This window comes from Bradysia coprophila, unplaced genomic scaffold, assembly GCF_014529535.1.
Source record: "Bradysia coprophila strain Holo2 unplaced genomic scaffold, BU_Bcop_v1 contig_94, whole genome shotgun sequence".
Classification (NCBI taxonomy): domain Eukaryota; kingdom Metazoa; phylum Arthropoda; class Insecta; order Diptera; family Sciaridae; genus Bradysia; species Bradysia coprophila.
The window spans coordinates 3,856,477-4,000,655 of NW_023504022.1; the positions used below are offsets into that span (position 1 = coordinate 3,856,477).

Here is a 144,179-nt window from a genome sequence, read left to right on the forward strand (position 1 = left end):
GTATTTTACATACAACTCGAGTAAATTTCATCCTTTTTTCGTAATTTTTGTTTCATTTGAAAGATAATCGAACACCGAATAGAATGTTGTTGAAAAAAAAAAAATTGGGTCCTTGGACTAAGGCCGTTTTCATCCGTTTTTCGTATTTTTTGTTTCATTTGGAAGGTAATCAAAGGCCGAAAATTGCTATGCGCAATTTCTAAGATGTACACATTACATAATAATTTTACTTTAACCAGCGCATAGGCTTACGGTCAAATTAGGGTGACAGACGCACTAGGGTCACGTACGCAATAGATATACGGGTTTGTACGGGGCTCAGTCGCAGCAAACGCTCCGACTGTTCTGATGGCTCGTTTGTTAATATCTCGAGTAAAATTTGACCGAATTTCATGAATTTTTTTTTGTTTGGAAGGTATTAATAAATGTGAATCGTCAGTACTATTTCAGGTCTCCTAATAAAATGGCCGTCGGCCGCCATTTTGGATTTTTGTAAAAACAATAGAAATCGGTGAAAATGATACTTACAAAGTTACTGATCAGTGGGAAGTTATTGGTTATGTGTGTGTGGTGTTTGAAGGATCCCAAATATGGATGTCTATATATAAATATATATAGTATATTGAGCTATATTGAGCTATATTGAGCTATATAACGGTATAGATAGTTATTTTGAGCTATATACTAGCATATTTATCAGTAAATTGTTTATTTATAGGTAAATATAGGTTAATATAGGACTGAGGAAATTTTAGGTCAATAGGTGATGGAATTTGTTTATGTACTGTCCGTTTGACAAGCGGATCGCCACGGTTCAGCAGTGGGTTTTGAACATTTGTTTTTTTTTTGATACCAACATTGAAAAATGATACTTTCGCCCCGCATATGAGGGGCGAAAGTAAAAAAATGCATCCCACGGGGAGAAAGTACTTAACGAAGAGCGAACGCAACTGAACGAACAGCGAAAGTGACTGACGTCACAGAAAATGAGAGAAATGAGTCGAGTTGTCAACAAAATCCGCTCATATTATGCAGAATACTTTGATCAAAATTGTAAAACACTGTGCGCCAGTGTTTTTATTGAAATTAGCAAACAAAGTTGATACTTTTTGTTACTGAATGATTTGTTAGTTATATCTTAATTTTTGTGTGTGTTATTGTTGTGATGGCTAAATTATTAAATTTTTCATATACCAGGGGGCTGCCGCCCCCTGGACCCCCGCATTTTCTGGCTAAATGCCTTTTTATTTCAACATTTTGTTGCGATGTTTGCGATACGTATCAATTTTCAATGTTGGTATCAAAAAAAATAGTATGAACGACTCGGGGCAAAAGTAAAAAAATTCAACCTGTGCGATTAGAGCCCTTGCCTTCGGCGCGGGCTCCAACTCTCGCACACGGTTGAATTTTTTTACTTTCGCCCCTTGTCATTCAATGTACTATTACACGTTGCACACATGCTCTCGTCAGATTCAAGATTGTTTTTACGAAGGTTACGCTGATTATACTTTGTGAAAAAGGCCAATACCTTGCAAATATGTCACATCTTGGACAGAATTTGACACTGCAATATCTGCAACATGAAAAAACTAAATGTTGGAAACCCACTGAAACCCCGTGCTTCCATCTACGTAATATACACATACTAGGTGAGCCAATCTTAATCTATTTTAAATTTGTGTTACGTTTGGAAGGAACATCGTACGGGGCTTCGTAATTGCGCTATGCGCAATTTTTAAGACGTACAAATTTCATAAGAATTTTACTTTACCGACGTTTACGGGCGCAGTAGACTTACGTTAAGAGTAGGGCGACGGACGAACTAGGGTCACGTGCGCAATAGATGTACGGGTTCGTACGGGGCTCAGTCGCAGCAAACGCTCCGACTGTTCTGACGGCTTGTTTTGGTTTAAAACCAAAAAAAAATTAAGAAAACAATAAAACTAAAAAATAAACAAAAAACCCGAAATAAAACCAAAGAAAATGAATGTTTTTTTTGTTTAATTTTTGTTTAAAAACAGAAAGAAAAACAAGAAAAAACATAAAAAAACAAGAAAACATTTGTTTAAAAAAAACAAGGTTCGAACAAAATTTACGTTTATCCACCCCTCGCTAGTGAATGAAATAACGTACGTAATTGTGTGATTACAACCCTTGTCTTTTGCGTAGCTTGCACAAGGTGGCAAGTCCTCCCCGATGGCCCAGTATATAGAATGTTCAAGTAAATAAAGAGTATCCATTGCCTACAAACTTTGTTTACAAAAGTCGTTGAGAGATTAAGTGCTACCTTTTGTATTATTCATTTCATATTTGTATAGCGAAAATTGTTCCCATCAAGCGTTTTACTCAGAAATAAAGGCATACAAAAATTTTATTTTTAAACATTTCTACACTTTTTCCAATTCTCACAAGAAGTTATTAAAATAGGGCGACCACGTTCTATAAGGTGGTCTGTGACCATTTTAATGCCACTTTTGTGTGCGCCCAATCATAGCTAGTCCGTAAGGACAATTTTAAGACAAAATATTACATTTTTCGGTTAGTGTTTTCAAACAGCATTTCCCTGATGAACATATGAGTCTTAGATAATCGTATTAAAAGATTGTGAAGTCATTGGTCATTAAATGTACACTTAATAAACATCGATGAATATTTAAATTTGCTGTAGAATTACTACATAAAATTTTAGTTCTAAACTGGAATTATACGCATACGATTTATTGTCAACCTCTGCGTCGCCACGGGTTCTCCAGAACGAAAAATTTCCATTTAGGCATATGTTATAAAAGTAGCTGTTTGCTTAATACAGATATTATAATAGAAGGGTAGAAGGACATGGTAGATTTGTATCTAAGATTTGATAAATATTTTGAAAAACGTGAAAAAAATATGGCAAAGCGTGGCTAAAAGTAATCAATAAAAATAAATTATTTTGAAACATCAAATTGAAACCTTTTCATAATATTGATGAAATAAGAAAATTTAAGTATTAAAATATCCCACAATATCTCTAAATTTAAATGAAATTAATTGTTAGAGAATTTCAAAGTAATTAAATATTAGAAATGTTTTACTTTAATATATGTCAGTCACTGTACGTTTACTTGTAATTTAATCAATAAATAAACTTTCTGATTTCAATTATTGTCACATCCTGAGTCGAACCAAAAGTAGATTTGGTGTTGGATAGGAGGAAATCGGACGTTGATGTAAATACTTAGATTTTGATCTTGCAAAATATAGGACAAAGTCTTCCTTCATCTAGCCGGCGACTCATTTTCTTTCAGCTGTTTTTCATTCGATTTTTTTTTCTTCAAAAAATGGGTGCCACAGTTGAACGATACCAAGGCAGCTGCCTTGATAATACTCTTTTCATGTGAGACAGTCTACGTGACGTTAGTTGTCTTTACAGCAAAAATATCAAAATTGGAGGGCCCGTTATATCCGTTAAGATAGTTATTAAAAAAAATGAATACTTGTAACAGACCATAACTTTCGTGGAGCTTATAGAAACAATTACCTTTAATGTCCGCAAAGACTCGGAAGCTCAACTAGTGAATGTAGTTGTAGGGTAAAGCCAACAGATGAACAAGAATTGAAAGTCCAATTATTTTTTCATATTTTTTTTTATATATATATTGCACACAGTCAATTATTTAATTTTCCTCATTTTACCTGCGATTGGCATTGTTCACATTCTATGAAATTATTTTTTATTTCGGTTTTTTTGACCATTTTATTTTTCTTGTGTTTTTTACCTATTTTTCTTTTATCATCATATTTCTTGAGATACATTTATCTGCGTCTACATAAAGTAAAATGAATCCTTCTATGGATACAGATGGAAAGAATCGATAACAGAAATTATGAAAATAGAAAAAATGGAAATCATTTTCATTGGAAAGGAATTTTTGTGTTCAATTTCGAAAAACAAGAGAATTTTGAATGTTTGATTTGTCAAATTGTTAGACATTTGATTTCTGTGAGAAAACATTTTAGAAATTGTCCGTTGATGCAATTACTTTATTAAGATATTCCAACCAAATTTCTGGTTCCTTGGATGAACAAGCTGCAAAAGGTAAAGGCTCGTACATGTCAAAATGACTCTCTAGAGCCTGTATTATCAAAATAGTTTGACATTTTGAAGTGATATTCAAAATTAGGATGGATTAAGATTAAGGTCCCAATTCAAAAAGAAGAAACGAACTGGTACAGCTCAGGGCACATTGTTTCAAAACACATTTTCGTACTCAAAACAAAAGAATTTTCGTTTAAAAAACATTCTAGTGAAGCAATGGTATAATTCATTCGTTACGATAAAATATGTTGGAGCATCGACAATATCTGTACCAATTATTGTATTGTTAATTTATCATCTTATATGTGATACAAGCAGTAAGCAGAGCCTTAAAATTCTTAAAAATTCATTATCCTTGAATTCGTAAGTTTAGGATTTTTTTAAAAGAATTTTTTGGGAATTTTGTGGAATTAAATACCTAAAAATAGGTCCTGGACGTAAGACCATTTCGACATGTGTGTCGAAAAGAAAACTATTCCGTAACTAATGTTGGAAATACGCTTCGAACTAGGCGAAAAAGTTTCTTTTAGAGAATGTGTCCTAGAAAAGGTCTTCGCATGGGCATAGAACTAAAGATCGAACATTAACAAATCTCGACCGGGATCTTGACAATAAAACTACAAAAAAATCTGTAGAAATATTTGAAGTAATTTCAAAATTAATTTCAGGCATCCATCTCATTCTCTATCGGCAGCAATTATCTAATTTGGCAATTTCTTACAAGTGGAACATGTCCATGTCCAGATGTATTGATCGAAGAAAATGTGGAAGAGTGGAAATATTAAAATCGAGTGAATTGCATGAATGGACAAATTGTTAGGGGGGAAAATATTTAAAATTTTGAGGGCAACAGATTGGATTGTAAGCATTTTTTTATTGATTCGTAGTAGTAGATTTTTGTGGTTGTAGTTGTTGCCATCAGTTTTCTGCTTTTTATATAATAAATTTTTATGTTTATTTTATTATATTGTATTTTTCATCTGCTTCATCCATCATCATCATCATCATCTTCATCTCTTCTTGTTCTTCATTTCTTTTTTTTCTCTTTGTTCTCTTTAAGTATACCGTAATAATAATGTATATTACATATATGATAATAATTTTGTTTTTCTTTAGTTTAAACATTATTCAGTAGTTGGTTTTTCTTCTTCTTCCTTTTTATATATATAATTTATAATTAAATTTATTTTTTTTTCACATTATTAATAAAATATTTTCACATAATTCGCGAGGTTGGGCAAATACTTTATAATAAACGAAATGAAAACTTGAATGTATTGGAAAATCACACTCGATTCGCTGTGAACAAAGTGAGAAAATTAATCGGAAAAAGTTGGAAAATTAAAAAATTTAATTCGAATCGATTTACCAATACATACGAGAGAGCATTCGAATTTTTTATGATATTTAAACCCGATTTTGAGTTCGTATTTTAGTTTTTTTTTATTTAAGTTTAAATTTTACTTAATAATAATTGTGTTTTCATTTTAGTGTTTACGTAATTTTTTTTTTCATTTAACCATACAGACGAACAAATAAATAGAGATAATTAAGTTAGAGAGATAAAAAAATCTAAAAATAAAAGATTTCGAATCGGTTCCACTGCGCAATAATAATAAATGGCGAAGAATAGTTAAATTAAATTTAAAAATTTCCTAAAAATAATTTAAATTAAAAAAACAAATTTTTAATTCAATTTAAATGCAGTGAGTCATAACAATTTATTTAAAACTTTCCAATTGATTCGACGATTCATAAATCATAAATAAAATATTTAAAGGAAAAAAACACCCTTTTCGGTCCGTATGGTTCGGTTTTTCATTTTTTTAACTTTTTCTTATATTCATTAGAAATATAATTAATAATTGTTTGATAAGAGTTTAGGAACTATGTTTCTTTTCCAAGTTAAATTTTATTTCATTTTTTTTTTCGTCTTCTTTCGTAAACAACGAGCAGTTTGAAAAGTGGTTAAATTTACTTTTGGGTCTGTCTTTTCTATTCACTTTTTTTTTTGATTTGCAAAATAAATTCTAAAAAAATTTTCTTATTTGTTTTTAGCGTTAATGGATCTATTGGTTTAACAACTGTTAGTAGGGTGGTTGAGTGAGTGCTTCAAAATAATAAAAATCCGTTCGAATTCAGACCACATAACCATGTTACATAAGTCAATTATTTATTATCTACCGTTTTGTTGTTGTTGTTCAGTTTGCTTTTTCTTCTTATTTTTTTTGTTATTAAAATAGAATTTTGTAATAAAAATTGTTTTACTAAAAATTGTAATTGTAAAAATTTTGATATAATCTTTTTTCATAGTGTTGTTTGAATGTTTCATTTTTTGTTGCGAGGAAAATACTCTTTACACGTAGGTATAATGTCAAATAGTTTTTTTTTATTCATTTTCAATTTCTATCATAAAACAGTTTTCTTTCTTTCGTTCTTTTTTTTGTTTTAAATTAACTCAATACAATGTGTGAGCAATATATACTTAAATTAACATATTGACAATGAAATATTTGTTTTAGTTTTCGCCACAATTACTTTAAATTTATTTAACTTAGCAATTTTCAATAATAAATAGTTTTTCTTTGGTTTTATACTCATCGTTAATGTTGTTATAGAGGAATAATAAGAGACTATAATAAGCGAACTGAATATATAAATATTATCAAAAAATAACATTTTTTTCCACGTTTGTTTTATTCTTTTTTCTTCAAAAAGTCGAAAAAAAAGATCATTGAACTACAAACTGATTTTAGCCAAACAACAAAAATTTGGAAGAATCGTTTTTCTCAAAAATAAAATTTTTAATGATTTTTTGTAATCAATTGTCACGACCAGCTGCATTAAGAGAATGAAATCAATTCGGTTGATTTTTTATTGAATTTGTATGTCAAATTCTGTAGCTTTGACCTTTCACGTACGGCATCGCAATCTATTACTGTAGAAACGTCGAGTCCGGTTGAGCCCCCATGTAGAAATATAGAAGAAACCATTGGGTTCCAAAGAATAAAACATTCTAGATAAAGAACAATTTTTGTTTTGTTGACTTGATTCACCTGTGAATGATTCTATCAAACAAATCGATTCTCTCAACACAATCGATAACATGATTTCCAGAATATAATTGACGTTACCGATTATACCATTCCCACATTACTTCATTTGATTTAAGAATTTTCAAGCATTTGATTCCATAGTATTTTACATAACAAGGATTTAAAAGTTGAAAGGTAGAGTTTGCGTATCTATTTTGTAGATCCGAGCCAAAGCCGAGGTCAACAATCACACAAAAACAAGACTTTTAATTTTTATCCAGAGTTATATAATGGATTTTACATGCTTTTGAGCTTAATGTCAAATTAATTTTAATCCCTAGGGTTGTAACAAAAGCCATTTGGAGCTAAGGGGAAGCAAAAGTAAGTAAAATCTTTTACTTCATTTTTCTTAAACATGCCTTTTGCTGTATCTGACCGCATTAGTCAGAGCTTGACATTCATTACTGAAGTCGTTATCGATAAAAGGTGATAGCCGTCCGTTACAGGTTAACAATAAACAGAGAGGGGAAACACTTGAATGAACGTGAGAATAGTTTCAGAGAACTGATAACAGAGGGCATTGCTTTCGCCAAGCAGAATCAAAGGTCTTTGTCATCATTTCTTTGAAACAGATTGGAATAGTTCTCATGTCTCTGATGATTTTCTATTTAAAACTATTGAAAAAAGCGCAAATGTTCATTGTGGCATAGACATAGACAGTAATTCATAAATAATTTTGATTTCATTCCGAATAACGGTGACCCGACAGCCATTTATAAATTTTTGCTATGAAAAATTTAAGAATTAACAAAAATCGTTAGATAATTCAATGAATTAAAGAAAAATAAAACGGAAAAAACAGAAATTGGGTACAAAAAAAACGGAAATTCAAAAATGAAAAAAACATCATCACACTACATCGAATTTTTCGTTCTACCATCTAACATTACCCAAAATATTGTTAATTATATAATGAATCAATATCAATCAATATGCATATAAAAACGTATGTTTTTCACTTTTTTCTTCTTCTTTTTTTTTAAATTGCTTCATTTTTCATACAATTTCTTTTCCATTTTTTTTTTAAATTTAAAGTTTTCTGAATAATTCTTTTAGAGTTAATTTACTTAGTTTACATATTGTTTATATTAAATATTAATATAATAGGAACATTTTTCTTTTATTTTATTTCATTTTTTTTTAAATTAATTTTATATCATTTTCATAGTAGTTTTTGGTTTAATTCATTTTTTGTGTGAATTTTTTTTTCATCATTTTCTTTTTTCTTTAAATTAGATTACTAAAAAATAGGAGGCGCATTCTTTTTTATTTAAAATGTTTTTTTTTTTTTTTACTTTGTATAGTATAGTGGTAGTTGTGTGTTTTCTTTAATATTACTATCTTTTCTTTAAAGATTTTAATCAGCCTCCATTGATGATTCTTCTTTTTTCCAAAGTTTCAATATTTTCAGCATTTCTTTTGTTTAATTGTTTTTTTTTTGTTCTTTTTCCATTTATTGTTTAGGTTAGGTAATGTACTACACACAGATTTTTTTAAGTTTTTTTTTCTTTTTTAATAATTTCTTTATCTTTCTATTTTCTTTTTTTTATCAATAATTTTAAAGTAAATTTCATTTCAATTTAATTATTTTATTTCAGTTTAACCTTTTAATCTTTGGTAATCTAAGTTCTAATTAGCTTTATACTTTTTTTCTTTTTTATTTTATATTAGGAACCTTCATTTATTTACTTAAATATTTAAGATCTAGATGTCTTCTACTTCTTCTGCTTCTTTTCTTCTTCTTCTGTTTATCGTTTTATTCATTACACAATACATATTGTATCTGTTGTAGTATGCATTTTTATCTAACCTTTTTGAAACGGAAAGATTATACAGCTCGGTCTAATCATTAAATCTGTTACTTCCGATGTTCATAGTTTTTCAACATATCGCCTAGTATTTGATACAAAATCTTTTATTTCATTTGTTTTATTACATTACATTTTGTTGTTAACAGTTGGTTGGCCGTCTCTGAAAGGTTATGCGCATATTCGAATGTTCAATGCATTCATGTCCATTTGAGTGTCGAAGATATTTTTTCTTCTTTTGTTTTTGTCGTTACCACAACATGTGGCGGTGGCATCTGAGTACTGTTTGTTTTCAATATTTTATCAACTATGCTTGGTTGTTTTTATCTATAGGATGTTAGAATGTATGACTTACTACCAATACATTTCTAAAAATTTGTTTATTTTTCTAACATTTTCGTGTAATTCAGTTGAGTGTTTGAGTAAGTTAGTTAGCACGAGTAACGAAAAAAAGTGGACTAAAAGAACTATGCATCAGTAAGAGTTGAGAATGACCATCTGTGAAGATGTCAATTCCATTAACATTACATGCAACTGACCGATTTCGATCCTTTTTTTTCAGTATTATAATTGAAACTGGAAACAGTTCTTATGGGAATTTTTGGACTTTCGATCTATTGAAGACAAAAAAAAAATGTTCAGAATCAAAAAATCACGTTTCCCATCGATATTTCTCAGTGGAATTTATTTTATTAAAAATTCTTTGGCGACAAACTGAAATTCTATCAGTTTTCGAAGTTTGTTAAAAAAAAGTTCACGGTCATTGTTGCCCATCAAGAGAGAATTTCTTTTTCTTTTTTGATAAATACATCAAACTGATTATTCACGTCCAATTAATATGCGCACACTGTTTTTCGTTCTTTCGCGTAACAATCGCTTAAACTGAGATTAATAAAAATATTTGATTTTCTTCTGTCGTTTCGCGTTTCATAATTTTTTCTTTGATTTATCTTTTATACAATTTTCATCATCATTTGTTTTATTATATTTCTAAATTTTTATTTTTCATCATAAATGTAATAGGAATCGTTTCTAAGGAGACTTGCGTTTCTCATTTTTATTTATAATTTTTCTTTTATTTGTTATTTTCTCTTCTTTTTTTAAATAAAAAATTATTTTCTTCTTCTTCTTTCTCTTCTTCGTTCACTTATCGTTCAATCAAATTTTTTTTGCTCTTTATTAAAAATAGGAACTTTTTGGTTGTTTTTATGTTTTTTTTTTTCTTTTTATTTAAGTTAATAGGATCGTTTCATTGCATTTTTGCGAGTATTAAATTTCATTTTTTTTAGGTTAATTAAAATTAAAATTAATTTAAATCTTGATTCATTTTCACATTAATATTTTTTACACGTTTCCTTCAACAAAAAAACGGATCTTAACTAAAAAATATCAATCCGACCACTTGTTTCAGACACATCTCTTCTTCATTTTGCTTTTTTTTCTTTTAATTTAATTTGCAAGTTTTATTTTTTTTTACATTTCTCGTTCTAAAAACTATATATCTGCGTAATTCCTTAATAATTAATTATTCTCAGACACATATAGATGAGACACATCACATTATTCATTTAGCTTATGCAGGAACTTTGAAATCGTCCAAAAATGTATTCAGCTCTGGAACTTTTTCGTACCATTTTTCTCTCTTCATTACTCACCAATTTCCTTATTTGCCTCCGATTGCTGCCGGTATGCGAGATTGGGATAAATAGAAACATAAATTTAGATAAAAATTATTTGGTTTTGGATTTCGTTGTAGGGGGCAAAAGACAGACTAAGAACAGGGACCTCACGCCAACACAAAGCTAAAAAAAACTTAATAAATTTTTGATAGATGACAACATACAGGCGACATACAGTGATCACTAATCATGGTTAACCTTATAGCTGCCTGACTAAATACAAAAAATGTTGATCGAAATTCAGAAAATAGAAAAATGGGGAGTGTACGAGTGAACAGGAAGAATTCGAAGTATTATTGTCCGAATTGCTTCTACTGTCGACATAGGCAAACTTGTCCTATGAGTTCAACATGATATTCCGTACATACGAGGGAAAATTCATCGTTCTTTGATTAGATGTACAAACCACGTTGAATAATTTCTTTTCGCCATCCTCTTCAAGGAATGGCAACAACTTCTCGATTCTAATATCTAACGTAGTTACAAAATGTTTTTCAGCTGAAAGAGTGTGGTCGTCTGAACTTTTTTGTCTGTGTTCCGTGAGTATCACTAAGAAACTTCTATGAAACTTCTGCAGAGCTAGAAGATACTGAATACATAAAGTTATATTGATCTCTACGTACCATTTCAAGAGGGTGATGTATTCATGCCTAAAAAAATTTATCTTCTGAAATTAAAAGTGGGGGCGCTTGGAAGTTAAGAAAGTTATGACGAACCGCTCAACTGTTCGAAAAATTGCAACAACGACATTTTTCGAACAGTTTATAACAGTTGAGCGGATGTTTTTTCGTCATAACTTTCTTAACTTCCAATTTCCTCCACTTGACAGAAAAATTTCTTTGTAGGCATCAATACATCACTTTCCTCGTATATGTTGGTACATAGAGGTCAATATCTTGGATCTGTAACCCTGCTCGAACTTTCTTGAAAACTATTTAAATTTTCTGAATATTTCAAAATTTTGAAGATTTTCTAGATTGAATCAAGGAAATTGAAATATTTTCCTGGAAATTTTCCTGTTATTTTCTCAATTTTCTAAACAGTTTTTTCCCAAAGGCAGGCAGTTATTCCTAGGCAGTTCCGAAAAGTTATTGTTTATGTGCGGTGAATGTAAGCAGCTATTCGATAGGGAAATAATAATAATACTTTGGACTGGTACACATACAGAAATGAATAGTATTCAATGAATATAGTGATGAAAATGGCTTCGGTCAGTGGACTAGAATTTTCTCAATCATTTTGTAATAAAGGCCGAGGACGTAATTGACCGGGGTATTAGATTCCTTTAGGGCGAACACGCTAGCAATTTGGAGTTACTGTTATGGAAAATGATGCTGCGCGTTCCATTGCACACTCATTTTCACGAATGGAAAACGCATCATAATTGTCGATCCCATCAACGCAAACGTGCTCATGTGTTTTCGGCCTAATGATTATTACAGTCTGACGATGCAGTCTTCAATGCTGACGATCACAGGAATGAAAGCGAAACGAAAAATAAGTAAAACAATAAGTAAAACAGAAAACCGATATGGAAACACAAGAAGCACAAGAAACGAAATAAAATGAAAATAAAAAACATCGAACAATTTTACATAAATAATAATTTTTGTTGTTTTATTCTGTTTGTTTTAAAATTAGAATAATAATAATAATAATAAAATAATAATAAAAACAAAGAGGATGTCTTAGTCAACTAAAATAAAATTAAAAAAAATTATTTTCATTAAAAATTTGTCTTTTTTCCTTCCATTCTTTCTATACAATTTGACGAAATTTGATTTTTTTTTTAAATTTTCAACTTTTACTACGAATTCATTTTGTAGTATAGTCAATTTAGTTAGCATAGTCGTATAGCATTATTATAATAGTAGTAGTAATAGGTAGTTGTTTAATTAAATTCTAATTGATTGTTTGTTTGCATGATAATGATTTCATCTTTTTGTTTACACAATTTCAACTCTGCGATTTAAAATTACAAAAATTAATTAAAATTAAATTCAGTTTTGCGAGGCGTCTTAATGATAACAACTAATCGTTGAATGTAATTCGTGTAATCCTTTCATTTCCTAATTTAACCCTTCATCCCCTTCACTCATTCAAATCGAATAAATTTCTAATTTACTAATCTGTTTGATATAAATTATCAGAACCATCATTGACCGTAAATGTAGCAGGAATTACGGTTTGTATAATTAGTGCTGTAATTTGATTGATAAAAATAATATTTTACATAAAATTTGAATTATAGTCCTAATGCATCTAAAACTGTCACTAGCAATGTATGTAAATCACTTTATCGTCCGCTTAAGATTATTTTTCATTTGAATTTGAATCGATTTCTATTTAACAATTTGTTCTATTTCTACATTCACTTACAACTGGAACTTAACTGTTTTAATCGAATTGTTTATAGGAATCTCTTCATTTTACTTCACTAAAACAATAATTCAGATAGTTTTGTCCGACGTCTCAATTATCAAAAAAGATTTTCTTTTGCAGCTTCATCAAAGTTGTCCCTCAATTTACAAACAATGTGCACACAATATCCACAAACCACAAGTGGACACAATATCCACAAGTAAACACCATATCCACAAGTAGACACAATATCCAAAAGTAGACACAATATCCACAAGTAGACACAATATCCACAAGTAGACACAATATCCACAAGTGGACACAATATCCACAAGTGGACACAATATCCACAAGTGGACACAATATCCACAAGTGGACACAATATCCACAAGTAGACACAATATCCACAAGTGGACACAATATCCACAAGTGGTCACAATATCCACAAGTGGTCACAATATCCACAAGTGGACACAATATCCACAAGTCAAAGTGGACACAATATCCACAAGTGGACACAATATCCACAAGTGGACACAATATCCACAAGTGGACACAATATCCACAAGTGGACACAATATCCACAAGTGGACACAATATCCACAAGTGGACACAATATCCACAAGTGGACACAATATCTACAAGTGGACACAATTTCCACAAGTGGACGACACAATATCCTCAAGTGGATATTGTGGATGCAAAAAAAACTTCCATCGACGCTTGACTATACGAGAAGAGTCGTTGTGTGAGAACGGTTTGAGTGAGAGCCTTGGTGGAGCAACAGCAAAATATTCGAATTGTTATCCGTTTACCGAGAATGAAGTCGCGGACAAAATTTTTATTTTTACATTTCTGTGCTGCAATGTTTTTTGAAAAGTTAAAATGCAGTGACTTAACCGTAACTTAGCACTACAATAGATTTAATAGCTAAACAGACTCACAATGTTACGTTTATTATATACATTAAATCATCATCATCATCATCATTATCATCATCATCGTCATTATCATCACACAAACTCAATATTGTTTTCGCTTCTTTAAAATTGTTAGATTAGAAAGACAAATTTTCTTCATTTGCAGACGAAGTTCTCAGCGTGCAACTTCCAATAAATTTTTAAATTTTAAAACAAAAACGGAAAACTAAAGAAACTAAAAAAAAAATAATTTCTAAAACATCACAACATAATTTGAGGGAGTGTTGAAGGCAATGTACACCGTGTAATGAAACAAAAATGTGGCCGTAGCCAAAGCGACGTACAACACTCAACATTTTGCGCAGAAGCCAACAGGGTCGGGAAAATTTTGTTTTTTTCTTCTTTATTTTATCAACTCACCGCTCATTTGACTGTAACTGTACAGTTGCTGTAGAATTTCACTATTTGTGGTGGGTTGATTATCAGCATTGATTTGCAGCAGTAAATTATTTTCCATCAACAGTTGTTGCGGTGTCGGCTGCTGTGAACCACCGCCATTCGTGGTCGATGTCGACGAACCACTGTTGTTCAGGGCGGCCTGCTGTTGTTGGCTTAGATGATGTTGTAGCGCCAACAGTTCTTGATGCTGGTCAGACGATTGATTTCCGCTCAGGGCTCCGCTCAGTTGACCGAACATATGATTTTGCAGTAAAAATTGATTGTACAGGCCCATTGCATCGTGTGTGGATGATTGCTGTGACATCATATTCGCAGCTGATGGCATCGAACTGGTCGATGAGATGGATGATGCAGGTGTCGGAGACTGTTGCGGTTTGGTCAGATTTTGACCGTCGTCATGGTGATCGGATAGATCGGCGCCCTCGATGGAAGCTTTCACTTGGGCGATGTGAGCGCTGGAGAAGACGTGCTCCTGCATATTAACCTTTTGAACGCCACAAATTTTACAATCGTCAATTATTGGCTGCAGATCCGGTGATGGATTTGCGGTCATGCCACCACTGACACTTTCCTCATCAGTGTAACGGCTGTTGCGAGATTTCTTGTCTTTGGCACGGGCATTTTGGAACCAAACCTAATTGGAGGGAAAACGTTTGGTGAGTTAGTAACGGCATTGATTTGTCAATGAGGGTAGAGAAACTGTGCTAATTTGTGAAGAAGTTGCTTGTTGTGTTGTACGAAAATCAATAAAAAGTTAAACGAACACAAAAATCAACAATAAACGAAAAACAACGAAACATTAACGATAAAAGTGACTAAGCAAGGAAGGACGATCATCTAAAATTAAGCGATTGCAATGTTTTCTACTACGGTGCTTTTTTGAAGTGTCGTACAAGGTCCGAGACATCGGTGAACAAATAGGTATGTTGCTGAACTCTCGAATTTCTTTCCAATTCTCTCTCACACACAATGTGTTCTCCTAACTCGTTCCTCCAATCGGCTTTCCATCAACCGTTCTGCGGCAAGTTCTGTGTTACAACTTTCAGATTTGATTTCGATTAACGCGCGATACCGTCAAATTGAACAAAACGAAATTACACAAAAGTATCAAAGTTACTCAAAGTAATTGGAATTTAAAAGTTGAAACTGACGAACAATCGGCAATGATAATAACCAAGCAAAAAATACTCAAAATTTTTGTAAAGAAAACGAAATCAAAACGAAACGAAAACGAAACGAAATCATAAACGAAATGAAAAATGTAAACAACATAGAACGATAACCACAACGATCTTCTTCATTGGAATTTCTTTTCATAACACCTACCTGCACAACCCGCTTAGGTAGTCCAATTTCACGACCGACATTTTCGCAGTCTATCATGCTTGGTGTTTTGTAGTCACCAAACAGTACTTTCAACATGTTTACCTGTCTATGCGACATTTGGGTACGATACCGTTTCTTCTGTTGACTCTGCGTACTTGACGCCGGACTGCATGGTCCGAAATAGTCGAGATCGCCATTCAATTGGCTCATTCCAATGCCACCGTTATTCCCTTTTCCCATCGACAAACCATCACCGCCCCCATCCAAATGCGATTCGCTGCATCCGAAACTGCCATTCGGTTGTGCAGAGAAATCGTTCGATTCGTCGTGATCATTGTTCGAATCGGAAAAACTAATTTCGCTTTCGCTTGGCTCATACTTTGGGGTTGTCGTTGACAAATCCAACGGATTAACACCGTTACTGGCCGACATGGAAAATGGTGATGACTGCTGTTGGCTCGTAGCGGCAAGTATCGATGCAGTGGCGTCCATCAGTTGAGCAAAATCACTGACGCTCAGCTTATTGTTATTATCGATCAACTGATCGTTGAGCATAGCTTTGAATGTTGTCTGTGCATTGGTAGTGGGAAAATCATTTATGTGCGGCTTAACATCCGGTATTTGATCGATGTTGATTGGCTGCTTGTCCGGATGTTTGGTTTGTAAGTGTGATTCAAGGGCCGATTTTATTTTGAATATGGCACCGCAATGGGGACATTTCTTGTTAATTATTTGCAGGTTCTGACGGAATTGGCCTTTACGTTCTCGAGCTCGTGAATTTTGATACCAAACCTGATTGGGTTTCGGTTTTTGTTTTATATTTTTGATTTTTAGTAAAAAGATTTGATTTTTTTTTTGTACACAACGAGCAATCAGAAAACAAATTCTCCATCATGGGCAGTCCGAATGTAAACTACTTGTAATGTAACATGCAACACGGTCCATGGTTACAATGTGTGGACGACTTTTTTCGTTTGCAGTGACCGTTACTGCAGAGAAAGCTATCTGTGAGGCCACCTCTCTAAAGGAATTATAGTATTCGGTTGTGCTCAGAACCGGACTGGCTACGAAAAGACACTTCGGAAGTTTGTGGAATTCATTTTTTTTATAAAATTATAAAAAGTGATTCGCGAAACGGTTTACTTCCTAGCATGGTCAGTTCGACACTGGTTATGCTCATGCCTTTAGATAAATACATTTCAAGTGAAACAGAAACCTAGGCCCTTGAGGTGTGATTGAACTTCTGAGTTTTCTACTAATAATTTGATCCCTAATATCCTATAGCGAGAATGTTAGACAAAAGCTCCCTACAAGACGTAAGTCATGGAAGCTCGTTTGGCTAGTATGAGTCGATCAAAAACCGAAAACATGCCCTTTTCTTACAGAAATTTCTCGAGGTACACGAGCCGTACAGGGTCGTGTGGGATGTCACTAGAAAGGTAATTGCATGTACTTCCGGGGCAAATAGGGTCTTATTGGGTTTAAAATTCATCCACACTGAGATATGTACAGTTGTAGTGTTCAACCGAAAAAGACTGAAAACTTACAATTTTCTTACAGAAATTTCTCGGGGTACACTAAGCGTACATGGTCGTGTGGGGCGTCATTAGAAAGGTAATTTTATGTTGTTTCAGGACAAGTAGAGTTTTGCGGAAGTTTGGTAGCATCTACGATGATATATGGTCACTTAAACATTTCAAATTCTCATATTTCATCGTAACTCCCATAAGACCATGTTTTCCCTGAAACAACATAAAATTACCTCTTTATTGACACTGTACTCTCTATTAAAAACTTGGTAACCGTTCTGGAAAAAATGGTTTGGAACCGATTAAACGTAAAGCTCATGAAGCATCAAACAGTAGGGCTTCACATTTTTGATGTTAGCCAGCTATCGATGCAGTAAGAGTCATATCGCCAAGACTTCAGGTGATTGGGGAACAAGCCGACTCCGATTTTAATGAGTGATAGCTCGTTGGATTCGTCTTTCAATTCTAGGAAACACGTATCTTTCACTTTTTCTAAAAAAAAATTGTTTTCTGTGAAAAGTGTTCAAAAGTGATCACATGTCAGAGAGTACCGAAAACAGTTTTTCGGCAATAACTCAAGAAAAAATTATTTTAAATTGTTGTAATGTTGTACGCTTGTCGGCCTTGGAAAGACCTACAGATAGAGTATACGCACTGCTTGGTGCTAGTTGATCCACGAGAGCTATGACTTAAAATATAGTGAATGTTCGGAGAGTACTGCTTCTCTGCAGCTTCGTTGTTCCACGGAACTAAGTATGGGGTGTTGTAGCTGGCCTCACCCACTATCGTTCCACACATAAATGAGCCCAGTACTTTTGTGCTGCAAGCCCACAGAAGTGTTAGAAAAAAAGTTGGTGCCAAAATGCAGATTTTTTTCTTCTTTCCGGGGGCACTACAGCTGGAACAGCATCTGGAACGGTACTATGGCAGTCATTCTTTATCGTCTACTATTCCCTTACCGTATACGCTTCACTTTGACTCGAATATAGGTCGTTACAACATATCCAATGTTAGTAATTCTTGTGAAAAATTATTACATTTTTCTCGGAGGATTTTAGTCAAATAAAGTGTTAGCGTATAGCAAATGACCTCAGGACTCCGGAACAGTAGTTAGTTTTTCAATCGGACCAATATTTGCTACGTGACAGGAGTTTGATCATATCGGTTTTCCAAACTTCTGAGGAAGTCTTGAGGTCATTTGCTATACGCTAAAACTTTATTTGACTAAAATCCTCCGAGAAAAATTTAATGATTTTGTGTAGCACAATAGGCCCAACGGAGGCCTCCGTGCGCGATTTAACTCACAGTAGTTAATCAGCTATCTCTTGATATTACTAACATTGGATCTGATATATTCGTGACATATCGAAGCGTTTTTCTATTGATAAGGTAAAAGAATAGTAGACGATAAAGAATGACTGCCATAGTACCGTTCCAGATGCTGTTCCAGCTGTAGAGCCCTCAGAAAGAAGAAAAAAATCTGCATTTTGGCACCAACTTTTTTTCTAACACTTCTGTGGGCTTGCAGCACAAAAGTACTGGGCTCATTTATGTGTGGAACGATAGTGGGTGAGGCCAGCTACAACACCCCATACTTAGTTCCGTGGAACAACGAAGCTGCAGAGAAGCAGTACTCTCCGAACATTCACTATATTTTAAGTCATAGCTCTCGTGGATCAACTAGCACCAAGCAGTGCGTATACTCTATCTGTAGGTCTTTCCAAGGCCGACAATCGTACAACATTACAACAATTTAAAATAATTTTTTCTTGAGTTATTGCCGAAAAACTGTTTTCGGTACTCTCTGACATGTGATCACTTTTGAACACTTTTCACAGAAAACAATTTTTTTTTAGAAAAAGTGAAAGATACGTGTTTCCTAGAATTGAAAGACGATTTCAACGAGCTATCACTCATTAAAATCGGAGTCGGCTTGTTCCCCAATCACCTGAAGCCTTGGCGATATGACTCGTAAAGGTAAAAATTTCGTTTGTTTGAATTTTTGGGACGGGTCAAATCTACGGACTAATAACTTGAATGTTTGCTAGTTAGATGTTCTCGAATGTGCACGGTCGAGTCGTTTAGAACAGATAGTCGAAAAGCTGACGCACGGCAAGTGAATTCAGATTTTTCTGTGTTGTCAGTCAGTGGCATCATTTACACAATTACAATTTACTGGCATTACAACGACAATTAGACAAAAACTAAACCGAACGAAACCAACGAAACAAAGAAAACTAATTCAAAAGTCGAAAGAAAAACCGGTGAAAACAAAGAAAAATTCATTTTTAAATCAAACAAAAATCAGCAACTTCTAGCACAAAGTAAAATAGTGATAAAACCAAGTGAATCTCATATTTGTTGCGAAACAAAGGAAAGCAATTACCTGAACAACGCGCTTCTTCAAGTTGACCTTTTTGGATATCTCCTCAAGCATCTTTCGACTAGGATTCGACTCGTTCTGATAGCATTCGTATAAAAAATTCAACTGTTCCGGCAGGATGGTCGTTCGCAAACGTTTGTTATTCTGCTTGTCAGCCGACGTTATTTCACCCTGATGCATGCTCTGGATGAGCAAATCAGCCGGATTCGTTACCGTACCGCATGTACTACTGCCGTTACTATTCTGATTGTGGATGATTAAGCCGCCGCCACCAACACTACCAGTCAATGATTGTTGATTGGTTGACATTGACTGATTGATTGGCGTTTGTCGTCCAACGGTTGCAGCTACCGCCGTTTCTGATAGCATTCCCGATGATGAATTCGCTGTCGTTTGCTGCTGTTTTGACAATGCGGTTGTTGGTGTTGACGGTGCCGTTGGATTTTTTGGCGTCGACGTTAAATTCATCATCAGAAAATCATTTTTTGATGGCGAGGCTTCTAACTGAAAAAACTTCTTTGACTCGTTGATTTGGTAGTACTGGAACAGAAATTCGAAGCTCGGCTTCTCGGACATGTCCATGGGTCGCTCATTTTGCACATAGTATTGGTATAAAAAATCGAAGTTTCCCTTCTTCTTCAGTTCGTTCGTCTGATAGTAGGTGTACAGCGATTCGAAGTCGATGTTTTTCGCCTTGACAATCTCGTCGGCGCCCTCATTCTGCACGAAATAATTGTACAAAAATTCGAATTGTTCGTTCTTCAACTTCTTATTCAACTGATCATAGTCGTTGTGATCGTTATCCTGGCTGGTTTCGGAAAATTTTCGCTTCTTCTGCTTCTGCGATAAGTCCATCGTATCGGATGTGGACGATGTGGCCGGTGCTGCCGCATTCGAACTCAAATTTTGCAATATTCCGAACGGTGAATTTTCACTGTACTGCTGGCTCAGCGACTGTTGAAGAAATAAATTTGGATTCATCAAGTGGATGAGCTGATGCTCCTTGTACAGTTCGTAGCGTGAGAACATCAAATTGCATTTGTCGCATTCGTATTTTTGCGTCGGCGACTGCTGTGACGACGTCGATTGTGGACTCTGATGACCAGCACTGCCACTTTTACCGAATATGCTGTGCTGTGACGATAGCATTGACAAATTCGGACTGGTTGATAGTCCCGGTATGGCTGAATGACTCGATTGCAACATATTCGGCGAATTTAAACTCAGATTCTGTGCTTGTAAGCCGGCTGCTATGTTCCCCGATAGTAACGACGACGCATTGTTGATGTCGATGCTGGAATTGGAGTCTTCGCTGCTTAAACTTTGTGCAATTTGAGCGGCTGCTATTTGAGCCTTGGCCGATTTCTTATTGTTCTCCTCCTTGAAGCAATGGTTCTTCTGATGGCGAATCAGTTCGTAGTACCGCTGGAATACCAGATTGCATTTCTTGCAGGTGTAGTTGATGTTGGGCTTCTTCTCTTCGGCCGATTCGTAATACGAATTGTTCGGTTGGTTCTCGTAGATTTTCCTCTGCTTTTGACGTGCATTCTGCAAATAATAAGAAGAATGAATTGCACCGATATTAGGGTTGCAACGTCACAGCGGAAAGAACTATAATTTTTGTTTAATGTAAATTTGATGAGGGAAATAGTTTGTGGTTAGGATATCGAAGCTGATTGTCTGGTGGGTTAGTTTTTCCATGCATTAGATTATGTGCCGTGTGCTACATAATTTGATTGGTAAATTCTATGTTACTCTAACACTCTACAATGGCTACAAATACTGTTAAGACACAATCAAACAATTTTACGATTTGCAGTAATTCTACTACTTCAGTTCATTGATTGTTAATCTGAGAAATGGTCAGGGTTTGACCCCGAAGTATGTCCCGCTACACAAAACTCGAACACAAATTTTGCGACTGAATTTTAGAGAAATTGAAGATGGAAGCAAGTTAACCCCCTTAACCCGAACAACTGTTTTACGTTGAGAATAAAAAGAAAAAAAAATATTTTCAGCCCTCCACCAATACACGTTGTCGATCGGAGATTAGTTTGTTAAATTCAAATAAGAAAAGTCCCAAATTTCACACAAAATCAATGAAAGCCACTCAATAAATGAACTTATAGTTCTCTACGCTGTACCGTTACGGCAATGAAGCCGGCATTCGTTCGACTTACCTGAAACCACACAACAATCACCCGCGGCGACAGCGACAGCAATTTGCTCAAATATTCCAGATCGCTGTCCTTCGGATACGAATTGTTCTCGAAAAATTCCTGCAGCACTTTGATCTGATAGTCGGTGAATCGGGTCCGATTCGCCCGTTTACCGCTCGACGTCGAACTGTTCGACGAATTCGAATTCGATTCAAAACTTTTGTCAAATAATTTCATGTTCATTTGGAATTTTTTCGGCGGACCCATGCTATTGCCTATGCTTCCCACGCCCATGTTAGTGATGTTATTGATTGGAATGCTTTCGATTTGCTGGTTAATCATTTCGTTAATGTTGTTATAGGAACTGTTTGGAGTTGGTGGACGGGATAGAATTTCCGAACTGCCACTCTCGGATTTGGTTTCGAAATTGTTATAGTACATGTTTGTATGATGTGAATGCATGCTGCTATCATGGTCGATCATTTGTTCATTTTTCATTGAATCACCGCATTCGATCTCATCGCCCGGTTCAGACTTTACCTGAATGTCAGACGGACGTTCATTGCTTGCTATCGACGATGGGTGCGAATGAGGTCGTGTATCGGTCTGATGCAAGTGTTGGCTTGCTTGTTGGAGCATTGCCTGTTGCGCCTGTTGTACTTGAAGGAGTTGTTGGGTTTGTTGTTGAATGTTGTGTGAATGCTGTTGAAGTTCCTGCTGTGCCTGCTGATGTGATTGTTGTTGTTGTTGCTGCTGCTGCTGTTGCGCAATTGTAGATAGATCAGCCGAGTCATTGCTGAGACTGGTTACTTTGGTCTGACCGGTACGTTCGTATTCTTCGAGATTTAAAGTTGTTGAAGGTGGATTGTTGAAGTTGTACGGCGAATCCTTGTTCCTTTGACGCTCTTTGAACAGGGTGTTACGAAACCAATGTTTGACAACCTAACACGGACACAAAATCAATTAGTTTTCATGCACTATCCGGCCGACGAGTTTCACTTGGTACAAACCTTTGGTGGCAGATTGGCTTTGAAGGACATTTCCTTGATACTTTCTTCACTCGGGGAATTGTTAATGTCGAAATGAGCTCTTAAAATCTTCAGCTGTTCATCGGTGATTCGGGTGCGAGCACGTTTTTGATTGTTCGAAGCGGCAGCCTAGTGAAATAGGGGAAAAAAAGTTTTCGGTTATGGGCGACGGAAGTTTAAGTTCAAGAGTGGACACGCTTCTCAAACAATCATGTGAAGCTTTAAGTTGGCAGGCCAATGATAAAATCTCCTTAGGGACAGATAATTCTGACAAGATTGTAAGAAACCAGACGAAAGTGGTCGGGTGGATTTTCATTCAACCTGTCAGTCAAAATTGTCTCTGGTAAGGAAATTCTACCATCAGCCTGTCGATAATCCCGTAAGCAATTTAAGTTTTCACTAAACGTACCTGTTGAACAGCAGCGGCCTGAGCAGCAGCAGCCTGTTGCTGAAGAATTTGGACCTGTTGTGGCGCATTTGTACTAATCTCGTTTGGTGTCACAGTACCTCCAGTCGCTCCAGCAGTCGACGGTATCGACGACGAAGCTCCGGTGCCACCGAAAATTAGCGGTGGAGCGAGATTCATAAAATTCAGTGACATCAAGTGATGGAATTGCATCAGATTTAGCATTTCCAATGTGTTCATCGGCAAGTTTCCCATGTTCGGTAGATTCTGAAGATTTTGCAGATTTTGTAGTCCTTGCAACGACTGTAGACTCTGTAGATTTTGTGGTAGATTTGCGAAGTTTGGTGGAAGGTTGGCGAAATTTTGCTCCATCATCTTTTGGGCGAGTACTGTCGGGTCAATGTTGAGCTTTTGTGCTAGTTCTGGTACGGCGGCCAATGAAGCGGGTAATTGTTGTTGAGCTTGTTGTAGCAGCTGCTGTTGTGGCGATAGCAACGTCTTACTGGCATCGGATCCCTTTTCCTTAATTTCCTTCTTCGATGAAAAATCTAAAATTTCGTTCTCATTTTCTGCCGACTCCAGATAGTAGCTCTTGAATTTCTCGGCGAACTTTTCCAGAAAATCGAGCGGAATCTTTTCGTTGTGAATCTCTTCGCAATGTGTCTTCAGCACGAAGATGCTGGAGAATATCTTTTTGCAGTGACGACAGAAGTATTTCTCTTCCGATGCACTTTCGCTTCGAGCGGTAGGATTCAGTTGCTGGTGCAATGACAATTGCTGCTGTAAAGTTTGAGCGTTTGCTGACTGTTGTTGAAGATTCAGTTTCTGTTGCTGTTGCGATTGCGATACCGAATCGGTGGCGGCATTGTTGCTATTCGGATTGCCGTTGTTGTTCTTGTTGATCTCGTTGAACTGCTTCACAATGTCAAAACCGAAGTTTTCCAGCAGAGTTTTATAGATTTGATTGTTAATTTTCGGTGAGTTGTTCTCGACAACCTCATGATTCGTAGTGCTCAGATTTGACGGTGTTGGCGAAACGCTACTTCCCGTCTGTGATTGATTCAAATCCGTGGGTAATCTTTGCAGTCCAGGCGATAATTGTTGTTGCATCAACTGAGCCTGCTGTTCTTGCAAACGACACGCTCGACTTTGGTGTAAGACGCTTCTCATATGAATGTCCAGCGTGCTTCCTTGGGCATATGCAACTTTGCAGATGTCACATTTGAAACGCTTCTTTGGACTGTCGTAATCGTTCTCGGGACTCAGTTTTCTCTTCGGCGTATCAGAATCTCCATCCATTTCAACGCTCTTGCGATCAAAATCCACACTCTTTCGGTCCAAGTCAACGCTCTTGCGATCCACATCGTTGCTACGTCTGTCATACTCAATGCTCTTCCGATCGAAATCTCCAACGCCACTGGGACTAGTCGACGGGGTGTTATTGTTCTCACTCTGTTTCTTCAGTTTGTGCAGATGGGATACACTGTTGTAGTGCACCAGCAAAATATTTTTCTGCGTGAAACTCTCGCGACAAATTTCGCATTTGAACGGACGATTTGGATCCAAATACTTTTCCATCGGAAAAAAGTTTCCTTTTTCATTACGCCTGTGAACATTCGATTTGTAGTGTTGTCCCAGGTAGCTCTGCTGTGTGAATCCCATTTTACACTTATGACATTTGAATTTCCTGTTCTGGTCGTTATAACATTCCTCAGCCATCTGCTGTGAATTCAGATATTCGTCGATTTCGTTGGTTTCGTGACAATTGTCGTTTAGTCCACCCAAAGCCTCATCTCTGTTTCCATCCATCAGATCACAGTCCTCCTGTTTGATGCTAGATGGACTCGTAATATTCTCTTCGGCATCGCTCTTATCGCCACCCAGACCCGGCGATGTTGTCGGACTAACCGAAGTGCTATTGTTGTGTGCTTGATCCATATGCTTTTGCAGTGACTGCGTCGAGCGAAAGTTTCGATTGCAGACATTGCATTTGGTTGCATCCCTCATCGTGTGGTACAATGAGTGGTTGTTCAGTTTGTCTTGTGTTTTGAAAGCTAGCGAGCACAGCTTACAGCGATACTTGTATACATGTCGTTCGGATATTACAATGTTCATGTGACAATCCTTGAAATGTGCGTTCATATTGGAAATGGTCGGAAAATTGGCGTGACATGTACGCAGAACACATGCGTACGTGTTGTCACTAGTCATTTGGTAGTGTTGATTATCGTTGGCGTGATGCAATAATTCCATCATTGCTTTGAATCCCGTGCCGCAAGTAGTACATTCAATTTCACCATCACTCTTACAGTCTGCGATACTTGGACTTTTCTTGCTGCTCATCCATTGATTTGCATCAACTAAATTCAATAGTCTTGCTAATCCATCACTAGTCACACTGTGAACGGTCACGACATGCTTTTCCAGTGACTTCTTATCGCTGAACGTTTCCTGACACAACGGACACAATATGCCGCACATCTCGTCGGTGGTATCGATTGCCTCACAATCGGCCAAATCGCCACCACAATCCGATCCATTGTCGTCGTCCATTTTCTCCGATTTTATATCGTCATCGATCGACGGTGATGGTTTATTTGCCGCTGACTGAGCCATTTGATATGCCATTGCTGCAGCAGCAGCTGCCTGAGCAGTATTAGTCGGTATGACGAAAAAGTCATTTTCTCCGCAATTCGGATGGTGAATGGCAAGATGTTGCTCGATTTCCGTTTTGGTTTCGGTGAAGTGATTGCAATGATTGCATTTGAAGATTGCCGCTGCATGTCCTAGTTGATCACCGAGCGCAGCGGCAGCACTGAGTTGTTGCTGATGTTGTTGGATAGCTGCAACGGCCGAGAGCTGGTCGGCCAATGATTTCGGGACAGGTGAATGTTGTGGGCTGGATTTGTCGTTCTTGTCATCTGAAAAAGAGGAAGAGAACATTAATGATCAAGTGTCGACGACGATAGAATTGCTAATTATAAATAACAAAGGCAGTGAATGTTCTCGCCCAATTATGCCTACGCAATTCACATTATTAAATGAATGCAAATCGTTGGCTCGTTTTAAGAACTCATTTTCACTTCGTTTGAAGTATTCATATGCGGTTCAGATGTTCGCTTTTGTCTCGAAATGAGAACATACTTTAAGCCACAATAATTGGCGCTATTGTTATAACAAACGCCATTTAGCTGGGCTACATTCAAATAACGAAATGCAAGAGTTAAATGGTAATTTGCCAGAAAAATGAAAAAAATCAATTTTCGTTTATAATTCCCGTCCAATCAGTCACAGAAAAGAGAGGCAACGCAAACAAAACAGAAATAACATTCGGTTCACGGAGAGTAGAATAAAAAAGCGTGTATTGTACGGACGGTAAGCCCAAGATCGTTACAATGTAACCAAAAATAAATATGAAACATTATCTGTACTCGAACATCAATCCGAAAAGGAGAATTATCTCTAATTTCTTTGCTACTTTGTTTTCAATTTTTCCATACAAAGTGGAAACTTGAAAGAAAAAGATTATTATTTCCAAAGACCAAACAAAAAAAAAACCCGAGAGAATCTATTGAATAACAATATGTTAATAATGTTGAAAGGTAATAATGATTTGTAAGGATTGGGTATTCAAACGTATGGATAGGTCATTATATCGGGTCGTTACATTCATATCATAATCGGGGTTAAAAGAGATCGATGAGCGAAAAATAATAATTTTAAAAGTTTTTTTTTCTTCTTGTTCTTTACTTGTGTTCAGCCGTTTTAAATTTATGCTGAACGGATGTATTATCTCGACACAACTGTAGTGTTGTTCGCATTTATTGTAATTATTATTTAACAACAACGAAAACATAAACTCATAACGCGATACCGAACAATCACATGCATCACAATGCAACACCATCCGTCAATTATTATTAATGGTGAAAGACAAAGCTTTGGGTCTGGATGCTAGTTCATACTGAGAGATTCTTTTGAATTTCGACTGACCGAAATCGGCGCTATTTTTTCCGGGACTTTTTTATATATGTCTAGTTAGGCCTTGGTGCCTAGGCCCCAAAACCAGTCTCAGACATTTTTGATCTTCCATACCTGGCTGGTTGTAAGTGGCCAAAAGTCGAAAAATGAGGTTTCTTAGTTCGGATTTCATTTCCGTAAGGTGGCGAGGACACGGGCGTGTATGGGTTCGTTGGAAAGCTGAGGTCAAGTACTCCTGGGGCAAATATTAACTTCATAAAATTTGATGATAAACGGCCGAAAATATGACTTCCGGAAAATTTCTCAGAATCGATGGAACCTCCGTGAACTTTGATGAGAGCTGTGACCTCACTAATGCAATTATTTGATTAAATTATTACTTATTATGAATGTGGAGGACCGCAGCTTTACACCGATATCCATATTTAGTAGTTTGGTACGTGACTACGTAACAGATGAAAACTGTGTGTTTCACTCCGCCAAACTAGTAAATATGCGTATCGCTGTAAAGCTGAGGTCCTCCATATTCATAATAAGTAATAATTTAATCAAATAATTGCATTAGTGAGGTCACAGAACTCATCAAAGTTCACCGAGGTTTCTTTGATTTCGAGAAATTTTCCGGAAGTCATATTTTCGTCCGATAATCAGTAAATTTTATGAAGTTAATATTTGCCCCAGGAGTACTTGACCTCAGCTTTCCAATGAACCCATACACGCCCGTGTCCTCGCCACCTTACTGAAATGAAATTTGAACTACGAAACCTCATTTTTCGACTTTTGGCCACTTACAACCAGCCAGGTATGGAAGATCAAAAATACCTGAGACTGGTTTTGGGGCCTAGGCACCAAGGCCTAACTAGACATATATAAAAAAGTCCCGGAAAAAATAGCGCCGATTTCGGTCAGTCGAAATTCAAAAGAATCCCTCTCTGCTTTTGGGATGTAATATGATTGATAACACAAGTTGTAAAATTGCATCCCGCGATGCTAAGACATTAACTAGAGAAGATATATTTTGTCGTTGTAAACAACCACCTGGAAGGTGGCGGGACATTTCTACACGGTCAGTAAACTTTTATAATATTATTGTCCGGGACGATAGCTTTGAGTAGACCAATTTCGCTCAGGAGCGCAGACCGCAAGAACCAAAATTTTTCGGAGAATTAAGCTTTTCGTCCGAAATAGAACTACTTTGCTTTTAAGAATTGTTCGGAAAAATAACATTCATCATAAGATTGCGTCACTCCCTCATTAAGATTTGTTCGAAAAATCAATGTTCGATGACGTTCTTAATTACTTAAGACTTCACAAATTTAAGCAACATTCTTGTTCTTCTTATAACTATTGGCACAATAACTGCGCTGAAAGATTATATTGATTTGGATGATAATATCTTAGGTGAATCTTGGGTGATAATATTGTTTTAAATTTATTTTTTTTTAAACAATCTGTAAAAAAAATAAACAATCTGGACGATATTATCGCCCAGGCCGATATTATCGTAACAAAAATTATCGTCCAGTTCCATACCGTCCAATAGAACGATAAAATCGTACAGTGAATAACGATAATGTCATCCAGCGGATATCTTCAGAGCGATTTTATCGTTCAAAAGACAATAAATTCATCTAGAAAAACGATAATATCGTCAAAAAACGCAATTATCGTCCCAAAAACCATATTATCGTCCCAAAAACGATATTATCGTTCGAAAACGATATTATCGTTCAGAAAACGATATTATCGTTTTTTGAACAATAATATCGTTCCTGACGTGACGATATTGACCATATAGATATGTCCAATGCAGATATATGCAAGGGGTGCAAGGTAATGGTGAGGAGGTAATGTCATTCAGACGCGCGGCCTATCACAGAGATGCCAGTGACATCTTTTTTTTAAATGTGGGACTACGATTGAATTGTATTTCACAAAATATTTTCACTATCTCACAACAGATGGCCCGACTTTCTAATCCATTTTTTGCTTTTAAGGGATGAGATGGCGTTTCTATCGAACTTTCGTGCCACATCCGATTCGGTTATATATGACATTACCTCCACACTATATTTACCTTGGATATATCGTCATATGAAAATTGAGGACGCCAGCTTTTTTGGACAAAAACGGTAATGTCCAACAATAACAATAATTCCCAACAATAATGCCCTGTCAAAAATGGCGACCATTGTGAATGGATACACATGGACAAGTCAATTTTCTATTTATTTTTGATTTTTATTCTAAAAGTTCGTCCGGATCTACATTTTATTACTGCAATCCGTAGATCTAATTTGTAGGAAGCTAAAGACATTGAGCTGGAAAAAATGGTTTCACTTTACAACACGTTGTACGACGACAAACATTATATGTTCCGCTTGCAGGTTAAGCAAGTGTTTGTTGTGTAGTGGATGATGTTTGTCGTTGAACAGCGTGTTGAAAGATGAACATATTTTTTCCAGCCTAATGTCGTTAGCTTCCTACAAATTAGATCTACGGATTGCAGTAATAAAATATAGATCCGGACGCACTTTTAGAATAAAAATCAAAAAGAAATACAAAATTGACTTGTCCATGTGTATGCATTCACAATGGTCGCCATTTTTGATGGGGCATTATTGTTGGGAATTTTTGTTATTGTGGGGCATTATCGTTTTCGTCGAAAAATGCTGGCGTCCTCCAATGATACATGGGCAATGCCATATACAAACCGAATGAGATGTGCGGTGGCACGAAAGTTCGATACAAACGCCATCTCTGGCTTTCTTTAAAAACATAAAATTGCTTAGAAACCTAGACCATCTGTTTTGTGATAGGCAGAATATTTTGTGAAACACAAGCAATTCATAGTCAATTCATAACCATTTAAAAAGACGATGTCATTAGTATCGAACCTCGTGCGTCTCAATGGCATTACCTTCGCCCATATATCTTGGAACTTTGGAGATGTCGCCTATCCGTTGATTTTAATTGTCGTCGAAGTGCAATTTCATTTATTCATATACCGTGTCATAGTCTATCACCAGAATAGTGAAGAAGTGAATCACAAGCATTCTTCTCTACTCTAAAAATTTGAGAATGGCCAATTCCAACAAAGGTCTTTCCAGAGCTTTCCGAAAACGTCGATTCCATTCTCCCAAATAAAGAAACTTTGAAAGGAACTCAGTTTGTGCGCTGATTTTTTCTTATTCATACTCGATGAAATTCGAAGAATTGTAATTGTTCCTGCCCATACCGCTTTCGTGAAGCATAAGGCAATGTTCGTTAGTGTGAATAACGTAAATATTGATAATTTGACTGCAAAGCAACACTGGCTACAAAGTTATAAGAAAGAAATGGCCCGAAATACTGGGTATACTTACAGCTAATTGCATATAAATACACACAACGTGCAACTAATTTCTTACACAACATTTTATTGTCGGTTATGTGTACAAATGGGTGTTATTACTTAAAAACCGTGGTAAAAGACTTGACTCTCTGGCTCGGCAAGAACATTTTGGTAAATAGGCGAAAAGAGAAAAAACGGTCTGGGGGTTTTTTTGCTTTCCTTTCTTTCATTTCGGAAAAAGCAATAACTTGGGAGGATATTTCCGCAAAACCAAATTACATAATCGAATACGAAACAAGAACTTAAAAAATAAATAAAATAAAATGAAAAAAAAATCTTTGCATTGAACCGAAATGAGTAATATCATGGAAAACGCAAAGAACGGCAAAGACACATTTTATTAACATACAAATGGTATCAGTTTGCGATATTATTTTTCCTCAATTTTCGTTGATTTGATTTGAATGTTGTAATTTATATGTTGGAACCATTGATGGTTTGGTATTATGGTATGTGTGTGTGTGTACAAAATATATATATTGAGGAGAACACTGTACATCATATTATTATTATACACATTGTCTGTTTGTTCTACGTTTTGGATCGTCGTCTCATCCAGTATAAAACAAAACAAAAAATCGCACTGACGACGGTTATACATATTCATATTTCCATTTCAAATAATAAAATAGAAGTTTCGTATTACAAAAACGATTAAATGAATGATTTAAATAAATGGGGAGCATAATATGTATTTTAGTATATATGTAACGATGTTGTATACGTAGGTGATTATATCGAGGGTGTTGGCAAAGACAATGGATTCAAAACGGTATGGATGTTACGTTTGTACGTATACGTATACGTTATAGACAAGCCTGATATTTACGTGTGTATCCCTGCTACAACGTCGAAGGCTTTGTTTATTATTCCTCCAGTGGATATGATAGTTCTAAATGATTTTTCACTTTTCAATTTAATATGATTAAATGGCAGCAAATGAAAATTTCTGTATTATTTTCGTATATCCAATCAAATGGATTGAATACGTTCCGTATATCTCTTATAGCTGTTAAACGGCAGAACAGCTACGGCATTATAGACAGTTTGGTGTTATTTTCCAAAACGAAAAACACGGTTCAAATAGCAACGAAAAATGATTTTTAAATGTGATTGATGTGTGATGTACGATTTTGATTAAAAATTGAAATTTTCATTATTATTATGATTATATTATCCTCATTTATCATTCATAAATGATTGGTGTGTGTATACATCTATATGATGTAGAAACGGCACATTTTCTATAAATCCTTTTTCTTCAACACGTTCAGACGAAATGCACATTTTATGTGTCGAGAGAGCTGAAGTGGAATCCAAAAACGAATTATCATTTTGAAATTTTGAAATGATTGCAAAATTATAGAGTAAATCGTGAGCGCTGTTAAATCCAATAATTCACCGATATACATAAATAAAATGTGGCTTCATGCATGTATACATATAGCACAGCTAAATAATGACGCCGGCCATAATACCCGATCATGATTTGATTGTTCGGAAATCTAACAGAATCTGAAATTATCGAATCAGTGATTCTCTTGGTGATTCTACTGTCGTAGTGAAAAAAGACAACAATATAACTCTCAACAATTAACCATTTTTGAGAGGCTAAAACACTACAGGGGATGTCAATGAAGTTCAGACATGAATTTGCTTCAGTTGGTCCACTTGTACAAACAAACGAGTGAATTAGCCTAACATGCGTGTTGGTAGTTGTAAAACCGTATGAAGACGCATGAAGAATTTTGTTTGTATGAATGAACCAGCTGGGAAACAGCTGAAGTAAAATCGTGTCAAAATTTCACTGAATCCCCCTGTAAAACTATAGCATCAAGTTCCATCATAAACAATCACGTTTTAGTCCTAACAAAATCCTATTCATCTCCCAAAGAAGACATCTGTAATGAATGTCCCTGTAGCAGTTCTTAAGAATTGTATTTCCCGAAAGCGAAACGTATTTCCAAAACGAATGCAAAAATATTCAGTCGTTCCTTAAGCAAAAAACCAAAAAAACAAAACTATTTCTCGTAAGATGATACAAGCGACGCGAGTTAATTGATTGAACGAGTTTTCGACAAATAAGTGTCAAGTTCATTTCCATCGTGTAACATTGAAGAATGAACTTTGATGTGGATACATGGAATTCAATAAATAAAACCTCAATGCTCTCAATATCAGATTTATGCATCGAAAAGTTCACCAACACTTTCGACAGAATATGAAACACACCGAGAGTTGCATGTTGTTCCGTACAAGTACAGTCAAGAATAAACCAAAACAACAACTTTTGCTTCACCAGAAACTATACATAAGCTCAAGAGGAAAGTGTATGTAATTTGCGAGGGCGGTATATGGCTCCAGGTGATTCCTTAATGACCACCAATTTACATACCGTACTCAATGATGTATTTGTGCACAGTTGGTTCTTTTACACTGACTTATGCAATGCACATTTATACATACAGAGTATATGTGGTGTTGTTGGAACGGTTTCGTTTTATGTTAAGGAACTTGCAGTAAATGTTGTGCTTTTTGTTCGCATAAGCCAAACGATTTGTAATTTACGGTCGATCATTTTCTTCTCGTATACCGCAAATGGGAAAAAATCTATCGGAACGGAAATTTCGCAGCCAGCATTAGAAGCGACCATATGCAGCAACCATTCGACGGTAATTAATTTAATAGGCAGAGTGGAGATTGGTTTCGAAAGCACATCGTTTTTAATTCTTCGTGGTAAAATATATCCGACGAATGGTTCATTATAAACGATCCTCCGATTATGATACACTACACATGCATTTGTGTTGCAGTTTTTTTTTTCTTTCTTCTTCTCTCGAATAATATGCGGACGCGATGCGGTGTTCTGTATGTTATGCTTTAAGTGTGCATAGTATACGCGTATACATTATGGATTTCGCGCTATACATTCTGAAGAAATTTTATTAATTGCACGGATTATTTTAATGATTAAAATGATATTGCACACACAGCCACAACCGAATGGGTTTATTAATGTGCAGTACCTGAATGGGACACAACAATGTTTCACTTGAAGTGAATTGTTTGCCGTGCATGGAACAGTTGAGACATTATTGGTTTTTTTTGTGTGTGCCGTATTGTTCGGAGAGTTAATGTCGCATTTAAAAGGTTATTGTTCATTAACAACCGTGGGAGTTCATTACAAATTTTTTAATTAATTTCATATGAACGTTGCGATAAGAAACGCCATAAACAGGTTCGACCAGAATAGATAAAAAACAAATTGAAATGAAATTGATCCTGAATGTCTGGCAGTACGAATGTTCACCTTTAGGTCGACATGGAGGTATAATTCTCTGATGTAACAAAGAAAACCGACCTACCTACGCAACAATGCCAACCAAATCTTCGCCCAAAGAGAATCACGTAACCAAATTCTCCCAAGCTGATAAGCTTGTAAGAATCCGATCATTTGGTCATCTCGATTAAAGAGGAGACATTTCTACATGGTGAGTATTGTCAGGAACGATATTATCGTTCAAAAAACAACATTATCGTCCAAGGAACAACATTATAGTCCAAGAATAGTTATTTACGTCACAAGGATTTTCGTGTGACGTATTGAATTTTTCATGGTTGCTGAGGTAACTGAAAGTAAAAAAATGTAAAAAAATACTTTCGGCTCTTAAAATTGAAATTTTTACTTTCGGTTCCTTTAGCAAGCATGAAAACGATATTATCGTTCAAAAAACGATATCATCGTACACATGCAGAGAAATGTCAAGTTGATACACATGCGGCGAAATGGTAGGAACAAGTGAATGACAGCTCGTACCTATGGGAGAGAATTCGTATGAAATTCTCTCGTCTCTCCCATAGGTGCCAGCTGTCATTCACATGTTCTTTCTATCTAGTCGCATTTGTACCAACTTCACATTTCTCTGTCCACAGGACGAATTATTCAAGGTAAATATAGTGAGGAGGTAATGCCATTCAGACGCGCGGCCTAGCACATAAGATTGATGCCAATGACATCTTTTTTTAAAATGGTTAACTACGATTTACTTGTATTTCACACAAATATTTTCACTATCTCACAACAGATGGCCCGACTTTCCATTCCATTTTTTGCTTTCAACGAAGGGATGAGATGGCGTTTGTATCGATCTTTCGTGCCACCGCACATCTGATTCGGTTATAATATGGCATTACCTTCACACTGTATTTACCTTGGAATTATTATTATGGTCCCGCCACCATCTCGATTATATTGTCCCAATTCAAATGTAAAACATTTTGATTTATCAAAAAAGACCCGATCAATGAAATTGCTCTTTAAATACAGTGGGTTTGTTGATGCATTCAGACCATTTTTTTGTAATAATTCCGTTCCGAGAATCAAAATGAAAATTAATTTTGACTTTTCCAACGTTTTAATGAATTGACTTTTCAACGTTTCATTCGATGGAAATTGTGAAAACAATTTTTACCGAAAGCTTTTAAAATTATTAACGGCTAAATAAATAAAAATTTCGTTAAAATTAAAATGTTCAGAGGTTTTACAATGTTATGCTACGCCTAATTCGTTACACAGAGGGAAAAAAACACACACACAACACACACAGTGTATTCAGTGTATAATATGTTGTATATCCTCTCACATATCAAATAAATTGATTTAATCTTTGTTTGAATTTGTTTGTTCTGGTCGTTTTTATACAAATCCTTTTTTTCACAACTCGTTTACATATTACAAAATGTCCATTACTGAGATTAAAAAATTTGTTTTTTTTTCTCTCTGCCCGATCAAAGTACGTACCATCACATGAATTGCATATATAGATAGACATTGGTTTTAGTATCGAATTGAAGAGATTTCTTCCTCTTCAGCTTTTATTATTAGCACTGTGTCGGTTTTATTGAACGGTATTATGAACAGTTTCTGGAAATTTTCGAAGAAGAACACGAAAACGTTTATAATAATTTTTGAAAAGGATAATGGCTTTTTGAAAACCGCGATTGTAATGCATATTGTGGTTAAACGTTATTTTTCTCGTAAAAATTTTTCTTCTTTTTTTTCGTATCTTGAACTAATTTCATTAATAATTAAAATGATCCAGATGGCGCAATTCAGTCAACCAAACGGAAAATAACTGACAAAATATATAACTCAAAAGAAATCCACGTCCCAACAGTTTCGTTTTATGTGTGTACCGGTGTGCATATACAACACATTACGTGCATAATAATCAAACACCAATTCTCCTTTTTTTTTAACAATGCCACAAAACCACAAAAAATAATTATATTTTCGTTGTTTTGTTATTTTAATTTTATTAAGAATTTGTTATTAAAATCCCAAATTGAATATTCCATCCAATGTAATGTTACTCTTGTTGTTGCTATATATCGACGCAATATAAACTTCAGTTTCAGTATGCTAGCAATGCATCAGCATCTGCACCAGCACCAGCGGACTGGTAAAGGTATATCACAAGGTACATTAACTCAATTTATACTGGAAATTATTGAAATTGTATGGATAAGACACAAAGAATGGAATGGATGAAGAAGAATAATATATAAAGTGGTGGATAATAATAATATGCAAGAAAATGCGCAGACACAAATGAAAGAATTTTTTTTTAGGTAATGAACGAAATCATAAGAGAAAAAGAAAAGAAAATCCTGTTCTTGGCATGGTGTAATTTATATAAAAAAAAAATATTTTTAACATTGAACTAAGTGTTGCGGATAATCAAGCACGTTTTGTTTATTTAATAATGCGTGATATTTTTAATTTGAAAATAAATGAATCTCTCCGAGAGTCTGCAACATTATTATGCTAGTTTTGTTTCCCAGCTTTGAAGGGTGTGCGGAATTTTCGCAGAGATCCGAACTAATGACTTTAATTGGCGAGAAAACGTTTTTTTTTCTTTCGTACTTCGTATTGGAGTGTTTTCAATAGAGAACACACACAGAAGAAGATGCGACAGTCTTTGGAATCTTGGAAACAAAATTACGACAAGATCAAGAGCCAGAATAGTTTTCCGTCTCTCGTCAATTCAAGGCTGTACACTCAAGTAATACGGTCGCACTTTCCAATTGGTAAGATGTTTGTCCTATGAATTTGGTGGTCTCACTTGACGGTCCATAACGAGAACTGTTGAAATAATAGCAGGACCCCGGGAACCTGCTCCCCAAGAAGTTTTTACAGTTCTATTCAGATCTAATTTAAAATTCAGAAACAGAAAGTTTTCAAAATTTAATTTCCATCAGCGAAACGAGCGTACAGACAGAGAATTTTCTTCAGCTGTTTTTCAGCTGATCCACAGATACAATCAAAACTGTTAACACTTGATTATTCGGTTGAAGCTACTACACGCACGCGCATGATAGTGGTCAACCAGTATAAAGACGTTTTGATCGCATGTGTGGATCAGCTGACAAACAGCTACAGCACATTCGTGCTGAAATTGTACTGCCTCTACCTGTAGGCAAAGCCATTCCACATCTTAGAAAATTCACAACTGACGGAACTGATAACTCAATATATGAAAATTTGACATTTCAGGCTCGACAGACTTTCCAATGAAATTTCTTGGTTTATACAAAATTAGACTACTGAGCGTTTGCAGAACTCAAATGTTCTTCCCCTTTAAAAATTCAACCAAATCAAACAAGTCTCGATTCGTTACGCAATGATGGACGTAAAGACATGCTGGCTCCAGATCAAGATGACTTTTTCTCTTCATAAAAGTGTGCCAGCTTCATTCTTACTGTAAACATGTCATCTGTTATCGATACCGACGACGAAAATAATGACAAGCTCTGGGTAATATGGTCCTTTGTACAGTAAAATGCATGGTAAAAAAAATGAAGTACAAGATTTGAAATGAACAGATTAACCGCTTAGATCGAGACATAGGTATAATTCTTCCGAAAACTTTCGATAATTCGAATGTTTTCTAACTAAACTTTAGCAGATTGTGAAAAAATCTTTCGATTCGATTATCGTGTATAGTACTCGTACGACGTTACATACGGTTTTAGTCCAAAGTATTTAGTATTTAAAGAAAGCCAAAATGGCAAAAATCTGCATTTTTTGCGAACAAGTGATTGAACATGTCACATACGACTATTCATCTGTTATCGATAACGACGACAAAAATAATGACAAGCTCTGGGTAATATGATCCTTTCTATAGTAAAATGTATGCTAACGAAATTGAAGTACAAGATTTGAAATCAACAGATTAAAAAAAACGTTGATCGATGGAAGTAATAGACTGAGATAATAATATTGATCATAGTAACAGATAAATAACATGCAACGAAACTAAGGAATAAAGTGGTGGATACGGTGCCACATGGTCGACTTGTCGCACCGTAATCATTATTATTTGAATATGTCTGATTGTCCCGACTCAGTTCAAAAGATCCAACAACCTCGAGCTTCCATAATTCTCAATAAAATTGAATGGCAAAGGTTCGACGTCGAGTTAAATATATTCAAGGAGATAAAGTAATTCATAAAATTGATAAAATGGTTACATTGTGCGCTACAGTGACAGGGATTTAAAATGAATGCAGTGGAAAATGGTAAACGTTCAACTGAATATTATTAAAATATAATTCATATGGGATACGGGCATTGAGCATAATTACCGCAATTCAGGCTAAAATACAATGGAATAAAATCTCTCGAAATTCACCACCCTGCGTGTAGTGTTGCTATATGGTTAAATGTGTAATCATTTACCCACACACAATTATTATGCTTTTCGAACGAAAATCATTTCATTAAAATTGTCGCCATACAACAACAAACTGACGAAACTAAAATAAATTTATGAATGAGGGACACAACAGCACATTTTTGTAACATTATTGTTATACTTTTCACTCTCAGAAAATATTGTTCAACAACAATACTCCGGCTTAATTGGCATATTTAATTATTTTCCATTTTTTTTTTCATTTATTTATTACACAGCAGACATGTGTTATATGTGAACGTGTCTCTTAAATCACAGCCATGTTAGTGTAATACATAAATGCATAAAGGCAGAATGATGGGCTCTCAATAGATTCAAGTTGAGATTTCCTTTCTGTCTTTCTTTCGAAATTCGATGTAGGTTTTTATGACTTCAATACGTTTGTGTAATGTGTCATTGAGCATTAAATTTGAATTGAATAAAAGATAATTTTATGGCTTTTCTAAGGGTGGAGAGAGCTGGTTGCATCATTCCATTTGGGTACTGGTATCACCATGTACATCAGAAGACGGGATATTAATGACTGACCGTTTAATTTAGTGTGCTAATGCGGAATTATGTTGATTTATTTAATGAAGACGGATAATCTATTCAGTAGCTGGTAATACACACAACAATATTATGTAGAAGTGATGATGTTTTGTTCATGCTACTCGTTTTTTGTTTTGATTCGTTTGTGCTTTGAGAAAGAGGAGGAACGAAACAAAAAAATCTTTGAATTTTGAAATATCTTCTGTGAACGACGATATATTACTCATCATTACAGAGATCTACCAGCCTCATCCGACGTACGGCAGATGAATTGTAATGAAAAAAGAAGACACCATGTACACCATCCATAATTCCTTTCGCCGGACATTCGTTTGATTAGCAATGTGAACAAGACTCTTTTTTTTTCGTTTCAGAAATAAATCTTTTCATAATTTCATTCGCTGGCGATGTTGGATTTCTTTCTTTTACTTGCTATTATTGTGATATTATGGATGTGATATGATGGTACATAATTGATAAAAGTCCTCGATATTCAAACTAATTACTGAACGAATACCTTTTAGCGTTCCTGTAATACACATTCCAATTTCATAACGAATGTCTTAGTTATGCGCTCGGGCACGGTCGAGAGATGGCTAGAGCATGCAATTTCAGTTATATATGCCTCGACGATTTTTTTTTTCTTTTCTTTCTGTGTTCATCATACAAGCAGGGAATGAAAAAAAAGAAGAAAAAACTTTGCTGGCACTTTATAATGAAAAAAAGAAATCGAATAATTTTATCTGAAAACGTTTTGACTGTGGGGCATTTTTTGGTTATTATTTTTGCTGTTCTACGCGCGTTGGATTATTTTCTTTATTAAAGGAATTACGTTGGATATATGAAAAATTGTTTGAATCGATTAAAAGTCTTGGTGTGTGTGTGTGTGTGCTTTCTGTGCTAAAAAGTTCTCTTTTTTCACAAAATCATTTGCATATACCATGTGGCAAGTTTCAAAGGTTTATCGGTTTACTCGCTTCGTTTGTATTCGATGGAAAATAATAAGGAAAAAACTGATACTGACCAATGCCAATTTTAAATCTGAAGATTCCGAAAAACTCCGAAAAAGTTCCGAAAAACTCCGAAGAGGTTCATGAAAGTTCCGAAAACTCTGAAAAAGTTCAGAAATCTTCCCAAACCTCTGAAAAAATTTCAGAAAAGTTTCGAAAAAGGCCGAAAAAAGTCCAAAAAAAATCAGAAAACTCCGAAAAAGTTCAGAAAAGTTCCGAAAACTCTGAAAAATTTCAGAAAAACTCCGAAAAACTCCGAAAAAGTTCAGAAAAGTTCCGCAAAACTCTGAAAAATTTCAGAAAAACTCCGCAAAACTACGAAAAAGTTCAGAAAAGTTCCGCAAAAGTTCCGAAAACTCTGAAAAAGTTCAGAAAAGTTCCGCAAAACTCCGAAAAAGTTCAGAAAAGTTCCGCAAGACTTCCCAAACTTTTCTCCAAAATAGGCTCTGATGAGTACAGTGACATTTTTGTTTGAATGAAAATTCCTTCGAAATTGGCTAATGTCGAAAAACTCAAAATATAAAAACATGTAAAATCGAAAACCGTTAAACTACTCACCACAATCGACCACTTTGAATACGTCGACCAATTCCAACGAATCTGCATTTTCACTGCGTCGCTGTAAGCATATAATCTGTTCGATTTGCACGTGTCGTAAACTTTTCACATGCTGCACCATTCCCAATATATGGGGCGCCTTGTAGTTGCACAATTGACAGAACAACACTTTTTGATTGAAATTATTGTCACTCGCCGCATCACCGGTGCCATTATCAAATGCACCCGTTTCGGACTGGTCCGACGACGACGATAACGATCCGGACGAAACATTATTACCCGTACCGGCAGCACCGACACTATTTTTATTGCATTCCTGGATCGTATACACCAAGTGATTGAAAATGATTTTGGCATTTTCGTGTCGCATATTTTGCGTATGCAAATTCAATTTCTGTATCGAATTTGTGTAATAGTCACAGCAATTGCACTTTAATTGTACCGAATTGTTACCGTTATACTTTAATTTGTACTCGTTTTTGATGCCACCCTCTTTGATATGATTGATGTAGTTCAGTTTCTGTATGTGCTTGTCCGTTTTGCTGTGCAACTGGAAATTGGCCTTTAAATTGGTATTGTATTTGCACAGCGAACAGTGGTAGTTGCTGTTCGAGATGATCATGATGTCGGTGTTGTAGTTCCGCGACCGATCGATCAGCAAATGATTGTTCAGTTCTTCGATGTTGTTCGTATTGTAGCATGCGCACACCAAACAGCTAAACAGATTGGTCGGCCGAACATCGGGTTCGATTGGCGGTTCGAACGAGTCGGGATTGAGTCCATGATCCGATTCGACCATTGCATTACTGTTCGGTGTCACCAAACTATTGGCACGTGATGCGGATACGGGCGATACGCCACCCGTCAGATTGGAACTGGTTGCGCCGGACACATTGCTATTGCCACCCAGTCCTCCGCTAGCTGATGCGGCGGAATTTTGATGTAATAATTGAATCATCAATGCTTGATTGTAGGCGAGATCGGCAAGCGCTGCTTCTGGCAAAAAATTCGGTAAATTCTGTGCTAAATTCGGCACGTTCTGTTGAAGATTTGGTATCGATTGGTTGAGATTGGGTAAGTTGGGCATGTTATTTAGGCTGGGTAGTTGGCCGATGTTTTGACTCTGCAAAAAGCTCAACGCCTGCAAATGTTTGATGTTATTCTGTAGGACAGCCATGTTGTGCGTATGCTTTTCGCTAGTCATGTGAATACGGAGATTTCGCGCTACACTTGTTTCATATGAACACACATCGCAACGAAAACTGGGCTTCGGTTTGGCTGATTGTTGACTCATATTTGGCAGTATAATTTTCGGACTTTCTCGTATCTCGCTGGTCTGGCTGAGACTCTGGGTGCTGTTCAGTTCTTGCATATTGTTCAAATGTTTATCACTCTGCATATGAATGGACAAATTGCCTTTCGTTGTCGTGGAGTAATTGCATATTTCGCAACGGTACGGTTTGTAGCCGCATGTGTACGATTCTCCACGTGCTAGCCGGGGATGTTGTTGACCTTTTGTTTTAAGAAAAAAAAAAAAAAAATTTTTTGGTTAAAATACGGTCATCGCAAGCAAACCAACACCACGTTTAACTTACCCGCTAAACAATAACCGCATGCACTTTCACCGTCTGGATGTTTTTCGCGCATGTGAATTTCCAATGTTTCTTGGTATTTGTAGTGCCAATTGCATTGGGGACACTTAAGCGTTTTACAAGAGTTTCTGGTTGAAATTTGTACTCCACTGTTCAGACGAGCCGAATTCAGAATCAGTTCACATCTGTTCAAACATCAAGACATTGAGATTGAAATTCAACAATCAGGGCCAACGTCGTCGCCACCGTTGTAAAATACTAAGACTAATTTACCTTGGACATTCAACACCGATTGGTCGACCATTGATATGTTCCGGGCATGCACCGATTGTGAAACTGGGTGCGGGTGTCGTTGGTGACATATTTACACTGGACGAACCCGGTGGCGTCATATTGAGGTTGTTCGGCGATTTGATCGGAGTCATCGGTGACTTAATACTCACATTCATCATTTCACATGTTTTACAGTCGATGCCTTTCATGCCCTGATGATCAGGACATTGAAGTGGCGTTGATTCGCGTTGTTGTTGCAACTGTTGTTGCTGCAGAAACAATTCGCTGAGAAATTTACTATTGCTGGCTGGGTTACCCGTTGTAGAGTTTGCATTTTCAGTGCTTATTTGATTTGATGTAGCAACCGTTGTTGCCGACGTGGAAACATTTGTTGATTGTGTTGTGGATGCTGTCGATGCAGCTGTTATCAGACTTTGGTGATAATCACTTAGAGTTTTGACGGCTAAATCATTACTTTTGCTCAAACTCTGTTGATCAATTGTGTGTTGCATTTGCTTTTGCACGTCCAGCGGTTCTAAGAACGATATTTGTGGCTTTTCATCGCCGTTTCGCTGTATGATGGCACTAGAGTATTCACGGTTCAACAGCATCTTTTCGCATTCCTGTAAATTCAGAGCGTGCTCGTTCGCTGCGTGTAAACTGAACGACTTTGTGTTGCCAAAACTCAATTTGCATATGAAACACATTAGGATCGGCTTGGAGATTTTTGAGTTTGGTTCGGAAATGTTAACCGTTGCATCACGGGCAGTCACAACACGAAATGAATGAATTTTTGGATTATTTGTTGCCGGAACACCTAAGCCAAAGTAATCGTTTACTGAACAGTTCGCAAAGAAAATAATTTGTTTTTTTTTTTTTTTGTAAAATTCGATCATGGTGGTTGCGATTGCAATGCAAGTTGAAAAAGACAGAGAAAGAGAAATGTTCATTAGGCAATTGATTTGTTTTAAACGCTACCGCGACATATGACTTAAAGCACCAAACGTTGTGCCTCCCTGATAGGGATAGAGACGGACATAAAATTGTGTTTTCGGTAATTTACCTGTTCCTAAACCATTCTCCGATATGTTTGACAGTGAATCGTTCTCTGAGTCAATGATATAAGCACTACCATCAGGATTGTAAACGATTTTTCCTTGAAAACTTTCAACATCCGAGCAGGACACCGGTGACGCGTCATCAGAGTCGTACTCCTTCATCGGTAATAATGATCGTTAGTGTCGGTCACTCAAACAGTGTGTTAGTATGCATCGCTTACCTCTGAGTTTGTAAAGCAACTCTGTGGATCTTCCCGTTTTCGACGCCGTTTCCGTGGTGCTGGTTCTGCATGTGGCGAATCTGGAGGTGGCATATTGACAACGGGCTCAAATCGCGAATTCCCCGTTTTGCTAATGCCGGACGCTGCAGAAACACCACCAGTACCGGAACCGAATTGAAATGGTGAATTTTGACTTTGCGTCAGCAAACTGTTGTTATTCAAGATATTCAATACGGTGGTGGTGACAGCATCAGAGTCTAATTGATTCGATGATGTCACTGGAGACGGCGATACCGACTGACGTTGTTGATGGTTTTGCAGTGGCGATGATGCGGATGAAGATGATGGATTTGTTGTTGATGTTGGTGTTGTGTTTAAGACGCCAGATTGAATGGGATCGGGTGATGCTATCGTCAGCGATGTAGCTAATTTCGATTGGCTGCTGGTGAACGTAGGCGAACTGCGATGCGTCGCTGCTGCATCGGATGGTACAGATTGGTTTGGTGGTGCAGGGAGTGTCCCTGAGCCGAGCGATAAAGCTCGGCCGTCGAACTGAATCGACTCCGTGGCTGTGGCAGTCAGTGACGCATTCTGAAAAGAAGAGAAAAAAACAATTAAAATTAGAGAATTATTGTTGCGAGTGGAATTGATTCTATTTGCTGGAAAAATCTGATTGATGATTTCATTTCACAAATTTTTTAATTTGTTACCACAAAGGCAACCTACAATGAAACAAAATAATCTTTCAATCAACTAATTATAATCGGTTTCAGTTGATTTATTCTAAAAGTCAACAGAAATCCGGTTAATGAATAAAGTTTTTTTTTTCGTTCGAAATGTGTATAGTCCTTCGGTCGCTTAGTTAGAACTGTGAGTTTTAATGATTCGGAGTCACATTTGTAGCTGAAAAATTAATTTACTTTACTATTGAGGTAATGTGGCCTTTCCCTCACTAGTGAAAACCCTTTCCCTCGCTCGTAAAGTAAAACGCCATACTTTACGCGTGAAATAATTTGATATCTCGTATCACGATGAGTAAAAGTACCTCGGGCTGAAGCCCTCGGATACTTTTACTCATCTGGATACGAGATATCAAATTACTTCACTGGTATAGTAATGTACTAAAATAAGTCTAGACTAGTCAGACTGACACTTAATATTATACGCATACATACAGCTCAAACGTCTGATTAATCTGTTACAGACGGCAAGCATATGACATGACCAGTATTAATATCGGATCTATTACTTCCATCGATCAAAGTATTTTTAATCGGTTTATTTCAAATCTTGTACTTCAATTTTTTTAACGAAAATTTTGCTGTATAACGGACCATATTACCCAGAGCTTGTCTATCGTCTGGAGAGTTGATATCGTCTGGAGAGATGATATCGTCTGGAGAGATAATATCGTCTGGAGAGATAATATCGTCTGGAGAGATGATATCGTCTGGAGAGATGATATCGTCTGGAGAGATGATATCGTCTGGAGAGATGATATCGTCTGGAGAGATGATATCGTCTGGAGAGATGATATCGTCTGGAGAGATAATATCGTCTGGAGAGATAATATCGTCTGGAGAGATGATATTGTCTGGAGAGATGATATCGTCTGGAGAGATGATATCGTCTGGAGAGATGATATCGTCTGGAGAGATGATATCGTCTGGAGAGATGATATCGTCTGGAGAGATGATATCGTCTGGAGAGATGATATCGTCTGGAGAGATGATATCGTCTGGAGAGATGATATCGTCTGGAGAGATGATATCGTCTGGAGAGATGATATCGTCTGGAGAGATGATATCGTCTGGATGAATGTGTTTTGATTGTATATTTACAATATAGAAGTAGAGTGTGTTTGTTGATCAGCTGGTAAAGTTCAGCTGTTGCTGATTTAGCACAAGCTTCTGGTCTTTTGAGTGTATTATCACACACAAGGTATTCAAAATTGTTCATTGAAAAAGAGACTGTACGGGTCCTTAGCGCATAGGCTACGACATTCATACATTTATTGAATTCGGCGTAATATTCTTTGTGTTGTGATTTGTAATTAATTTTGTTAGTGGCATCACAGTGGTGGTGCCTAATTAACAAAATACAATTAATAATCGGACATTTAGCAACCAATATAATTGAACGTAATTCTGTTATTCATACACATATCTACAGCTGCTGTGAGATTGAAAGACTTCTATCAATCTATTCGAACGTAAACAAAATTTTTGTTGTTTTTTTTTCTCTCGTCTGTTTATTTATTTATAAATATATCATTAAGAAACACACGAATTTTATTGAATGGATTATTAACATCATCTACAATATAATTAAATATTTTTTTTGCGGCTAAATTTGTGTTCCATAGCCGATCCACCGGAGAGTGTTATTCCATTTTTGTTATTTCTATAATAACCACGAAAAATAATACTTTTTTCGGAGTTTTTTTTAGTTAATTACACAAAATTATCTTCCAAAAAGTTAATTTAGGTAGGTAGCCACACAGACGACCACTGAATGGAAATGTTTTATTATAAAGCGATAGAATAACAACAACAAAAATGTTTGAAATTAAAAAATTAAAAATAAATTATTTACGTTAGTGCAATTAAAATTTTACAAAAATTTGAATGGGTAGGGTTGCCATTCTACTCGGTTTTGGTTTTTCGTAAAAGAATTCATTATCATCTGAATTCTGTCCGGATGTAATAAATTAAAAAATCTCGATAGGCGTCTTCGATGCACCATCACCCCCTACACCATTCCAGTCCCTCATTCCTTTTAGCTCAAACAATTTAAAGACAAAGTCACAATGGTTTAAGTAACGATGTGCACACATGGTTTCGATTCTGAAAAACTCGGAAAATTTCGAATAATTTCGAGACAATTCCGAAAAAGAAGCTTTTTTCGGAATTTTTAGAATTTTTCAGAATTGAAAAATGGCAACCCTAGTAATAACACATTTTGAACGAGAAATATTAGCAGTGGTGAATTGTTTGAAAAAGAAATGATCCAAATTTCATGTTTTGTAGATTGTAATATTCATCCACACTGATATCCTCTGCATTTATCGTTCTAAATTTTCCTAAAAATGATTTTCCAACACGCGCTTTTTCGATGAAACAATCTACGTGAACTCATCTGTTAGAAACGGTAGAAACGGTTCTGTTTCTAAACGTCTTCAATATTTAACTTCTAATTCAAAAATGAAATTCGAAACAAAAGTTTCCATCGGTCAGAAGCTGCTAAATCATTTCGAAATTGAGCATTATACTACAAAATGCTAACAGACCTGTGTGTCTACACACACAGGAAATTAAAAAGTTTAATTTAACTTTAACAATTTAGATTATATTTAGAAATATGCAACTGGTCAACGTCGTAAACAAAGCGTATAACATTATGGCCATTTAACGATTTTATTCAGATACAGAAACAAATCACCTCATTTCTAATTACCTATGCGAAAAACCCATTCGCTAAGCATACACAGCATACACACTCACATTATTAACAAAAGCGTCAAAAAGATTGGAATTTTATGAATTTCTTTGTCGTGTTTTTATTCTTAATTTCTGTTTCAAGAGTTTGCGCGCAACAGAAATAATTCAAACGAAAAAAAAAAAATTGAAAAAACGACACTCTTGAGGCTAAACAATTAATGGATATTTTCACGGGCAAGCACATGTTATGCGCAAATTAATGTAAGATAGCCGAGACAAAACTATAAAGCGACAACATGAGACTGTATAAAACTGTAATATACTTTGAACGGAGGAGAAGAAACAAAAAAAAAATCATTTTTTAAATATAAAATATTGGATGATGTGTATGGTGTGTTTTTATTTTTATGGTTCTTGATTTGGTTTGGGTTGGGTTGACTGAGGTGGTAATACGCGTTAATGTTTTTAATGGATTTGTCACACCATTGACGATGTGCTGTTGTGCTGTTGTTGATTTTTTTTGTGTTGTCCACAATTCTCGTTGAATTTTTGTTGTTTCATCTGTATTATGGTTTTAATGAATTTCCAGATTCAATCGTTCAATTTCTAATGATAAAGTTTTTGTTTCGTATGGAGAATTTAAAGTTTGGTCAAAAAAAAAAGCTTTTGTTGGATTAGGTAAAATTTTACATTGATTATTGGACACGGTTAGTAAAACATAAAATTTAATGAAAATTAGTTGAGTCAATGAATCAATGACCTAAATATCAACGAAATTAGTCAATTCATTCATTGCGGAAACAATATACAACAAATTGTTCCATCCGGTGGCACCTGAAGTAGTTTTTTTTTTTTTTTAAATTGGAGTCTGGCAACACTGCATCCAAGGCTAGATTGGGGGCTAGATACGTTTTATGGAACTAATTTTAAACTACTTCAGGATTTTTGCGAGGGATTCGTTTGAAAAACAGCCTACCGAAATCAGGCGTGTTTTCTAGTGGAACTTTTTATAGGTACCTAGAAAGGACTTCGACCTTAGAAGCCAAAACCACTCTCAAAAAAATTCTTCGAAGCTTTTGTGACTGGTAAAAGGTGATCAAAAACCGAAAACTTGCACTTTTCTTACCAAAATTTCTCCGGGTACACGAGCCGTACAGGGTCGTGTGGGGTGTCATTAGAAAGGTAATCACATGTACTATTGAGCCGAATAGAGACTCATTGGTTTTAAAATTAATCCACACTGAAATATGTGCAGTTGAAGTTTTCAACAGAAAACTTGCACTTTTCTTACCAATATTTCTCTAGTTACACGAGCCGTACATGGTGGTGTGGGGTATCATTTGAAAGGTAATTATATGTGCTTTCGGGCCAATTAGTGTCTTATGGGGTTGGGATGCATATGCGATGAAATATGGGCACTTACACATTTCAACTTCTCATATTTCATCGTAGATGTATCCCAACCCCATAAGACCCTACTTGGCCCGAAAGCACAAAAAATTACCTTTCAAATGATACCCCACACCACCATGTACGGCTCGTGTAACTAGAGCAATATTGGTAAGAAAAGTGAAAGTTTTCGGTTGAAAACTTCAACTGCACATATTTCAGTGTGGATTAATTTTAAAACCAATGAAAACCTATTCGGCTCAATAGTACATGTGATTACCTTTCTAATGACACCCCACACGACCCTGTACGGCTCGTGTACCCGGAGAAATTTTGGTAAGAAAAGTGCAAGTTTTCGGTTTTTGATCACCTTTCACCAGTCACAAAAGCTTCGAAGAATTTTTTTGAAATGGGTTTTGGGTTCTAGGGTCGAAGTCCTTTCTAGGCACACATAAAAAAGTCCACTGGAAAATGCGTCCGATTTCGGTAGGCTGTTTTTCAAAAGAATCCCTCTGCCAAAAAGATGAAGTAGTGGCAAAAGTAGTCGCAAAACAATCCTGAGTTATAAAAAGTAGTTGAAAAAAAAAAACCAATTAAGCCTGCAATCTAGTCTGGACTGCAGTATTGCCAGATTCCGCTTTTTTACAACTAATTCAAGAGGTTTCTGGTGGCTACAATAAACTTCTTATTTTTTTAAACCAAAATCGATTCATTATAAGTCCCATCATTTCCCCAATTGAGAGTTCCGTTACAATTCTGGGAATCTATTTACAAGACTGACATTTCCATATACATTCATTATAATATGCCAGACCACTTTCCACTGTACTCCATCCTCTTCACCCCAATTTCTATTTCTGTATCGAACTTATATTACTTAACTACCATTTGTCTACGAAGAAATTGATTAAACATTTTTACTGTTCGTTCTATTGATATGACATTATATTTAAATAGAATTGTTGCATGTCTGTCGTAGATGGTGGAGTGTAGTTTTACGGTATACATAATATTGAACTGAAATAATAATCTATCTTTGGAAGGTTTTGTGTGTGATTTTCAATAAATTTACGGTGTACGGTATATGTATCTACAATCAATGTCATTAAAAGTTGTTGAGGGGTCTGCCTACTTTTGTCACTTGTGGGAAAAAGCTAAAATTTGGTTTCAATCTGGCGAAGTTATAAGTGAGACTAGGAACTATGTGGGTGGTAGTGCAGATGTACATTCAGATAGTTCGCCAATTTTATCAGACCACAAGTCCCTTGAAGTGTAAGTATTAGACGATCACGTAGAAATGGAGCTTCTTTAGTACGAAGTCATTTAACGAAAAAATATAATTCATGCGAATCTACAGCAATGCCGAGTGGAAATGATATTATTAAAAGGAAAAAACTCAATTAATTCTTAGTACTCTTAGTACTATAAGTGCATATCTATGCCTATGCTTATCTCACTTTTTTTTCAAATTTCTCGAGCTTATAAATTATTTAACCGAAAGCCTAACAACTGAACAAGGAATGGATTAATGTGTAATGATAATATTTACTACTTTACAGTAATTAACATAAATTAAATCATTTGAAAAAAATTGCAGGCTAGACTTTAATAAACGTTTTTTTCCCCGGATATAATTGCCAGTGGTATAAACATATCTCACATGAAAAATTAAAATAAATAATTTTTCTTTCATAGAATGGCATTCAATAGTGCATTGGGGTTGAATGGGTCAATTATATTTTTATATTACAATTTGTCGGGGGATGAGATTGCATATCGTGAATGAGGTTCAGTATGTCACAAGGCATTCAATACCACATGCATTTAATTGAAAAAAAGAAGGGTTTTTGTTAATTATTGGGCATATTGAATTAAATGCATAATTGCACTGATTGTGCGCATAAATCGTCAGACGTTTGAAGTTTGAATTTGCATACAACAAATTAGGAACTCCTTTGCTACCAGTTCCATTAGAGAATGTAGAATGCAGGTCTGGGCTTCCATAGCTCTGGTTCGGTTTTCAGTTCAGATAGGATGAACGGCAAGCTTTAGCCGTGATTTCGAATGGAATTGTACGTGCCTGGAGTGAAGTGGAAAATAAACAAAACTTGATTTTAACAGATAAAAATAGATCGGTCGACGAAACCGATGAAACAAGATCAGCGTTTCAGCAAGAAAAGTTCCATTTTGCGATTCGGTTATTCCCGGTAAAAGAGCAGTGGTTAAGTAGCTCGATTCGGTTCAAAAAAAGGCTTATTTTCAGACCGTCATTTTCTCACAGGAACATTGAGTGATCTGCTCAAACTTATTACCAGTCTAAGATTCACACAAAACCGTACGGCGTATAATTGACTGTGACCTAATAAATGCAACCAAACTTTGGTATTAATTCTGAATCGAAAATCATTATTACAATCATCGCACCACACCATTGCAGGGTCGTATCCAATTTGGATTTTTTTTATCACTCGTGTAAATGTAAAATTATATCGTTAGGTAGACAAAATCTTTATGCATATGGTATTCCAATCAAAGGAATTATATTCCATTAAATGATATAATAAATCAATATATCACTCTCTACATGTGGGACTGGGGTATAAATTATGAACAAGTTTTCGTATATTTCCAAGAGTGTACCTCCTCTATTTAGCCACATCAGAAAGTAGTTGCATGTAAATGTAACGTTCACATCTAACATTTACAAAGAGCCCACTTTCAACCCTGCAAACCGGCTCACACCACTGTCCCATCAACTCCACCAACACCAACACCAATCAACGTAAAATATATATTGTACGGCTATTCATGCCCCCCAAACCATGTCTTCAATAGCTTCTAATTAGTTTTCTGAGTAAAACCTTAATAATAACCATATGTAGTCACCCACCCACCTCCTCATGCATTACCACTTCCGGATTTTATACGTATATACATACACATACATGCCTGTCTTATGTTATGTCCATGCACTGTAATTATACATCACATGCTACGGGTGTATTATAAATTAAGTTGAACACAATATTCGTGGATATTATGGGGCTAGGGTGCAGCCGTTTCGACCCAAACAATGAACGAACGGCCGAGTGCTACTTAGTATCGATAAATTTTTTTTTTCGGTTCAACAAATAATGTCATCAGAAACTTTTAAAGTCGAGAGAAAACACTATAATGAAAACCGAACTGACACACGATTTACTCTGGCTTATTATTATTAGTTACAAGTTGGTTACACTTACGGAAAAGGAATTTGTGTTTGTTTGTTTCAGTTTGGACGCGAGGAGGTGTAATTTTACGGAGTAATTACCGGGTAGCATGGTAATTTGCAGTGTGGAACACTTGAAAGCCTTTATATGCTGTAACTTACATAAGAAACGTCTGGCGATTTCTGATCAAAAAAAAAGCTAATTGTCGAAAAATGACAACATATACGGCAGTACTGTGGTTTAATCCGCAATCTTAGGATCAGTCGTATAAATGTATGAAGATTTTCGACTCTGTAAAATGTTTGATTTTTCCCTCAAATAGAAACCAAGACCTTGTGGCTATCCTAAGTCAACAAAAAGCGAACAGATAAACCAAATTTTTCCACTCCGACCCATTTCCTCTAACGTACTCTACAATAGACAGTGTGCCATCCGTATTCGATGTAAAAAAAAAACGAAATTATAATTAACAGCCGATGTGTATGTATGTGTCGGTGAAGCGGCAAACTGTGACAATAAATGTCGGTGGATTGGGTGTTTAGATGGGTCAGGATTTTTCCTTTTATTCTCATATTGTTTTCTATATGTGTATTTGGACGAACGACTGATTTACTGTAAAATATTGAATTTATTGATAACCCATCCCCTCGTGCACTGAAAGCTTTAGCCTGGTGTTTGAAGTAGTGTAGCGTACATATTTAATGGTATGAGGGATGTGGTGTAGCGTTTATACAAAAAATAAAAGAGAATTTTTTTTATTTGTAATGAATAATTGTGAAGTGAATAAGAGGTTAGAGCGAGACACATTCAGCTATGATAATGATAGAAGGCTGAATTTGTTTGATTTCATTAAAAGGAAAAATTGATTTTTTTTTTCTCTCTTTACATTTCCTTTTGTTTTATCGATATTGAAATTACGGTAATGTAACGACGAGTAATATTTTATGGATTCAAATTTTAAGTACATGAACGGATTGCTGTTTAATAAATTATGATGTTTGTAGTTGGTGTACAATATTGATTCAATTCCCATTGGATATGTGTAATTGGTGTGTGTGTGTGGTATCACGGAATTGAGACAAATTATCGTAATTGGAAATTTAGAGCGAGCAATTAGATTTTTAATTACGAGAACAGTTCAAATGTAACAATCAATTCCCCTGTCGTTGAATTGATTTTCGAGACAATGTGCTGCACTGCACACAATAATTTGAATAGCCATAACAAATATAAAAGAATGGAAAACCTGTTCGCTTTACCACCTTGTCTATGTGTTTATAATTACGTATTGATTGTAAGGTATACGCATATTATACCAGCCACCTAAATTAATGTAACCCTTAGAGCAAAAGCGAGCTTAAGATGTTAATCGCATTAAATTACAATAGCCGTTTATGTTCATGCGACCCATAAATTTATATTTTTTTGACACAAAAACAATGGTCCGTCCAAGTTCGCCAAAATCCATTCAGAAATAATAAATTAAAATTGTTGAAAAACAAACACAGACGACTGGAAACTAATGTTAAAAGCCAAGAGAAAAGCAAAATAAAAATGAAAGAGAGAAAGAGAGAAAGAGAGACAAAAAAAATGGTTTAAAACAAAAATTAAATTTAAAAACGAAAAACAAAACGAGAAAAAAAATACCACACAAAACCAATAAAATGTGTTTTATAATGAAACAATACGACGAATGTAACGCCAAAGGTATAACAAAAGAATTCCGCACCATTCTTGAAAAATTCGATGAAAATCTCGCAAATAAAATTGATATAAAAAATGATTCACAAAAAGAACACGGCTAACTTTTAGTTTTAAAATAAATTTTAACTAGGAAACGGTGTGGTGTGAAATTGACTGAACCGAATATGGAGTACCCGTAAAGGTGGAAAATGAGGGCTTGTGCAGAGATTTTAATTGGCAAATTAGATATTTTCGGTATTTTGACCGGATTTTTTATCAGTCGCAATTACATTCGTGTGCAGTAGGGCGTATCGAATTTTTAGAATTTTAAGGGCCGCGATAGCCTGTGTGCGGAAAACGTAGATCATTGAAAACTAATTCCTGGCATATGGTTGATGGATCCGAAGGTGCCCGGGAAGAAGTCCCCCCGGACGACTTTAACTTTCAAATGGTCATAACTCGGAAAGTTGAGAGTATTTCTGAAAACAATGTTCTAGCAGGATGTAGAGCGTTAAAAACTCTACAAAACTGCCAAAGAAACCGATGGTCCAAAAGGTGTGTCTGTCGAGGTTTTCTAACATCGAAAGTTCGACATTTTCGTTTTTGACTTTTATTTCCTGAGAGACAAATTATTAAGTTTAGCTTTTGGCATGAGGTTGTAGAGGAGGTCGAGTACTACCAGTACACAAGGCATTGTCCCGGTCGGCGATCCATCCGAAACCACTTTTTCAACATTAATGAATGAATGAGTTCAGCTACTGTTATGGAATATTATGTGCACTTACTGGCCAAGGTTACCTCGACTCAGCAACACCGGTTACATTGTCTGCACTGGCTTCGTGGGCGACGTGGGTACACTTAAAAAGTCCATTCAAAAATGTTGAAAAAGTGGTTTCGGATGGATCGCCGACCGGGACAATGCCTAGTGTACTGGTAGTACTCGACCTCCTCTACAACCTCATGCCAAAAGCTAAAGTTAATAATTTGTCTCTCAGGAAATAAAAGTCAAAAACCAAAATGTCGAACTTTCGATGTTAGAAAACCTCGAAAGACACACCTTTTGGACCATCGGTTTCTTTGGCAGTTTTGTAGAGTTTTTAACGCCCTACATCCTGCTAGAACATTGTTTTCAAAAATACTCTTAACTTTCCGAGTTATGACCATTTGAAAGTTAAAGTCGTCCGGGGGGACTTCTTCCCGGGCACCTTCGGATCCATCAACCATATGCCTGGACTTAGTTTTCAATGATCTACGTTATCCGCACACAGGCTATCGCGACCCTTAAAATTCTCAAAATTCGATACGCCCTAGTGTGCAGATACATAATGTCGAGCTACATAATGAATTTGTAAAAACAGAATACGAAATGCCTTGTTTTCATCGGGTATGATACATGACGGCACACGAGTACTGACCTATCGTTTGATGATTTGTTGCCCTATCAATAGTTCTTCATATGACAAGAGATAAAAAGTAGAAAAGTTGAGTTTTCGTGTGAAGTTTGTTGATCCGAGGCGAAGCCGTGGTCTTTTCGACACGAAAACGAGATTTTTCAATCTACATGCTACCGCACAGAAAACGCTTCACTTCGCTTCGCCTCGGATCAACAAACTTCATACGAAAACTCAACTTTTCTACTTTTCCGTCCTTGTGACGTAAATATCTAATTTTTGTTGTTTTACATGACTAGGGATAAAAAGATGAAAAGTAGAGTTTTCGTGTAAATTTTGTTGATCCGAGGCGTAGCTGAGGTCAATAAACACGCTAAAACGACACTTTGCATCTTTTTATCCCGAGTTATGTAACGGATTTTACATGCTGAGGGCATCGTAAGTTGTGATTGAAACATGAAAAGTACGGTTTTCGACGCGTGTTGCATGAAATTTTTCGAAAAGCACAGGTCACCACTTCAACAGTTATAGTTCCGACCAAGGGTCTTAACACTACACAGTGTAGTCTACACCGCATAAAGCAGTACAATTTGAAAGTGTATCCATTAATGGTAGTCATAGTAAAGATTATATTTAACCGCCTCATTAACTGAAAGTTTCAACTATTAAACTAGTTGAAGTTGTTGGGTCGTTGGGTAGTTTCTATTTCTTGCGAAGTCCAACTAATCACTCTCCGCATTACATCCTCATTGGAAAACCTCTAACCCAATAATTAAGAAAGCGAAAGGATTGCCAGTAATCACAGCACACTGATGAAGAAAAATGGATTCCACTCATTACGGTGCGACTATTTGCAATTGAATTTTTATTAAACGAAAAGTAATTGGCTTGTGTGTAAAATATGTATAATTGAATTAACCTTTCTGCCGATTGGAAGAGGAGAGAGAGATCGAGATTATTCGACTAAGTATAATTTAATTTCAAACCGAGAGGAGCAGATAATGATTTTTTTCGCCTTAAAAGTTTATTATATGGAAACTACTTCGAAGAAACGCCGAGAAAAAAATGTATGTTTCTTTACGGCATGAGAAGGGAAAAAATATAAATAATTAACAAGCGAACCATAATTAAAACGAACTTCCATATTGAAATATATCGTTCCTTTACACAAAAACAGATAAAAAGCACCATAATAACTCCAATTAAACCTGATCGAGTAATTGCATTCATCTTCCTGGGGGCCAATTACCCGAATCAAAGCTGTGTGCATGTATGTATGGCCGTGATGTATTATACTATACATAACGAAACGGTATACGTACATATAGATTGGATGTGTTGCATGTGTTTATATATAACGAAAAATGTATAAATTCAAATTGGCAACATTTATAAGAAAATGATTATTCAGAGATTATGCTGTTTGGTATTGGATGCATTATAATGCATGGATTGGATAGGCACTTTTACACGAGGACTAAAATGAGCGTTAAACAATATTCCCATATTCTCGTTGTTATCTGACGCCGTAGTCAATAATTAAATATATTACATTCGTCGATTGTTTATGGAGTTCCTGTGGAGGTATTTATTGATTTTATGACTTGATTTTCCTGTGGTACGCTTGTAGACGAAGAGGAGAGAGAAAGATTTTTTTCTGCTTCAAAGTCAATCATAGACAAAAGCCCCCATAGTTAATCTAATCGTGTACTTTTTCGCCAGTGCGGTTCTCAATCAATTGACACATCTGTAATTCCAGTCAATTTCAATCAACCATTTCTCATATGAAACTCACGTTTTTTCCTCGGAAAACAAACCTTTTTAATGAAACATCAATAAAATATTAAATGCCCCATTCTATTCCTGTTTCACATGATTGATCAGTCTCGACAATCGAACTAAAAATAATAAAAAAAAGCAAAGAAAAATACGAAAAAAAAGAGAATTCTAGATCCACGCTGTATAGTAAAATCATGTTACAAAGTAATTATCCCTCCAATTTTATAAAACGATAATATGGTCAAAAATTACTTGGTTGGTGCGGATATATTTCGTTCTGAATAACACACACAAGTCAATATAACCGAACCGAAAAATTTAATCATGCACACAGTCCATAGTATGCACAGTGTAAACTTTCGAGTCTATAGTCCTACGTATATATACATATCGTAACGTGTTGTATATATCGATATATATATATACCGAACCAAAACTATGGGTTACATTGTGGTATGAAAATGTATAAGGTTTTTGTTCTATTCTCGGGCTATTCACGATTTTTTTTCCATTTTTAAACAAAAATTTATAATTTCGAACCACAAGAGATTTGGTTTTTATTTTTTTTAATTGCTGCAATTAAATAATTTACTCACATACACACGGGGATTTAATGATTTTTTTTAATTCAAAAATTATGTGTGCAACGTGTTATTATTACAACGCGTTGTTTTTCGCTCGGTCGTTGTTGTTTGACTTCAATGGGTAATATTCATTTTTTTTTTGGTGTGTGTGTTCTGGTGGAAATAAGTATAACCGAGGCATGCACAACAAAGGTTACAAGTTCTGTTTGTTTGATTCTTTGCTCGATGATTTACTGAATGTACGGACGAAGATAATGATTCGCGAAGATTGATTCTTAAGATGTCTGAATGATGATCGAAGAAATACATTCAGCGATCAACGAAGCCGGTTAGAGGTGAGGGAAAGAATTTCGATTTATGTCTAATTAGATGCCTCATGCCGTTGTGGTAGTGTGGTTTGAAAATGGGTTGGAGGAAATCTTGTTAGTCATACGAAATGGGATGGGAATCACTATTTTCCTTGTTAACCCTTATTTTCTCCACTGAAAAGGCCATGAGAAAATGACGTTTTGTTGACGTCTTTTCTGATGACAGTTCGGGGAACAAAATATCTATTTTCTCGTCTCTTGTTTTGACAGTGGAGAAAATAGAAATTTTCTCCCCCGAACTGTCACCTTTGTTTTTGTTTTGAAAAGTTTTGTAACAAATTTTGTGCTTTTGTTTCGTGGAGTAAAACGGTTGCAAAACGGAAATATTCAACTCGAGAGATTCGTGGCTCTAAGGATGAAAACTTTGCTCTGGTTGAAATTTTCTATTTTATTTCCTCCTCGGTAAACGGATAACCATTGAATAAAAAAACACAAAAATGATAGAGAAGATTCGTCAGAAAGTGTACACGAATTCGTTTCTATAACGATTTATGGAGTGGAAAAATTCTCCATTGCCTTTTTCAATGGTTTGGAAAAACTGACGTTCACAATGAGACTTGAATGTGTCCGCATCGTTGCAACAATTTATCTGTGAGATGTGTGTAGACTAGGACACTTTTAAAAAGACTAGTTTCAAATACAGTCATGAACATCTAAACGTGCCACCGTGTTAATAATCTCTTACTATCGTTAGTCCACAAATTCACAGGTGTTTCATCACATGTGTATGTGTCACAAAATATGACTGTGTAAAGTGGGAAAGTGGACTAAACAAATAAAAGATTTTATGTGCGGCACTTTTAGGTGTTCATGACTGTAGAAGACCAACGTAAAATTGACTTTCAGTTAAAATCCCTCGATTTAATGATTTTTCATTTATTGTGCTTTATGTAACACGAATATCTTCGCATTCATTATGCTATATCCTCATCTCGCCGGCACAACCTTCATCGTGTAAACTTCGGAGCATATTCAATTCAAGACAAAGAAACCAAAAAATAAATCAAACAAAAAATCATCAATTAAAGTTATTGTATAAGTAGTCGATCATGCACAATTAAAAATAAAATTAAAAATGAGAGAGAGAGAGAGAGAGAAAAAAACCGTCTAAATGAAAAGAAATATTTAAAACGTTTATGGTGTGATGTGGTGTGGCAGTCGTTGACCTTTTTTTTCCTCTAAAGTTATTGTTATTTATTAATTCTTGAACTCTTCAAAAAGCCTATTTAATACAAAATCAGAAAAATCAATTAATTATATCCAATCACATATACAATCCAAGCGTACACCCAGTTGTATATGGTGGATACATTTATTGTGCTCGAAGAGTTGAGTTTGCTTGAGTAATATTAGTTTTAAGAAGCGATAAAAAAAATACATTTTTTAAAGTACGACATATTGTCATTAATCTTTTAATAATTAATTAATGGAAATCAGAGAATTAAATAAAAAAAAAATTTTTTTGTTATTCTTCTCCGAAACCTATAAACAAATACCATCACTGAAATAATAATATTTAAAAAAAAAAAATCTCCATTCGTATACCAGGATGATTACAATTATACAGAGTTCATATAAAAAAAATCATTTCTTTGTTATAACAAAAGTTCGGTATTTTTGGTTCGGTATTTTTCATGACTCTCTGTCGGTCTATCTACAAAATCTATATATTTTAATGAACAATTCTTTTTTTTTCTGAAACATAAAATGCAAATGAATATTATTGGTGTGTGGTGCGTTTTTTTCCATTTTTTTTTTCTGAAACGTCAGACAGAATAATAACTTCGTGATTATTGAACAATTAGCACGTCATGGTGTTTGCTTTGGATATTTAAAGATCAGATTGAATGTCGAACGATTAAACAATCACTGAAAACATCCCATAACAAATTTATTGTGGGATGACAGATCTTAGTTTTGTATATTTCATTTAACGTTTATTTTTTCCCAAAAGAGCTGAGAAGTCACCGTACCATATCATCTCCAACAGGGCCTACTTTTTAGAAACTTTTAGAGAAAATCAAGAAACTTTGAGAAATTCAAGAAACTTCGAGAAATTCAAGAAACTTCGAGAAATATTTCTTGAATTTCTCAAAGCATCTTCAATTCAAGAAATCAGTTTCCAAAAAGTAGGCCCTGATCTCCAACGCTCATCCCAATATTTTATCGAACAGGCTGTTCACACTAAGGCTTACTATCGGGTCAGGTCAACCTGAAAATCTCAGGTCAGGTCATTTCAGATCATGACCTGAAATGACCTGAAACCTGAATTTGACCTGATAACTTGACCTGAATATTATCAGGTTGACCTGATATTTTTTATGTTTTTTTAAAATTAGTTTTGTTAATATAAAATCTAAAAAACAATTGATTCCTGATAAGGCTAGGTTTTTGTTGTCTTAGCGGACGCTTATAGTTTCTTTACAAACAAAACCAAAGGTACGGAAAGTCGTAAAATCTTCACTTGGATCATTAGCTACACTTCGCATATTTTACATTTTATATGGGGTCAATAAGTAACTTCTAGGACTGAAAGGTTTTATCAGCTAACCAGACTAGGTTAAATACTCAAGTGTCTATATTAGATTGTGCGACGTTTCTGGATGTTTTCCGTATGTTCAGTCAGAAATTTCAGAAATTGCACTCTCATCACTTAACTCTAATCGGTCCGTTGATAAATGTTAACGTCAAAACCGCAGACAAAAATCAAAAGTCTCTACATTGTAATGGCAATTATGTGGGTAAAAATGAGTTATGAGGGTGAACATACCGAAGCTTGAATGATTTTTGGCTCGATGGAACATCTAGTCAGCGTCAGTATATCAGCTCCAGCCGAATTGTCAAGTTCTACAGAAACTGATTTTTTTGAAAGGACAAGAAACACGAGTCATGCGACTGAGGAAAGGAAATTCACCCTCTTAGCTCGGTAGGATGTAAGACTGTTCAAGAGCCAATTGAAAAGAGAATTATAGCAAACGCCGATTTTTTCGGAAATTCAATTTCAGGTCATCAGGTCATTTCGGGTTATTTCAGGTCATGGCCTGAAAACTCAGGTCAGGTCAGGTCAAAGTTAATTTCTATTTCAGGTCAACCTGACCTGACCTGTGGTAAGCCTTAGTTCACACTCAGTGCTAATAGTTAAAGCGGTATAGCCTGTTCAAGACGACTGTCATCTGTTATCGACCACGACAGCAATAATAAACGACAAGCTCTGACTAATGAGGTTTTATATAGCAAAGAGCATGTTAAAAACAAATGAAGTACAAGATTTCTGAAATCAATCTCTGAAAATCTTTGATCAAATGAAGTAATAGTTTGAACAATAAAACTGTGCTATTGACACTCAGTACTTTTACAAACTGTTTGTAAAAGGTGCTTTCTTATAAAATGTTAATGCAAAAGATTCGGTTACTTTACTCTTACTATGAGTGGGAGCGGTATCAGCAAACCGAAGTAAAAAGAAGATAAACTTACTGTCAATGAATTTGCCGTGGACGTTGTTTTGATAGTCTTCTCGTTGTTGATCAGGGATAACTGAAACAGAAAATTAGACGTTAAATAGATATACTTTGGCTGACCGATGATCACCGTGTAACTTAATGTACAAATAAATACAGTAATTAGCAACGTTTTCGTCGTATTTACGGTTACGGTGAAAATTTTCTGAATCGCTAGTCAGCTTTATTACAAGACAACAAATGAAAGAAATGAAGAATAAATAAAAACTTTTGCATAATTATCTTCATACATTCAATGTAAGTACCTAACAATCCCTTCTCGATCTAATTATTATGATTATCGTCTCTTTGTGCATCAAAATTTTGATGAAATGAATTTTGCACTAATTGCACGCATTTCTTTTTCCTCATTTATTTACTTCAATTTGAACATGCGCCATGTGCCGTAGCTATTGTATTTTATTATGATCGGCTCTAATTATTCCTTATTCACAAGTTGGCAACATATCGACCATCACCGTATAATTAACCTTATAATTACATACATCACCCCCCAATTTTTGCATCATAACCTCTGGCTATAATAGAAGCAAAAATTCAATTGTGTTTGTGCATATGGAAGAAACCTTTGATATTGCGACGCTAGATTTTGTTTCATTCGGATTCGTCAACGATCCACTTTTCTTTGTATTTAAATGAATGGAAACTGAAAGTGTCTAAGGTAAAATTTGCGTCGCACCGAAGGTCATAAGTGTACCATTCGCCATTCGTAGCAATTAAAAATGACAATAAACAAGTTCTGTTGAACCCCGCACATTCGATATTATCTCATTTGTCATCTTCATGTTCTCCACTAAAAGTCTTCACAACAATTAAACCATATTGTACCCGATCCTTATAACAAAACAACAAAATTCCATAAGAATATTCCATCTTTCCTCATAAATTGTAATATAAAAAAAAGAACGAAAATAACAAACAAACCAAGCATCATTTAACGAGTCATAATCCGCCCATAAAAAACAAAATCAGTGCAGAAGAGAACAAAGATTTTACTTTAAGACTAACATCGTCAGCGACCTCGCACGCACTGAGATGTAAGTGAGTTATTCATTTTATATGATGCTCAATAAGTTCTTTTGCTTTGGTGGTTTTAAATAAATCTGCTGCAGATAAATATCAGATCATGGCGTACACATAAAAAAAGCGAGACATGAGTCGGAGGACGCAAAGAAGACGATATTGTGCTTATGTGAGAGTGTATATTGTGTGTACACGTTTTATATCATTTGAAGCAATTTTAATTTGATGAAATTAATTTAATTTGTTTGCTTTATTCTTCCTCTTACACTACTTGATGAATGACATCAGAGATAGGTCACAGGGTTAAGGAAGGAAAAAGTGAAAATGGAACCTGGATTGAATTTTAAGAGCAAACTTTTCCTGGCGTATGGCCTGATGACAACAGTGAAATTTAGATATGAATTTGGTTCAGCTGCTTTTCAGGTGATCCCTCGGCTGATCCACTCACACAAACAAAACTGCTCATACGTATTTCCGTATTTGTGACACACTGGTGAAATAGTTGCGTGCCTGGTAGAGGTAAGACCGTGTAAAGGACGTATGAGCACTTTAGTTTGCATGAGTGTGCCAGCTGAAGCAAATTCCTGTCTAAATTTCACCAATGTCAACTGTAGTATGCCACACATTTGGTACAATTTAAGGGATTTCTGTTAAGGCATTTTCTGAATTGATGATGAATTATGTCTGTTAAGGCCAGGTAAAGGTGCCTTACTAACGCAATTCAAACATTTGCGATAGTAAACGCCTTAACCTGGCCATAAAACACTGAAAAATAAATGAAATTCATTATTATGGATGATCCATAAAATTTTATGGATCGTTATAGCGCATAAACATAACCGACCAATACCGTAATCAATAAGGTCTGGTATACCATTAAATCGTTAATTTCTTCGATTTAAAGATTAACTTCGATCACTTTTCAAGAGAAATGCATAGCATCAACAAATCTGTTCAACGTGCAGTTGCACCTATTAAAAGACATTTTTTTTTGTTCATTCAAATTATTTCTTCTTCAACGTCAAATTTATCAACACTGACTGGTTCACATGTGTATCGTATACAAACCAAGGCACTTAACAATATCAATTCTTTTTAGCGAGTACAGTCATTAGTCAATGTGTAGCTGAACATTTTCACATAAAACAAAATGTTGTTGCTACAATACATCAAACATACCCATATCACAAACAATCATAATCAAATCATAAATATAAGAAAATGTGACCGGTTTGGTCATGGTATGCCTTTAATAAATAATAAGAAAATATTATGTGAGTTCGCTTTGATATAAAAATTTCTCTTAAAGTTTCATTTGCGCGCATGGTTAATGTGATTGTTGTTCGTTATGGGAAATATTTTTTTGTATTTTCGAGTGTGGTTTCTTAATTAAAATTAGTTAAGTCATTTACGCTGCTATACAATACCGGAGAAATCCTTCGACAACTGCGGTATGTTAAGTAGTTTTGAAATGAGAAAATGAAATTTCATTTACTTCTCTGTCAGCGTTTTGTGTTAGCCAAAAATTTAGTTTCTTAATTCATTAGCTATTGAGAAGATATCACTAGTAAATCTTTGAAGATCTGATCTAATTCGCAACCTTTCAGAAACGGCTTGCCATCTGTTATCGAAGACGACGACAAAAATAAATGATGAAACATGTTATCATTCCCTTACTTATCATACGTTTTGATAAACTAATGAAGTAAAAGATTTTGCATCAAACACTAAGCGAAATCTTAAACAAACGAAGTAATAGATTCAATCATATTGTCACGAAACATCTGCCGTTTCTATAAGGTTAAAAACGTCAACAAATAGCGTCTATCGAAAAAAAGCACAATACAAACAACAATAAGCTTCTGAGTCATCGAATGTATTCACAAAGAAGACAGACATCATTTCATTCAACCTTCTTTACAGATGATATACCTCTGGGTGATGCACATATTTTCGCTTCGCACCTCACATTTCCAGTCGAGTGTGATACAAATTGTTAACGAACGATCGTCGTTACATAATTAATTGACAATACGAAGTGAAAACAGATTACGAACAACATTTTTGCAGAAATACATTTTTTTTGGGTCCATTTCAGCAATCAAAATTTTTAATAACTTTTTTCGTTTGCAAATTTATCACGATCGTGTGTAATGGTCCGTTCTGGAATGATGCAATGGCACCGCAGAAAAAAAAAACCAAACAAAACATTTTTGCTCTCAAAGTGTTAACAACAACATTCACGTTTAAAAAAACAACAACATTCAACCAATTTCAGTATAATGTAAGTTCCATCTCTGCGGGAGTATATCTAATGTTAGGATTTCAAAACAAAAACCGAAAATATGATACTGCGCATCTGTATGCGATCAACCTTTTCATGCCACATCCAATGTTCTACAGTTTAATTGGGTGGCACCGAATCCCAGCTAATTATGTGCAAGATTTTAATTAGTCAACCACCACAAGCAGGAGAACATTCACGCTCTCTGTGCATAGCGATGCCACTGCTAATGATAACCCGCCCTTTTTTCGTTATGTCTGGTGGATAGTAAATGAAAATGAATATTATAACAGAGATCCACTTATATAATCTTGTTGTGAGTTTGTGTATGCCAGCTATACAGGCGTGATGTGAAAATGAGAAAATTATGTACACAATTTTCTCACTGTTTTATGTCTATGAGATTGTGTATATTATCTGCGTCTGTGAATGTTTCTACATAAATATGTATATCGTTGATATATACATAATAAGGTACATTGCCTTTGGAGACCTGCCCAGGATCGTACCGAATGGATGACAAATGAATTCCACTCAAAAATACAACCCTGAACAGTCGCCGAGTGAATTATAAATACAATTTTTTTTTTCGGTTCGTCTTCTTCTTAACAGAAAGGATGCCCTTAAAGTTCATCTTCGCCTGTAAATAATTATTATATTCCTAACGACAAGGAACGAAAAATGATTCGACTGTGTACATACGTACAACTACATTCAATTTATGCTAACTCTCAAACCAATACATTCGTATAATGCCAAAGACATAATGTTCTATCCACTTATAAAGTACATAGTTATGCATATAACCACCCCATCGTCTCCCATACACACGAAAATAATAAAAAGAAAAAAATACGAAAAAATTACCTCCATCTCCCGTACATATAGCCAGCTCCTCATACCCCATCGTACATATACAAGTTTTAACAAACACTAAATATTAATGTCCCCCGGTTAGAGCGAGACAAAATATGGCACCAAAATTTTATTGGGTGCAGCCAGCATCATAGAGGATATCAGCTAATGAGAAGTGGTAAAATTGCTGCGCATGTTCAAAAATTAGACGAAAGGATCTCTTTTTCAACTTATACCCCATAACACAACACAATTTGATGTGTTGTTGAATTTTCTTATATTTTTTTTTTGTTTTGTTCTTATATACACCAACCACTTCTTTTTCATATCATATTTTATATACAAAAAAAAATGAAAATAAAAACGTAGCGAAAATAAATGCTTTTCTCCTAGGGTTTTTCTTACTTTTTTTTTGTATATATACCAGGAGATGTGTGTATATTGCCAGAGAGATGAGATGAGGAGGAAATATTTTTTCATTTTCTTATTGTAATATCAAATGTACACTGTACGTACGTACATTCCCATATTATATGTATGTATATGATGACGAACGTGTGTACGTATATAGCATAACCGACTAAACATAATTCATATGAACAAAGAAAAAATGTCGAATGGAGAGTTATAATTGAAAATGAAAAGAAAATTTTTCATTTGAAGACCCCACCCAAGAAAAAAAAAACGTTCAGTCATTTTGTTGTTGTCGTTTCTGTATGTATAAATTAATGAATTTAACGTTTTATGTATTTGCGAGCTTCGGAAGATGTATACCAACTCCCATCCCCTAAATTACTATATCTAAGCTCACCCACAAATTCAGTTTGACGTAAAACATGATCATTGTCGATTATACCCCTAATACCCCTAAAAGTCAAATCTCCTATCGACCTCAGAAAAAACTCATTTTCAGTAAAAAAAAGAGTTCTGATCTCCGATCAGAATTCATTTCGCAAGAGTCGAATTGTCATCACAACCCTTTAAAAAAAAATTCGACTCGTGGAGCACGTGTACCATAGGTAGCATTGTACAAATTCAAATCATAGTAGGAAGGTCAAAGAACAATAACCTTTCCGATGAAAAATCCATTTTCAAGAGATAGAACGATATCTTGGCAAACATTACAGTTAACCACCGAACTTCAAACGTCTGTTGCGAAAAAAGTTCACAAATGGTTTCGACGGACAGGGAATTGTATATATAACGTTCGCAGGTAGAGATGCGTCGTCATACTGTCATACATTATATGAGCTTACTGATTTCAACAAAAAAAAAATCGTAAAGTTTTTGTGCCGAGTTTTGTCTCGAAAGCACGTACTTTTTGACGATTTCTTTTGGGCTTTTTTTCAGTGACAAAAAGTCAATCTATAGTGAAGAGAACGGAATGGGATCGTTATTTCATCGTTTCTCGCATCGAAACAATGAAATAAAAGCTTAGTCACTAACAACGACGCAGTATATCACAAGTAGCAATGCCATTATTTGATTTGGAAATCTAAGTGCTAATTAACAAACTAATATTTAGCGAAATGTGTTTGATCATCGCGTGTCTTTACTCGATTATTAGCAATAATAATTATCCTATACACTAATGACAATTACATCGAACGAGTATTGATGTTGTAGTGAAATTGATTTCAATTTTTTTTAATTGAACTTCATTTTTATGGTCAGATTGACCTAAATGATATAGCTCGTCTTCAGCACTTCAATCTGTGTCATTCGATGTTTTCTCAATTGATTCAACATCGAAAATATCGACTTTACGGAATTCATTACCAGAAAAAGCCGTAATTACAACTGGTGAATATTAAAAATCGTTTGTCATTTTAAATGCAACTTGGAATAAAGATTGAAATATATTCACGACGAATTACAGAGTACGACTACTTTTATTAATAATTATAAACTTCACAACGACTCATTACAACAAAACCATAGACAGAGGAAAAAAAAGCTATTAATACGATTGGCTCGCCAATTCTTTCTGTTTGCATTTAAGTACTATTTAATTAAGCATGTGACATGTACGTATAAATTATTGTATATGAGAAACAACAGAACAACATTTATATACTCATCCATTACACAAAATGGTAATAGTAATTTAATATTATTTCAATTTCAATTATAATTCCTGTATTTTTATGAACATTGAATTTATATGAACAAAAAAAAATGGAATCTTTCCACAAACATTATAAATGTTTATTATGAGACATTGATGTACGAAAACACACATCCACCGACACAGACACATATAATGTATAACAACTGGCCAATTTGTTCTGTTTGTTTCCAATGAATTTCCATATGTCTTTAATGTTAAATTAAAATGTGGAATTAAAAAAGAAAATAGTGTAATTGCAATAATAATGTTGCATGTATTTAATTCCTTTCTTTTTTTTCGTTGTTGTTGTTGTTATTATTATTTAATAATTTTGTGGAATACAAAATTTTTACAAGCAGCAGGAATCTTATGTACATAATGCATTGCACACGCAATTCTTTTACATGGATAAAACCGCAAAACTAGCATAGAATGAATTAAAAATGGGTATTTAAATGCCAGTTCTTTTTATTTACATTCATGTATTGCTCATACACACTTGGCACTTGGTCGACAGTGCGTAAGTAGCTATTTACTTGCTTTTGATTTCTATAGGGTCGAAAACGATAGTAATATTTCGGTTGATAAAAAATATAAAAAAGGAGATATAAGTTGAGATAAAAAAGTGTGATGTGGAGATATGAAACTCCAAAATGGAGATAAATTCCATAGAAAATTGGAGATAATAAAATCTAATTTCGGAGATAATAAAATGAGTTTTGGAGATATTATAACTAGAAATGGAGATAAGAAATGTATGGAATGGAGATAAAATAAATTAAAAAGTGAAGATAATAATTTCAGAAAAGGAGATAACATCAGAGATTAAAAATTTAAAAACGGAGAAACCAAGTGGAGATAAAAAAAAACTAAAAACAGAGATAAAAAATTTAAAAAAGGAGATACTATAACTCCGTTTTCAATCAAATTATCTTCATTTGTTAATTTTTTATCTCCGTTCCCTGTTATTTAATCTCAAGTTTTAGTTAATTTATCGGCATTTTTTAATTATTTATCTCCATTTTTCGATTGTTTATCTCCATTTTTTCTATTTTTTATCTCCTTTTTTCAATTTTTTGTCTGCCGTTTATTACGATCCGGGTCGAAAATGGCTTATTACATCAAGTAATGATTATTTACATGACTAGGCATAAAAAGTTGAAAAGACGAAGCCGAGGTCAATAAACATACGAAAACGAGACTTTTCTTCTTGAGTCATCCCTTTTGGCGACAATTCTCGTAAATTTAAGAATTCGTAACTTCTCTCCTTAAAAATTACGAATCGTATGGACCACTCTTAGCATTAAGATGACCACTGTCAAATAACGAATTCTTAAATTTACGAGAATCGGCGGCAATCCGAGGCCGAGGTTTACAAGGTTAACAGCAGTAGTTAGGAACAAGAATTTCTGATTTGAATTTTAAATTTATTTGAGAGCGAATGCACCCAGCCAAATTCATACAATGATAAAGGTGTTTTGCAAATTATGATGCTGAGTCGCGTAAAATCGTTTTTACTTTTGTACTTCGTATGCTGGCCAGCATGAATCCTTTGAGTTTTAGGAAAATCATGGACATTCTCACATCAGATGAATTTAGCGAATTTGGTTGTAGAAATCAACATGAAGGGAAACCGATTTCGTGACCGACGACATTTGGCATCTAAGCTATTACAACATTTTTCAATTTCGTCTTATGATTTCTTCTATTGACTACAGGAACACTTCGTCCTCCGCTGTCTATTGACAAGCCAAAATTTATTAATTTTCTCGAATTTAATTTTCAATCTTCCTTCAATCCAACTGCATCCAATTCTAATCCCTAAATCCCGTTGATAATGTTTTTTTTTGGAAAAAGTGCACGGATTGCTAGCAGAATTTAATCACGGTATGAATTTACCCAACAACGACATGTCTCCAACTAAATCTTAAAAACGTAAACGTCATTGTCCACATACGAAATGGTCTCGAAATAAACTTCTTCTTTTTTTCTCTCTCATCTTTTTCTGTGTGTCGTTTTTGAATTGAATGGAGGGTTTCATCGAATTCGATATTAGTTCATTGATCAGTTTCTGGGATATAAAATCAAATTTAAAAATCTAACAATGGGATGATCATCATTGCAACATCATAAATAATATTTGATTTATCTCCGTTCACGTTTCAGGTCTCACTGTATGTGCATTCGTAACATCAAAATTATATTCAACGAAAAATATAAATCGAAACAGCACACACACACACACGTATACTGGATGAATCGAGTCACATATTTTATAAATAACACACGGAAAAAAAACCCGAAATTCGTTCTAACTAATTCTATAATGAAATTCCGACGCAACAAATTAACACAAATTAAACGAGAAAAAGTATTTATCTCTGTCCTGTTTAAGAAATAACGTGTCAGGAATATCATCAAAACGAAAAATCAAAGCAGAGAGGTTTTTTTTATCATTCTATTTTGTTTAATTCTATTTTAAATCAAGCCCAGGTACGACCATGAATATTTTTCATAAACACAATCAAATGTATTGTATTTTGAAGATGATTTAAAATCAACGAACGAAATGAATGACGGAAAAAAAACATCCAAAGTTTAAATACAGAAAAAAAAAATTTTGTGATATCGATCCATCTTCTTTCTTGTAGACACTAAATAAATACAATACAAAATGTTTTGGTATAATATTTATTAAAATCATGATTAAAATAATGAAATTAAATTGAAAAGCCATAGAAAAAAAAACGTTAAACGAAACGAAATATTTTCTGGGCTAACCAAATTGGTACCCTGACGCAATTTGGTTGTAATTAATTTGAATAAATTATTATTGGAAGAACACCCATCAGCAAAAGCATAAGGACATATTTGAATGTTCTCGGTTAGATCATCAAGAGACTGCGGCGCCTATCAAATTTATTAGCAAAAGACACACCGAATTTCAATGTGTTTATTCTGCGTTTCTCTGCATCCGGAATCATAAATTAAATACGCAAAAATTGAAGATGATGAATCGGTATTAAATATTTGAATTTTAAATCTATCCACCTGTAGACCTAGAGGAATGGATTGACTGAGCTTTTTTTCGAAAACCTCTCCATCATGAAATTGTTTTAAGACTACCCTACATTCAATTACCCATAAAATTTTACGATTCAACTGCAACGTAAAATCTTTGCATAAAAAACGCAAACACTCCGATGACTTTGAACACGTAGTCTCAAATCGAATGTCGTAGTGACAGAGACCTTGCGTTTATTTATTCTCGTTGCTTACTTAATAAAAATAAATTTTACAGAGGCCACAACCACACTCTATTTGTCTTATCAAAAAACATCATTGGCACACGAAAGCCAATCAAAATAAAACAAATTTTCCATATAATCAAGATGTCTTATGTAATCAACTGCACAAGTACATAATATCGCCACTATGCATACTTTGACCAATCACACTCTTGCATATTCATTAAATAAACTGCTAAAACAAGGGCTGAAACGAAAATTACACAAAACCATTTACTTCTGCCATCCAATGGCAATGTTTCTAATTAACAAAAGGAAGCAAAAATGGCACAGTGGTAGTTAATGTTTCACACAAATGAATTCTTTCTGCGAATAACTTACACTTCTTCAATTAGTCACCAAACAAAGGGGGTAGCTTTATGTACAGCATCAAGATGAAAACCAATAAAATCGCTAAGATTAGCGCTATATGTACTAGGCAAAAACGTTTTTTTTTCCTCTCTATATATTTTAGTGTATCTTCTATAGGAACAGTGATGCTGATTGTATATAATCGATGCTTTCCAGCTTATATATAATAAATACGAATACGAATGTATATGGAACGTAGCAAATGTTTTTAATTGCTCAGTGGTCATTACACACATTTCCTCCCCATTTTTCCACGATTCTGTTTCATATATTATATGTTTCTCTTGTTTCTGCGCTCATTTATACGTCTTGTTTAACGTTTACAGCGAATGGTGTGGACCAATAAAAAACCCTCTTTTGCTCACAATATGTGCATACCTTCAGTCACAGTACATAAATGAGTTTTATGTAGTGACTCCGTTCACTGAATGAAATTAGGAACTATGAGGCGCATACACCAAAAGAGTTGGTGTGTTGTTTAATTAATACTAAATGAAGAGATTCCTCCCCTTTGACACACAAAACAGAAAGAGTGCGAATGAGCAGAAAATAAAATTAAATTTCGGTATATAGCAGTTCGGCGTGTGGAGGATATAAATTCAACCACACAAGGATGAAAGTATGTATACCTACCATGTGCAGCCATATACTCATTCGAGCTTCGCGTACGCGTTTTTTTTATATCCTCCAATCAAGCTAAAGTCACACAGCATCATCAGAGTAGGTGCTACAATGCATCTGAACGTGTGCCATAAACTCAACCATACACAGAGAAATTGTATGCTAAAATGTTGTGGAGCAGTTTCTACCATTTGAAATCGTAATATATGTGTGCTCGTAACAACGAGATAATTTCGCTCAGCACGAACATCAGTCTGCGATGGCGCAATATGTTCCAGCACCGAGATGTTTTTCACCCGCAACCGAAGACAACGAGTTACACTATTTTCCTTAACTTTCCTTGTTCGTTGCCTTTACCGAAATAAATTTGAGTGTACAATATGTGTACAACAGGATGATACGCATAGCAAAAATGATTTTACGTTTTAGAGAGATTTTCGTACTGTGCTGAATAGATGTTTAGAAGTCACGGAGTTGTTTGTAAACGAAAGGTGAATGACTAGAAAAAGAGAAGTTAAATTTTTTGGTGTGCGTTTACTTTATGCCACCTGTGCCCGGCACATTATTCAGATACAAGAGGTCAATATTTTAGAAGATGCTACCAGAATCATTCTGGTCGTCAGAGAGCTTTCGGGCTGCGTGTAGCAGACACAATAAAATTTATATTTAGTTTTTGCAAAGTCTCTCAGATGCCTGTAGTAGATGTTCATCCATACTTGTTGAAGAAGAAAACAAAATTGATCAGCTCAACTTGCTATGCTTCGTTTCATACCACAAATCGCATTGTAATGTCATAACAAATGTACTCTACCTTCGTGAAGTATGTATCTTCCAGTTACCTACGTTTTGTTGCAAAACGTAACATAACTCACATGTCGATTTGCACATATACAATACCACCGACAGCAATGTCCAAACAATAATATATCGCTGGGGATATATCCAAGTATAACCGAACCATGCTGTATGGTGAATTTTCTGTACGATCCGTTTTTATTACGTACGGGTATGTATACATAAATACTTTTAGCGAGATGCTGAGTTGTCTGTAACATATCTCTTTTCACTGTTGTTGTATATACTAAATATTTATGCTCCGTAACATACAGATAGATAGCATATATATGTATACAATGAGCACATATTGTACATAAAACATAATATGCCGGGAAAAACAGCACTCACATATAATCAGACGCCTCTTTTACTGGACCAATTAACGTTTTGCTTTTAGCCCCAACTCTTTTATACGAGTTTTTGTTTCTCGTCCAATAATAACTGTCGTAGATGCGCCACCACCGTCGACATCGTCGTCGTCGTCAGTTGTTTTTTTTTTCGTTTAGTGTTATTTTTATGTATGGTAAATTATGCATAGAAGTTAACATTATTAAGATTTGCAAATCACATCATGGAATACAGACATTTTTACGCTTTTACATTGTATTTCGTTGCGGAATTCATTCGCGTAACACGACTGAGCATGAACGTAGAGAACAGTGAGGAGGGGATGGGGGACCTATACCTCGGAGATGAATATTTTTCTGACAGTCAAAGAAAAAATTAAGTTTTTTCCCTCAGATTTTTTTTTTATTTTTTTAAAAATTTTTTTTTTCAACAATTTTCTTTACTCACAATTTTTAAGCGTTCAAAATGAATAGCAGACATATTATACCTTTATGACAGCTACAAAAAAGGGGGACGATGTATAAAGTGCAAAGGTTTGTGCAGAATCTCTTCCGCAAAAAATTATTTAAAAAAAGAAAGAAAGAAAAAACGAAATATTTTCACGAATCCATGGATGCATTATAAATTTAGGATATAAGAACTCATAAATAAAAGGTTCATTGCTCCCACGGCAGTACTGCTAGATCATTAACGTACATTAATTGTAAAATCTAACCGAATAATTTTACCAATAAAATATGTGGAAAAAAATACATTAAACACCACCACCACCAAGTCTGTGTTCCGCAAAACTGACAATTTATCGATTTGAGACGGAAAAATCGAAAAAATATTTTCTAGTAAAATTCCTTGTTAATGCTCATAAATTATATTGGAATATATTTGGGTGGTGTAAATATTTCTTAAAGAAAAAAAAATCTGCAAAAGACTATACAGCGCCAGCGCTCGCGCATATTCCCTTAAAAATAATAAAAAAAATCCTCCATTTAACTATATGAATGTTTTATAGGTACCATATATATATACATAAACACTACATACATATGTGTGATTGGGGGGACACATTTTTTTTTCGCTAGTCGAATATTTTCTCATTTTCCCAATACTTCACGTGAAATTCTCTTTTAGATTTTTTTTTATCATTGTACAATGTACTCGTTGCCTTAATAAAAAATTGTGTATATTTTGGGTGATGTCACGGAGAGTGGTGGGTGGTGAGCGGTGGATGTAATACACATATCTACATACATGTGTCGTATATGTGTAGTTTCGTTTATAATCAGATGGAAAAAATTTTAGGGACCGTTTTAAATATAAAAAAAAAACTTTTGTATTTACATATTTTTACATATCCAGCACACGATGCGCTGCATATATGTACAACGTAGGTACATAAAAAAAAGCAAACCCCTTCTTTTTCGCTTAACATACAACACAAATTACGTATTCAAGAAAAAAAAAGAACCAAAACGAAGAAGAAAACGGGAAAAATTTCGAAAATGGGGTAGGAGAAGGTGGATGATGAAAAAATGAAGAAAAGCTTAAGATGAAAAAAGGGAAAATAAAATAAACATGAGACTAGAGATTATAGGGTGAAACGGAGAGAAGGGTCGGTGGTGTGGTGTAACATTTTTTATAGATAATGTATGTATAATGTGTCTTATGTGAGAATGTGTGTGTGTATGTGTTTTCAAAAAAAAAATTACTTTTTTTATCCGTGTGTACCAAAAAGACGATGATTAAATGATAAAAATGAAGTAGAGGGTTGCTGAACGGAACTTTTCTTTTTCATATACCAAATGAGACTGTGAATGTCTGTGTGTGAGTGTGTGTTTTTTTTGTCTTGCATGGTGTGTGGTGTTTTGGGAGTTGGGAGCTCGGGTAGATGGATATACAGAATTAAATTTGTTTCAATTTTTTTTTTCTTTTTCTGTATATCGTTAAGCTTGTGTATAGTAATATACACAAAATGAGAAGAGGGTGGGAAAAAGGTGGAAAAAGTGGAATGAAGGTGAGAGGTTTTTTTTTATATTTTAAGGGGTGTATTGAATTGTATAATATTATCGACACAAGACAGAAGAGAAGAAGACTGTTGTATACATATATAGAAAAAAAATACAAAATCGAACGTATATTTCGTTGTTGGAAAATTCTATTTCTTTTAGTCTAATGCCACCCTCACCCAATATTTATACATTTTCAATCATTTGGAATTTATACATGTCCTATGGAACATATATGTATAGTTGTATGTGCACACAGGAAAAAGGCTTTTAGGGATGAAATGAGAAAAAAAAAATTGGTAAAGAAATGGAAACGGGTGACTTTCGAAGACGTAAAGAAGTGGGTGTTGAGCACATACGAATATGCATAATAGTATAACATTATACACATGTACGTTAGAAGAAAAAAAAATCGTTGAAGATTTTTCTTTACGACTTTTGACGGAGGGTGTGGTATTTTAAATGTGTAAATTTTTGTTTGGAAGCAAATGTCATTTCTATACCACCTTCAGTGCTTATCCGCGGAGCTAAACTAAGCAAAACTAATTTCCTTACTGACATTGATGGAGTGCGATTCAGAAACCAATAATGACATTCGTCTGATCAAATTTATTTTTAAAATGTCATCAACGACTGTCGAAGGTAGAAAAATTCGCAATCGCAATTTGTAGAAAAGAAAAGAAAATTCTGTTTCGTTCAGAATGTTCAGTGTCCAATTGTGTTTCATAAGGTGAACCGGAATGTCTGGACGAGAATCGTATAAGCCAGCAGCAACATGAATATATTGTGTCGTCAAATACGAGAACAAAGATTTTTTATTTATTTTTTTTTAAATCGGATAGACAAAACGAACTAGCACATAAAAGGAGTAATTTCTGTAGAGGTAACTCTACCATTCATTTACAATATGAGACGAAGAAAAACGGCAAAGAGATGGTTAAAATTGAAGGCGGTACCCAGCTCTCATAACATAACTCCTAAGTATATAATATATGTATGAATGAATGAAGAAGGCATGTATGATGGTGATATTTTCTTTGCATACACATTCAAGTAAAAATTGTAAAAATAAAAAAAAAGAAAAGAAAAATACAAAATTCTATAAATGTGCACATATGTTCATATATCATCGTCATGTACACGATATTCTTACATTTAATGTAATTTTGTTATGTGCATATATACAGCACGATACAGCACCAACCGTACTCAGATACGGAACGAGAAGAAAAAAAAATCAACAACGTTCTGTGTAAATAGCTTCGACTGAGTAAATGCATAAAGATGAAATGGGACAGAGAGGACAGATACGTATGGAAAATCTCGAAAGAAATAAAAGAACGAATGAAACACATTTTTTTTCGTGTGATTATACTATGTGAAGTGCACACATGGTCGTATGGAAATTGAATTTGCAACATTCATTTATGGGGAGCCATTACAGTTTTTAAAGAACTAATGGCAAAACTTTTTTTTAATCGATTTTTAGTTGAAATAAATTCTCGTTTGATTGCAATTTTTTAATTATTTTTCCTTTCTAATCAGACTGCGATTTTATTTAGTTCAACGTAAAATTTTTCGATAAAACAAATTCAATTCCCATACGACAAATTGTATTTCCTTTCTGCGCGCATTTTTATCTGCATTTTATCATTATTTTTGTTGTTGTTGATGGTCGTAATAATACCACCTGTGTAGTTCTCTCTACTATTTTTTTTGTTAATCTCCTTTGAGCATCTTCCTTCGAAACATTTTTGATGAATTTTATGTTATGTTTTGTCATTTCATGTCCTTAAATGTAAATATAGCTACACACTACACACACTAACACTTTTTTTTTTCTTCCAATTCTTTTGTTAACGTTTTTTTATACATTTGAATCGCAGGTAAATTCTGAGCCATGTGAATAGAAAAAAGAAAACTCCAGAAAGAACAATGAATTGAAATATCTCCGTTTGATGGTATTCGAACAATTAACAAAAAAAAAATCGTACAAACAATTCGGGGTGCCAAGGTATACATTATAACCATATATATATATATAGATAATAGGGTGTGAGGAACAATACCCATAATGTCGTTGTAGTGGTGTAAATGGGTTTTGTAGAGAGAAAAAGGACCTTGTATTGATTCACCAAAAAAAAAAAGAAGTTTTAAATTATTATTGATGGGTTTTCGTTCGTATTTTATTTCATTAATCAATTTGAGAATGCGTAAAGGAAATATATATTCCATAAATCCACACACACAATATCGTCCTGTTATGACACATTTAGCAGAGAAATAAAATCCGATACCCGGTTTTCAAAATCTGTTTCCCTTTTGTTTACGGGTTTGTAAAGGTGTGTTCACGCTTCTATCAAAATTTGATGCATTCATGATGCATGTGAACGGAGCTCTATAGATGACACCGTAATGTCACCGTCAATTATCTAGATTGAATGGTTCTACTTTGTGGCTAATACTCGATTCCTCTTTAAAGAATTTTATTGCGTAACGAATTTATCACGAAATTGTGGACAGGATGGCTTAGTGGTTACGTATTAGCCTTCCAAGAAAGTGATCTAGGTTCGATTCCAGTGTCTGTCCACATGGAATTTTTCTAGCGATTATATTGCATTGGTCACATCCCAAAATTCACTCAAGCTTCATAATTTGGGTAGTTGCAGTGAGTTTGGTGGCTGGAGGCTGCAAACCTAAATACGAGTAATTTGTATGCATATGTCTAGCCTACATTTAGGCGAGATAAATTAAGGACCTAACTTTCATCACTGAGGAATCCTCAGAGTATACTTTGAGGCAGGGCCTACTTTTTAGAAACTTTTAGAGAAAATCGAGAAATTCAAGAAACTTTGAGAAATTCAAGAAACTTCGAGAAATTCAAGAAATTTCAAGAAACTAATTTCTCGAGTTTCTTGAAGTTTCTCGAATTTCTCGAATTCGAGAAATTTTTTGAAATTCGAGAAATTCTTTGAAATTCGAGAAAATTCGAGAAATTTCGCAAAATTCAAGAAATTAGTTTCCAAAAAGTAGGCCCTGCTTTGAGGAGTCGTTCTGAATTCACAGTGGTCAATATTGGACTTGTTATTAATCTCCAAAGGCTGTTAGTGAGGTCTTTAAACGAACAAATCAAATCAAATAATATCCCCAATAGGAACACGCATCACAGACTCTTCGGATGTTTTGATCCATTGATCTCATTTCGTGTGGATGAATTTAATTAAAAGAAGAAATAAAATTAATTTTTACTGGCCCAATAAAATGATGACGGTGACTGTTCGGTGCCAAATACGTACAGATTTAAGCACTTTATTTTGAATTAGAATTTAATTGCCTTTGATATACAAGCGGCGATAAACTTTATTGAATGAATTAATTTTACATTAATGTGATAATTCAATGTCGAAAATCAAATTTATTTCGTTGGCCCAATACAGGCAATCATCTCATCGTCTAAGCACACAAGAAGGAAAAAAAAATGTAAAAAAGACGATGGAAGAAATAATAATAAAATCGTGGATCACCCCCTACTTCCCCCACACCATTTCCCCTTTGTATAAAAACCATGATAAAAGAATATCCTATGTGTACAATAAATTATATCCGATTAAGTAATTTATATTTTTGCCAAATCCTAATGAGATAATATATCACAAAAAAATGCTATACTTTCTATACTCTCCATACCATCCAATGCGTTGTGTTCCTACGCTATTTTTTCCCGAATATATTTTTTTTACTTCATTTTTTATGTGTATTAGGTATGAATGGATTTTCTTCCATGGAAAAAACTTACGGAAAGACAGAAAATCGTTCGGTCGTCGTATTCTTCCTTGGTTGTTGTTTTAGGACGTTATAATGGGTTTACTTTTTATGCGTACGTGTAGGGATAAATGTGTGTTTTGTATTATATGGTGGATGTGTGGTGGATCGACTAGAAATTGAGGGATGAGTGCGATTAATAGGGTGGTTTCTTTTGGGTGTATTAATGACGAAGATATAATTTTTCATAGTTCAATTTCTACCACACAGCCGAACCGAAATGTATTTTGCTGGGTAAACGATATTTCGTTTCTGACGTAAGATTTCAGTTTGAATTGATAGAGATTTTTCGTTCAGACCAACCGGGGAAAACATTATATGCCCGCCCGTTATTATTATGTTGAGGGTTATATTTTTCACGACTTTTACTTCATCATAAATATTTGAAAGCTCTAAAGTTACAAAGTAATTTATAAGAATATAACAAATTGCATATCAGGATCATATTTACTGAAATTGGCTTCATAAAATTGGTTGAGTAATAACATTATCCACCTTTTATAACATGGTGCATGATTGAAACACTGGCGATAAAATTTGTAAAGAGTAAGCAACAAATTTCAAGATCTTATTCTGTTCAAAATAAATAAGATGACCAGGAATAATAGTTGTCGGGAGCGAGATCTCGACATCAATTCTCTTTTCTCAATTCTACGTTCTACCGGTAGAGATGGATTCACTATTTCACTGAAAGATGTCGCTGCAACAAAACCAATGTCAACAGAAATATAATTAATTTTTTAAATAAAATGTCATCATGTGCTGTACATGACCTTAGGACTCCGGAACAGTAATCAGTTTTTCAATCAGCGAAAAGGGTTTGAGAAAACGTTTCCTGTCGCTTCATCATATCCGTTTTTAAGACTCTTATCGCTAAGTCGATTAATTAAAAACGAATTACTGTTCCAGAGTCCTGACTCATTATTTTTCTGTTGACATTGGTTTTGTTGCAGCGACATCTTTCAGTGAAATAGTAAATCCATCTCGACCGGTAGATTTGATATTATAGAATTGAGAAAAGAGAATTGATGCCGTAATACCTCTCCTGGTCGGTGTGGTATATATTCGGAGCAAACATATAAATCACAAAATATGCACTGTAACGATGTAGATCACAGGAACGTAGAGTAAAATATCAGACGATCAAAACGATATAGGACGGGTTGTCTTGCACTGATGATTGATCGATTGCTCAAAATATTACAATGAAATAAAATATTAAAAAAATTTAATTTCTAACATTAAACATTGAGCAAACGGCAATCGAATTTCAATGCATTTAAATTTGTTGCTTACAAATGCACAAACGTTTATCCAGGGCATTTATGGCCCTTCCCACAATTATATCATTCATAAAACGAAAACATTAAAAAAAAACTTATCCCATTCCCATTGCAAAACATTATTATAAAATATTCACAAAATTTAAATTAAAATGAACAGGAGAATCTTTTGTATTTAATGCTCAATGATATCACAGAAATAACAACGATGTTTAAATTACAAACGAAATGAATACAGCTGAAAAAAAAGCCCGATGAAGAATATTGTTCATTGAGTATTGTTTTCGAATTCAATGCGATCTGTAATTAATAGAATTTTATTGGATTCAATTAAACTACATTTACTCCGTCTCTATATAATATGGAACTACGACGTGTGTGTATATATACCATGTACAATGTACATGTGCTTATTTATATACGAAATTAGAATATATCGGGGCTACGAGTACACATTTGTGAAGCTCTTCACCGTACTACATTTTATCTAGTACTCATTTATTGGAATTGATTTTTATATATTTGTTTTTATTTTATTTTTTTATTTTTGTGCCAGTCTATTCAGTGTAGGTATGCCTATAATGAAATGTATAACATTTTTAATGACAAGCATATTTTTCTGTCTCTACGGCTATATGTGCGTCTAACCCACCTTCTCGAATACATAATAAATACACACACACCGCACACATCGATATAGAAACGCTTCAAAAACGCTGAATTCGTTCTATGGAGTGGATGTGGTTCTTTATTAAGATTTTTTTTTACATTTAATTTTTTAATTAATTTAAGGTGTGGAAAAGGTATTTTTAATTATATTTTTTTTGTGAACTGATCGAAATAGTTTCGGAGATGTTAAATTGAAAATGACGTTTTTTTAGGTGTGACGTTTGGAAATTTTTTATTGCTTCGTGGAAGTTGAGTATTTGTGTGTGTTTAATGAGTATCAGAACGAAAAAAAAACCAAAATTAATTTCAGCTAAACAGTGGGGTTGAGTCTATTATTATTAGTGTAATGAATACCGCAAGTTTCAAATTTATCAATTTTCGAATCGACTATCAACGGGCACGTTGTCCATGAAACAGGTTCATACAACACATGCAACACAAAGTTTTCAGATTATGAATGTAAATTTTTGTGTGCTTTATTCATATAGTATCGGATGCGCTATGAGATGAAGGCTGTCACACCGATATTAAAGGTTAGAACGATTAGAAATTTAATATGACGAACAGATATTAGGTGACCACTGGTGTGACCACCCAATTAGATCTCAATTAATCTTCGTTGAATAAATTTTAATTTTAATTGATCTTGTCGAGCAATGGAACCTACTATGCACGTACGGAACCTTTTAAAAACGGCTGATCATCTGTTGTCGACAGCACCGATAAAAATGAGCGGTCGCCTTCGCAAAACGTGGTTTTATATAACAAAATGAATGTTCAAACAAATGAAGTAAAAGATTGATTTTGTATCGAACGTGAAGTGGTAGATTTAACAAAAGAAGTAGCAGATTCAATGATTTTATCGAGATGCGTCTGCTGTTTCTAAAAGCTTATAAAACAGTATTGTGCAACGCACTCAAGATGATCTGAACCTTGTCGTAATCAAATCAAAATTTTACATTGCGAAAAAATTACTACTTCAACTTCCAACGCATTGAATATTCGAGTAATTTTGAGCAAAAATTCACTACCCATTTGAAAACACAAACGAACTTTCGACACAAATTGGAACTGTAGATTTTTGCCCCGTTCTGGTAGCGAATAGCGATGATTTACGGGAGTATATGTTTATATTAAATATTAACACATGGTATAATTTAATGTCCGTTCTGTTCTCTTTTCCACAACCCATACCTTTTCAAATAATAGAAAACTTCTTAGAAATCTAAACTTACAAAAAAAAAAATCATCACAGACAAACGGACGCTAAAGAACCCATCACTCAATTTCTAACACAATCAAGCAACACAACTTTTTTATTTTTATTTTATATACCTGGCTGGTAGAGTTTGAAAATGTTAAAAACGTGTAGTCGAGAATATGACGAATATTTCATCCAGCACAAGAAATAACACATTACATTACTACCTGTAAGGTTACAAAAACGATCAATTTTCATAACGTTAGGGATATGTTAGGGTTGCCAATTTTACGAAATTTTATAGCAGTGACCGTTTGACAGAAAAAAAAATCGGAAATAGAAGCAGCGAGAGGACACAGCATATCACACTGGAGGGGTCAGAATTTCTGTGAGAGTCTAGTCGTATTTTTCAAGGATTCGGACGTTTTGGTGTGACGAGGAAGAGTGGTCTGAAAAACGTCCATTTTATCGTTAGATGAACGACCCTTAACATGCACCAGTAATTTTTGCAGTTAGGGGTTAAGTGTAGTATTTTATGTGCTCAGATACGCAACAGTGACTTAGACTGTAGTGTATAAACACGGAAAAAGCTCCGAAAAACGTGTTTGTTTTAACATCCATATAATAGAGTCTCGATGTCTCGAATAGAGTACACGTTGGGCCACGTAAAAAACATTTTCAATCTTTTTCGAACCAACTGACCGAAAACATGTTTGATTGTTCTGTTCAGTGGGGTTAAAGCCCGAGGCGAAGGCAAGCAACGGAGGTAAGTGCAATGTGCTATTCCACATCAAGGTGAGCGAAAGGGATATTTTCTGTGTATGCAGGGTGACTGTAGCGGAACCACAGATTTATCTGTTATTGAAATGTACTGAGTAAATGTCGGCATTAAATGGATTCCGTGGGTCATGACGACCTATATACACGTAACAAAAGTTGTCAACATATTTTTCCATCGAAAAATGTTATGTCAGAACGGAGTGAAAGGTGGACTCGAAAATGATTTAATTGAAATTTATTAAACGGAGACACGGGCGTCCTTTTCATTCAAATGTTTTTTTTTGTTCTCTGTTAGCGGAGTATTCTTGACAATAAAGTAATCTAATTGTCGTTGTATATGACAGAAAAATTGAATATAAATTATGTTCATGCTAATAACAGGTTTTACCGTATATACCGGTATTAATCTTAAATCAATATTGGAAGCTACAAAAACAAAAATATTGTTCAGTAATATCATCCCCTGTCGGTTATATTGTCATTATGACAGTATTCAAACGTTATAACAAACTGTACGTACACGACAAAGATTTAATTAAATACCCGTCGTATAATTCAAGAACCAAAACCATAATGCATTTTTATATATACTTTTCATTCATGTCCTGGGTGTCCTTCTTTTCAATTCATATATAACATATATAACTCTCCTATTATTATAACGTTCTATTGTTTGTGGAAAAAATGTTCTTGCATTTTCAATGGAATTAATAATCCACAGGGCAAGTAAAATATAAAAATTCAATTAAAAAAAATCTCATTTAATACCTGGGCCTTTGAAAACCCTGTTTGACAAAACCAGAGAGCACAAAAATGGAGAAAAAAAAATGTAACAAATGATGTGAAAATTGTTTGAAACGGACATTGTGTATCAGATTTGAATGTTCATATTGTGTGCGTACGCATGTGTGTTTGTTTGTGTCTTGTGAACATTAAGTCGATGAATATGAAACATATGCCCAAGTCCAAGACTATAGGTTCTATAGAAATGGGCATCAATCATTCGGAAAATTTAATTCATTTTGTTTTGTGTGCACGGCAGACTACACATTTTGGGTCTTTTAGCGCGTAATATGTCGTTGGGTCACCTTAGACATTTAATTGCTGTTCTATGCTACAGTTTGTATTAGTATTGTACTTTAATGCAATAACGAGTCTTCTAGACGTAAATGAATTAGAGTTCGATGAATCCTATCATTTATCACAGTCACGAGTTTTCTAAATTAACTATATTTTCTAATCACCTAGTTTAGCGGTAGCTCTACGCTATATGGAAATGGCGAAGGTGTGTGTGCAGTTCCCACATCCACCATTTCTGTAGTAACGATTCTCGTTAACAGCAGTTTTCTTGAGGTAGCACTTCTTCAGAATTATGATTCCTCGTTAGTGACATCACATAAAGAGTTGTGTGTTCTCGAGACAAACAAATTCTTCAGAGTTGCAATATGAGAATCGTCGCTCGAGTTATAAATTCTCCAGACTCCTGTTGTTGGAGAGTTGTTTGCCATACTATAGCTCAACCGTAGACGTAAGCTTTCAAATACGATTACAGTAGTCCTAACAAATTTCGCTTAGAATAACGTTCTCAGTCAAAAAGGTCGAACTACCTGGCAATTGAATTTTTGGCGCAAAACTTCAATTCAAACTATGTTCATTTTCATTAAACTCATTCGATTAGGACTTTTTGCTCATTGTCTGGAATTATGTTCAACATCGAAAAAATTCCACCACTGACAACCCAAAGCTATTTAAATTTTGCAATATAAAGAACCAGTAGGGACCATGACCGTAATTAATTCTTTTCCAGCAACAAACGTAAAGATTGAGCACAGTTCAGGATTTATAGCTCCATGGAACGTGCATTGTACGATAAAATATTGACGCATCCTATATCATTCATAAAAATCGTTTTCGTAATTTTCAAAAGTCCAACGAAACACAACAATGAGCAGTAAAACTTCTCGAAATCCGATACATTTATTTATTAATTTTTTTTTCTTCGTTCGTCTTCTTATATTTTGTTTTGTTAATTTTATTTTTTATTATTATTAATTTTAAAGGAATTTTAATGTCTTGTTGGACACCTCTTCAAATTATTATTAAAATAATCTTTATTCCGATATACACTTGGATTTTTATATATAGTTCTGTACGCCGTACATAATATTCTCTCCGCACATCATATGAATACCAACATTTACATATAAAAAAGAACATTTAAAAAAATTTGAGTTTATTTTTTTATTGGATATAATCATCTACATGGAAGAGCGACTGAAGTGTTCTTCGTGTGTCGTTTTTTTTTTCGTCTTCTTTGCTTTTTAATTTATTGTTTAACTGGTGATAAAACAAGTTAAAACATATTAATTTATACACCAAAAGGTATTAATATTGGAAATGGGAATGTATAGTATAAATAAAATATAAAAATAAAACTTTAAGTTAAGCTGAAATGACGCTACGACCGATGAAAACAAGGGAGGGGTATTCGATGAACACGATGACAGAATGAAGTGATAAGCTACAAATATCTCTGATAATATAGTCGAATGAACGTCAAAACAAATGAAGTAATAGATGCCGAAACTAGTCTAATCTATGCCGAGTCAACTGAATACTTTAAACAAACGAACTAGTAGATTTTAGCAATAATAATAGTGATGGGTTAGTCGTTTCTAAAAGATTAGCAAATTCTTTTTTCTAAATGTTTTGCGACAATGGTGAATCTACTTATATTCATCGTCGAATTTCTGCCTGAACTACCACAATACAAAGAAAATTATAATTTTTATTTGATCGTTAGTCATTAATTCACGTACGGTTACATCGAAATAGTTGCATGACAACCAACAAAACCCTTTGTGTCTGCATACCTTTCAATTCTAAAATGACTGTGTCAATTACACCGAATTTCCTGAGCATTAAATACTTTGAGACCTTTATCCACACACACTCAATGTCCCCTAACATTTTTGTAATATCAAAGCTGATTAATTTCTTTCAGTAACAAAACAATTACATTCCCTTCCAGTTAACTTTTTGGGATTTTTTTTTAACGAAACACTAACGAACAAAACTCAACAACAAGCTTGCGAACCAGTTATCGAATACCCCTCCGGTTATCGCCAAGAAAATCCGCTTTGTCTGAAATAAAATTTGCAATAAAGTCTCCGAGTTCAGACATATCAACAAACTACGAACGCAAAGCGAGCGAACAAAAAAAATCTGTCTTAAATTTTAATTAATTATTTAATGTGTTTCTGATATTTTTTATGTTAATTTGTCAAAGGTGGTATTTTATGTCAAAGAAATTTGTTTATTTAATGTTTTACGTGTCATTGAAACCACACTTTGTTGTTGTTGTTTTGGTGTCGTTTTTGATTTTTAGTTTTAAAAAATTCCTTTGCCATTACTTCGGCATTGACTTCCACTTCTGCATGAATCACAATTCGATTCGTATTTTCGTGGACAATGTTTCCATTTTAATGGAAATCAAATCGGTTTACAAATCTACCAATTCACACATACCCCATGCAAGTTACCTGATGCAAGTTCTCCATTGCCCTAAATGTTCCCTGACAATCAACAATATTCCTCTGTCAACAAAAACACCAGTCATTTCAGCCGAATGGATTTTATTGTGTGTCAACTTCTTCGTTTAAAAACTAAAAATGAAAAAGAAGCGAATCGAAGACCCTCTATCATCAAGACTCGTTTAACTCGGGGTTCGGTGCTTAAGCCGGTCGCTATTTCGCTCTGCATTCGTATGGGTTATTGTAATAGCTCAGGTTATTGAAATGATTTTTCCATTACAAAAGGCATAACAATATATAACGGACATTAACCGGTCGATATGACTTACAGTCTTGTTAAATTTTACGGCCGCATTTCATTAAAAGTGAATCATAAAATTGAGAGTGGAAATTATGTACATGCAAAAGCCAACACACTGTCCATCAATTTAATGAAATTTACGTCATTTATGTTGCATGGTTAAAAATTAAAAGATGAATGTCCATTTGTGATTAAGAACCTTTTGGCACATTAAAGTTCATTGCATACTCATACAGGTAAGACGGCATGTTATAACAATGGTTCGCTCTGAGAAAAAATTTCATTTTTTTTTCTTTCGTCGAATTGTTTTAGTTCTTAGAAAGAAAGCGTAAAATGCTTTAGTTTACAAGCGTCATAAACACCCTGTGCTATAGAACAGCCGCACATTACATAGGTGTGCAGTACACAGTAATCTCAATATTATGAGAGACATATCGCGTTAACTATGTTAATAAGATGTATACAACCAGTATTAACGTAGACGTCTACAACGTCGGAGTGTGCCACAAAGTCAATCATTACAACTGGGAACATGCTTTTCAAATAAAAGTTTCGTTTTAATCTCAAATTAATTGAGCTAAATACTGATAACATTCAGTCTATTCAGTTTATTACGTATTATCGCATCAGACATAGTGTTTTCATAGTCTGTTCAACAACTACTAATTCTCAACAATGACAAGTGAGTTAGACAGATAAGAAAAAATTGTGAAAAACACTTCCGATTCCGATTGCGTACGACTGAAGTTTTACCACTTTGTTTGCCCCATTCAGAATGTTGTTTACCTCAGCGTATCGTACTCGCCGTTATGACATTCCTCGGCTTCATGACCGAGTACATGATGAGAAATTTGCTCAGCATCGCAATCACACAAATCGCCAAGAAAACGTACACAAATGATTCGATTATTTCGGGCGATGTTTGTCCTATTGATAATGAAACAATCGTAGATGATAATGACGGACAAGGTGATGCGGATGGCTTGTATGAATGGAACGAAACCATTCAGGGTGTTATATTGTCATCGTTTTATTGGGGATATATCGTTACGCACATACCCGGAGGAATTCTAGTTGAACGATTCGGTGGAAAAGTTTTGTTATTGTCGGGCATTGTGGCAACAAGTGTTCTAACATGTTTGACACCAGTGTCGATTACGTACGGTGGCGCATATTTATTAGTTGCGAATCGAGTTGTTATGGGACTCTGTCAAGGTTTTATTTATGCGGCAGTGTTCGGACTACTTTCGACTTGGATACCATTGCGCGAACGAACCACATTGGGAGTGTTTGTCCTGAGTGGCATTCAGGTAAATCGTCGGAAAGTGGGTGGTGAATAAATGAAGCAAACTTTTTACTTCAACAGTTCGGTTCCATACTTTCGACCTATTTGTCGGGTGTTCTGCTTCAGAATATGGATGGCTGGGAGTGGCCATTTTACATTTACAGTATCATTGGAACCGTGTGGTGTCTGGCATTCGTAATGTTTCAAGAACGATCGTTATGTGCACTGTCTAACATTTTCATACGCAGGCATTATTCTGCTCAAAGGATCCTGAGTCTAACCGTTTCATCTCGGAGAAGGAAAAGGCTTATTTACAACAAGAAATCGGCACGCTTCGTCGAGATGTGGACTTGCCGTTGGCACCGTACAGGGCCATTCTGACAAGTGTTCCCGTATGGGCAATAATAATTAGTCAAACTGGCATCGACTTTTCATTCTATGTAATGACAACCGATTTACCGAAGTATCTCTCGGATGTTATGCGTTTCGATGTTGAGAAAAATGGACTGTACAGTTCGTTGCCGCAAGTTCTAAACTTCTTTAGTGCTATGGGATTCGGCGTTCTGAGTGACATTTGTATAAATCGGAAAATTTTGTCTGTGAGAAATACGAGAAGATATTTCACTACAGCTGGTATGTATAGTGTCGATCGAGGACCTCGATTCACGGTGTTGATGTTATATGAAAGTAACTATCTATTCGTAAGGAATAACTGGACTTGCGGTTTGCTTCATTCTGGCATCGTATTCCGGATGCAATCGTTTAAGTGCAATTCTGTTCTTCTCATTTGCTTCTGGATTCGCTGGTCTTGACAACAGTCGCGTGAATAACATGGATCTAAGTCCGAACTATGCACCAACAATAATTTCAATAGTTAACAGTTGTGGATCGGCCATGGGAATTCTAGCGCCTCTTGCTGTTGGACTACTAACACCAAATGTAGGTTGATTTTATCAACAAGTTGAGAGTTGAGAATTGACAATACAAAATTCTTTTTCCACTTTCAGGCTACCATTTATGAATGGAGGTTTGTGCCACTCAACAAATGACTTGTGAGACCATTCAGGATTTCGTTAAATTTGTAATTTCAGAGTCGTATTTTGGATGGTTTTTGGCATTCTACTGGGAACCGGCTTAATCTACCTGCTGTTCGCTGATGGTGAAGTGCAGCATTGGAATGATCCGAAAAAATCAAAACAACGGACGGACGATAAGGAGAGTCCCGAGGACAGTTTTGATAAAAATGTCTCTAGCAGTAGCAAATTTTGATGTTCCTTGGATATGTCGGTTAAATAAAGTAAAAACAAAAACCTTAAAACACTTGCGGCAGACGCAATTTTAATTTCCAAACCACACATAACAATTCGATACAACTTGCAAAAAGCTTACTCAAGGTGAGACACGATGTTATTATCTAATCGCAGATACTGTAAACTTTACGTATGTGCAATACCGCCACGCTCATGCATGTAAATGTTAATTTAATTACACATTCACCTTCATGTGGATTAACGTTAAATAGTTTAAACGACCATATCGTTCGCCGGACCGGGCCTGTAAATACAGCCGAAAATCGTGCAAAGTGACCGCATAAATTATATGTGTAATGATTGATTTGTGATTAATCATAATCACAACAACAATGTCTGTGGCTTATTTATATATGTGGCATTAATAGAACATACATCTTGGTCATGTATGCCGAATGGTTTTTCTTCTTCATTATTTCATTCACCATTCATTAAGCGCTAGAATACATACATCATTATGTTAAGTTAACATCTCTCGTAGCTTAAGACTAGGGAGACGGAATATATTTATGTATAAAGAAAAATCGTCTTAAAACTCATAAGCACAATGAGAATGAATAACAAAAAAAAAATTAAAAGAAAAAAAAATCCGAAAAATTCTTAATTGAATAAACGGGCCACACAATCTTTCATTTCATTTCTTTTCAATTCCTCTGCACCTCCGCACCCAATAAATGAAATTATTTTTTCTTATTGTTGTAGATTTAATCATAATTCCCTATGGTTAGCTGATGAACGTTGTATGTATGGTTGTGTGCGTTTATTGTTTGGTTATAAGATTTAAGAATCTGAGACATGAAATTGGTTATGGGTTTGTAAAGAAAGAGATATAACGGCAAAGGGATCATCTGAAGGATCATTCTCTTTTTTTATTATTTATTTTTTGTTTATTCTTCTTATTAAAGAAAATATTTTATTTGAAAATTAAGGAAGGAATTGTTCGAATTGTTGTAAGATATTTTCGATACTTTATTTAATCCGGCTACATGGGTGACGAGCAGAAGAGCGGTTCAATTGGAAATGACGAAACAATTGATTGAAATCCCGGGAAATGTGTGTTAGCACTTTGATCCACACACAAAATTTCATCAATAAATCCAATGATTTGTTGGACCTGGCCATACTGTCCATGGATTCTTGTAAAAGAACAGGGCGCCGATTCTCGAAACATCCGTAACTTTAAGAACTCGTAACATGACAGTTCCAATGGGATTTTATACATGTAACTGTCAAACGAATTCTTAGTGGACACGAATTTTACGAGAATCTACGCCCAGAAAATGATTTTTTGCCTTAAGAGTGATATCGCGAAATCTTCGAACAACTTTGGGACAAGGGGTCACGGATATTATTGACTTATAGCTCATTCGATTCGTTGAACTGTTGCGGGTAAAACGTAGTACTACGTTTGGTGTCATATATTTTAATGTCGACGCTCGAGGTCATGAAGTAAGGGTTCGCCAAAAGGGGTCCAAAATCGCTTTCTCGCGATTAGTCGAGTAAAACAATTTTGGGAAAAAAAACTTTTTTAGCTAAGCTTTCAGGCCTTGAAGAGACGCACATTTTGAGTATACACACCACCAGGTCCATGTTGACCTGTTGGTGATATCAATCATTTTAGGTGGACAAATAGGTGATTTTCCCAAGTCCCTGACCGGTTGCAGTGACATAAGTCCGAGACATGGTATGTATGGTGAGAGAGCCTAGCCTCTGTAGCACCATAACACGTAAAAACATCCTTGGATAAGTTTCACTGCAAAGGGTTGGAGCGACTTTAGCGGAAGTCCACCCCAAGTCGACGAAATTTTATCCCTTTATTTCGTTTGTTTTTCGCTTTTTTGAGGTTTTTTGTGCGGCCATTCATTATTTATTGCTGACAAGAGTCAACTAAAATAAAGAATTTTTCGATGTATTCACGTGGTTCTTAGACTCTTGGAACCGAAATTTCGATCTATTTGGACTATTTTCTATATAAAAGTGGGGTATGAAGCATTTTTGGACATTTTTGTGGCTATTCAATATTTATTTTCAATAAAAGTGTTATCTGAAGTTAATTAAAAGAAAGTCAAGAGTTACTTGATATATCCACGTTGGTTACGTACACTACGACTTAAAATTTCGAACGTTTTGTGCATATATTTCGACTATTTTCCAGTAATTCCAGCGCCGAAATTAATTGGCACCGGGGTCTACAAAATAACGTTTTAAGCGCTGCATATTGGCTGGTTTTAGACTGTTAGTAAGTAAAAAAGGAAGAAGTGTCTTTTTTGAAAAGTGTGTGCTGTGCCGCTCCAGCCGAAACTTTGCATTGCACGGGATATGCCAAAACTCATTTCATGAACAAAAGTCGCTTGATATGCAAAAAAAAAACATTTTTTTCCTCTCATCTTCAATTCGCCTGCCCATTCTGTCGCTTCTATTTTTGGTAAAATCGATCAAACTCCATTGTCAAACCCTACCAAATTTACACCCAAATAATATCCCTTATAATTCCTATCAAAGGATCATTCATCGTTTTACTTTTATGGAGTAGATTGTTATCATCGGAATAGATTTTATGGCTCTTTTTTTTACTATAAAACACTATGTGCGTTCCGGTACACAATATATATATCCGATACCTAAAACACATATATGACATATGGTGTATCATTGTACGATTGTTTGGAATTCGGTAGCTAGAAGCAGCATAAAAAAAAACATTTTAATGCGACCATTCAAAACGTATCCACACTATAACAACATCATGATGATGATGATGATAGTGTTGTTAGATGGATGATTTCTATGAACACATGAATGTTGTATATATACAATTCTGGTGTGCTTTATATATATATACGTACGTACATATATAGAGAGATAGCATTTTTCCTATGTACAAAGTCAAGTACATATGATATTTATTGAAGAAACGTGTTTTCAGTTTTATATATGAAAACTTATATGGTTGGTTTTTTGCGCGCCTTAGACCATTACAACCTAAAAACCCATATGATTTTTGTGAATGTACAACAATGTCGCTCATACATATACCTATCATATATTATACATGCTGGTCGGTGATTTTTTTTTGGTCGAGTACATAAAATATCTTTTTACTATGTGTATCGAACGCATAATGTGGATTGTATATACAATGTGCTGTATATAACAACGAAATATAATAATAAAAAAAATGAACGAAATCGAAATGGTCAATGAAAAGTCATGTGCGTGTTTTATCTCGCATCTCCTCCTATAAATGGAATAATCTGTTCTGCAGGATGGTTGCGTATACAAACAAATTTCAAGATTTGATTTTATTTTTTTATTTACATACCGATCCATGTCCCGAATCGATCTCATGTGTATTAAAGGTGGAATCAATTTGAATTGAAAATATCCACGAAAATTCGCACATAAAAAACTGACCTCAACTTTCCCCATAAAATCACAAAATATATTTCCATCAAAGGTCAGTTTCTGTCGTATATATACAATCGTGCAATCAACAGCGAATACGGTGGAAACAAAAATCATACATTTTACACTCTCCAAACAGGCGATACCTTTTCAACTTCCTAACGTACGTATAGTTCACTAGTTCACCAATAACATATTCTTTCAATGGAACAGAACGAAAAAAAAAACGGAAAAATTTACTACGAAACGAAAAAAAGGGCTATTTGCGTGTCAGCTATCTCGAAACTTTATCTGGGACATAATATGTTTGTGTTAACACTTATGTTTTACAAATTACACAGCGCATAATTTTATACATTTTTTTTTTCATTTCGAGCGTTGCGTTGCGTCATTTTCATTCATATTTTTTTTTGTTCCTTCAGTACCCATCTTTTACCTATACTAACCGGTCGGCGTGGAGAATTTGTTACGGTTTCTTTTCTCTTTTTTTTATTTCACATATTTATGTGTTTCGGGAGGAGATGCGTTGTTAAAGAAGAAATTATTTGATTTTTATTTCTAATTAACACTTTCGATTGCTCGTTATGAATGTGTATATGAGGCGAGGAGAGGTATCACCTTAGGATCGTACAAAATATTACATTGTAACTTGAGGAGTTAACTGCGTGGTAATGCAAATTGAAATCAATTAAACGAATCATTTCAATTTCTCTATTAAATTGCTGTATGGTTCTCATGGTATCTTTGAAGTTGTAGCTCGTATTGATACTTCTATCCGCAAGATCAGAATGGAGAAGAATTTTAAGCTTTTCAGTTTCCATGGGACCATAGGTAAATCGACTAGTCAACGTTCCGATTATAGATTATATGGAAATATTGTCTGGAAATAAAAGCCCAGCTGTTTAATTCTATTACATTTCGTCATAGAATAGGTTTGTTCCAAATAACTGTAAACCCGAACTTTGACAATACGAACGCCGACGATTTCATCCACAGAGATGAACATAACCTAAACGTCAACCAATTTCTTTGAAATTTTTTCGTTAAAATTTTCGTCAACCTGAAAGTTGAGGTTAAGTTGCCTTCTGTGGATGAAATTTGACATTTCGAAATTACCTTGGAACAAACCTATTACTAATGTCAGCACCCTATTTATTCGTGAATCAACTTCACAGCTATGACATTTCATTGACATTTTACCTGATTGAAGTTGTATCACCAGAAAAGAGAGTGCAAAGAATGAAGTACTGAAAAAAATTGTGGCGCCTCTACAGACCAATCGAGGTTTCCCATAGCCGTAGGATTGTTCACTTCTCACTTTTTCTGCGATACAAAAGTGTAACTATTAACACGTTGCCGGTTATTGTGACTCGTCAACTTTAGGCACACCGGAAAGTGCTAATGAAGTCGAGGAATACCTCCAAATAAATTTCTAAAAATCAAAAATTTGAGCCCTATCCGCTACGTATTAACAAGGGACTCCACATGTAAGCATAAAGGGCAGTAAATCACTGTAAAGTGCAGCAAATTTCACGCATTAAATTCGATTAAATCGTTTTGAAACAGCTATTAATCATCTGATATCAATGACGACAAAGGTGAGCTAAGAGATGATGTTCATCTATTTAGCAGGTCGTACACTAAAATCTTGAAGTAATAGATTTTGTGTCAAACGTTCAGAGATATTTTAAAGAACTGTAAAACTAACAGTGTTGTTTAACATCCCGATACACTTGTCATTCGCATGTCTAAGAGCTTAATCGAACCTGTATCAGTCAATGAAATTCCAACAAGTCCAATTGACATATTGTTGCGCCCCTCTACTATAAAGAGCGGGTCAACTGATTACTGCGATTACTGAAAGAAATCGGATTGCATTTTTCGCACAGTTTCTAAACGAACCGAGTCGATGAAATTTCTATCGAAATAAAATATGGTCGAACGTGCCATCCACATCGAATGGAAAGTGTGTGGTAGTAAATATACAAAATACTAAAACAATAACAATTCAATCCCTCGGTCCATTCACCCATAAAAAGAAGACATATAGGAGAAGAAAAAAAAAACGCAATCAACCATCAAATCTGCACAATTTACCGGGTCAATCATAAAAAAATATCCAACACTGCAGCCATATCTACCGGTTCCTGTGTATTTATTTATTTTATTTATTTATTTTTTTTGTTCGTTTTTAAAGACATCATATCCGTACAAGTCAGAGTTATATGTTGATCTACAAAATACGGTGGAAAAAAATTTTTTAAATTTTTGTTGATTTTTTATGTGCGTAGTCATAGTAAGATCCATTTCTTCTGGTATATAAAAAAATCCACATTTATATACACATACGGTTTGTCTAGACTACCTTAACTTTTTTTTTATATATTATATTGATCACAATACACAACCAATGGGAAATGTGTAAAGGAATAGATAGTTTGTACATAGAGAGGACCAGCAAAAAAAAGGTATATACAGAAAAAAAATAGTGTGGATGGAGGCCGCTCATGTAATCTATATATAGAATATGATTCAAGTCGTTGAGTTCAATATTTTTTCCTATCTTCAATATAAAGTGGGTACGTAACCGTAACGTACCCATCATCGCATTAGATGCGGACTGTATATATAACAAATAACAAAAAATGGGAAATAAATAAGCCACCCTTTTGGTTTTGCTTATTATGCTGATATTGTATATATATCGGAAGGTTGTTTGGTATGTGATAGAATGAGAATATTTTGTTGTTGTAATTTTTCGGACTCAATTCTCTTGTTTATAATTTAACGTCGCTCTGCGGACAATTTGGTTGATTTCCAATTAAGTCCCGCAGTATTTTTCTTTCTCTGTTTTTTTCTGGCTATTTAAACAATTATCTTCAATTAAATCAATTCAAAAACACAAATCTTCCATTATATCTTCCATTTTGCAATCACGACTCCGACACCCATAAATACGGTACAACAATAAATTGAAACGTTAATTTTCCAACAACACCATTAATATTAATATCCATTTACTCCGCATATATACACAGACATGGTTATACTGTGTAAGCGAACATAATATTATCCAGTGCATACCAATGGAATTATCTCAGTAACACAAAAATTAAAATTGAATAGGATCAACTCATCGATAAATTACATCCTCATTAACGACACTCACCAAAGCCAAATACAAAAAAAAAAACGAGAACTCAGTTGATTATGCTACAATATTAGATCTTTTCAACTCAATGCCAAACATTCGTTTGCACCAAGAGCACACGATACATAATATATAGTCATACGCACAGTGTTGTATATGTAATGTCTGTGTGGATAAGCGGTATTTTATATTTATTGCTCCCCATTTTCATAGTGAGAAATAAGTAGTTAAGATCGTGTTATTTCTAATATACGCATTTAATCGAACGAAGTCTCTATTCATTTGCGGTTAAACGTTCCATTCAAAGACAAATTGGCTCGATAGAAGCAGAAAAAAAAAACCCTAAAAATATTTGTCAAATCAACGTCTGAATGGAATTGAACTATCGATGGCTAAATGTTGGAAAAACAATACGATTAGAAGGAACGATTCAGCGTGATCTCTATTTTCGGTGGACCGAATCAGTTATAAAATAAGAGTTTTGACGCTACTGACTAGCATCAGTAACCTTGTCCTTCGTTAAATTTTTTAAGCGTTAGAAAATTGATCTCGTTAATAACATGTTGTCATTACAAAGGAATCCATAAGTCGGTCCTATAGACGACCTTACTGCAGAAGAACATAAATCTCACAACACAATACATTCAGTGACAATTTTCATTGGAGTAGAATTTGCATTGATACACCGACGGCGAATATCTTCAAATGCTAAAACAATGCTCGTGTATTTCTCTCGAAAAACGTAACAAAATGCGAAGGCCGCAGACACTATCATGACCATTTTGCATTATAATTTCCATTTTATTACCATCAATAATCAAACAAACATCTTTTACACATTTATGGGTTCAACATTCGCTAGACGATATCATCAAACTGTTTAATCTCATAATCAAGAAGTTAACCGATGAAAAAGCCACTGTACAGAAGAGATTGGTGTTGTTAATTGTGTGTTTCATTGTTTTTTTTGTTTGATATTCAGATAGGCTAATCGAAGAGAAATTGGTTGAACTAATGGGAATGGTAACCATCGACTATCCATTCATTTAAATTAGCCATCAATATAACCACATTGGATAAATTGCATAGGAAATGCACCGAATCGCTTCGATTAATCGTGTTTTCCCACATTTAGTCGTCAATAGCATTGTCTGTCCGTTGCAAACGTTGTCAATGACTTGATTTTTTGATGGGGTTTTTCGAAGCAATTTGTCGGTAAATCTTTAGAAATGGTAAGCGAATCGAGATACAATCATTAAATCTGCTACTTCATTTGCCTAAACAAAAATTCTTTTACTTTATTCGCCTTACCACGCTGACCATTATAAGACAAGATTAGTCATAGGTTAGGTGATCGCTTATTTTTGTCGTGGCTGTCGATCCCAAATTCTCAGGGTATCAAACCCTAGGTAGACTACAAACGTACACAATGACATGTTTGTCGTTAGTAAAAGCGGTAACTAATGAAATAGGCGCTAAAAACGGTGTTGCCTTCCTATATTGTTTACGTTGGGCAAATACGAAGGACTTATGTGAGATACTTGAGCAACAAGGAGAGGGTAGATTCTTGTGAGACACACATAGAAACCTGATGTATACCAGCAGATTTTACCGTGCTACGCGGTAAACTAAGATTAATAGGGAAACATAAATGTCTGACAATTTTAGGGTAGATGTCAAGCGAATTTAGAGTAGACGTCAAACGAATTGTTTGTTTTCTTAAACTCACATAATAAATTAAGATTGGCTCACCTAGTTTGTGTATATTACGTAGGTGGAAGCACGGGGTTTCAGGGGGTTTCGAACATTTAGTTTTTTCATGTTGCAGATATTGCAGTGTCAAATTCTGTCCAAGATGTGACATATTTGCAGGGTATTGGCCTTTTTCACAAAGTATAATCAGCGTAACCTTCGTAAAAAGAATCTTGAATCTGACAAGAGCACGTGTGCCAACGTGTAAAAAACAAATGTTCAAAAACCCCTGCTGAACCGTGGCGATCCTCTTGTCAAACGGACAGTACATAAACAAATTCCATCATTTATTGTAGATATGGACTACTTACCGGCAATAGTTAAAAATTCCTATCAGGAGCGTACATGTTAATATTCCGAATGAATTTGACATCGGATTTTCGTAAGAAACTCAAAATAATTACAATTTCTATTGATCACAATCACTAAAATAACCTTAGACAGGCAGCCCTTAGGAAGCCTTTCTTATTAAAAATCATCACCCAGGCCTTGGATAGGCTTCACAATAATTATTTTCGATTAAAAAAACACAAACAATCGACCTGCGACTTTTTGAGGTTAGATATCTTTTCACACACCGACACCGACCGATGAGCAATTCACGTAAACATCGACGAACACAAATGCAGTTTACTTTATAAAAATGGTTTGAACCGTTTCGCCTAAATGCGAACAAAAAAGTGTCGTTTGTTTATAATCTTTAAGGGAATTTATGTTTTACAATTCCTTTACCACCGCTTTAACAACCAACAACTGAAAAGACTTAATATTTTGGTCTACAATATGTCGATATGTCAAAAATTCCATAGACGTTCAATGGGGAGGGGTTGTTTTGATCGTAAATTTTGTCGGTAGTTTTTTGATGAAATATTGAATGAATGGAAAGATCGCACTAAATCAGTGTCTGTGTGGTACGGAAGGCATACGAAATTTTTTTTGTGTGTTATAAGTCAACAATCGACGACTTGATAGGAAAACTGATGTTTTCGGACAGATCAATGGAGGATCATCCAAATCATCTTATTCCTAAATTGACTGAATTGTCACGTTGGGAGGTTGGCTTTTCTCGGATTAAATTTTTCGTTTTCTTTCAATAATATCTCCAGTTTGTACACAATTCTAAGGATCTACATTCCATCGAGAGCAACATAACCTACGAGATGTGACTTACAAATGTTGAGGAGGTTATGTCTCTAATGGATGAAATTTCACAGTAATTTGACAATTCGTATGGCCTTGGAACAAATGTATTGGTCTGTTCCAATGTTATTTGATCTGTCAAAGTGTCATCGATGGAGCTACAACCAAAAAGTTATTGTTGACAAATTGATCGCTAAAGCTTTGAGGCTATGACTCTCGTTCGTGTTCGGCTTGTGAAAAATCGTTTCTACCATATGATGGAACAAACATACACAGTCGGCTAGTTATCTCTTATCTATAAACACGAAAAGAAGAAAAACCGATTTGAGCCTGTGTGTGATAAAAATAGTGAAGTGATAGATTTTGTATAAAACATCAAGAGATGAAGTAACAGATTACAATGATGTCGTTGCGATACGCTTGCCATTTCTATCAGATGACATTACTGCACAAACGTTCTAAATAGTATGAAACCGATAATATTCTGTTATGCATTTTGCAAAGGTGTTAGCACACCTGGCTGCAACCAAAAATATTGTTAGCACACACCGACTTAAATAAAACTAAATAAAAAGAAGGACAGGTAGGTATAATAACTGCCGAAAATTTTAAACTATCCCATTGTGCGTGTAGTTTCTGAGAGTATAGATAAAATGTATTCGTTCCAAATATTTTTTTTTGTTCTTCACAGAATTTCGATTCTACACACAAAAAAAACATTTTTTTTTGTTTCTTATTTCATATTATACCTTTGCTGCATCATAAAATAATATTTTGTTTAGAAATTGAGAATTTAAGAATTAAAAAAAAAAATCTTTTTCTCTTAGATCTGAGATTCAGGATGCACATTTTTGCATAGTCATTGTTCCATATACACACGTCTAATATACACATTTCTGTAGTGCATTTTCGTACATATATTTTCATTGTTCTATTTTCGATCCCCTAACAAAATAAATGTTGATTTTGTCGATCTATCACTAGCTAATAAAGCCAAGAATGGAATTGGAATTTCACATTATAATGTGTGTGTGTGTGCACCAATGCAATAAGTTTAAAATGAAATGAAAAATGGTCGTTCGGTATTTATGACATCGATGAGATGAGCTGTGATTTTCGACAGTGACCAAACAATATTCAATTTGTGTTTGGGGTCTGTCAAATCGATTATTTACAGTACCAAGATTTATCCATTCGACCGCTTCCGTTCGGTGTGAATAGTGTGAATCTTCGGTAGGTATAGTTTTATGTTATGTGTTGTTATGCAACTGAAGAAGGCTGCAGTATGCAGATCCAAAATATTGCAAAAAAAATTCGGCGATTCTTTTGATAGGATGATGAATGATTTAGGCAAGAATCCACAATTTGATCTTGATTGAACGACTACAATTTGTATCGATTTGATGATTTTCAGAGTTTTGAAAATCTACTACTTCAAAGCTAAACTATCGTGTAGTAGTCCCCAAGGGGTGACATTTGCTTTTAAAAAATTCGAAAAAAAACGTAAATTTCTTAGAACAATTCTGACATTCGGTAATTAGGTTCTCGTTAAACGAAAAACCGGTTCTCACATCGCAATGCCAACCCTTATTATACACGTTGATTTGACAATGGAAAATGCACTTATTTGCAACACACCTAAGGAACATTCTTTTTTCAAATTCTAATATCTCTTGAGAATGTATCAGTGCAGAAAATTCTGTGTGAGCCCTGTTTCAAGGTAGAACCTCATCTGCGTCCTTTTCTATTCATTAAATATTTTAAACATTTTTTTCTTCTTCTAAAACGCATGTTAGTTACTATTATGGTTGAACATGTACACACATATATACACACCGGAGAGATCTCTCATCTATACTTAATAACATACCATTCAACAGCATAACTGAAGGATGATTAAACAAAAGGACCTTTCGCATTATTTCAAAAAATTGATACACAACGTGTATTTTGCCGTGGTATAGAATAATGTATAGGATTCTATGTATGGATGAAGCAAAAAAAAGAAGAAGTAATATTTATACAAAAGGACTAAAGGGCCCGGTTTTTGCGCACATCACCTCAATGTATATACATTGATGATGGAAGAAATGTACATATCATATACATAAAAGCGCTCCTCATAAATGATAAATAAATATAACGAAAATAAAAATTTTTGCGTTTATTAAGGGACGAGTGGGGTTCAGCAATACAAAGTATACAATTTTTCCGAACCGAACGTCTTATGAGTGTAAATAGGTTCGGTGATTTTAGACTTTTTTTTTCAGCATTCGTTTCCATGTATACATTTTTAAACAATGGGCCGGGGTATTACGTTTATAGAATAAGGGCATTATAGAAACAGGACAGTTTTTCTGGTTCTTCTTGATTGTTGTATAATTGAATGGTTTAATGATCTTCCATCTCGCTTGTTTATATCCACAAAAAAAAATAAGGAAAAATTGTCAATTTTGTAACGTCTCGTCGAAACCGTCTACTTACTACTATTCGCCAAGCGAAAAAGCCTTACAGCAAGCAGATAAAATTATTTGAATTATTAAATCCGAACACCTGGACAGGCGTTTCGTTATCGAAACTATGTCACAGCGCGTTATAATTATAAATGTTTGTGTGTTATGTGAGACTTTGGATTGAATAGAATTCGCATGGAACGATTTTTTTCTGTTTCTATTTCGGATTGGCTCTGGAGAAATGTGCAGTTGGCAAGAGTTTACGTTATTGATGAACGATCGTACATGATTGTAGCAATAGGGACATAATATAAGATGATGGCAAATTTTGTTGGAAAATATTTAGGGATCTTTGACAATTGATTTGTATGGTAAGATGCATCGAATCTTTGTTGTTCCGTTAATTATACAACGAATTGTAATCGACGGTTGCATTACAAACTGAATTAAAATCTATCCGATCTACACAGGTGATTGGCTGGAAAACGTAGCATTAACCACAAATATCAAGACCTACAGTAACTGCGAACGCGGATGATTCAAAACCACAGATTTTTTGCATTCTAAATTTAAGCCTACGTTTCTACGTACATGTTACAATTGCGCAAAACATATCTCTAATGAGAACAAAAGTTACTTGCGTAATTCTCCTTGCTACCTTTTTAATTTCACATGCCGTAAGGGTAAATCAAAACTGGTTTTACCCCTGCTTCTATCCATGGAACATCGTGTATTGAACACATGTAAAAAATTGTTATAATCGCGACATGCTTTCTTGAATGCTAAGTTGATCAAACTAAAAAGCAAAAGGGTCGTCCTAACAAACAATAGAGAACCGGACCGTGCGATCGGTGTTATCTCACGACTGCTTATCTAGACATTAAATCTGATAAAGGCAACATGGATGTCAAGGTTAAAACATCACCGGGTGGTTGAACTGATATGTTCACCGATTCCCAAAAGAAATATTCCGTATGGAGGACGAGAGAAGAACACCCACCCTTACTATTTCATTTAAACGAAAAACTTGATTGAGCAATAGTTATTCAAAACTACTTTCGAACGTCACTTGTTAGCAATAATTGAATTTGAATTTTTTATGCACGTCCAATATGGCTACTTATGTCCTGTCTGTATGGACTAGCGAAGTTTTAAAAAAAAGGGAATAATAATGATGCCAACAAACCTGTACAAATCCATCTGCATTATTATCCGTATTTTGTGTGTTAGTAGATTGTGTGGATATTGCCAGTTTTATTCAATGAATTACACGAAATTTGTTTTATTTTGTTTAGTTTTGTTACAAAGAAAATCCTTTTGGTTCCTTAAGGTTTGTGAACAAAATGTTGGTTAATTGATATGTGTCGTTCAAATCATTTCTTTTTTTATACACAAAACAATTTTTCTTCTCTTTTTTTTGCGTTAAAAATCAAACTTAATTTTTTAAATTTTATTTTTTGATATTTTTATTTTTGCTTTTTCATGATATCTTTGGCAATTTTTTTTTTTTTGATTTTTTTCACTTTTCACTAATTCATTTATGCAAAAATGAATTAAAATTAATTGCCCATTAAAAATTTCACAATGTTGGAATTTTCATTTAAATTTTTCCTTCTCCCTTCTTAATTTTGTGTGTGTGTGTGTGTTGTGTAATTATTATTGCTTACTTTTCGCAGTAGTAATAATAATTTGGTTTCTTGTATTCAATTCAATTATCTCACTTCTTTTAAATACATTTTTTTTTATGTATTTTGTTTTAAATTAATTAGCGAATCCATTTAATTTTAATTAGGAACATTTGACACCGTTTATTTTTCTGTTAAAAATTAAATTCTGTTTAAGAAAAAAGTAACGAAAAATTAATCAAACGAAATTTGTATTCATTAATTAACAATTATTTAAGAAAATAAAAATTTCAAATCAATTAATTTTTCCGATTAACAAAATATCAAACAGAAGTCAACTGAAAATGTCAAAAATCAACACAAAAAAAACCAATCGTTCAACAACGTGTTGTAAGTTTGCATTTAAGCTCTGATTGAGAGTTTATTCCGATTTGTTGATAACATTTTGTATCCGCACTGATAACATACTCATACACCATCTTTGACATGAATGAATGAATACAACAAAAATAAAACAACCGGAAAATCAACTCGATTTATTGTTTTTGACTGGAAAATAACAAAAACACACTGTCACTGCATTTAATCCGAATTCGACATGGTCATAATATCAATCAAATATTTAAAAAAAAAATTAATTAATCGCAAAATTAATTAATTGTTTAATTAAAACTGTAATCCAAAATAAATAAATTCTCGAACAGAAACGTCGACATATCCAGCAATTAAACAATTAATTAATTTCAAGCAGCAAATTAACAAAACAAACAAATGCAAAACAATAATTAAAACATTTTCAATTAATAATTATTTATTGAATTAATTTGCTCGCAATGAAAAACCATTTTGATTATAATAATAATAATAATAAAAACTTTTGTTGTTGTTAAATGTGCGCCGAGCGGTCTTAATAGTTATGCATGCGCTCCTGCCGAGCGGTGACCGAAGACTGGTCTCGTTTACATATCATTTTTTGGAAGGGATAAAAGAGTAGAAAGAATGGGACAAAGTTATCCGGTTAAAGCACCACCTCTCTATGGGGCGGCGATTACAGCGTTTTTTTTTTCTTCTTTCATTTGTATATTAGTGCGCTACATAGCGTTTTTCGTTATTTTCATGGATATAATATGCGAGTATTGTGACTATATTCAACTGTGTACGAAGCACAGAAATATTGCTCTAATATAAATACATGATAAAACAGAGAAGAATTTATATGTTCATATTCGTTTGTGAGGTGAATCGGTGTATATATCGATATACACACACTGTATGGTTGTTGTTTTTTTTGTCTAATCTAAATGGAAATATTGTCAATGAAACAGAGAAATGAGAATGAGAATGAGCGGAAGAGTTGGAAAACGAAATGAAGAGAGTTTGCACATATAGGTGAAATGAGAGAAAAATTTTCTTTGCTTTGGATGAATTATTTGCAGCCGAATGCGAATGTGATGGTCGTTTGTTTTGTTCTTTGACGCCCGGTTCAACTGAACTCGGCCAAATTAAATTTTGCCAGGACTCGAAGCCTGAAAAGTGATTCAGATTCAGATAAATATTTGACCATCAATCCACCAAAATATTAATTTTTTGAAGGTGATATGAAAGTTTTGACTAAAATTTGTCAAAGCTTCGGACATTGACTTAAATCTTCGTAGGTTAACCTGTTACAGACGCCAAGCATATGACCAGTGTTATTATTACTTCCATCGATTAAAGTATTTTTAATCTGTTGATTTCAAATCTTGTACTTCAATCTTTTTTAACATGCATTTTACCAGATATACGACCATATTACCAAGTGGTTGCCATTATTTTTGTTGTCGTTATCGATAACAGATGAATAGCCATATGTGACAGGTTAATAGAAATAGATTAACGCAGAATGACTCATTTTTATCAATAGTTTTGAATCCATAGGAAACCTCGGTTGATCTGAAGAGAGGTGCCATAACCTTTTTCAGTAATTCATTCTTTGCGCTCTATTTTCTAGTGATACAATTTCACTCCGGTAAAATATCCATGACATGTCATAGTAGATAAGTTGGTTCACAAAAATAGAACGCTGACATTAGTAATTCTATGACGTAATGTCTTAGAAATGTAATAGAATTTTACAAAATCTATTACATTTGATCATTAGTTTCCAAACAGCATGCAAAGTTTGTTGACTTTTTTTCGAACAGTTTCAGAAGATGTATTTGCTTACGAACTAGAACTGTACGAAGTTCCGTCAACCAGTGACTCAACCACCCACTCCAAAACATCAATATGCAAGGCCGAATCGGGACAAATTTAATTGTCAAAACCTTTCAATCTCAATAAGTTATTTGGGAAGACTTTGTTCAAATTTGCAAACGACCCACTTATCTCTAGTACCAATTGATACAAGTAACTAATGACACCTGATCGTGATGGTAGTTCATTTTGCATTCTCTTTTAATCCCTACAGTTAGTAGCTATCATACACAACGAATACAACAACTCTCGAAAATCAGTCATTTTGAAATATACATGGGAATCAAATTACAGTCTAAATATCCGACTTTTTCGCAACCTAAAGTGGCCGTTTTGCCCCTGAAAAGTATTACGTTTCTAACCTTGCTGTAGAACAACGTACTGCTCCGAATAATGTCTTACATTCATTGAACATATTAAAAATCCAAACTAAAGATTCAGTCACTTTTGATTTAGCAAGTATCTTTCACTGAATATGACTGCTCAGCTCACAATGAATAATTTTGAGTGATACCCGTTCAAAAGCTTTTGAAATTTCCTATTTAAAATGAAATATCAATAATAGACCACTTTTCAGATAAAGTCAAAGTCGTTAAACATCAAAGGATTGTCGATTGTGACCATAGTTCACATAGAAGCCCATTCCACCTAAAGTGGTTAGGGCATGGTACAGGGGAAAAACTGGAGCCTGGAGGTAAATTTTTTGAAACAGAACTTTTTCAAATGCTATTAGTCATAACTGTATCGTTTGTGAAGACCTTAAGACATTAAGAAACAAGCGAATCCACAACATTTATATGGATGCCATTATACATTTTCATCATTTTTCATCAATATTCATTACAGACTAAACAATGGAATCATTTTCGATCACATCAACGCAAATCGCTAGTGTGTCTTCGGCCTAAGCCCGAAGTTTCGCGTTAATGGGATCGACAATTATTTTTCATTGCGTTTAGTCTATGGTAAATATCGGATTGCAACATAATTGCGAACACAAAGTTGCTCATGTGTTTTCGGCATAATCATTTTATTGAAGATGAAATAAATCGATGGATCGATCGGTTTGCTTTGCCATGAACCTTCTCATATATAATTTGCCACTGATCTTAATCTTTAGTGATAATAGATATGCTTCTCCGTTTCTGAAAACATAATCTAATTTCGTTGAAGGGAGAAAAGCACACAAGCACACCCCAGCACCTCTTGAACAAATCTCACACAATAGCTTCTATTTTACGTCTTCTGCCAGGGCTTTTGTAAATGTGGATCCACTGTTTGATCAACGATTCCTTTTCGAAATACAAATTGACATCCGATTTTACGACCCTCAGAATGTTTGCATGGAATCGAAATAATTTAAAATTCTGCCTTCAGGTTCATTATTTCATTCACACTCCAATTGAAAAATAATATTTTCCATTTTTCCATAGAGGGTATCATTAAGCTTCTCTGATTTCAATATCATTATAACGAAGCCAAGAAAAATACCCATCCAATATCGTACACCAGAACAGAACATCTCGCATCTGTATAGCAATATCACACCGGTGAACGAAAGCCCATTTTTTTCTTCTCTTTACTCTTAGAATTTCTTGAACATTTATTTATCCAAATGAAAATGGGAATATGTATATGGTCGGATGGATGAACGTATATTTATACATACACCTCCATCTCCATCCATATCCAGATATTACAAATGCAACGCGCGCGACTGCTCACTGAGTCTATGAGAGCGAATTTCAAATTTCTTTCTTTTTCTTGTAAAAAAAATGTCTAAGAGGTGTGTGGAATGAGGAGAAGAGTATAATGGTGTAGAGAAACATACATACAGATTTTATAACATAGCGCGCATGGTGTGTATGAAAAAACTAAAGAACTCACTATATCATGTATAGAATGCGAACTTTTGTTGTGCTCGCACGATCTAACCGTGGGTTTTTAGCAGTGAATGTATCGTTATAAGACCCCCGAGATGATACTAAGTAGAAAGACGAAATGGTTTGTGCTATAAAAGCAGCAGACTTAGATTTGCTAAGCTGTTTTCATCTAACCAAACGCTTAATTCTTATCAATTAATACCTGTTACAGACAGTAAGCACATGTCAAGTATTATAGTCGGGTCTACTACTTCCATCGATTGAAGTATTTTTAATCTTTTGATTTCAAATCTTGTACTTCAATTTTTTTAACATGCATTTTACTATAAAAAGGACCATATTACCCAGAGCTTGTCATTATTTTGTCGTCGTTATTGAAAACAGATGAATAGCCGTATGTGACAGACTATATTAAACAGGTTTTTGTAGCAGCAGAGGATACGACCAAACTGCGATGCTTTAGGAGAAACAGTGACGAAGAGTAGTAGCTTTTGCTATGCTTGACTATTTACAGATGGCATTTTCCCTGTCAGAATAAATGTTAAAAAGTTTTCTTTTGCATAATGGTATTTCCATATCACTGCTCCTAGCATCACCACTCGTATGACAGACGTCAAAAAGCCTATAAATTTTGATACGTGTACGCGTGTACATTTGCATGTGTTGTGCGCTTAGAACATGATCCTTGTCTTAACGAAAGAGATGCAAATCTTATTCTAGTACAGTCTGCCTCCAGATATTTTCTATGTTTATGCTAGAAGCAGTGCTATGCAATTTCCATCTCACTCCATCTTTGAATCTGTTACGTCAGTTGTTTAAAGCTGTAAGCCCAAAACAAACCTATTATACGCTGTATCATTCAAGGCAGCGTTTTATTGGTTCCCAGACCGACATTTATCAAAAAAGTCTAATTACAAAATGCGTAGTGCACGTAATAAAACAACAGCCATGGTAAAATGAACCCATTAGCTTGCTTGTAATTTAGGAACTTCTCAGCCCCCATATTATTACCAGGAAAAAAAATCGACCATAATTTCCAGCCTTAATCTACACTACGTTCGTAGCTACACATAATACTTTACTTTCGAGTCAAAGAATATCATCCCATAAGGCACAATCAATAATAATTGCGGAACCACATCACATAGAACGATTGTAATGGGAATGGTATATAATACTTAGATCGTCCGTGGTATCATCATATTGTGGTTTATGTATTGTAATGTGCTCCGTCTAAAAATTGGAATTAAAGAATTGTCCGCCATCGGCATTAATATGTCGATTTTCGTTCGTTTTTACCATTTTTAATATGAAAAATGTGTGCGCCTCAATTATTTTATAACAAAATAATAAGTCGAGAAGAGGAACAAAAAACAAAAATGACGACAACGGCAACAACAACAACAATATTTTGCACACAGGTCTCAAACGCGCTAATTCTAATAGATGATAGGATGGCCGGTTCTGTTCCGTATGATGAACTGAATGTGCATATTGTGCATAATTTATCATGGTTATTATTATAAAATCTTCTCTCTTTTTTGTTTGTAATGATTTCGCATTTGATTATAGACATTGTGATAAGTGTGGTGCAGAGTGCAGACGTTTAAATGGAAATTTCAGTCTTAGTTGATTTCAAACTTGTTTCAAATATGCTTTTCAATGGCTTTTAATCGCAGCGACGCTTAATAATATGAAAAATATGCAAGAAAAGTGCAAGAGATAACTAAAGACATTTGAGGTCTACGAAAATTTTTGCTAGTAACTTTAACGAAAATCTCTTCCAAATTTTCGAATTTCTTCTCCAATAAATTTGTGAACTTTACACTTAAAAGTTTTGGAGGTTCCACCGACTTAAAATTTTTTAAATTTTAACTAAAACATAGCTAACGCCGACCCGTACGAAACACCTATTCGTATCAAAAGCCTTTACTGTGAAGCTCTTCATTTCTTTTACTTCATTCTCTACTGAAAAGCTATTCGCCCTTTAAAATCACTTACATTATCCACTCTTTGCCTTGTTAGCATATACAAATAAATTGCCGGAGGCAATATAGATAGCCCCGTACGAAGTCAACTTTCATAAATTCCTATTTAGACAGCTATATACCGCTATATTTACCTATATTTTCCTATAAATAAACATTTCACAGATGAATATGCTATTATATAGCTCCATATGCCTGTATATAGCTCAATATAGCTGTATATAGATATATATAGATGTCCATATATGGAATGTCTGAAACACCCCACACACATAACAAATTATTTCCATGTTAACAGAAACACTCTAAGTACCATTTTTCCCAATATATATCACTTTTATTAAAATCCAATATGGCCACCGGCAGCCATTTTGTTAGGAGACCGGAAATTTTACCGACGCTTTACATTCGTTAATACCTTTCAAACAAAAAAAAATTCATGAAATTCGGTCAAAATTTACTCGAGATATTGACGAAAGACTCCACGTTCACTGTACGGCCGAGTAGCCAGATAAGAGCTCACTCCAAGAGACCTAGCTCACGCTCCGGAGAACATAATTTCAAAAACTTTTTTTTCCCTGATTGGTACGGTCAATACCTATCTAATAAAGCTAAAACAGACGAAATATGTTCAAATTTGGCCGACCTACAAGCAAAAACTGCTTGCCGCCCTGTGCCTGTTTCACACCAAGGGGTCTAACTCACAAGTCGGTCATCCGATTTCCATAAACTTTTTTTTTGTCGATCGGTATTGTAAATACCTTTTATTTGACGTATCACTTACAAGTTTAACGTTTAAATGTCCGGAGATATCTTCGAAAAACCGTAAAGCACTTATTGGGCCACAGCTCGGGAGGGGTCGATCCAAAATCACTCATCTTCGAACTTAGCCTTTCTTTTGACAATACCAAACGGGAAAAAAAAAGAATTTTCAAAATCGGATGCGTTTTACTCAAGTTATCGTGCAGACAGACAGACAGACGGACAGACGGACAGACGGACATTTTTTTTCACTGATTTGGCATCTCTAGACAACCACAATAGGTTTCCCCTTACTCAGGGAGTCCAATTCGACGTGTTACGGATGTATGCGTAAACGCATAAGACCCCAGTACTTCGTACGGGTCTAAAAAGTTTGTTAAATCTTTAGGTCTAAGGGTACTAAATGCATGTAATTTCACAGCTTTGTGACCAACAGTGGGCCTATTACTTACTGTATTCAATACAAAAAAAACATAACCAGATCTGTTACTAATCTACCTTGCAGATTACCTTGAAGTATTTGACAAGATTAAGGTTGTCCGTTCTCGATTTCATTGTTCTCCACTTCACACTCCAATTAATTTTCATTTTTGATTAAGAGGCACCGGTACTTTACCGAAAAGCATACATTAGGGCGATTTTTAAATACTCGATTTTAGTTTACTTTTGATGATATCGTTCCACCAGAATCCTTTTTCAAAAATGTACTTAGCTTTCAACAGAAAATAGATTTGGTTGTAGCAATTTGACCAGCATTTTGATGAAAAGATATTAACAAAAATGAAATACGAAACACGCAAATGTAGGCTACAATTTTAGCTAAGTACCGGTGCCTCTCGAAAGTTGAAATCAGTGCTGTGCTTTGTGGAGCTAAGTGGCATGAACCTATTTTGATAAGCGTATCCATTCTCATTTCGATTCTGGTTGAAAATGGGACATATTAAAGCTCATACGATTGTGTAAGCTTGTACATTCGTAGACATAAGTTTACATAAAGTCACAAATCACTTTGAAATTTCTAGAAGGGGACCGCAATGTATCACAATGGAAACAGTAATAATTCACCTAAATACAAAAGTTAACATTATGAACTCATAGCATCAAGATCTGAAGTTCGAGCAAAATCTGGTTTATATTCCTAGCTAGTATCAAACTCTGACACCGTGACGATCACAAATGAAATCATTTCACATCATTTTGGTGCCACATTAAACGTCAACTAATGATACACAACAGTTCATGACTCTACAGTACTTATTACATTGTAACAGGCCCACATAAAATCATTGTTATCACCATATCATCAGCTACCCTAATCTGTATAATTACACTTCGTTCTTCGTTTCGTATAAGTAAAGTCATAGTCGACATTAATTCAATGCCATCGTATTTTACAATTAACACAACGTGAAAGCATCGACTACGTTGAAGAACAACTCAACCGAACAAATTTAACATTATGAACTCCTGGCACAGCCAAATCGACAAATTTCAAAGCAAGAAACTTACTAGACATGAGATCTTCTCATTTCTCTCACGTAGTCAATGCTTTCATTGATAACGTCATGTGAATTGTATTGTACGATGGCACGGTATTAATGCCGTACGTACTGATACGAAACGGAAAACGAAGTGTATTTAGACAGATCAGGGTAGCTGCTGATATGGTGTGATAACAATGATTTTATGCGTGCCTGTTAGAATTTTATAAGCACTGCAGAGTCATGAATGTTGTGTATCAATAGTTGACGTTTAATGTGGCACCAAAATGATGTGAAATGATTTTGGTGCATGTTGACGGCAAGACACAACCAAATTGAATTTGAATTGAAATTTGGGAATAAAATTGGTTTTGTATGCGCCCAAACGAGATTTGAATCCCAGACCTCTTGTGTATGAAACAAGCATTCTAAAATCCAAAAACTACGGAACTGAATTGATTTCAATTTCGATCGACTCGGTGGAATAGTCGGATGGGCACTGGATTCATAAATCAGGTCCAAGCTTAAATTGAAACGTAGACATAATGCTCTCACTTCAGATGTTAAAGATGTTGTTAAAAGAAAAACCTTCATAAAAACACTTCCTCATTGATTGAGGACACGTAAGGTTCGTCTTTATCATAGAGATTTTAGAATAGTTCTAATTTCAAGGCTAGAAAACCTATGAGATTCACTCAGTTGAATACCATATTTGTAATTGAGCTGAAAGCTCTTTTAGAATGCATCTAACGATCTGAAGATTGAAGAACTCTGTTAGTTAGAATAATTTTCTGATGTTTAATTTCGCCGAATAAGGAATCAATGGTCAATCGAGAGTTGACTGTAGGGTTCTTTTCTGATATTAGATTAATATCGTATACTTCGAACTACTTCAGAAGTCTGATAAGTTATAAAAAGCCAGTCAAATTACCCAAGCAGATTAGAAAAATTGTGTAATTTAAGGCACTGGTCACAGATCTCCATCTCTAATGAGCACCATTAGACACCATACTGTAGATGTGGATAAAAAAAACCAAACTAACAGAATAGGTCGCATAAATGTGCAGTGTTGATTGTTTTACTAAATGGCAAGAGTATCATTAAATCTGTAATTCTGTTGTTTGACTTTTTTTTTTCAACCATGGTCGTTACATCATTGACATGAAAGTCTCCATTGGCTGTACTGACTTCAGTGGCTGTAATTATTTTAAAAACAAAAAAATATTTTTGTAACGGTGTAGGATCCCTTTCGGATCAGCCAATAAGTATATTATCTATTTACTGATATCAGAAAGACGAAATAGAAACTCTTTTTAAATTTTAAATTTCTTTCCATCTGAAAACTGACTATGACTCTAACGGATGCTTTCGCGATGCTATTTGTTAACAGTAGTCCGTATCGATTTCGTACAATTGACGTCAGTGAAATTTAGACATGAATTTCCTTCAGCGGTTTCTCAGCTGGTCCACTCATTCAAACCGCGTGTGCGGTGTGGGGTAATCTGGCACACTGTGCTAAAACAACGCATTTTTCAACTACGTAATATGGGAACTCGCAATCGATTTTTCTATACCAACATTTTGTAAAAGGAGTCATTAAGTCGATGACATGGCTAACAGGCATTTGCAGCATTAAGCTTGCGCGTGCGAGTTCACCATTTACGTAGTTAAAGAGCGTGTCCTTTTTGCACCGTGTGGCAAATTCCCCGATGCCGCGTGTGCGTAACTAATTCACCAGTATCAAAGCGTATTAGCAGTTTTGTTTGTATGAGTGGACCAGCTTAAAAACAGCTGAGTCAAATTATGTCTAAATTTCGGTAACGTCAATTGTGCGCTTTTCAAAAACGTCTATCTGAATAGTGCACCTTATGGTCCACAGTCCACATACAATCCATTTAATGTCAGGCACGAAGTATTTAACAATATTGATACGGCACTGGATTAGAGGGTCGGGTCGGTAATGTGTGTTATCTAAGGAAAGGGAAACAGAGCTTCAAAGCTTTCGTTTGTTACGATCCAATTTCGTTTACTGTCCAACGACGGTAATGTGTCGATCTTTCTGGCCGTTGAGCCCTTAAAATACGGTTTTATAATCCATTTTCCATTACGATATAGAACAAGATATTATCTTGAAGATAATGCATCTACACAATGTAATTAATTGTTCCCACAATGGTCACGATTTCATATCAAAATTGTATCTCTAGCAATTCGATATAATGTAAAGTTTCACGCACAAACCACAAATAAAATAATGATGCCATTATGTTCTAAAATAAATATGAATATTTACATCATAAATAAGTCAAAACCGAATAAATATAAAACTAAAAAGAAATCAAAATGGCCAGGAAAATCACGTCCTGAAATTCCCATCTTTGATTGTAACACACAACTATAATACAACCGAGAGAGCCCATTTACAATGGTAATAATAATAATGTCGCGAAAACATATAAAATAAATTGACGTTCGAATCGGACTTGACTTTATTTTTATTTTAATTCTTTCGGAATTTTTTTTCTGTTTAAATTTGATTCTTTTCTTATACCAACACGATGCATATAAGCCATTTTGTCTTGTTGCAACTTTAAATACAAGTCAGAATATGGAGTAATTTATACGGTCAGAAAATGCACTCCTTTTGTTTAATAACAAAATATAATAAAAGATGAAAAAAAAAATGTAAAAGAACAAGAAATTTAAGAAAACTGAAAATAAATAAAAACAAAAATGAAATAAACCACACCAGAATGAAATAGATTATGTGTGTGTATGTGTATACGGATGTATGCATGGTTCGGATATCGAATCAGTAAGTACGAAAAATCAATGATGCTGGAAATGAGATGATTGGATTAGAGAATTAAAATGAAACAATACAATGAGGCGAATGAGAAACATAAAATTATTCGAAACAAAAGATTTAATTCTTTTTCTTCTCTCAAATGTTTTGGTCATTGCATATCAGGACGGGTGGACGACAGTGGGGATATAACATGGCGGCGGAAAATTAAAAATTTTCTTTGACTGAAGCTTCCAAAATCTAACTACTATCACTAACTTTACCTTAGTGGCATTCTCCTATTTATCTATCTAAAAACCTATCCTTTAGGCCCTCACTTAAAAAGGGCTCTAGGTTAAAATAACCCCAATAAAATATTGACGAGACAAAATAACTACTACCAAAATAACCCCGGTGAAAAAAAAGAGGACAAAACACTGATAATTACCCATAATATTTAGGGTCAGTCTCGAACTCGTTTTCTTAAAATTTAAAAGCGGCGAGCTTTTTCATACTATGCAGACGTCAATGGGGCTCTGCCCCAAACCCCGCTAGGGTCTCCGCCCCTTAGACCCCGCAAGGGGGATATTCCCGCCCCTCGACCCTGCTTTTTTTTATTTCTTCACGGCCTGCGGCGCTAACTTCCCTAAAGATAATAATTGTATTAATTATTAATTAATTATTAATTGTATTAATTGTAGTCCTCGAATATAGTCGATATCCTCTAATATAGTCGATATCCTCGAATATAGTCGATATCCTCGAATATAGTCGATATAATCGAATATAGTCGATATCCTCGAATATAGTCGATATCCTCGAATATAGTCGATATCCTCGAATATAGTCGATATACTCGAATATAGTCGATATCCTCGAATATAGTCGATATCCTCGAATATAGTCGATATACTCGAATATAGTCGATATCCTCGAATTCTCTCGATATCCTCGAATTTTGTCGATATACTGGTCATCTCATAGTAGATATACTCAAATATAGTCGATATACTCGAATATAGTCGATATACTCGAATATAGTCGATATCCTCGAACATAGTCGATATCCTCGAATATAGTCGATATCCTCGAATATAGTCGATATCTTCGAATATAGTCGTTATCCTCGAATTCTGTCGATACACTAGAATATAGTCATATCCTCGAATATAGTCGATAGACTCGAATACTATCGATAGACTCGAATATAGTCGATATCCTCGAATTCTGTCGATATCCTCGAATTTTGTCGATATACTGGTCATCTCATAGTCGATATACTCGAATATAGTTGATATCCTCGAATATAGTCGTTATCCTCGAATTCTGTCGATACACTAGAATATAGTCATATCCTCGAATATAGTCATATCCTCGAATATAGTCATATCCTCGAATATAGTCGATAGATTCGAAGACTATCGATAGACTCGAATATAGTCGATATCCTCGAATTCTGTCGATATCCTCGAATTTTGTCGATATCCTCGAATTTTGTCGATATACTGGTCATCTCGTCATTTTTCCAATAATTTTTTTGACATTAGTTATTATTACTATTCGTTATTTTGGTGGGGTTATTTTGACCGAATACCCTTAAAAAGACAAGGCTTTACTACGTTAACTTCAAGATCTTATTCGTATCCTAGAGGGGAGAATTGTATGACAGACCTATCAGGCGACCTAGCGAAACTTAGCGAGTTCAATAAAATGTAAAACAAAAGATTTGTTTCTATTTTCTCGAACCCATTGTAAGCGAAACAATCTTGAACATTTCATACGATTTTACACCAATGCATACTGGAGTCGACGCTTTTGATAGTTCAATGTGCCCACTTAATTAAAAGAGTAAACATATCTCACTACACATTTCGTATTTTATGTTGGGACCACATACTTCATTCGAAATTTCCTCTCTTGGTATAATTACTCGTAGGTGCTCACTATGTATCTTTGGGGGTTGAAGACTCGGTTCTGGCGATCGAAAGCGAGATTCATATCAAAAACTAGAGTTGAAACGATTTGTATTTTAATAGGTCGATGAAAGTAGCTTTATTTGCCTTACTCTAAAAGCTATTTCATCTCCAAATAACAACATAGAATATTCCAACAAATTGTTCGAGTTGTAAATTTCAAATTCATTTTGTCCCTGAAGCGGAACATTTTTACATGGGTTTTGGTCTACCCTTCACGAGCAAAAAATAAACGATTCACAGATTCCTTAACTTTGAAAACCAGATTTAACCCTGTCCCTGATCGTTACGACAACTAATTCTGCATTGCCGTTCTGCAAACAAAACTTTTCATTTCTCTTGCCCAAGTTATGTATTACATACTGAGGCAGTGTGCAGGTTCTGCGATCTTTATGTGTCCATCTATCAATTCATTTGTATCTTGATTTGTATGGAAATAAGCGGAAATGTGTTCAAACAACGTATCTGTCACATACGGCTATTCATGTGTTATCGATAACGACGACAAAAATAGTGACAAGCTCTGTGTAATATGGTCCTTCATATAAAATAAAATGTTAAAAAAATTTGAAGTACAAGATTTGAAATCAACAGATTTAAGAAAACGTTAATCGATGGAAGTAATAGACCCGATAATTATGCTTGCCGTCTGTGACACGTTAAGAATGTTCCAAATTTCAACATCGAAACCAAAATGAAATTAAAGAGGCTATCCGAACCGATAAACAATGTCTATGAACCCGGTACTTATGAAGACAAACAAACATGTGTACACCGTACGTTAAAAGAGTATGCTATCCGTATCTGAGAGGCCCCATCAGAATTTCTAAGTGCATGAATTGATATTCATTTCAATGCTCACGAAAAATCCACAGTCACACTTATACACACCCAAAGTGCTAGGCGAAAAAAACAACACAAAAATATTTTTAATCAAAATTAATATTCTTCGATCATTGATGGTTATGACCGAGCAAGAATAATAATTATTAAATTATTTAAATGAACGAAAATGTTTGTTTTATTGTGTGTTATTGTTTTACATGGTTCCTCTGCATTTCGAGCAGTAATTTTTAATTAACGTGGATTTGTGTGGCATGGAAAAAACTGCCAGTAAAATTTGAATTCAAATGGACCATGGACCGTTTCATATGCAAAGTTTTATACTAATTAAGCGCAGCTTGTCTTCCGATTTAAAGAGACGAATCCAGCTGAGACATAATACATCGTCTCAAGTGAGTAGCAACCGTATATTATTCGTATTCGGTCGTATGTTGCGTGGCCTTGCTAAAAATTATTTGATTGTTATTGCAAACAAGTCAAATTAATCGCGAAATGCTACTAATTACGTAGGCAGATGGCATAAAGCAAATAATTACACGAGCACAAAGTTTTTTTTTCTGCTGTTTCTGTATTTAATTTTATGCGATGTGAATCAAACACGAATCGGTATGTTAATTTTCATTTCATAAAAAAAAACTTTATTATTAAACGCTAGCCCAACATTTGATTCGGTTGCCTCGTTTCAATTCTTTTTTTTTTCGTTTCTTCAAAAACATTTTTATTTTATGTGATTCAATTAATTATTCATATTGTGTGAGCTAAAGTGATTAATTTGAAAAAGTAAACATTTTGTATTTTTCATTCACTTTTCTTTCTGCTAATGACTGGCAAATTATATTATCTGAACCCAGTCACAATTTAACTGCTAAGCTTAAGTAATTTATGGGGTTTGTTGAAAGCTTTTTAGTGAATACTAGCCCTACCTCCCGTGCTTCAGCCGGAACTAATAGTGAATGTAAACACGAATCGTATGTTGGTATATTATCTGGCAAGTCTGGTCTGGCAAGTAAGAGGTGCCGGGTTCAAATCCAGTGCAAACTTTTTAATTTTTTTGCATTTTTGCTCTCGTCAAAAACCATAAAAGCAAATGATGTGATATGATTGGGCTTCGACTAGCAACTATTATTTACCAAATTGTACTGAAATAAGACCCTAAGCTAACTTTATAAAAAAACGAACAATTTTACAGACATGCCGTAGAACAATTATTTGCTCAGAATAACGGTCTTCATCGATAAAAAATATAAACATAGCTAACGCCGCTAACACCTATTCGTGTCAAAAGCCTTTAAAATCACTTACATTATCCACTCTTTGCCTTGTTATCATATACAAATAAATTGCCGGAGGCAATATAGACAGTTTCGTACGAAGACAAATTTCATAAATTCCTATTTAAACAGCTATATACCGCTTTATTTACCTATATTTCACTATAAATAAACATTTCACAGAGGAATATATGCTATTATATAGCTCTATATGCCTGTATATAGCTCAATATAGGTGAATATAGATATATATAGATGTCCATTGGAATCCCTGAAACACCCCAAACACATTACAAATTATTTTCATGTTAACAGAAACTCTCTAAGTACCATTTTTCCCAAGATATATCACTTTTAATAAAATCCAATATGGCCGCCGGCAGCCATTTTGTTAGGAGACCGGAAATAGTACCGACGCTTTACATTCGTTAATACCTTTCAAACAAAAAAAAATTCATGAAATTCGGTCAAAATTTACTCGAGATATTGTCAAAATACACCACGTTCACTGTACTTCCGAGTAGCCAGATAAGAGCTCACTCCAAGAGACCTAGCTCACGCTCCGGAGAACATAATTTCATAAAAAAAAAATTCCCTGATTGGTACGGTCAATACCTATCTAATAAAGCTAAAACAGACGAAATATGTTCAAATGTGGCCGACCTACAAGCAAAAACTGCTTGCCGCCCTGTGCCTGTTCCACACCAAGGGGTCTAACTCACGAGTCGGTCATCCGATTTCCATAAACTTTTTTTTTGTCGATCGGTATTGTAAATACCTTTTATTTGACGTATCACTTACAAGTTTAACGTTTAAATGTCCGGAGATATCTTCGAAAAACCGTAAAGCACTTATTGGGCCACAGCTCGGGAGGGGTCGATCCAAAATCACTCATCTTCGAACTTAGCCTGTCTTTTGACATTACCAAACGGGAAAAAAAAGAATTTTCAAAATCGGATGCGGTTTACTCAAGTTATCGTGCAGACGGACAGACGGACAGACGGACAGACGGACAGACGGACAGACGGACAGACGGACAGACGGACAGACGGACAGACGGACAGACGGACAGACGGACAGACGGACAGACGGACAGACGGACAGACGGACAGACGGACAGACGGACAGACTTCGTACTTCGTACGGGTCTAAAAACGAAAAATTTTACAGACATGCCGTAGAACAATTATTTGCTCAGAATAACGGTCTTCATCGATAAAAAATATAAAAACGTCATTAGGCAACAATTTTTAGCCCAGTACGAAGTACGAAGCGGCTTATAGGATTACGATGCCGTGTGTAATTGATGGAATTCGAAGCAGACAGTAAGGGCAAAGTGTTTGCCTATGTTCATAGATGACGAATCCGCAATAAAAATTTTGTCCGTCCGTCCGTCCGTCCGTCTGTCCGTCCGTCCGTCTGTCCGTCTGTCCGTCTGTCCGTCCGTCTGTCACGTCAATATCTTGAGTAAATCAAATCCGATTTCAAAAAAAAATTTTTTTCCTGAAAGATAGTCAAAATAGTGAGGCTAAGTTCGAAGATGGGCGATTTTGGGTCGACCCTTCCGGAGCTGGGGCCCAATAAGTGCCTAACTGTTTTTCGACGATATCTCCAGACATTTAAGCACTACACTTGTAAGTGATACGTCAAATGAAAGGTATTTACAATACCGATCGACAAAAAAAAAGTTTATGAAAATTGGATGACCGACTCGTGAGTTAGACCCCTTGGTGTGAACTAGGTACAGGGCGGCAAGCCGTTTTTGCTTGTAGGTTGGCCAAATTTGAACGTATTTAGATGGATTTTGCTTTATTAGATAGGTATTGACCGTACCAATCAGGGAAAAAAAAGTTTATAAAATCCGATTCACCGGAGCGTGAGCTAGGTCTCTTGGAGTGAGCTTATATGTGGCTACTCGGCCGTACAGTGAAGGTGGTGTTTTTTGTTAATATCTCGAGTAAACTTTGACCGAATTCCATTTTTTTTTGTTTGAAAGGTACTAACGAATGTAAAGCAGCCGTACTACTTTCCACCTCCTAACAAAATGGCCGTCGGCCGCCATTTTGGATTTTTGTAAAATCAATATAAATCGGTGAAAATGATACTTACTTAATTTTAGGTCAATTCGAAATTTGTGTTACATTTGAAAGGAACGTCGTACGGGGCTTCGTAATTGCGCTATGCGCAATTTTTAAGACGTACACATTTCATAAGAATTTTACTTTACCGACGTTTACGGGCGCAGTAGGCTTACGGTAAGAGTAGTGCGACGGACGAACTAGGGTCACGTACGCAATAGATGTACGGGTTTGTACGGGGCTCAGTCGCAGCAAACGCTCCGACTGTTCTGACGGCTCGTTTTTTCATACTTATCAGACTAACCTTGGAAATGTATGGAAAAAATCGTTTTCTTCGCAGTCCTATGGGGAAGGATCTAGTTGAAGACTGAGTAAAGTGGTTTCGATCTCTATTTAGGTCACAGAACTCAGTTCTGATGTCTTTTTGTGGGTACATTTTCAAAAAACTTTATCTTCGTTGAGGACAGCCGTGCGAGGTCAAAAGATCCTAGGACTCAAATTTGCCGGTTAAGTTTAATATATTTTTTGAAGAAATCTGACATGAACCTGAACTTCTGAAACCTGTCAGGTTAGGTTTCAGGCTGACCTGATTTTTCTTAAATTTTCATACAAATTTCAGGTCACTTGAGATCAGGTCAAAATTGATCAAATCCGATTTCAGGTCAAAAGGTTTCAGGTAAATTCAGATTGACCCGAACTGTATCATACTTACGTGTTTTTATGTTGTTTTTTTTCTCGAATGACTCTCGTTCTTTTCTGGATTTATGTCATTCATGAAATAATTGGAGGTCAGTTCCTACCATTTTATCATTCCTTATTGGTCCTTCAACTTCCCAGTCATCGTTGTAGTATCCAAGGTTTCGATAATGTTGAAATATATCGTGTAAAATGTAGGAAATCAAGCTTTTTACCCATCGTGTCATCAATTCGATCTAGCTCCATTAGAATGATGATAAAAACAACAAATCTGTTACATCTGATGTTTGTAGTGTTTGGTCAATGCTGTCTTCAGCAAGGGAGCTTCGACCTTAAATTCGACTTACGTCATTGATACATTCGGTGCTAGAGATTATATTGATTTGGTAGAAAATCTATTACTTCGTTTGACTACATTTTTCATTGACTATATGCTATTGCCGCGTGTGTGTGTTTCCCAGATTTGTTTTGCTAAATTTTTGGTGTTCAGGATCATCATTGCTGATGCCTTCAAAAAACTATCACCAGCATCGTTCCCATCCCCAATCTCCATTTAAGCCGGCCATTACATTAATCATACAGAACTGACATTTTAAAAAGTCAAATCCAACCAGCTAGCGTCACATTTATACTGTCGATTTTACCTTGTTCATTTAAGTAGTCGAATTTGTGTTTATCAACACACAGCTTCTTAACCCCCCAATAGGCAAATACAATATTGCCGTGTCTTTTTCCTAACACTTTCCCGTCATATACCCGATATTATATGTGCGTATCTTGTACCACTCTCACACATAAATTTCTTTTAGCATAAAATACAAAATCGATCTCTTTAACGTCGATATAAACGCCCCAGCTACCAATTATGTAACTTAAAAAAAATTTTGTTCTTCTCGTGTGCGTGGTAAGTTATATATACATGCATATGGGGTGTTTTGCATCATTGAAATGAGAAGAAATTGTACCCGAGAAAGAAAAAAATAAACCTAAAAGCGACGCTGTTCACCATCACCATAAACTGGCGCAAAGAAAAAACTTTCTTCCCAATTTTACATATCTCTACACTCCTGGTATATTATATGTAGAAATGATGATAAGAATAAAAAAAGCACCGCACGGCGCTCTCTGATGTAGCTGTTATTACTTTGTTCCATTATACATACATGCCCAAGAAATGGGTGGTTGGAAAATGAATTGCGAAGAGGATGAGTGATTATCGTTGTGTATATGAACGATCTTCTTTCTTACATAACTTTTTTTTTTTCTCTCTTCTCCTACCCAATAAGATTTCCATCCTTAAATTCAACCCCATATTCAGACCCCCATACCATATTCAGTTATGCCGATTTCACATACGTGTAGTCATATTATAATGTGCAACTTTGGTACTCGTTTACATTCTCGTGTTCTCGTTCATAATATAAATTCACATTAGGCGGTGGAACGGGTGAATGATCAGATAGGAACAACAATTTTTTGTTGTCTAATGAGTGGATGGTCGATGGCCAAGTTACGTGGTTTCTTTTTTGGTCGTAGCTGATTTTGTATACAAAAGAGCCTTTTATCGGAAAATCCAATAAATTGCCAGGTTTAATCGACGACTGTTCGTATTGGAATGATATCGTTCCCATTGAATTGGTCTCCATTTTTTTTTGTGTCGAGTTGCTCCGACTTTTCACGTTTGCAAATGCTTGCGAGATTAAAACCTTTGGTAAATTTTTGAAAATTAGCATCAGCTCTGATGATTTTTGAATTGTTTGTCAGAATAAGGTAGTAACTAGGAAAATATGAAAAGGCCAAGGTTTTGAAAGAACAGGATACGACATCCCCCCATCTCCATTGATTACAAAAACGGTGACACCGAAATCGAAAAGGTTTTACGAATAAATTAATTTCTGAAGTACGTATCCAAAGGCATTCAAATGACTTTAAAAAAAAATTCTGGAAAATGAATTCCAGGAAAAAAAGGTTCCACTACTCTGCCGTTGAAGAATGGAAGAAAAAAAACTGAAATAAATTGTAAGAAATTTAGTTTCTTTACGAAAATTGGAAAATATGCGAGTATGAGTACGGTACATATTATGAACACTCATAGTATAATATATGGTGCTGCTAAATGTGTATATACATTTTCCGCCGTGATGTGTATATATATACATTTCTCTGTCAGTGAGAGGGGAGCGTGCTGGGGAGCAAATTCGGTCGCCGAGTGTTCAACCAATTCTTTTTTTTTCCTTCAGCATAAAGTTTATATATTTAAAGAATCGTATATGTACCCCCCCAAAATATGATAGACGTAGCTATGAATTGTTCGCCCGTTTCCCTTTTATTTTCGTTTATTTTATATTTTTTTGTTGAAAAGTGTAAATTAAACAAAATATGAAATATGAGAGAAAGAGACGGTGAAACGGTAAAGCGATGGAAGTGACAAGGAGGTTATTGAACTGTTCCCAATGATTGCACGCTCACTAACCATTTGTCAAGTCGAGGAATATTTAATTTCTCATTGAGATCTGGTCCCATTAATTAACATTAAAAATTTAATGAGACATTGACTTAACAAATGTTGTCGACTTTTCATCCGTCCCAACTTCAATTTAATATTCAAAGTTATTTCTAACTTAGCACACACTTACACAACCAACATTTTCGCACCCTCATTTTTTTCCTCGTCTTCCTCGAACAAAAACAAACTCTCCGGTAGAGATACCTTGCAGTAAATATAAAAAAAAATAAATTTTTCTCTTGGCTTTTTCTAACGCATTGTGGATGTAAAAGTAGAAAATCATTACATTTTTTATGGAACATATGAAAGACGGAAACGTTGTCCCCTTCACAATTTTTTTTCTTTTCGAATAAGGACAATGTTTTTGTTTTCCGTCCGACACCAATGATTCGGGATTTTTTTTTTTTTATGTATTTGTGACGGTTTGTTTGTTATTTTGTGGTTTGTGACTCTAATTACCTATGGTTCAGTTCGTGTATGGCAGGAATTTAATGGAAAATTAGCAGAATTATAATGCCATTTCTTTTCTATACATTTTTCTGAATAGAATTGAGGTAAGGGCTACTACATTTGGGTGTAATGTGTTTGTAAAGTCAAACAATTTAACGCAACCCAAACATTTTTAGTGAGGAAGCTCGTTAGAATGTTATGCTAATCTGTTAAGTGTTGACAAAACGCTCGATTTGTAAGATATTTTTAGAGCATACCTGTCGCGAAGCTCGAAATCCAATTCTATTTTTGTTATAATTTACTAACTGCTTCCACCTTTCTGCTAACGTCCTTACATTTTGACTTATTAAACTTATTTCACTCATAAAAGAATTATGTTCGAATTGTGTGATTTGTTCAACACTTTGTCGTATCTTAGTTCACGTTGTAATACAGCGCTGCTGGCACGTCGGCACGTGTATATATATACACAAAAATTTCATAGGGGTGTGCGTAACTCAGTCCGTAAAAACAGGACTTGTGTTGGTGCATACATCTACACAATCCATACTCTTTTCTGATTCGACGTTAGTGAATTTTAACAAAAATGGAACATTGGTCGTCATTTTCAAGGCAGTTTACTTTGGAGAGGTCACTCAGATCGCAAATTTGTTAAATACTCGTAAATACAGGTGATGATTTAACATATAAAAAATCACCACATCATCACAGCGAGGACAATCATCACTGGAGGTGAATTTTTGTTCAAAAATCCGTTATATTAGGGGTCGTCATAAATGATGTCATGTTTTTTCAGTGCTGTCATCAGATTGAGATCACTTATAAATAGCCAAGAATGCACTTTTTTAAGTCAATGTTATGTAATTCGGGGGGTAGGTAGGACTGAAAAAAGTGCATTCTTGCCGAGTTATTAGTGAATTCAATTTGATGACAGCACTGCAAAACCGTGACATCACTTATGTGCGACCCCTTATCAAGTCAAGTGTTGTGTGTCACCTGCATATCCGTATCTGCGTGACCTCTCCGAAATTTACACTCTTAGTCCTTCGATAAGTCTCGAAATATTATCAGATAAGTCACCGGGGATTTCATTGTGAATACCGAAAGCCTGCAAGATGTCTTACTGAAAAAAAAGTTAATTTCAAAGATCTTCTTTCCATCCTGGAATCAACAGAATTATCTGAAAGAATACACGCGATACGATTTATCTTCACGCGGTTCATGAAGTATTCTTATCTCATGTTAGAAGTCACTATAATAATGTCGGCTGTGTGATTTCTGTCTCAAAGTGCCGCTTAAAATTTAGCATTTTTCTTTTAATTTTATGAAAGACAATAGGCCATTATTCCGTTATCCTTCTTATTTTGCTACACTAATGAACAATAACATAAAATTCAAAGTTCTTCGCGTTGTTGTTGTCTTTTTTTCTCGGTCCAAAACAAATCTTATTCAAGGCTAATTTCGTATGCGCATTTTTTCCGTTTTCTTAAGGAAAAAAAATGCTGTTAGTGTGTAAAGCTACCTGCGTTTTGGGTGCTGAGCATTTTTATTTACAATAGGATCTTCTTCAAATTTAATATCCTCTGTGTTTGACTAATTAATCTTTACCTGCATTTTGAACCAATACACAAAAAAGTAAGAAAAAATGCACCAAGAAGCACTTTTTTCATTTTTTTTTTTGGAAAAATGAACAATGCAACTTCAAAAGACCGAAATTATTCCTTGAATAACAAAGCTGCTTCGTTTCATTATGTTAATTTTATGGAAGACATTTTTTTCTTGTTTTTTAGTGGCTGAAGAATTTTTAAATACGCCAACAACGTTCGGAGTATAAATCATTTAAATAATAATTAAAAGTGGTTTCATTGAGACGTGCAGTAAATTTTTTTATTATTAATTTCCAGTCTTGAACAAAGAATTCCTTCGTGTTTGGAACCAGGATGGGATTGATTTATATATTTTGAAGAACACTTTTAATATTTTAACCGACGACATTGTTAATTTTGTGTGTCGAGTTAGGAACCAGAATCGACTGACTCTGAACAATTTTTCGATAAAAATATTTCGAACTAGTACCGCCACGTGAACTCTTTAAGGTGTTTTCACCATAGATGATGTCCAAATCACGTGACTTTAAAAGAATATTAAACGGCACATACACCCTCTAAAATATACGACCTCATACACAGTAAAAATGAAAATTTCCAAAAGAATGGAAAATTCTTACAGGCAATCAACGTACGCTCAGTTAAGAGCAATGGACCTTTGAAAATTTGTAGCCTACATTTAGGGGAAAAATGTTTGTTTTTTGATGATTTTTCTGAACCAAAACCTGAAAAGTAAAACGATTAACGCACGCAAAAATGTGTTACTTTTAAAGGAAAAATTGGTTTGTAGGTGATAACCTATCCCACTTGGAGAAACCTGTGCAGATTATGTCCTTTAATCATTTAAAAGTAACACATTTTTGCGTGCTTTAATTTTTCAAAAAAAAAAAAGATTTTGGTTCAGAGAAATCATCAAAAAATGCCCTAAATGTAGGCTACAAATTTGCAATGGTACCCATTGCTCTTAATTGATTGGATTTTTTCTTCAGAATTTGTAATAGAGTCGGAGGCAGTGAAATTTCAGCATGAATTTGGCTCAGCTGTTTTTCAGCTGATCCGCACATACAATCAAAACTATTTCCACTTGTTTATACGGTTGAAGCTGCTGTACCTCCATGCATGCGTGTGGTAGTGGTAACGTATGAAGACATATAAGTCAGTTTTGATTGTTTTTGTGTGGATCAGCTGAAAAACACCTGAAGCAAATTCATGCTGAAATTTCACTGCATCTAACTGAATAAAAAAGAAAACGACTCTTCTAGACTCTTTCCAACCACGGCATTTAGTGGCCTCCAGATCCATCCTAAATAACTCTGAATCTTTTTTTAACCTTCACGTGGACGTCATACATGAACAGTGCATACTACTAATGATAATAATTTCCAAAGTTTTAAATTCGACTGGTACGACTTTTCTGGCAATATTCTGTATCATTGACTTAGTTGTTGGTGTGGCCACCAACAACCTGCTACTTAGTTTTGTATTCTGTAGTTTCCGCAATTAATTTCCTTACCTGTTCACGTAAACGCTCCTAAGAAACAACAATCCTGAAGTACACTCCTCATCAGTTTACTCTGAGTATTCCTACACTGAATGCGTCTGATGATGTTCGTAATATTTGTCAAAAAAATATAATAAACTTCGCAATGCTGACTCGAACATGATTCTTTAAAAAAAAATGTTTGAACTTCAAATAATTGAAAAAGAAAATCAATTTTTGAGATCCATAGCTAGTCACACAACACAATAAACATTATCTATCCCTTTCATAAATTTACTTAAAAAAAAAACTGACTCCCCTATCCATCCATCCATCTATACATCAACCCTCATTCTATTAGCAGGCGAAGAAAAACTTCCACATATTATACACTTAAAAAACCTAGTCTTGAACTACATACAACATATTACACACTTAGCACCCATACCCATCCGAAAGGATACATCGTCTCCTAAACATATATACGTCCGATGTGCTCCCCGAAAAAAGCGAACAACAAACTCGCACCACATATAAAGTCCTCCATACCCATACCTCCAGTCAGTCAGCGTACAACTTTTTCATTTTTTTAAGATAGATCTTGTTTCCCTACCCTTAACTCTCTGCATACAAAAATCCCGTCCACATATATACGCGGTCGGGTACATCTCGAAAACGCACACATTTTTAAAAGCATCTCGGCAATATAATTCGTATAACATTCACTGTATACGTATATATGGTACACAAAATACATACTTCATCCCCCACAAATGACGAGAAGTAAAAAAAAATCGTCGCACATACTACACAATATTAAAAAAAGGCTCTAAGATGTACATATAACGTACGCAAATTGGCAAAAGTAAAAGAAAAAAGTGAACCAAAGACGAGAGAAAAAAAAAAAACAAATTGAAAGAGTTTGCGCAAAGAAACCGCGTCAGGAAATATTGATATTTTCGGCGGCTATTACAACATATTTGCTGCTTCTTGTGTTTTTTTTCGTCGTTTTCATCATTTTTTTTTTTTGCTTTTACACTATGTCTACAGTCATTTCTGCTGTATTATACATATTAAAACATTGTATACACAGTATCTCATCACCGGGGATATGTGAACAACATTTTTTTCTTCTTCTTATTCTTTCATTCAGCTATTTTTCTCATCTCTTTTTTCCATTTTCTTTTTCTTCAAAATTCATTCTTTTTGATGAGCATAACTAAAAATGTGATGATCATAACTTAACAAAATGAATCTTTATTAAAATTCACCAACGCACAGCCCATACATTTATCATTGGTGTGCGAAAGGGGATGAATTAAAAGAATTATGAGCTGTACATATCAATGTGAACCCAACTTCATGACGATGATTCGATTCGCAAGCATCTTCAAAGTAGCATTTCCCTTATGCAAAATTGCTTGTTTGCGAATAGAGACTTCACTAGAGTTTGACTATTCGCAGGAGTGAATAATATTTCCCTTGCCATTGGTGTTTGCGTTTAACAACCTTATTCAGCTATTGCCAGGCGAAATTTTATTTTTTTTTTTACATTTTTTACGAAATAATTTGCAGCTGCAAGTTTACGTCTTCTTCGTATATCGAATACCGAATTCATGTCTTGTCTCCATTTACCACTTCACTATAATTCCATTTCAAGCATGACTCAATTCGTGAATGACCTTTGTAGAATTTATAATAAAAAAAAGAAAATTCCGAATCACAGTTTTGGTATGAAATATGTAGAAAAAAAAAGATTTACAGGAATTTCGTACGATACAATGAGTTTTCTGCCGTCAATCGATACGTAACCAATAACCCTTTTTCCGCAGATGAGGAATGGGTGAATGACATTAACCAATCTCATCATTCCAAAAAGATTTCGCATTTTCGACTAGATGGAAGTATTACACATTTAAGAGGACAAGGTTTGGTTATAGAGTTCTTGACCTCGGTTATCTATTTAAAGACTCACTACTTAATGAGACACGGAACACTGGATGGTAATGTGATCTAGTTGATCTTCTGAATCGAGTTAATTTAGAACATTTTGAAAGTCTTTTTGATTCATTTTTATCGAAATGGCCTTATTAGTGTTTCATCAAATTCGATTGGGTTGAGTGTTTTGTACGTATTCGAATCAAGGAAGTCATCAATTAAAATTAATGCCGCTCAAAATGCACTTAATGTTTCATTAATCAAAATCAAAATTTATAACTTTTTGCATGGAAATCTCATATTCGAATTTTATGATTTTTTGTTGTTGTTGTTCTTCTTCTTCATCCAGTCAATAGATTTATGTGTCCCTTCGCTCACTCATTAATATTAAAATATTCGGTCATCAAAAAACGGCATCATTTCTTCTTCTCGTCGTTTGGAGTTATAAATATTTTTTTATATTTTTTGAAGACGAAGAGAAGAGAATAACATCATTCAAATTGTCAAAAACCATTCAATTTTATTTTTTAGTCGAAAAAAAAAGTTCACCCATTATTGATCGTCAAACAAACAATAAATAAAGAAGAAATTTATATATTTTCATAAGACAGACCAAGGGGGGAATGAGGGCGAGAGAGAGAGATAGAGATGAACGAAAAATCGTTTATTCTTTTGTTTGTGGATATTTCCAATCTGCATAATTTTTGAATCGTTTTAAAATACTGGAGAAAAGGTAAAAATGAAGACAAAAAAAAATCTCTGTTTCTTTTCGCAAACAAATATTAAACCTTAGAAATTGACGCACACAAAAAAAATAATATCCAAACAACCGAGGATTAGGTTCTTGAAGAAAAAAAAAAGTTTTTTAAAAGGATATTACATTCCCCGACAAAAAAAGAACTCTAATTTATTCCTTCGAGAGGTTTTTTTTTTAAATTTGTAATATTTGCTAAATCATGCATTCTATTGTCAAAATGTTTCTTAACAGAAACAAATTAAAAGTTTGTCTCGATTCATTTTATTCAATAAATTCGTAGAATCCGAAAGCGGACCAATAAAATCTTAATTCAGATGTTTGTTTAATAAATTGGCCATCGATGTCGATATCGATTATTAAAATTCGTTTGCAAAATTTACAAAGAGTAAAGATTTGGCTTAACGTTTTACAATTTCGATTTACTTCGTTATTTCATTCAGACCATATCCATGTTTGTACGACATGATATGTCACATGAACAATTTTAAAAATTCTCCTACTCTTGGCTGTGAGCTGAGACTACTACTTCACCTGTTATCGTCGACGACAGAAATACTAAACGACAAGCTCTGAGATATAAGACTATATAAGTCTTTATAGCAAAAAGCATTTCATAATAAATGAAGTACAAGATTTCTGAAATCAATGTCTGAAAATCTTCGATCAAATGAAGTAATAGTTTCAACAGTAAAACTGTTAATATGCTTGCCGTCTGGCATTAGGGACATGACGATACAGGCTTTCAAATACTAGAAATAAAACGTGGAAACCCTTTATGGGTGTCAATGACCTGACAAAAAGCAGATATACAACCAAAGAAGAGTAACATCAGTTAAGAACTCAATTTCATGCACTAGAGTGAACCTTCATATAGTACATGAAGTGAGAGTATCTTGTGATACGGTTACAAAATCACACGGCAGTTGGAATGTAGTCAGTAACCCGAGTGTCAAAGATCTTTTTAACACAGACGGCATGCATATGACCAGTATTATTGTCGGGTTTATTACTTCCATCGATCAAAGTATTTTCAATCGATTGATTTCAAATCTTGTACTTCAATTTGTTTAACTTGCATTTCACTATTATAAAGGACCATCTTACCCAGAGCTTATTTTTGTCGTTGTTATCAATAACAGATGAATAGCCGCAAGTGATAGGTCAAAATATGTGAAGCCCTCGGTGGAGCCTAGCACGTCAATTCGAAATCTGGCGGGTAATTCCTTTAAAAGCACAAGAGCGATTTAACCCTCGTTCCCAAAACTTTCCAGCTCGGAGCCGAAAATTCAGAGCCTCCGTCGGGTCAAAGATGTGATCAGTTCCGAATAACGATAATTTCTAACTTTTGACCTGCCTCATTGGGCTATCTCTAAAATTGTCTAGAAGTCATCAGCAGCCTGATTTTAAGTTGACTAACAGACATAGACGACAACATGGCACTGTTAAAAGAGTTATCTACTTTTAACTTGCAAAAAGTGGTTCAATGACACCCAGTGTGTGTTCTTCATTATTGAGACTATTTAATAGTTCAACAAGGGAAAAAAAAGTTGGAAATTGCATTATGGGGTTGGTGCTTGTGACCAGAGAGAGAGTAACAAGTCACCCGAGAAAATGCTACATATTCACAACTTTTTTCCCGAGGTCAACACAACGTTTTTCACAACAAGGGCTTCTGAAGTTTAAGCGGAAGGTACAAAACAACTGTTTTCTCGTTTGGGTTGTAATTTTTTTTTATTTAAATTTTTTAACATGAAAGAGCTTCATACGAAAACCAATTTATTTTATCGCTACTGTCCAATCAAAATAGCGAACGTCCAATTGCTATATTATTTTCAATATGCACTTGCCGAAAGCGATCAATCCCTTCAAATCCGGTTTTCATTACTACCACCGCACTTTGAGCAATATGTTACCCATTTGTAGCCATTCTTTTATTATTAAGTCAGCAGTTTATCATTCACAGAAAGTTGTAAAATTCGAGATTTTTATGTAGTGCACACACAGTCTGTTGCACATATATAGACAAGAATACACCTGCTCTAAATCCGTGGTAAATATCATTTTAAACATATCAGAACTACTCTTGATTTCATATTAAATATCTTCAAAATAATTTTTATTACAAAATGTTGGAAATTTTGATGTTTTTCCGTTTGTTTGTTTCATTAAATTCGAAAGTCACGTCTGCGGTAAATAAACTATATCTCTGTCCATGCGTTTTTACTGTATGTATATTGTTCAGAGTTGTTGAAGATAATAATATTAAAATTTATCAAATTTAACACTCGCTCCGGAATATAACTTATAGATTAATATTCAAATCATGATCTGTGAAGTAATAACATTAACAAGCTTCTGTGCTTCATTTAACTCTCCTCATCAATTTCGAATGACCAATGCCTTCCAGTCGTACATTTATACACAATGTGCTCTTCATAATATTAATTATTAAAATCATAAAAAAAAATTAAAAACGAAACAAAAAATGTTGTAAAATTCAACCATTTTGATGTTCACTCTTGTTGTAGATATCCATCTACCGCAAGCACATGAATGAATTAACCCGAAAATATAATTGTCTTCCACTTCTTGGAATGAATAATAGTTGAATGAATAATTTAATTGCCCGTTCTTTTTAAAATCACAATTGTCTCTGCGGAGATTGATGTGTGATTTGGTAGTGATGAGTTGAAGAAATACAGTATTGCGGTGAAACCTGGCGTTTGTTTTTATATTATCTCATTAATGGGCACATGGGCATTGTTAAGTTAGTTGTAGATTTTCATTAAAATTTTTGATTTCCATGTAGATTGGTATATGACTTAACTAACGTCGGTTTAATTGTTTGCTTGGCATTTTCGCAGCAGTTTTGCTTGCTAATTGCAATACAAGTACCGAACTCAGGAACACTCGTCCCACAGTACCATTTCATTAAAAAAAAGGTTCGTTCGTTTAGAAACAGCCTTTTACAGCCAATAACAAGTACAGTCTGGACCACCGGCTTTACGTGAATTCCGAACCACACGCCTCGAAGTATGCAAATACTCTGTGAGGACTGTTAGGTGCTTAATTGATATCGCGCCTAAATGAAGGCTAACACTATGCATACAAATTGATCGTATTTGGGTTACAGTGCATCGTTGCAGCCACCAAACTACCCGAATTGTGAAGCTTGAACGTTAGAAATGTGATATAATCGCTAGAAAAATTCCATGTGAAATTATCTGACACGGTATTCGAACCCGGATCATTTTGGTGGAAGGCCAGTACGTAACCCCTGAATTTTAGGGAATTCTTCTTTTTCATTAAAGCTTCGTTCAGCCGAAACGTGGTCCAACCTTTTGACTCTTCGTACACGTGCGCGAATAATTTAAATTTATTTTCATAATATGGTCGTTTACGACTCCTCTACACAGACGGTGAATTTCTATCGGAAAAGGAATTGGCCAAAATTCCACAGAAAATCTAAGTACCATTTTGTCGTCCAACAACGGAAAAGAAAGAAAATTGTAACGAATGATATCTGGTGGATTCTATTATCCAAATGGTCGATGTATCAAAGAAGAGATAGAACCCGACTTCGTTGTCCGTGCTATGCTATACAGTTGCATAGGTAATAATAATCGAAACAATTTGCTGCTATTTATACCGCAAGTTTTGTCCTCCAACATTTCACATTCTAGATTCCTGTTTTCAACAATTTGTTCTACTGAAATCTACTTGGTCGAAAATTGAAAGGTAGGAGAAGTCAAATCTTAAGGTTGACGATTTGCATTGATGCAATTTGCCAGGGCCTATTATTTGGGAATTAATTCCCAAAATTCCCAAATATTCCCAAATATTCTCAAATATTCCCAAATATTCCCAAAAATTCCCAAATATTGAACTGAAGTGAAGAAGTCGTCTGTAGAGACGCAGATGTCTTTTCACTCAGGAACTACCCTTTAAATATTTGAACGATCAGTGGATATTATCCTTATAAACTTTTTAATACACAAAATGACCTGTTTTAAGCAGATGGAGGAACCCCAAAAGATTTAAGTGTTAAGTGCAATGAAAATAACACTTTGTTCATAAGGAATATGCATTGACATTGCCTAATCACGTCAAGCACATTACGTCCGAGGTTCCAAATTTTTGGGAATATTTGGAAATATTTGAGAATATTTGGGAATATTTGGGAATATTTGGAAATATTTGGAAATATTTGAGAATTTTTGGAATATTTAGAAATATTTGGAAATATTTGTGAATTTTTGGGAATATTTGGGAATATTTGGAAATATTTGTGAATTTTTGGGAATATTTGGGAATATTTGGGAAGTAGAAGATTGAAGAAATGTATACGATAGAAAATACCTGCTGTAATGTCGCTGTATATTCCTAAGTCACTCGTGAACAGCTACTCTTAGCTTTCTTTTGAATTTCGACTGAACGAAATCAGCGCTATTTTTTCCGGGACTTTCTTATATTCTAAAATGAAAGCAAAATAAAATGATCGAGTCTGGTTTTTGACAATTGAATTTCAATTGTCAAAAACCAGACTCGATCATTTTATTTTGCTTTTACCTTACCACTACATAAAAGAAAGTTCCGAAAAAAATGGGGCTGATTTCGGTCAGTCGAAATTCAAAAAAACTCTAAAAAAAACTTCTGATGGATGTCATTAAATGTCAGTGGCATTTAGACACGACTCATAAAGCCTGGTTGATAACAATACAAAAAAAGAAACCTAACATTTTGGCAGAATATATTCAAAAGGATTAATTTTTTGGAATTAATTCCTAAATATTCCCAAATATTCTCAAATATTCCCAAAATTCCCAAATATTCCCAAAATTCCCAAATATTCCCAAATATTCCCAAAATCGATTCCCAAATAATAGGCCCTGCAATTTGCTGTGACGAACGCCTCATTTCTATCCCACAGTGGGATCAAACGATAGATAGGGCCACGAAATATTTTTTTATTCAATTTATTCAGTTACTTATATGAGCAATGAGCATTAGCTGTCAATGCGCGAGTCTTTCATTGCATATAACAGTGCATTAGAAGAAGTCAAAGGAATGACCTTGAGAACATTGTATCCTTACTCAGCGAACATATTTAGGAGGGAATGTCCGTATTGATAATTCCACGTAACACCCTGTCGATAATGACGGTTTTTTTTAGAGAAAATGTAGCGCTACCATACCATCAAATTTTATGCTGTCCAATTCGTATGGACCTCATGACACACTTTCACTGTCCTTTGCTGTTGTTTGTTTATACCAGTGAAGTAATTTGATATTTCGTATGCAGATGAGTAAAAGTATCCGAGGGCTTCAGCCCGAGGTACTTTTAATCATCGTGATACGAGATATCAAATTATTTCACGTGTAAAGTATGGCGTTTTACTTTACGAGCGAGGGAAAGGGTCTTCACTAGTGAGGGAAAGGCCACATTACCTCACTAGTAAAGTAAAGTCCTAAATCGGATAACTTGATCGATTTTACTTTTCTGTGTGTGAGGCAACTTTGCGTACGATCAAATTTATTTTAAATAGATTTTCCATACGTTCGGTGTGCTTATCCTAATTTTCTCCAATCAAAGCCCATGTGAAAATGACGTTTTGTTGACCAATTGTCTGATGACAGTTCGAGTGAGAAAATATCTATTTTCCCCCGTCTGACAGAGGAGAAAATAGTAATTGGATAACTGTCATCACTATTTTTATTTTTCACTCCGCTCTGGCCGGAAAGCGCCACTCCTGTTGAAATTTACTATTTTCTTCCATCGGTAAAAAAAGTTACTATATTTCACTCTAGAAGTCCATATGGATGGTAATAAATATTATGCACGTATGACAAAGCGGTCGAGGCTTGCCGAGGCGGCTTGTCATACGTGCATATTCTTTTTTATCGCATAAGCGAAAACGAGACAACAAGATATGCGAATGACACTTTGACAATTTACAGAAGTATAATGTTTGTTTAGGTGAATAATTTTTTCGGGGAATCACACCGCGTATGCGATAATAGTATCTTGTGTTACAAGTATTGTAATGTTGATTTTTTCAGCACTAGACCCAAGTTTTCCTTACGAGCGGAGCGAGTAAGGAAAATTGGGTCGTGTGCTGAAAAAATCTCATTACAATACGTGTAACACATCATGCTTTGTGCCAACCGAGAATTGAAATAGACAAATGCACAAAAATTCAGAATTTTCATTGTAAACAATCACTCTTCGAATTTGATCGATCACGTTGCTTTGCATTTTTTTAAAACGAATGCTGTAATAACTCATACGAATTTCATTTCAACACTGGTTTGAGTGTTGTAATAAGCCATGAAAACGGGTGTTGTAATTTTGGACATTTCAATCTAGTTATCGATATTGAAATACGACTCTTTTCAGCACTCATTTTAGTGTTGTAAAGTGACTTATTTCAGAACCCGTTTGATGGGATATTTCAACACTCAAAGCAGTGTTGTTATGGAATTTGTATGAGTTGTTACAGCATTCGTTTGAGAAAATGCAAAGCAATGTGATCGATCAAATTTGAAGAGTGATTGTTTACCATGAAAATTATGATTTTTTGGGCATTTGTCTATTTCAATTCTCGGTTGGCACAAAGCATGATGTGTTACACGTATTGTAATGAGATTTTTTCAGCACTAGACCCAAGTTTTCCGTACGAGCGGAGCGAGTAAGGAAAATTGGGTCGTGTTACATTACAATACTTGTAACACAACATACTATTACACTCTTGTCACGAAGAAGTCGAGGCTTGCCGAGACTGATAGTGACAAGTGTGTACTCTATTTTATCACATTAGCGAAAACGAGACAACAGCATAGAACTGAAGTGTAATTTTTGAATTAAACTTCTAGTTAAGTAATTTTGACATCCGAACACCGCGCGTATGTGATAAACTAATTTACAAACTTTTGGAACCTAGACTCGTTTTAACTCTAAGGCAGTTCTGCCTCGCATAAGCATACTAGTATACTAGTTACTAGGTATATGTACAGGAAAATTTAACACCACACATCATGAATCTTTTGACTCTGTGAGTAGAAATATGAAAAAAAAACCGTCTTAGGCAGAACATTGTCAACGTTGGGGTTGGAGCGTTCACGAAGCAAAAAAAGAATTGAGGGATATAAAGTTAAATCCCCACTTTTAGCTAATTTAAATTTTTTTCTCGCGCGTGCATGCATAATACGAAGGAATCACAATGTGTATCACATACGAGCACCATACACATAGACAGACACACATATGAGCTTGAGTAAACTTATGTGTACCAAACACTTTCTTCTTCATATTTTTTACCACCAAAATTGCCTTTTCTTTCTTTTCGCTTTTTTTCTTCTTTTGCGTAAACGAATAGAGATGGGTTAGGACGCGATTGGAAAAACGAGGGTATTTTTTCTGTTGTTGTTGAAGTGCGACATAAACACAGTAAACTCATATGTGTTTAGGATAAAGAGGAGGTGATATGATAATGATGATGAGTAGGAGGTCATGTATTTTTTCCATGAAAAGAAGCACCAGAAAAAAAAAATTGTCTTCTTCCATGCGATGATATTATATGCGAATTCAACCCGTGCTGAATCACCCTCGAATATCATTACAACAACCCCCTCACCTACATCTCATTTTGCAATCCCTTCCATTGAATCTACTTTTCTCGTTCTATGCCATTCTTGTGTGTAAATTTTTGAGGATTTAACTTTTCTCATTTTAAGGTACATATTTTCATACGATTACGATTCCATGGTTTATTTGTGTTCAATGTAAATGTAGATTCGATGAATGTGTGAAAATACACAGAGAATGTTGTGGCAAAGATAAAATTGGTAAGGAAACGGTACAAGAGACCCTCTATAGAAAAGAATTTTTTTTCCCCGCTGATATAGCATTGCGATGAAGCGATATCGATAGTAGCAAAGCGCTGGTGTATGGAAATTTTTCGTAGTACGATTTATACATACACAACACACACACACACACAGACATAAATACATTGTAATAAATAGCGGATGTAAGAGAAAGAAGCGATATAACACCCAGTAAAGTAGTAGATTTTGTCTGGTGGAACTATAATTTTTGCAACTAATCTCGGTGTGACAAGAATGGTATCAGTTTATTGTGCAAAGACGTCTTTCGAATCTATGATTGCAATTTAAATTTAATTTTTAAGCAATTGAAGAAGCTTTACGCACCAATATGAATCTCAGATACGGAACTTTTCATCAGCAAGGCTGTGAAGTCGGTTAACTCGTCTGCTCAACTTATAAACAAATTACTTCAACCAAAGCTCTTCTTCGACATTTTGATTACGTTATTAAAAATTGCAGATACTATCCGGAAATCGTGTCCCAAAAGCAATATATTCGACTTGAGATAATATAAATGAGAAGTTTAAGCGACGTAAAACAGCACCATACATCACAAGGCGGTTGACCGTAATCACGTGGAATTATTTCTCATTTTCGTTCTACCTCCAAAAGATGAAGAATTTTTTTTTTATTAAACTTTCATATTCCATAAAGTTTATTTTTTGTTACCTCCAGGAACCGGAGAGATTTACTGTTTAAGAGAACATAAAGTATAAATTTAAACGATTACCATTACGTACCTGTTATAGTAGGTTTTTATGACAGAATGGGATATGCAGAACGATTTTTAATATTTTTCAGCGCTGGCATACACACGCCGTTTCCTTTTACAACGCAAAACCAAATGCGACCTATTAATCAAACGAGAACATTGGAACACAAAAATAAACAAAATAAAAAATTATTTTGTGCAACAAAACAAAAGCCGAACGATGAAAAAACGTTTGTTCCAAAACGTTCATACACCTGTTCCGTTTAAATGGGACTTTGGTTGTGTGAATTTTTATAGTTTCAGGACATCGGTATAAGCAGAAGTGATCTACGCAGAAGCATGAGGTTGGGTATGCTACACATTTAATCTTTTTAGCAGGAGTTTAATCATCATTTAGACACAAATGAAAGAATTGTAATACGCGCGGTGTTCGGATGTCAACATTACTTAACTAGAAAAATAATTCAAAAATTACACTTCAGGTCTATGTTGTTGTCTCGTTTTCGCTTATATAATAATAGTACATTACGTCCGAGGTTCCAAATTTCTATTTTGACGAGCGGAGACGTTATGGCCCGACCCGAAGGGAAGGGCTGTCTTTCCACAAGTATTAATTAAAATTTGGAATCTCGTACGTACAGTGATTTACGTGCTTCTGGTCGGTAAATGCAAAAAATGTACTAAAAAATAGTACATTACTATACCAGTCCTCGGATACTTTTACTCATCTGTATACGAGATATCAAATTATTTCACGTGTAAAGTATAGCGTTTTACTTTACGAGCGAGGGAAAAGGTCTTCCCTAGTGAGGGAAAGGCCACATTACCTCACTAGTAAAGTAAAATGCATTTACCGACCAGAAGCACGTAAAATAGAGTAGTCACTATCAGTCTCGGCAAGACTCGACTTCTTCGTGACAAATGTGTAATATATATTACACTTTTACAAACTGTTTGTCAATTGTTATCGAGAAAGACGATCAACGAAAGCAGACACATTTAGATACTGTTCCCGTACATAGCAGTTTTAATTGATCAAAGTTTTATACAAGATTTTAGGTATATGTCGTCAGCGCCCCCACCTTTTTGGGCTGGGGTTTTCGTTGCTGATTATTATGAGCTAGGTTTTGTGCTTTCGAATAATGCTACCCAAAAGTTTTGTGCTGCTCAGGCACCCGAGCACAAAACTACTTTCTATTCAAAACAAGTCGCTTTGTATGGGAGACCCCTAATATATCAACTGCACCCAAAATACAATTCTAGGACTAAAATATACACATTATGTGCTGACAATATCACCCCACCAATAGTTTAGTGCTGCCACCTGTGTCCAGCACAAAACTACTTTCTGCTCAAAACATGTCACTTTGTATGGAAGACCCCTTATATATCAACTTTATTCAAAATACAATTGCAGGACTGAAATCTATACATTATGTGCTGAATGAACTCTGACTATTGTGCAAGCATCGAGATGCATGCACAATGAACTCTGACTATTGTGCAAGCATTCTGTTGGATACACAATGAACTCTGACTATTGTGCAAGCATCGAAATACATGCACAATGAACTGTAACTATTGTGCAAGCCTCTTGTTACATGCACAATGGACTCTGACTATTGTGCAAGCCTATTGTTGCATGCAGAATGAACTCTGACTATTGTGCAAGCATCGAGATGCATGCACAATGAACTCTGACTATTGTGCAAGCATTCTGTTGGATACACAATGAACTCTGACTATTGTGCAAGCATCGAGATACATGCACAATGAACTGTGACTATTGTGCAAGCCTCTTATTACATGCACAATGGACTCGGGCTATTGTGCAAGAATTCTGTTGCATGCAAAACAAACTCTGAGAATTGTGAGGGGTCTACTATGCAAGCAAAGTGACATGTTTTGACCAGAAAGTAGTTTTGTGCTGGGCACAGGTGGCAGCACTAAACTATTGGTGGGGTTATATCGTCAGCACATAATGTATAGATTTCAGTCCTGCAATTGTATTTTGAATAAAGTTGATATATTAGGGGTCTCCCATACAAAGTGACATGTTTTGAGCAGAAAGTAGTGTTGTGCTGGGCACAGGTGGCAGCACTAAACTATTGGTGGTGTGATATCGTCAGCACATAATGTGTACATTTCAATCCTGGAATTCTATTTTGGGTACAGTTGATATATTAGGGGTCACCCATACAAAGTGACATGTTTTGAGCAGAAAGTAGTTTTGTGCTGGACACAGGTGGCAGCACTAAACTATTGGTGGGGTGATATTGTCAGCACATAATATGTACGTTGTAGTCCTAGAATTGTATTTTGGGTGCAGTTGATATATTAGGGGTCTCCCATACAAAGCGACATGTTTTGAATAGAAAGTAGTTTTGTGCTCGGGTGCCTGAGCAGCACAAAACTTTTGGGTAGCATTATTCGAAAGCGCAAAACCTAGCTCATAATAATCAGCAACGAAAACCCCAGCCCAAAAAGGTGGGGGCGCTGACGACATATACCTCAAGATTTTCCTAGAATACAACAGCTCCTTCGTTTAGCAAAGAATTAGCTCTCGATCTTCAACTTTGATCTGATCAGAAAGTAATAGGCTCAGAGAATACAGATCAGAAAGCAATATACTGACGAAAAGCGAAAAACGAGCAGTTGCATTGGATAAGATTGGGTAAGACCAGACCAGCTAGTAAAACAACTGAAACAAACTTAGACACAAACTAGCTTGACATTACCTGTATCACTGTGAATCTACTATTAATTAATCCTGAAATCATGCTCTAACCATAGCCTTGCTTTTTTATTTCGGACGACAAGCGAACACTTCAAGAAAAACATATTCACCATATCAGCTACTAATCACCTGTTGTCAACTCTAAAGATTTTGACTAAAATAAATGATGCAGAAAAATTGAAGTAAAAGATTTTGTATGAGTGGTGCTGCATATGATAATGAAACAATTCATACAAAAAATGAAAGATACGGCTATTCATCTGTTATCGATAATGAGGACAGAAATAATGACAGGTAATATGATCCTTTATATAAAAGTAAAATGTTAAAAAAATTGAAGTACCAGATTTGAAATCAACCGATTAAAAATACTTTCATCGATGGACGTAATAGACCCGATAACAATACTGGTCATATGCTTATGTCTTATGTAACAGGTTAAAGATTTGCAAAGGCTAATAAAGAAACTGAGTTTACCGTCTCTCGTCGCATTACGGAAATTATTATCTCATGTAACTAGTCCTCGGACTAGCCGAGTTCTCGATAGAATTGGTCTACGATATAGATTTAGTGTTCATATTACCATTCTCACATTCTGTGACATGTAATGTTCATGTAAATATTTCCATATTCGCATTCTCTGCTGCATGATTCTTCAGATCGCCGTCTCTATGACTGTATAAGAGCTTATCAACACTAGCAGAAACTTGATTTCTTCAATTATTCCAATGACCCCGTCATTAAAAACTTTTAATTTAAATTACATCGTGATACCCCGGCATAAAATAATGGCGAACAAATCAATCGATCACCATATTAAATCGATGCAAAAATATTTATTTTTTTTCTCAGAGCCTTTAAAAACCCTCGGTGATATACGTAATTATACCAGAACTGTGCGCATACATAAATATGCATGAATCGATGGTAAAACAATCACGTATCAAATGCGATATTCCAGCATCATCATAACCGAATGAACCGAAGCATTAATCATCTAATTTACTTTTTATGCCTTCGCAAAATAATAATTACATAAAAAGTCAAAGAAGACGCTCGATATATTGTTTGGGTCATAACTGTTTGGTTAAGGCACGGGATTACAATCTCGAAATTGCAATTCTATTCTACGGTTTTCTGCAATCTTTCCGACAGAATCCATTCCTAATATTGTACCTTTTGCTCTCTGCACATCCATCCGTTGTCTTAAAACAATGTTTTGCATGTATTTCGCGCTTTCGTTTTAAAATCTTGTGCACAATTTAATTTTTAGCCCGAAGGACCTAAATATTAGTTTCTCGGTGCTTGATGGTATATATAGCAATTTACTGCGGGAATAAACGTGCTGTTTTCAATCTTATGATCGATATCATACTTTTTCTATTAGTTGGATGCATAGAGGTTGATTATACGTAAAACATTTTGTTGTTGTGAACGGGCAATATCACAACGAAAAAAATAAATAATTAAACAATTTGGGTAGCTGTAGAAATATTCCAAATTGTAAATGTAAACCTGGCATTTCTACAGCTTCTTCACTCATCCAAACTAATTTCGACAACACCGAATACGTATCTGCCTTCGTAACGACGACGAAGGGAGTTTTAATGCTGTAACAATGAATTTACACTAACACAACTTGCCAGGAAAAGAAATTGCGAGAGTGGAAAAAAAAATCAATAAAATCAGCATATATAATAAAATAAACACCGCACGATGATCATCTTCAAAAGAAATTTTTGCGAATTTTTTTTTACTTTTCTTTTTCACTCCACAAACATTATTTTTGCTCGTTGTGTGTATCGTCCCCCTCGTTCAAAAATTTTCTTTGTATTTTCGGAACTTTAAGAGATATATAACCTTCCAGCACAAATGCATACGTGAAACGATAAAACAACGTACACACCACTACATGCATAGCAACTCCTACGAAACATAGAACGAAAAAAAATCATCATTCGCATCCCCTAAAAAAAAATTAAAACGGAATATCTAAATATCTAAATACCATTATAACTTTTAACGATACGCATTCCATTCGTCTTATTACGAAAAAAATAAAGTTGACTCAATGTACAAAATGCGACCCTCTTCTTTTTCTCAGTTTCTATTTTTTTTTAATTCGGGGGTGCACGTACCAAACGTAATATATAAGTATATATATATATATACCTATATAGCGTACGAAAATATAAAGGCAACATCAAATATGATGGTAAAGGGCTACGTCAAATTAAAATTGAATTGGAATTTACATTATATTATGCCAATGTTTTTGCTTACCATACTTTCTGTTTGAGTTGTTTGTTTTCTTTCTTTTCGTTTTTTTTTTATTTTATTTTATTTTGAATATCGAGCGCTTCGTAATAAAATTATGATATTTTGGTTAGACCAAGTAACATATAATGAGTATCGCAATTGTTATGAAAATAATAAAAAATCAGTTCAGCTATGTTGAATATAATACAAAATGGGGTGGTCCAACTTCCGGAATGGGTATATCAGAAAAATATCGTACTGTAGTTGCAGGGAAGCATTACTTCAGTAGTCACACGTCATACTATCATGGTGCTGTGAAACTATAAGATACATCACTCCTGGTACAAATTCATGGAAGATGTATTCGGCAGGTCAAACACTGAGCGAAATTTCCTACGTGCTATGCGTATATCATTCGTGCCCTCTGTAAAAAAGTGTGGTAAGGTAGTTATACAGCCGGCTCGAATATAATACGTGCGAGAAGTATTTCTCTTCCACAAAGATTTAAAAATATGAATTTTATTGAATTCATCTACGGTAGACACCGTATTAGCAGCTTATAGTAGTTATTATGTATTTTAGCAGCTATTGGTAACAAATATTTCAAATTAAAAATTGACTTCTTTGGGAATTGAACCGGGGACCTCTGGATCATGAGCCAACGATCTTTCTAATGTTGCAGTACAGTAGTGTTGGTTGACATTTCTTATTGTTGAAGCGTACTTTAAAAGCCATATACGTATGTGGCGTACAAGTTACGCATAGAACGTTATAAAGTATCGCACATAAATAATTATATGTCGTTTTTTAACATAATTGAATTTAAGTCGACTTGATGGCAAGATAGTTATGGATTATCAAAATGCTTATAATCAATTTCAGATAATTTCAACTTAAACAACTTTCTGATATGATTACGAAATAAAACTACTTCACAAAAAATGAAATTATTTTGTCGAGATTTCTCTAATTTACTAAAAACCAATTTTGTAGTTGATCTTCTTCGTGTTAAGAAATATAAATAAATATGATCCAAATTCAATGTTTAAGACCAACATCCACTATATACGTTAAACATACGTGATGTGCGTTTAATTTCCGTCCCACCCGTAAGTTATTCACATTCCACGTACATCGTATAGAAAACATTGTCCATGTATCATATATGTCAATGATGTATATCATACCGTTTCGATGAATTTTACACATACGCGGAGTATTGTCTGAAGTTTCTTTTTCTGGGTGAAGGCTTTATAGTAGAATCACATGCTGGTACAACAGAATGGCTGATTCAGTGCTTCTCTAATCCACAGAGAAATGATAACAGATGACGTTGTCTGCACCCACCAATGTAAGTCAACATAACCATACACTCAGAAAAAAATTGAATTCCTTTCAGAAACAACGGCATCTGTTATCAACTATCTTATC

General features: G+C 34.8%; 2 protein-coding genes and 1 long non-coding RNA gene across 11 annotated transcripts; 1 reads left to right on the forward strand and 2 right to left on the reverse strand.

The window, feature by feature from the left end:
- Positions 1-8,451: 8,451 nt before the first annotated feature.
- On the reverse strand, positions 8,452-102,300 carry LOC119085003 (zinc finger protein 2). Of its 8 annotated transcripts, none has more exons than XM_037195174.1 (13): positions 60,927-60,986; positions 43,610-44,200; positions 43,394-43,544; positions 42,331-43,168; positions 42,061-42,242; positions 40,466-41,977; positions 23,235-26,152; positions 22,808-22,954; positions 21,819-22,739; positions 19,642-21,186; positions 15,727-16,518; positions 14,362-15,034; positions 8,452-10,661 (listed from the first exon to the last, which is right to left on the reverse strand). In XM_037195174.1, exons 2-13 carry the CDS (start codon positions 43,700-43,702, stop codon positions 10,645-10,647), a joined length of 9,789 nt encoding a protein of 3,262 aa, XP_037051069.1. In that variant the 5' UTR covers positions 43,703-44,200; positions 60,927-60,986; the 3' UTR covers positions 8,452-10,644. The 8 variants fall into 8 exon arrangements, with proteins under 8 accessions (XP_037051069.1, XP_037051074.1, XP_037051075.1 ...); XM_037195179.1 differs by lacking the exon at positions 8,452-10,661 and adding an exon at positions 101,982-102,300 and having other exon boundaries at positions 14,092-15,034; XM_037195180.1 differs by lacking the exon at positions 8,452-10,661 and adding an exon at positions 97,514-98,058 and having other exon boundaries at positions 14,092-15,034.
- LOC119085005 (putative inorganic phosphate cotransporter) lies at positions 86,761-88,910 on the forward strand. Its single transcript, XM_037195186.1, has 7 exons — positions 86,761-86,981; positions 87,074-87,609; positions 87,666-87,779; positions 87,833-88,217; positions 88,291-88,523; positions 88,592-88,611; positions 88,676-88,910. The coding sequence occupies exons 1-7, from the start codon at positions 86,975-86,977 to the stop codon at positions 88,851-88,853; spliced, it is 1,473 nt and encodes a 490-aa protein (XP_037051081.1). The 5' UTR covers positions 86,761-86,974; the 3' UTR covers positions 88,854-88,910.
- A 112-nt stretch (positions 102,301-102,412) lies between the features above and the next one.
- On the reverse strand, positions 102,413-103,459 carry LOC119085012. Of its 2 annotated transcripts, none has more exons than XR_005089200.1 (2): positions 103,296-103,459; positions 102,413-102,611 (listed from the first exon to the last, which is right to left on the reverse strand). It is a non-coding gene; the product is annotated as an uncharacterized LOC119085012 (long non-coding RNA). The 2 variants fall into 2 exon arrangements; XR_005089201.1 differs by having other exon boundaries at positions 102,413-102,628.
- Between the last annotated feature and the right edge of the window lie 40,720 nt (positions 103,460-144,179).

Bases quoted from the DNA above. Each gene is read 5' to 3' on its own strand.
- LOC119085005 (XM_037195186.1), top strand. The intron at 87,780-87,832 runs GTAATGTTTCAA...TTTCATACGCAG, and splicing joins CCGTGTGGTGTCTGGCATTC to GCATTATTCTGCTCAAAGGA. The intron at 88,218-88,290 runs GTATGTATAGTG...TCTATTCGTAAG, and splicing joins AAGATATTTCACTACAGCTG to GAATAACTGGACTTGCGGTT.
- LOC119085003 (XM_037195174.1), bottom strand. From the start codon at position 43,702: ATGCCACCTCCAGATTCGCCACATGCAGAACCAGCACCACGGAAACGG. The intron at 41,978-42,060 runs GTAAGTTAAACG...TTAAAACAAAAG, and splicing joins ATGCGGTTATTGTTTAGCGG to GTCAACAACATCCCCGGCTA. The intron at 26,153-40,465 runs GTGAGTAGTTTA...CCTCTTTTTCAG, and splicing joins ATTCAAAGTGGTCGATTGTG to ATGACAAGAACGACAAATCC.